Source organism: Sander vitreus, chromosome 9 (assembly GCF_031162955.1).
Source record: "Sander vitreus isolate 19-12246 chromosome 9, sanVit1, whole genome shotgun sequence".
In the NCBI taxonomy this organism is placed as follows: Eukaryota; Metazoa; Chordata; class Actinopteri; order Perciformes; family Percidae; genus Sander; species Sander vitreus.
Window position 1 is genome coordinate 28,050,100 of NC_135863.1, and position 129,229 is coordinate 28,179,328.

A 129,229-nucleotide genomic window follows, 5' to 3' on the forward strand; every position below is an offset into this window, starting at 1 on the left:
ACATTCATTTAGCTGACATGTAGTTAAGATAAGAGGGAGAGTCAGGATGGTCAGAAGGATTGTCTCAAGGCAAGTACACACAGATACATCTTGAGGGAGGAAAACAGTGTTACAGTTAATGACCGATGAGAACAACTTTCATCGGAGTTCTCATAGAATTGGATTGGGGAATGTAACATAGTCGCAACACATACAGAGAAGACTGAGACTGAGACTGGAGGGACGAGGGGCTGAAGTGTAACCAGCTTGTGACCTTTGACCTCCAGGGTGCCAGGGGACATAGATGAAGTCAATGCCCTCAAGCTGCAAGTGGATCAATGGAAAATCCCCACAGGACTGGAGGACCCGCACATCCCAGGTAAGCGCACACACACACACACACACACACACAGACACACACACTGCTGGAGATCAGCGGTGGTCCTCCACACTGCTGTCATGTACAGGAAGTTGTTGGTGAATAACTAACACTAACTCTCTGTAGCCCCAAACAGTAACAAACAGTTTTTTTTGTATTACTTTTTTAAACAAATTAAAGTTTTAAATGAATTCCAGGATACATCTTTTGGTTATAAGTCACTGTCATGTGACCCAGACAATGTAATAACACAAGTACACAGACTATGAAGTAAACAACCCCTCTTTTTTATCATAAAAAACAGTGAAGGCTGGTGATGGTTATTTAATCAGGGTTTGTGAGGCAGATTTCTGCTGATGCAGTTAATGTAACATAAGTGTGGCAGAATAAATGTTCCAATGACTTCATTTAGTTCTTAAACAGGTTTTGAATGAGTTTTCATGGAGGTGTCATGTCCTACTGCCTCTGTGCCTGTGTGTTCCCAGCGTCTCTGCTGAAGCTCTGGTACAGGGAGCTGGAGGAGCCTCTCATCCCTCACGAGTTTTATGAGGAGTGCATAAATCACTATGACAACCCAGAGGCAGCTGTCAACGTGGTGCTAGGCCTGCCACACATCAACAAACTGGTGCTCTGCTACCTCATCCGCTTCCTACAGGTAACACACACACATACATGCACGCATGCACACACATGCACACAGACACGCACTCATGCACACCCACACACACACACACACACACTTATAATACCAATAAGTCATCGTATAGTATGTCAAAAATAGTCATAACAAAGTAAAAGTATAGTATGTTAAAAAAAAGTCAAATAAAGTCATAGTATACTATGTCAAAAAAAGTAGTAACAAAGTCATAGTACAGTATGTTGAAAAAGTCATAGTATTGTATGTCTTGGTTTTGGATATTGCAATATTGTAATATGACCATATGAGACTAGAGATCGTCTTAGATTTTGGATGCTGTAATATGACATAAGTCTTGTCTTTTCTGAACCTACCAGACTGTTCTAGCTGTTCTATTATTTACCTTTACCAACTTAGTCATTATATTCACATTATTGATTATCATGTATCTAAAATCTCATTGTGCAAATATTTTGTCAAAGCACCACTTGTCAACCCTACAATGTCGTTGCAATATCGACGTCAAGGTATTTGGTCGAAAATATCGTGATATTTGATTTTTTTTCTTCTTTTTTTTTCATATCGCCCAGCCCTAACTGTACGTTGTGTGTGTGTGTGTGTGTGTGTGTGTGTGTGTGTGTGTGTGTGTTCAGGTATTTGCCCAGTCTGCCAATGTGGCCATCACCAAGATGGATGTGAACAACCTGGCCATGGTCATGGCTCCCAACTGTCTGCGCTGCCAGTCCGACGACCCCAGGGTGATCTTTGAGAACACGCGCAAGGAGATGTCCTTCATCCGGGTGCTCATCCAGCGGCTGGACACCAGCTTCATGGATGGAATGCTATAGCCCCCCCATCGCTCGCGCACACGCGCGCACACACACACACACACACACACACACACACACACACACACACACACACACACACATGCACACACAAGCCATCCATACTTTACCCCCCTACAACTCCCTTCAACCCCCTCCATGACAGGGCCCCACACACTCCCCCCAGCACAGGAACATCATACATACACATTGTTGCCGCTGGGTGAATACCTCGCCTCTTCAACATGTTTACTTTTCTGGAACTAACAAAACTGCCTTGTTTTCGAGTTTGACCACTGTACATTTGCGTTGACCCAGCTGTTTTTTCTATTTCTGTAGATGTAGTCCTTTAACTGACATTTACACAAGAAAAAAAACAAAAACAAACACCTGTATTGGAGTTCCAGTGTTTTCGTATGCTAACAGTACTGTGTGTGCCTTCACATGCATTAATACAGTTATACACATACAGTATGAAGGAATTAGCAGGGATCTCATCATTTCATCGGATTCACGTTAGCGTCACTGGCACACTCAGAGTTCAGGACCCCTCGAAGGTTCATTTTAAATTCAACTTATTTGTTTTAATATGAACCGATGTATCTCTTTGTTTTCCCCTGCTTAAACACACATACACTGTCACATACAAATTGACACACACATATCAGTACATGCACACACTTGCATTGAAAAGTCTTGCCACACGATTCCACCTTCTGCAGTGTACAATACCATCTAACGCAAAGCAAGAATTGTCACCTAGATGAATGATGCATTCAAACATACATTACACACAAGGTGTTAAGGTCTCTCACATACACTAAGCTAAGCAAATTATTCCTAGGGTTCAGCACCAGATTTCCACAAGATATAAAGCCTAACTGCACCATTCCCTCAGTACTTTATTATATCCGATTGATCCCCGCTATATGTACAGTACGCCTCAGACACCAGGTGTAAAGGCCATGCTGTGTCCGTTTTACACTGCCACAACTTAGTAGGAGCTGAGAACTCAACGCAGAGGCTCCTCTGTTTGTGACCCTGCCTCACGATGACAAACTGCTGTCTTAATGTGACAGAAACAGGGCTTTAAATTCACTTTTTTTTATCACCAGCCAACACGGCTGGTAGATTTTTAAAGTTACCAGCCAATCAGATTTTCCATTAGCCAAATGTTTTTAGTTTTTTTTTTTTTTCCAAACTAACTACTTTTTTCTTTCTTGAACTTAACTAATTTTGGCTCCTCTGGTTTGTTTGAGGTCGTTCCTTTTGTCTCCCTTCGTTTCAGCGCAGCTCGTAATATCGATAGCACGCGCGCTGCGGTCGTATGACGCGTCACAACATGGTGTTCATGGGGAAATGTAAGATCAGTACAACAAGCAGCGCTGCGAGATAAAGATTACGTTTCTAAGCCAAACACACAGCAACTGCCCCAATATCTGGGGCGGAAAACAGACCAATCTGGCAACACCGACATCAGACAGATGCGGTGTTGGCTAGTAACTTTACAATGTTAATGTTACTTGTTAATGTAACTTAATTTTAAGCCGCATTTGGACGGTTGGCGGGCGTCAGTTTAAAGCCCTGGACAGAAACCATCGAGACAAAAACAGTTGGGGCGAAACACAACTTCATTCCGTTAGTCAGATGTTGCCTTAGCCTGGCTCCGCCCTCCTACTTACTTCCGTTCAATTTTCATTTTCCTTCAGTACTCCGTCTGGGTTCGCGGTATAGTCTTGGGTTTTCCAATCAGCGAACAGAGGGAGTGGCTGAGAACGATGACGTTGAGGCCGTGACGTGCGCTAGTTTGAGTTACAGTTCCGTAATGGCGGCGGAGAAAGATGCGGTCCGTTGTGGCAACGCTGCCGAATCTCCAGAAGTTAAAGCCCGAGTAAGAACAATCTTTGCCGAGTTGTGTTGGTGGCCATGATGTCGTGGCCCTCCTCCCCACGGGGTTTGGGAACAGATTGATTTTCCATCTCGCTCCGTTAGTGGTGAAGGAGTTGGCTGAGGCTAACGCTAGTGATGCTAAGCCGATTTTTTGTCGTCTCCCCTCTTGTTAGCCTGGTCCTACCAGACAGTACGTAGGAGGACGGAGCCAGGCTACCAGAGTGGCTCTGGGCACATCCAATAGTTTTAAACTTCAACAGAGTACCCGCCTTCAAGAAAGTTAACACTTGTCAACGGAGAGTGGCCAGACTCTCTGTACAAATGAAATGTACGAGAGTCTGGTAGGACCAGGCTAATGTTGCCTGCCAGCATGACCACAAACACGTGTCGCTGTGAAGACGGTGATAAGGTGATACTGTAGCTCTGTTGGCCACTAAGCCATCAAGTGAGGAGAACGTGGACACTAAATCACCCCGAGTTGTGTTTTTTTGACTTCAAGGCTGCAACACTTCCGCCACATTGGGTTTATAGACACATTGGCAAAGATTGTGTTGATATTGTTGGTACATTCTAGACATTTTAAGTATGGCGAGAACACAACATACGCAACGCGTTTTTATTATCAACGTGGGTTGCTTCTCATCCTGCTTTGTGACTGACTGTGTTAGGACCATCGGCTGCACACGTTATATATTTTATTCAGGGCATCTGCAGGTTTTAACAAGTCTTCAAAAGCAATGGATTTAGTTTCCCTTAAAAGGTCCAAATAAGTCTTACATTTATTAACAAAAGTCTATTATAGTCTAATATAAAAGTCTAATATATTTCTCTTGTCTGCTGTCGGCAGTAACGTTAGCTTAGTTAGAAGTTATGGTAACACTAAAGAGGTATCTACATAAGAGTGACATGACACTGTCACGAACACATGACACAGTCATGACACATGAACCCTAACCCTAACCTGTCATGCCAAAACCCGAATGCTGTATGACTTGTTTATGACACGTTCATGACCGCTTCATGTTACTCTTATGTATTACTCTTCCAGTAAAGTGTAACCGATATATACCTATAGACTCAGAACAGAAAAATACTCCGCACATCTACAACGTGGTCAAATGTTGGAAAGAAACTCCCGCACAGTGTCTAACTAAAAATATATAAACTGTAATAGTAGGCGTTCCGGTGCTAGACCGTTTGCCCGAAAATCAGACATCAGACCATCTTCAGGCAACATCTGCCTGAAGATGGTCTAGTAGCGAAACGTTGCCTACTATTAAGCTTTATATTTTTTTTGCAAGTTAGACAGTGTGCGGGAGTTTGTACTGTAACTGTATAACTATAGACTAAAAGTGGATTTGTTTTAACAGTGGACTGTGCTGCAGGACGCTGCCCAGTCCTGTTTTGTGGCGTTTCAGTCAGCACCATCACTCCTGTAACAAACACTGTCACTACCGCTAGCTAGAGTATAGCTACACATATTATTATATATTCTTGAAAAAAAAAGTGTCAAAAATATAATGATGAATAATTCTAAACCACATTGTCCCTACTGGTTTTCAATCATACTTTCATACTTTGTATGACAGTAATACAGGTATTAAATTGCAATCTATGTAGTATTTAAAAGCTCTGACAAAAAGTATGACATGGGCGAGCCCTGTATAGTTCTGTAAATGTTGTATGCATACAACATCTTTTATATACTACATTTTACTAACACTGCATGTAGTATTCTCCATTATATTAGTACATATACAGTATATATATTTGTACATTTGTACACGGTCAGCAATCTTAGTGATCCTAGTTATTGTGTGTTAGCAGGCACACTCAAACTCCGTTTTATATATCATATCAGCCATAACTACAGCATGAGCAGTCAGCTGGGAAAAAAAAGTCTCCTACTAATTTTGAGCCAATACCTCGTCCTTGGCAAAAAGAACTTAAGAAGTGACATCAAAGCTGGCTCTTGCCTCCAAACAACATCCAATATTAACACAAAACAATGACTACAGCTAATTAGAAATGAACTGCTTATTTCTATCTGGCTTACTTGTTAACAAACTGCTACAGGAATTGTGACCACATGGTTTGCAATGGGGTCAACAATGTTGGGATAGTGAAATCCGATTCACAAGAGGTTTCCTGTTCTTCATATCGGGACTATGCTATCTAACGTTTGCTGAACAGCAGGCACTGTGGCCGGCCACAAGTGACAGTTATGTTGTAACGGTGGATGCTGAAACAGAGTGACAGCAACACGAAAAAAGAGAAGAATCATGAAGTCATCAAACTGATTCAATGATGTCCTGTACCATGTTTGGTAATATTAGCCAACATTGGCCACCATAAGCTACTGGTCATACCAGACAGTGTGTGTTGTTTTGTTTTTTTTGGAGTTCAACTTTTCATTTGTAAGAGGGAGAATTAGTTTTCTCCTTTTTCAAAAGTTCTATAATCTCGCATCATACACACACTACGGTTAGTGGTGCTATTACGGTATACTGAGTGTTACATATTGTGCAAGATAGTAATTGCTATAATGTTCTAGCATGCAGCACTGGAGACAGTAACTACGGTGCAGGTGTATTTGGTGTCCATGTTCGAATCACTTAACACATAGAAGGCCAGTTTAGTTTCTCCTTACTGGCTGAACGTGCGCAGCCAGGCTCGGACAGATGATTGCCTGTAAACTGATCTCACCAACAGTCTTGTATTCTTTAGTTAGGGCTGGGCGATAACGGTGAAAATCAGATATCACAATATGTTTGACCAAATACCTCGATAACGATATTGCGACGATATTGTAGGGTTGACTATTGGTGCTTTGACAAAATATTTACACAATGAGATTTTAGATAAATAATCACCAGTAATGTGGATATAATGACTAAGTGGATAAAGGCAAATAATAGAACAGCTAAAACAGTCTGGTAGGTTCGGAAAATGACATCACTTTACTGTAATGGAGCCTTTAAATACAGGAAAAGATTTATATTGATATTGTATTGCCCAGCCCTATCTTTAGCATTAGGTAATCTTGAGGAAATCTGGTCACGTCTGTCCGCTCTGCCACAGCATTTGGTCCGGTTGACCACAGGCATCCTGAATATCCATGAGCAGCAGATTAACAGTAGTAGGGATGATAGCAGCACTGCCAATAAAAGGCCCCCACCATTAATGTTTCAAACACAACACACTATGCTCACACTTCCTGGGAGGGATTTGAGGAGTGCCAGCTCTCCCAAACCCCACAGACCAAGTCCTCCACCACTGAGCCCCGACAGGCCTTTCTGCTCACTAATGATTTGTGAATGTGTCTACCTGCTTGTCTGTCTGTCACTGTTTACAAAACGTACCCGTCTCTTGCATCCATATGGTCTTTGTCTACAAGCAAGTACTGTTGTTTATTGTATTCATTTGAGATTTTTGCTGTATTTAACAGAATTTCTATGTTGTTAACCCATTCTTTTTATATGATTTAATTTATTTATATTTATTTAAGATTTCCTTAATGCCTTCTCAAGATATTGTAATGTAGGCGTGTGTGTGTGTGTGTGTGTGTGTGTGTGTGTGTGTGTGTGTGTGTGTGTGTGTGTGTGTGTGTGTGTGTGTGTGTGTGTGTGTGAGAGAGAGAGAGAGAGAGAGATCAACTGTAGTTTTCATTACGGTAGGACACATATGTGTTGATGTATGACTGTGAATCTTGCTGTAACAGTTTGATTCATTTGGGGTTTTTTTTGTGACACAACTGAAAGAATGATTGTGAATGCTCCATGGAGAGAGAGAGACACACACACACACACACACACACACACACACACACACACACGGCCCATCCTTAAAAAAAAAAAACAAAAAAAACCCACTGACTTCCACCTTAAAAGGTCCAGATGTCACTCACTCTCACAGTTAATCTTTGGCTAAAGAAACTTTTTTTTCTTTTTGAAGAGACTGTGATGGGTGTCACTGTGTGTGTGATGTGCAGTTCACTCACTCTAACATACACACTCCACAAAGAGAACATGAACATTGACACTGTCACAGACTATGTAAAAGTAAGAGAGAGAAACGAGAAAAAGCACCACACGTAACAGTGGATATAGCTGTGAAAGTTTGCAACAGGGTGGGGATTCTTTCATTTTTCTCCCCCCTCCCCCAAGTCTGGTTAATGTACATTTTGCTCACTTTGATAAAGGTCTAAAAGTGGCTATTTAAATCCATCTCCAAACAGTCTGTGGACTTCCACCTATAATTCCCTCAAGTACGCCTACCACAAAGTGTTTATAAGCCCCAATATCTGTAACTGTACGTCTGATTCATACTCCAAAAAGAAGTGATTTGTCTCGAGGAATAGTGTGACTTTTGTTAAGGTCTGGGCAGATTACGGGTTGCAGACGTCAGCCATCAATCTACAGTAGCTGCATCGCCCTCTATCGCTGAACCATGCTGTAACCATTCTGTGCAAAGAGAGACCACTTTCATCCCTCCCCCCAACACACCATTTTCTTAGAATCAAACTAGCTGCTAAATGCAAGTTAAGAAAAACATGATGCCATCGTCCTGTCCTCATAGTGGGGTTGCCAGGTTTAAACAGTCCTAACGCTACACCACACAGGTGACCCTTAGATGTATTGGTGACTATCTTACTAACCAACAAGATACAATTTGTGAACTACACTAGTAGTTACTTAGTCGTAAGTCATCCTGGGTCCAGTTAGTTTCTCGCCCTCTGAGACATTGAACATGCTAGGTTGCTATGGCAGTTACAAATGTGACAATATTTTCGCATTATGGTAATCAGAATATCTGATTTTGGCATTAAGGTGCGCTCATCTTTTCTGACAGCCAATTGTTTCTTAGAGAAAAAAAAAAGTTTAGATCACAGAAGAAAAATAAAGTCCTCAGAACAAACCTGTCCCTCATTTGACAACTGATTTCTTTATGAGGTATGAATATGGCCAAATGTTTTAATTTGATTTCCTGTAAAATCACAGTGAATGAGAAGCCTTGGCGATAGCCCGGCCGAGCTGAAATGTTGCGGCAGTGTGTATGAGTGTTTAAGTGCTGTGTGTTTGTGAGAGTGTCTTTGTTTTTATGTAAGAGATGGTTGTAGATGAGACCCAGCAAATCAACAGATTAGCATGCAGACATAGGGTCTTCACTCTCTTCGACTTGAATTTACTAAAAATATGAGAACATACAAGGAAAACAAAGTGAATTTACAGAAAATAAGTGTTACAGTATTTAGCTTTAAAAAAAAAATCCACTAAGAAAAGGATTACGCTCTTTTAATCCGTTTTTCTGATTGCTTTTTTTCTACTTGGTTCCTACTAATGATGATTTGGTAGTCGGTGTCGATGCTGTTCGTCTAATGTAAAGAAAATGACAATGAAGAGACGGTGTGAGAAAGCTGCTGTGAAACTGCTCTTCACCTCGACGTCAACCCTCCAGGTTTTTTTTTTTTTCAGTTGTATCGTAATGTCCACTCTCACTCACACTCTGTCCAAGGGAAGACTCTGGAAGTGTTAACGGACGTTGGTTTAATAAATGATTCAAATGTCAAACTAATGGGAGACGCTCCTTTATTTTCCAACAGTGCCATCGTGCACTCTGATACAAGAGAACAAATTATATGCTACATTAAATAGATGTAACATTCATAGAACTAATGAAATGTGTCACAACTAATTAAAGCAAACATAAGGACTGCTCCTGTAATTATGGTAGAACAAAATGTCAATGTCAATAACAACCCCTCCTACGGCTTCATCCCCTTCTCTTTCCAGCCGAATGCTCAGTATGTTGCTCTCTAGTTAGCAATTTAGACAGAATTGAAGTTGTGTATTTAAACATGTTGAACAATATTGCATGAAATGGACAGTGGAGAAGTGACTCATGCTGCAGGTGTGGTTTGGGAAGTTCAAAAAAAAAAAAAGTCTAAAAACCTTTCATTGGAACCTCCTACTGTCTGAACCAAACACAAAATGACCACAGTCACTCTTCTGTCAAACTTTACATAAAGTGCTAACTTTACAGCCACTTTTCACTCCAACAGGGAGTGTTTGCCACTCCGTTGTTCCTCTAGCTTTGTTCACATATTGCTGATGTGGTCAGCCATTGTGTCGGTGGAGTTCCATCCTTCAACCAGGAGAACACAGAAGGGACGGAGCCTCTTCAGTGCCGTGTTCCATGTGTCGGGGTCCCGATCCCCTGGGTTTTTCCTGAGGTCAAGGGTCAATCGGTGTGGTGGAGGATGTGTCCTCAATCTCTTAGCGAACTCCAGCAGCTCAGCAGGCTGAATGAAGTTGGAGCTGTACGGGACAAAAGGCAGCACATGGAAATAAAACTCTAAACTAAATCTACAATGAGTGTTGAATGAAACATGATAGTATGGGGCAAACTATGCTTTCATTATTGGAAATGTAATGTACACTTTGTGTGGCATTCTGTAACTTAAAGTGCTCACATTATGCTTTTTGACTTTTCCCTTAGCTTTATTTTGTTATATATCTTTTTTGTGCACGTTAGAGGTTTACAAAGTGAAAAAGCCCAAAGTCTCCCCCAAAAGGACTTACCATCTCCAACAGAAAACACTGTTCACAAACTGCTCCAAACAGCTCTATTGTAGTCCAGCCTTTACTTCAGAGACAAACGTGGTCACTTTGTAACTCACTTTATAATGCTCGCCTAGCTGCTAGCGTGGCACGCCCTCATACTCTGCTTCTGACTGGCTAGTAGTCCTTACCTAGCTACTGTGCATGTGCGACTCCCAACAAAGATGGAAGAGAAGGGCGCCCGGATAGCCCAGTTGGTAGAGCGGGCGCCCATATATAGAAGTTTACTCCTCGACGCAGCAGGCCCGGGTTCGACTCCGACCTGCGGCCCTTTGCTGCATGTCATCCCCCTCTCTTTCCCCTTTTAATTTCTTCAGCTGTCCTGTCAATAAAGGCCTAAAAATGCCCCAAAAATGATCTTAAAAAAAAGAAATGATGGAACAGAAGTGAGATGCCTCACTTGGTAGTGTAAGGAATTCAGTCCAAAAGACAGGCCCGAAATAAGGCCCGCGCCTTCTTTCATCGGACTTTTTGTTTACCAGAACAAATGGATCAATCTGAGAGGAAGAGTTCAGTTAAGCAAAGTTTACCGAGTCCAGCATAAAAGTTACAATATCATTGTGGGTTCACAAAAACAGAGTCTAAGTTTCCCTAGCAACAGACCTTTAAAGATGCAGTAGGTAAGACTTATAAAACTAACTTTCTGTCATATTTGCTGAAACTGATCCTTTCCGATGTTCCAGTAGAACTACATGAAGCAGGTCATTTAAAAAAAACATCTGGCTCCTCTGGACCACCTACAGCCTGTAGTGGGATTTGCAAAAATCCACAGCTCCCTGTTCAGATGCACCAATCATGGCCGGGGGGGGGTCCTAACTGCGTGTCAATCACTGCTCAGGCACACGCATTTATTCTCCCTTGTGGGGGGAGGGGCTGAGGATACCGTTTGGGCTTTAGCAGAAAGGGGGGGAGGGACTGAGAAGTTGTTGATTCAATTCAGTTCAAATTCTTTGGCTAAGTCCTGGATCTTCACAATCCTACCTACGGCACCTTTAAGTCAGAGCCTTTATTCTCTCCTCACAGGGGGGTGTCTGCTAGTTTCTAGACAGAAACTGTTATCTTTCACAAACACACACACACACACACACACACACACACACACACACACACCAAGGTCGGGGCCCCTGTGTGATGCAACTTCCTCTCCTAATGTCTTAACTTTCCTGTTCTTCTGCTTATCTGTCTGGTATACAATGCATTCTTACCCCCAATTTCCACCAACTATGGAACGGCTGCGGATCCGCTCCGGAACGCCGGCGGACTCATTAGGTTTCCATTAAAGTCAATGTGTGTATTTCCACTGACTGCAGAATGGCTGCATTCCGACTCCGTCCCAGCAGCCCTACGGAGCAGATACGCAGAGCTTCTATTTTTGACGGATGCCGGAGAGCTCCGCAGCAATACGGCACACGGCAGATAGTGCGGGACAGGAAGTCGAGCACAGAAACTAAATAAAACATCCGGTTAATTTTCAAAATAAAATACACCGTGTTCACGGCAGATCACATTTCCCTGCACTACACCCTGAAAACGTCATAATGGGCGGAGACAGGCCTCAAACAAACTGTTGTTGGTTTTGTGGTTCTGTTTATAGAAACTGCATCCTGTTATATGGCGCGATCATACGTGAATTTGCGAGATCTCGTGGGTCCTCGTGACTTCAGCTGTCAGCCATGGCCGCAGCTGTTCCGCAACAAATACGGACCTGGTGGGTATTGAAGGACGGCAGAGCCAGAGCCGACACGCAGCGGAGCCGAACCGCAGCCGTTCCGCAGTTGGTGGAAATCCGCCGTTATGTCATAAAAGGCTTAAACTATAGTTTAAGGGTTAACCTTCTGTGTGTCAGAGACATTTCCTTGAACCAGTTCCTCAATGACTGCACACAGCTAATATTCTCCAGTAGCTAAAACAGAGAGCTCAACACAAAGGGTGAAAAGAGGAGCTGCTGCAATGTGCAGTACAACAAAAATATGGTGTTTTTTGAAAATTAAACCATGTCAACCTATTCTGATATAACCTCTAAATACAATTATGAACCTGAAAATGAGCAAAATATGTATGTATATATATGTATACAATATACACATGCTAAAATATTTAGTCTCTTATTTTAACTTTATTACTTGTGCGTCCAAGTAGCTCAGTTGGTAGAGCGCACGCCCATATGCAGAGGTTTATTCCTCAACACAGAGGGCCAGGGTTCGAGTCCAACCTGCAGTAACTTCCTGCATGTCTTTCCCCCTCTCTCTTCCCTTTTAGAATCAAGCTGTCCTGATGATTAAAGGCGGAAATGCCCAAAAAATAATCTTAAGAAAAAAAAACTTGATTACATTTTGTTTTTTAAACTATATGGCCGAGTGGTACATCAGCTAATAACTACTCCATCAAATCCGACCACCAGAGAATATATATATATATATATATATATATATATATATATATATATATATATATATATATATATATATATATATATATATATATATATATATATAGCAGCCCAATATCACTAACCTCATAAATCAAATGTTTTGGTAGAAGTGATATTTCTACATGGCAAATAATTTACTACTAAGTGTTGTAGAGTCATAGAAAACCAACAGACCCAACAGTCATGACATGCATGCTGCTCATTCTGTGTAATTGAATCTGTAATTGAAAGGGGCATGTTCAAAATAATAGCAGTGTTGTGTTCAATTAGTGAGGTGATTGATTCTGTGAAGAAACAGGTGTCAGTTATGGCCCATATTTAAAGAAGGAAGCAAGCAAATGTTGTACATGCTGGTTATAGTGCATTTCACACTGAAATTCTCACTACAAAATGGGTCGTTCTAGACATGGCTCTGAGGAACAGCAAACTTTGATTAAAAAGTTGATTGGAGAGGGGAAAACATATAAAGAAGTGCAGAAAATTATAGGCTGCTCAGCCAAAATGATTTCAAATGCCTTGAAATGGCATCCAAAGCCTGAATGACGTGGGAAAAAACGGTCAACTACCATTCGAATGGATCGAAGAATGGCCAAAATGGCAAAGGCTCAACCAATGATCAGCTCCAGGAAAATCAAAGAAGACTTACGCTGTGAGTACTGTTACGATCAGAAGAAGGCTATGTGAAGCAAAGCTATCAGCTAGAAGCCCCCGCAAAGTCACATTGCTGAAAAAAAAGACATGTACTGAATAGGTTGAAATTTGCCAAAGCACACATTGACTGGCCAAAGGAGATATGGGGCAACATTCTGTGGACTGATGAGAGCAAAACTGTTCTTTTTGGGTCAAGGTGCCGCAGACAGTTTGTCCGACGACCCCCATGCACTGAATTCAAGCCACAGTACACTGTGAAGACAGTAAACCATGGTGGTGCAAAAATCATGTTATGGGGATGTTTCTCATACTGTGGTGTTGGGCCCATTTATCGCATACCAGGGATCATGGATCAGTTTCAATACATCAAAATACTTGAAGAGGTCATGTGGCCTTATGCTGAAGAGGAAATGCCTTTGAAATGGGTCTTTCAACAAGACAATGAGCCAAAACACACCAGTAAGCGAGCAAAGTCTTGGTTCCAGATGAACAAGATTGATGTTATGGAGTGGCCAGCCCAATCCCCAGACCTCAATCCCATAGAAAACTTGTGGGGAGACATCAAAAATGCTGTTTCTGAGGCCAAACCCAGTAATGCAGAGGAATTGTGGAATGTAGTTCAATGGTCCTGGGCTGGAATACCTGTTCACACGTGCCAGAAGTTGGTCGACTCCATGCAACACAGATGTGAAGCAGTTCTCAGAAATAATGATTATGCAACTAAATATTAGTGCAGTGATTCAAAGTAAAGCAAATCCTTTCCTCATTTTTCAGTTTATACAGTAAATGTTTGAGTTTGTAAAGAAAAATGCAAATACTGCTATTTTTTCTGAACAGCCTAATATTTCTTTTTCCTCACTTTCTGTAAAGGTATAACACAAACTTGATCAATTTTGGTCATGTTTTGATTTGGAATTGAATGTGCAGTGTTCCCCAATGCACTGATATTATGGAATTAAAAGCTATTCTCAGGATTTTGAGCATTATTCACTTTTTTAAAATCACACTGCTATTATTTTGAACACAACTGTGTATGTGTATATATATATATATATATATATATATATATATATATATATATATATATATATATATATATATATTGTTGAAGCCTGAAGCCACCTACACATGATCCGCGGCAAAACCGCGAGGTAGGGCGCGGAGCACAGAGGCTAAACGCAGCGCAGTAACGTTCTGGAATTGGTTGCGCCTTAAAAGGTCGGCGGCAACAAGGTCAAAGTTGGAAACATTTGAATTTGGAGCGCTGCTCTCCCTATAGGAAAACAATGGAACAGCCAGCGCAGAGCGTTTTTACTGCGGATCATGTGTAGGCGGCTTGAGGCATCCTCCTGCTGCTGTCTGCAGCTCTCACCTGATGTCGAGTCGTTTCACTGAGCTCGGTGAGGATCCTGAGAACAGCTCTGCCAGCACACACACGTTCTTGGCTGTAGACAAAGACAGTCAACATTATTTAACACAGTTGAAACATTTGCCTTCAAAACTATTCACGATTTAGAGATACACCAATAGAATAGATACTAGGGATGCACCAATCCGTCTTTTTCAGTCTCGATACCGATGCCAGGGCTTTGTGTATCTGTCGATACCCGATACCGATCCGATACCGTTGTTGAATTAATAATACACTGTATACCTTCCACCTTATACCTTCCTTCCACCATGTGGAAGAGACTAAAGGCACCAGACTTTCCTAACTAAACATTACTTTCCTAACTAAGACAAAATAACATAGATATTATGTATTGAATTCTTATTTATTTGTACACTCAACTCTTCCAGCATGCGACACACGTGCGACAGAGGGAAGAAAACAAACAACACTGGATCGGCCCGTGGATCTGTTAATTTTTCTGATCCCCGATCCAGCTATTTTGTCAATATCGGGAACGATATCCGCTCTTAATATCGGATCGGTGCACCCCTAATAGATACAATCAATCAGACTTCATTTATATAGCACTTTTCATCCATGTAAATGTAGCACAAAGTGCTTCATACAATATCCCCCCCCCCACACACACACACACACACACACACACACACACGCACACAGATATACCCACATAACACAATATCCCTCCCCCCCAGCCCCATTCACCCCCCTACCCACCCACCCCTAAATCAACTAAAATGAATAAATTAAAAACAGGAACCGAGCTGAGGAAACACCAGAGGCATTACACTTAAAACCAAAAGATACTTAAATACATAAATCAAATAAATAAAAGCCCTAAACAGATGCGAATAAGTACATCAACTATAGATTGTTACAAACAATCCATAAAATACAGATACATAAATAAGTAGATTAAAAACAATACAATAAATTATAAAACTGACTAAAACAAACTACATATAAATAAATGAACAAATAGACCATAAGTAGATAGACAAAAGAAAACGAATAAATAAGTTGTTTATTAAAAGGCCTGACTGAAAAGGTAGGTTTTAAGTCACCTTTCAGTTAAGGGGAGTGCAACTGAGACCGTTTCTTCTAACCTGTTAATCCCTGTCCAGACTAGACTGTTTAAACATGCACGAATCCATATTTTCATGTGCTCACCGAGCCGATTCTGAGCCAGACTGAGTGTGTGGAGGGAAGGCACCGTCTTCAGGGCAGCCACCAGCTGCTGCAGACTCTCCTCCTTGTCGCTCCACTTCTCCAGAAGGCGGCAGTCATTAAACCGCAGCTCTGAGAGACGGAGAGAGCAGAAAAGAGCAAAGAACATGAGGAATTCCCTTTCAGACCTTCCAATGAGAAAAGAAACACTGATGGAGAATAACAAAGTCACTAACAGGTGCCAGTAAAGATGCATTAAGCATTTTCAATTCAATTTCAATTCAATTTTATCTATAGTATCAAATCATAACAAGAGTTATATCAAGACACTTTACAGATAGAGTAAGTCTAGACCACACTCTATAATTTACAAAGACCCAACAATTCCAGTAATTCCCCCAAGAGCAAGCATTAAGTGGTGAGGAAAAACTCCCTTTTAGGGAGAAACCTCGGACAGACCCAAGCTCTTGGTAGTAGTTGTAATAGTTCATGGCGTAGCAGGGCGTTACAGGGTGTAGCAGGGCACTGCAGGGCATAGCAGGGCATAGCAGGGCACTGCAGGGCGTAGCAGGCCGTAGCAGGGCACTGCAGGACGTAGCAAGACATAGCAGGGCGCGGAGCAGGACCACGACGACAGCTGCAACCATGATTTAGGTGCCACCCTAATCCAAGGAAAACTGCTGGGTGAAAAAAAAAAAAGGACTCCGGGGAATAAGCTCCCAGAGCTATTTTGCATGTTGTATCTGCTTAAATTGAAGCAGTCTTAAATACCCGGTAATGTCCCCTATGTCCTGACTCAAGGCTACAGAGCCTTAATCATTGGGCCTAGAACACACTTGTGCTTTTCAGCCCTGGTTTGTTTTTTAGCCTGAATGCTTGTATTTCTAAGCGATACTTCTGCATAATGCAGCTTAAGACTCTTTTCTGAGACTTTACATTTAGTTTAGTTTAGGGCTGTCAACGTTAACGTGTTAATCGCGATGCGATTAAGGGCTGACGCGATGCGCATTAATCGCATGCCGGCATATATTAATTTATTTTACACTTCACTCGGCTTTGCGTCGTGCCTAACAGGCTACTATTTTGACCCTTTGCAGCACCGTTACTTATCATCAAGCTGCTACTTCCTCGTAACACATCCTGCTGCTGCAGGCATGACGGAGAAAGACAGCAGTAATGAAATTCTGAATGATGCTTTTTATTTTCCAAAACTCCCGGACGGCTCGTAGACAAGTCGAAACCATATGCACGTTGTGTTAAGCCGAATTAAAATATCATCGAAGCACGTCAAGCTTGAGCTACCACCTACGGAGCTAACCATAGTAGTACAGTTAACTTGATGCTACTGGCTAGCATGCTACCCACTCAGGAGAGTGCTACTTGCCGACCTGTGGATGAAACCAAATCCCCCCAAAATTACTACAGCTCTTGCGAAACGGGTGGCAACTAACTGCAGACCTGTCAGCATCGTAGAGGACTCGGGTCTTAAAGAAGTACTACGGTTGACCTGTCTCGTCGGGACAGTAGTTTTCACGGATACACCGCCTGTATGACACGGAGAAAGCAGCCACACTGGAACTGCTGCAAGGTGCTGCAAACGCTGTCTCATTAACCGGTGATCACTGGACGTCAGTGAGTTATCAACATTATTAAGGAGTTACTAAACACTACATTGACTCTGGTAAGGATAGGGTTTTTTAGTTAGGTACTTGGAGGAATTGTGCAATAATGTCAGATTCACACATTTTTCTTTTGTTTACAGTAAATAATTAAATAATAATAATTACACATCTTAAAATCAAGTTCATAAAGTCACTTTCTTTGCATTCATTTGATTCCCAATCAAGATACACTGGTAAAAATTGCTTTTCATTGTTAATATGTACTTAAAAACTGTTCTGAAATGCAAAATGATAGAATTTTAATCATGATAAAATATGCGATTAATAGACCTTACTACTATAGAACTTCAGCGATTAAAAACAAATGAATCGTTTGACAGCCCTAGTTTAGTTTCTTCACACATTATTTTAAAAAAAAACAATAAGGCTTGATAAAAGGTAACAAATTATGCAGGGGAGGTCAGAAGCCAAGAAAAGGGTTATATATATTAAAAAAAGAACAACAACATAGGGTCTAAGTGTAAAAAATGTGATGAATTGCAGTAAGATCTTAAAAGTCTTCAAGTCATTGTTGATTAGTGACCTTTTCAAAGGTTTGTTGAATGACGATAATGTAGATGTTGGTTGTAATGATGGCAGTCGATTGCTCCAGACAGATGCTCTTATGCGTCATGTACCTGTTGGGATCAAGTGAACATGTAGGAAAAGACTAGCAGAGGTGTTTGCATTGATGGCTCTCCTGCCGTTATGAGTCACCCTCCTTTTCTTACCTTCCAACTTGCAGTCTCTCAGTAGGTTCAGGATCTCAGGGAGACAGTCAGACAGCTTCATGTCCTCCAAGTTGAGACTCCTCAAGAAGTGATTTGACTCTAAAAGTTGACCATATGTCATTACTGACAGCACTTCAGCTTATATTTGTTTTACAGTTAAGACATAACTGACATAATACATAATAAAATGACCAGGCCAATATTAGGGCAGGACAGGTGAATATAAGCTTATTGTAGATGTCCATCCATCCATCTTCATCCACTTATCCGGGGTCGAGGTCGCGGGGGTAGCAGCTCCAGCAGGGGACCCCAAACTTCCCCTTTCCGGGCCACATTAACCAGCTCAGACTGGGGGGATCCCGAGGCGTTCCCAGGCCAGGTTAGAGATATAATCCCTCCACCTAGTCCTGGGTCTCCCCGAGGCCTCCTCCCAGCTGGACGTGCCTGGAACACCTCCCTAGGGAGGCGCCCAGGGGGCATCCTTACCAGATGCCCGAACCACCTCAACTGGCTCCTTTCGGCGCAAAGGAGCAGCGGCTCTACTCCGAGCTCCTCACGGATAACTGAGCTTCTCACCCTATCTCTAAGGGAGACGCCAGCTACCCTCCTGAGGAAACCCATTTTGGCCGCTTGTACCCTGGATCTTGTTCTTTCGGTCATGACCCAGCCTTCATGACCATAGGTGAGGGTAGGAACAAAAACTGACCGGTAGATTGAGAGCTTTGCCTTCTGGCTCAGCTCTCTTTTCATCACAACGGTGCGATAAATTGAATGTAATACCGCACCTGCTGTGCCGATTCTCCGACCAATCTCCCGCTCCATTGTCCCCTCACTCGCGAACAAGACCCCAAGGTACTTGAACTCCTTCACTTGGGGGTAAGGACTCATTCCCTACCTGGAGAAGGCACTCCATCGGTTTCCTGCTGAGAACCATGGCCTCCGATTTAGAGGTGCTGATCCTCATCCCAGCCGCTTCACACTCGGCTGCGAACCGATCCAGTGAGTGCTGAAGGTCACAGGCCGATGATGCCATCAGGACCACATCATCTGCAAAAAAGCAGCGATGAGATCCCCAGCCCACCGAACTGCAACCCCTCTCCACCCCAACTACGCCTCGATATCCTGTCCATAAATACTACAAACAGGATTGGTGACAAAGCGCAGCCCTGGCGGAGGCCAACTCTCACCTGAAACGAGTCCGACTTACTGCCGAGAACCCGGACACAGCTCTCGCTTTGGTCGTACAGAGATTGGATGGCCCTGAGAAGGGACCCCTCACCCCGTACTCCCGCAGCACCTCCCACAGTATCTCCCGGGGCACCCGGTCATACGCCTTCTCCAGATCCACAAAACACATGTAGACTGGTTGGGCATACTCCCAGGCTCCCTCCAGGATCCTTGCAGAGTAAAGATCTGGTCCGTTGTTCCACGACCAGGACGGAATCCGCATTGTTCCTCTTCAACCTGAGATTCGACTATCGACCGAACCCTCCTTTCCAGCACCTTGGAGTAGACTTTACCGGGAGGCTGAGAAGTGTGATACCCCTGTAATTGGCACACACCCTCTGGTCCCCCCTTTTAAAAAAGGGGAACCACCACCCCGGTCTGCCACTCCTTAGGCACCGTCCCAGACTTCCACGCAATGTTGAAGAGGCGTGTCAACCAAGACAACCCCTCCACACCCAGAGCTTTAAGCATTTCTGGAAGGATCTCATCAATTCCTGGGGCTTTGCCACTGTGGAGTTGTTTAACTACCTCAGCAACCTCCACCAGGGAAATTGATGCCAATCCCCCCTCATCCTCCAGCTCTGCCTCTACCATAGAGGGCGTATTAGTCGGATTTTAGGAGTTCCTCAAAGTGCTCCTTCCACCGCCTCTATTACCTCCTCAGTTGAGGTCAACAGCGTCCCATCCTTACTGTACACAGCTTGGATGGTTCCCGCTTCCCCCTCCTGAGGTGGCGAACGGTTTTCCAGAAGTACCTTGGTGCCGACCGAAAGTCCTTCTCCATGTCTTCTCCGAACTTCTCCCACACACGCTGCTTTGCCTCTTTCACGGCAGAGGCTGCAGCCCTTCGAGCCCTTCGGTACCTTGCAACTGCCTCCCGGAGTCGTCTGGGATAACATATCCCGGAAAGACTCCTTCTTCAGTCGGACGGCTTCCCTGACCACCGGTGTCCACCACGGTGTTCGTGGGTTACCGCCCCTTGAGGCACCCAAGACCCTAAGACCACAGCTCCTCACCGCAGCTTCAGCAATGGAAACTTTGAACATTGTCCACTCGGGTTCAATGCCCCCCAGCCTCCACAGGGATGCACGAAAAGCTCCGCCGGAGGTGTGAGTTGAAAGTCTGTCGGACAGGGGCCTCCTCCAGACGTTCCCAATTTACCCGCACTACCCGCTTTGGGCTTACCAGGTCTGTCCAGAGTCTTCCCCCACCCCCTGACCCAACTCACCACCAGATGGTGATCGGTTGACAGCTCCGCCCCTCTCTTCACCCGAGTGTCCAAAACATATGGCCTCAGATCAGATGAAACGATTATAAAATCGATCATTGACCTTTGGCCTAGGGTGCTCTGGTACCAAGTACACTTATGAGCATCCCTATGTTCGAACATGGTGTTCGTTATAGACAATCCATGACTAGCACAGAAGTCCAACAACAAACAACCACTCTGGTTTAGATCAGGGAGGCCGTTCCTCCCAATCACGCTTCTCCATGTGTCTCCATCATTACCCACGTGCGCGTTGAAGTCCCCCCAGCAGAACTATGGAGTCCCCAACTGGAGCCCCATGCAGGACTCCACTCAAGGTCTCCAAGAAGGCCGAATACTCTGAACTCTTGTTTGGTGCATATGCACAAACAACAGTCAGAGTTTTTCCCCCACAACCCGCAGGCGTAGGGAGGCGACCCTCTCGTCCCACCGGGTTAAACTCCAACGTAGCGGCGCTCAGCCGGGGCTTGTGAGTATCCCCACACCCGCCCCGGCGCCTCACACCCTGGGCAACTCCGGAGAAGAAAAGAGTCCAACCCCTATCCAGGAGTATGGTTCCAGAACCAAGACTGTGCGTAGAGGTAAGCCCCACCAGATCTAACCGGTAGCGCTCCACCTCCCGCACAAAGTTCCGGCTCCTTCCCCCACAGAGAGGTGACATTCCACGTCCCCCAGAGCCAGCCTCTGCTGCCCGGGTCTGGTCCGTCGAGGCCCCCTGACCTTCACTGCCACCCATGTGGCAGCGCACCCGACCCCCAGCGGTTCCTCCCACAGGTGGTGGGCCCATGGGATGGAGGGATGTCCGCCACGTAGCTTTTTCGGGCTGTGCCCGACCGGGCTCCGTGGCAAACCCGGCCACCAGACGCCGCTGACGAGCCCTCCATCTGGGCCTGGCTCCAGACGGGGGGCCCCGGGCTTCCTCCGGGCAGGGTCACTTCATCCCTTCCTCGATTTTTTCATAGGATTTTTTGAACCATTCTTTGTCTGGCCCCTCACCTGAGACCACTTTGCCTTGGGAGACCCTACCAGGAGCACAAAGCTCCAGACAACACAGCCCTCAGGTTCATAGGGACACACAAACCTCTCCACCACGATAAGGTGATGGTTCCCGGAGAATCTTATTGTAAATGTGTTTATGTCAACTGATGACTAGTCTCGCATTGCCAGACCTTCCTCCACAGCGCTGCAGAGGATGGTCTGGCTAGTCCACAAAACCTGCTCTGGTTTATTTGCATTTCTTTAAACCAATAACAATCGTCTTGGGCGCCGCTAAGCGACGGTGCCTCTGCAAAATAGCCTCGGGAAGGAACTTGTTTCGGAACGTGTACGTTCAAAGGTTGTTTTAGTCGTGCAACAGAAAACTCTCTAGGGCACACAGGAAAAAGATAAATTGGGGTTTGGACACACACACAGACACACAGACACACAGACACAGACACACAGACACACAGACACACACCTCCCATGCTGTCAAGATGTCAAGTTCCTTTCCGAGGCCATTTTGCAGAGGCACCGTAGCACCGCCCAAGACGACTGTGATTGGTTTAAAGAAATAACGAGAAATGATAATAATAAACCAGAGCACGTGTTTCACCCATCCCCGAATGCTGTGGGACTAGTCAGACCCTCCTCCTCCGCAGCTCTGTGGAGAAAGGTCTGACTATGCGAGACTATGTTGACTCTGATCCTCCAGCTTTCCTCTCTACACATCGCACCCCCTCTCTCCCCACTCCCCAGTGGAAAATCTCACAACACAATCCCCTGGCACTTTGTGTACACCTTTAGGAAGGCCTGGACACTCAAACTGTGGTGAGAGCCTTCCAGTGACGTGACACATTACCTGAGAGAGCGGTGAGGAGTTGGCTTTGAGAGGAGCCAGTTGGTAATCTCATCCCGGCTACGTGAAGCGAGGTGAGATGTGGAGAGCGGCGCAGCACTGACGTGATGAAGTGCAGATCTGTTTGGAGCTCAGCTACTTTGACGGCCAGCTTCTCCAGGGGCATGTCTGCGGAAGAAAACAGTCACCGTAGGTTGATTTTTTTCAAACACTACACTACTTTGGTATTAGTTTTTAGAACTCAGTACCATTCTGCTGTATTGATGCTTTTTGAACAAACTCTTTAAAAGAGACAGTTTAGGATTACATTTCATTTATTTAGCTGATACTTTTATCTAAAGCCACTTAGAATAAGTGCATTCAGCCATGTGGATACAACCCAAAAATGTAATACAACTCTGGTCTCTAGGGTTGGGTACCGTTCACTTTTATTCCGCTATGGTACTAATACTGGTACCTGGAATTTGATTCCGGTACCCAACAGTAGATTGTTTTGGTACTTTCCATCTGTAATAACAAAAAAATAATTTCAGTTGTACCTATTTATTTTATTTACTAACAGAACATTTTGTTACTTATTTAAAACATTTTACACTCCACACAAAATAAAACCAATCTGATTGGTGGAGTGCTAACCCGGAAATAATGCCTCCAAAATCGCCGAAAATCTTTTAAACTGACCTTTGTTGATCTGAAATGAAGACCGATTCAGCAACTGTATGGCCTATTTCTCGCTTAAAATGTTTTCAGAAATACGTTTCAGTGAACTATTTTCATGAAATACGAGATCGTATTTCGAACAATTACTTACTGGAGAAGCCAGACCCACGTGACGCGTTGTCATTTCTGGTTTTCATTATTTCTATTATGTCTTGCGCACGCGCAGAACATACGCCCAAGACGGCGTCGCTTTGGTGTGTTCCAAGGCACTTTTTGGACCTCGGGGAGCCGACTGATCAGTCCGACTGCCTTTTCTGCCGACGGTCAGCCGTCGGGTTAGTGTGTCAGGGGCTTAAGATGTTTGGGTCAGACTTTTCACGGTTTAATCAACAAATACAGGAAAATAAAGAGTGATTATGAAAGCAGGGAGGAAAAGTTGTTTACTGTGGAGACAAGAGGATACCCTTTAGTAAACAGAAGAAGAACTTTTGCAGAGGGAGACTGAACCGCTGATAGAGAGGGAGGGGAAACTTCTGTGGAAACTGGAGGAGAAGGCTGTCTGACGGCAAGGTAAAGCAGTGAAAATATTCTAAATATAGCGTACACTTACACTGAAAAGGATTTCTTTTTTAGGTGGGCCTTGTAAATTGGCTAAAACATGTTTTGCTGCTGACCCTGTCCACAGCAGCTCCCATTTCCATGTCAGTACTGCTATGTGTTTCTCCAAACTGTTGCCGTGCTAACCGTCATCCCCTGTAGGTAATACACTGACTGTCGTCATATAAGTACCTTAACAACCGCACTTAAAGAAAGCCAAACTATCCCTTTAAGTCATTTTTCAAGCAAAAATGCCAAACACCCTCTGGTTCTAGCTTCTTCAGAGTGCTGCTTTTCTCAGTTTTATATAATTAATATAATTGTGAAGCGAATATATACATACATATATATAAAATCAAAATTACAGATAAATAAGGACATGTACTTCTCAGCACAATCTACCAAAATTATTATAAGTAATTCAAGTAAGAAATGCCCATGTTCAAAAAGGAGTGGGAAGAAGTTCATAAACAAACTTTTCTAGTCCCACTCCCTTTCTCTATTTTTATCCTTTAGTTAAATACAAAACAATTCAACACAATTCTTCTTTACATACACCGTATATCTACCTACCTACAGATCACATATACCCATGCATACACAGGCACAGATGTATACATACACTTTTTTTTCCCCCTCTCTTTCTTTTCCATCTATGTTCTTCCTTTCCGTCTATCTATAGTAAATCAAATAATAACACATCCTTACTAGACTTAGTATATAGGTCCAGGAACCATACAGTCAGTACACAATACTATCACCTCGAGTCCTTTTCGTATCCATTCAATATATTCATTTTAAATAGTCTCTTAAAATTACTCATTGTTGTACATGATTTCATCTCTTCACTGCAGCTGTTCCATACATTAACTCCTTTGGTTGTAATGCAGTGATATTTAGCATTTGCTCTTATATGTTTCTTTTGAAATACAGACGTTCCTCTTAAGTTATGCTTGCTCTCTCTCATTTGAAACAACCCTTGGATACTGTTCGATAGCTGTAGATTATTTACTTTGTACATCATTTGTGCAGTTTTAAAGTCAACAATATCTTCTTCTTTAGACTGATGGCTGGACAAAACACAAAAACATTTGAAGATGCCATCTTGGAAAATTGTATAAGAAGTACTACAAAATAATAAGCAAAAAAATTCTATTTTCTGAATTGCCCAGTAAATAACCCACTGATTAACCAATAATGTAATACCAGTTGCAGTCTAAATATTTATTTAAGTATTAAGTGGTTCAACTACAACTCAAAGCTTTACTTCTTTCATAGCTTGTTAAAAAAGCAAGTCCCCTTTAAAACTGTGAATGAAATCTGAGACAAAGTTATCTGGTTGAAACCATTCTGTAACACTGAGGTTACTCAGTGTTACAGAATCGCATTACACAACGCATCCTGTAGTGGTTAGAGGGAAGTAACCGCTACAGGATGCGTTGCCGAGCACGGGACTGGTTCAACACTTATCTTGTGTTTTAACAGGTAGAATACACACTCAGTTAGGAATAGGCCGGTATAAGATTCTGACGGTATTATACCCTTCAGCAAAAATATCACGGTTTCACAGTATTGCAATTACAGCTTTAAAATGTATTGGTTATTTGAAGGTATCTACATAAGAGTGACATGACACTGTCATGAACGTGTCATAAACATTATAAACAAGTCATAAACGTTTTTGACATAACGCTTCTTTTAGTAAGTGGCATTTGGTTTTTGTCATGACAAGTTAGGGTTGTGGTTAGTGTTCATGTGTCATGACTGTGTCATGTGTGACAGTGTCATGTGTTCATGACAGTGTCATGTCACTCTTATGTAGATACCTTCAAGTAAAGTGTTACCAATGTATTATTTTGAAATGTCTTTTTTTCCCCATTGAACACAATTTATTTTATTTTCAAACACACTGCACACTAGCAGAGAGAGGGATTTCTAAACTGCACTTTCGGTCCTTGACGACTCATAAAAAAACCAGCTCTTACCGCAGGAACGGTACGAGGGAAACGTTTAGTGGTTTTGAAACCATGGCTTTTTGAAACCGTGACGTTTTTGAAACCGTGACTTTTTCAAACCCTGGTATACCTTGAAACCGGTTACCGGCCCATGCCCACTCTCAATCCCGCTCACTTCAAGTGTTACCTAACTTTGGTAGAAGCTTCACAGCACCTGACACGTCCAACTCAGCCATCCTGGGATGATGTGGTAAGAAGCGTGGCCCCCACATCAGAGTCTGGATCTCCACGTGCAGGGACGTCACGTTGGGACTCGCGTCCAGCAGGATCCCCATGAGCCGGGTGTACGGCAGGACGCTGATGCTCAGATCCGTGAGAGAGCTGCGGGGACTCTCCGACAGCTGCTTCAGGGCTCTGGCCAGGCCCAACACATCCGAGTCCCTGAAGGTCGCTGCACAAACAAACACAAAAGCAAATCATTTGTGCACACCGAGGATGCAAAATTAGCACCACCTACCAGCCAATTGCCGGTAAAACATGCAAGTGGCTGGTAGATTTGCTTCACTTACCAGCAAAAAAAAAACCCGATGACCATCTATTGAGTGAACCCTGTGCACACCACACCTTTTCTTTGAAGGTGATCCTCTATTTCAGTTTAATCATGATTAGAATTGAATGAATTTAGATTGAATACAGCAGGACATCTCAAAGTCCGGACCAAGGTCCACATCTGGACCAAATGGCATGTCAATCCGGTTGCGGCCCGTACCTTGTGTTGTGAATACAATACCTTATGAAGTGTAACATTTTCTATTTTTAAATACATGTTCTATTGTCATTGTTAGAAATGTTGTTAAAACGTCGAAGAAGGCAACAAAAACATTGAAAAGGGGGACAAACATGTCAAAGTGACAAAAACTTCCTTTTACTACATGAAGCTAAGAATACTGCTGTACTTGTACTGCATGAAGCTAAAAAAAAACGGACCAAATGTTTTTTTTGTTATTGCCAATTGTTTCCGGACCTTTGACCTGGAATAAAAATCAGATGCAGACCTTTGAAAACCCCTGCAATACAGCAAAAATGTCTACAGTCTGCATCCCTTTATTTGGCTGCAGAGCAATGTCAAAATTCAGACTGCAACACTGCCTTCCCCCGACTGTTCTAATTTGCATTTCATTCTTTGTTGGGATGTAGATTTCAGCATGCTGAAGATATTTCATCCAAGTACAATACATACTGTATATTACATGTGAATGAAATCCAGGACTTAGTTCTGCCGCCTACAGGGTATTTGAATTAGTTTTCAAAGTATTCATGACCAAGCAAGCATCGAGTGTGATTTCGCTATTTTAAAGTCTCACAACACAAAGCAGTAGTGCCTCACCATTAACCTTTCTGCACTGCTGTAAAATATAAATAAAACCTAAATTCCATTATTGAAAAATATAGTGCAATGGCAATACAAATTCTGCATAAATAATGTTAAAGGTTCAGTTCATCCAAATCACAAAAACAAAAATTCACACTGAAGATAGTTTTGGTTTTATTTGTCCAGGTTTTGAGAAGCTGTTCTCTAAGAATTACAGTGGAGCTGAATGAGTTGACTGTAGTTTGTGTCAACAACAAAAAATTTGGAATCGGTACCAAAATTCAGGTATGGTATCTGCACAAGTAGTGAACAAACCCACCCCTAGAGGAAGCCGATGTTCTTGAACACACACTGACTGGTAATCTGACGGACTTGTGGAGTTTTCAACCACGAGCAGCTATGGAACAGTTTTTGGGGGTTTGCCTCGTGTATGTGCAAAATGGCCACAGGTGACACATGCACATTGCTGCCAATGGTTCCCCCTCTCTCTCTCCTTTCATGTATGCAGCTGTCCTATGAAAATAAAAGCCTAAAATGCCCAAAAAGATTATCTAAAAAAAATAAAATAAAAAAAAATCAAACGAGATGAGCTTTCAATTTCGATCGTCAAAATCAAAAGCAGGACGCAGTATTTGTTTTTTCTCCCAGGATCTGGTGGCTTTTTGCAGATCAGCAAACTGAAGATGTTGTTGTAAAGTACCCTTCTGCCATCTTGTGGCTCTTTTTGATTTTGTGTTAAAACAGTTTGACTAGTGAAATAAGTGACTGTTGTTACATTTTAAATAAGGCGATTTAGACTTGAACCATATGGCCATAATGTGGTACATTCAGAAAAAAAGTGCCGGTTATATCACAATTGATACCACTGAGCCTGTCTTATGAAAGAAGAATTTGAAAATGTTTGTCAGGGAATAAAACCAATTATCTGTTGATCTGTACGAATAATGGCAGAGCAGCCAGTGCTGCTAAATCGAAAATGTAATCAAGTCATGGATTTGGAGAATCGTGACACCTCCAATACACACAGGGCACCTTTAATTGTCAACTGCCACCAGTGCTAGAGAAAATTACTTTCATTTGTCAATGTTACTAATAGCGTGAAAGCACAGGTACAGTACATACAGTAGTATGATATATGGTGGACCATAACGACCCCTGAATGCCCCACACCTGAACTTCCTGGTACATTAAAACTAACTTTCTGTCATATTTGCTGAAACTGACCCTATGTTTGAGTAGAACTACATGAAGAAGGTCATTTAAAAAAAAAAAAAATACGGCTCCTCTGGCACCACCTACAGCCTGCAGTGGGATTTGCAAAAATCCACCGCTCCCTGTTCAGATGCACCAATTTATTCTCCCTTGTGGGGGGAGGGGCTGAGGAGACCGTTTTGGGCTTTAGCGGAAAGGGGGCAGGGACTGAGAAGTTGTTGATGTTCAAATGTTTTGGCTAAGTCCTGGATCTTCACAATCCTACCCACGGCACCTTTAATTAGCAAACTTACCAATGCTGTGAAGAGTTAGAGAGCGAAGGCAAAAAAACGTGGGCAGGGCAGAGTTTAGCACTCTGAGGGAGTTGGACCCACACTGCCTGATCTCTAGACATTCGATCTGTCCCCATGGACAAGCCCCTGCCGAGCGCCCATCACACGGAGTGAAGCTTTGACAGAGGACCTGCGGGTCCACAGTAAAGTTTGCTTCTCCGGATTCCTCGTAATAATCCAACCTGGAGCGTTTGCAGGGAGTGGCTTGGTCATCCTGATCTTCTGAAGCCCTGGCCTCTAGACTTGAACTGCAACTGGCCCCGTCTGCGCTGAATGAAGCTGCTTGGGAAATGCAGCTTGCCCTTTTGCTGTGCATTAGGTTCCTCAGCTCGGGGTTTACATACTGAGATCCCCTGCCATGTAGGATCCAGGACAGCATGATGGGGCATTGCACATGTACGACAAGTTTTTTAGCCACACCGTGGTCTAGCAGGCGATGGAGGACATACAGTGCAGTTTGTGTCTTCCTCTTTGATAGATCAATGCACTGCGATACACCAACACTCCCGATACGCTTCTCCAAGAGCTCCAGAAGTGGCCTCTGCTCAGCGGTCAATCTTTCGACTGGCGTAGTGAGTAAAAAATGTTTGATACATTTAGCTGCAGCCCACAGGAAGGACGGGGTGTTTAGATTTGTGATGTTTCTTTTGACAAAGGGGTTTGTGAAGCCGTAGAATACAAGAGTAAAAAGCATTCTCATGACTTCGTGTTTTGCCGCTTCTTCTGTGTTGAAGTCTATTACCTGAAATTTAACACACACACACACACACACACACACACACACACACACACACACACATATATTACATATGGGTTCTAGATGTTACTATATGAGATTGTTGATTATTAAAGAAGACAGTGCACCTACATGGTTAGGTCCACACATATCCTGTAGGACTCCAATCCACCCAGAGTGAGTTGATATTCCTGAGACAAGGCAGACAAGAAAAAGACAAATGGAAAAAGGTACTGAACAATGATAAGATGAGATAGACTTCTATTGATCCCAAATTGGCAAATGTCAGTGCTACAGCAGCTAAATATTAGACATACAGCACACATACAGAATATACAAGAAATAATAAAGAGGATAGAATACAAGAAGAAATATTGAAAAAAATAAAGATAAAAAATACAATGGAAATAATTACTAAATATCTATACTAAATGTATATACAAGTTGGGAATAAAAATGTACAACTACTTAAATAGTATTTATAAAGATGTAAGTAATGTTGTTGGGTCTTTGTAAATTATAGAGTGTGGTCTAGACTAGGTCTGGGCAATATGGAGAAAATCAAATATCACGATATTTCTGACCACATACTTCGATATCAATATTGTGGCAATATTGTAGGGTTGACAATTGGTGCTTTCCCAAAAATATTTACACAATGAGATTTGTGATAAATAATTATTATCAGTAATGTGGATATAATGATTACGTGGGTAAAGGCAAATAATAGAACAGCTAGAACAGTCTGGTAGGTTCACTGTAATGTAGCCTGTAAAACCAGGAAAAGACAACACTTATGTCATATTACGATATTACATTATCCAAAATCTAAGACATGATGTAGTCACATATCACGATGTTGATATATTGCTCAGCCCTAGTCTAGACCTACTCTATCTGTAAAGTGTCCTGAGATAACTCCTGTTGTGATTTGACACTATAAATAAAATTGAATAGAATTGAAAAAAACAATGCATCGATCATAACAAAAATAGTGTTACTGTCTATGAACAAAGAAAAAAACACAAACCACTTTCTTTTGCACTTCAACTACAGTTCTTACCCCTCTGGTTCAGGGCAGGCTGGAGCTCATCCAGCTGACATACAGTCAGATGAGGAAGAAGATCCGTAATGAGAGGCGTTGGAAGATCTACATTAAGACAGATTGGTTAATGTTAGGACATTCTAACAGTGGACACAGACTTTCTTTCATCATTATCATCATCAACATCATCACCACAGGTAAAGCGTTTATCGTTTATCCCAACATCTATCAAGCTGCTGAACTCCAATAGTAAATCTAAGCACAACAGAACAAAGTGCAATAAATACACTAGCGCTTTTTGCACTTTGATTATTACAGTATTTTTAAGATGTTGTATTGTCTGTACAGTCATATGTGTCCTTCCTTCATGTCCTAAGATTCTTTGTTGATCTTATGTTGTTTTTATGTTGATTCTATGTCGATTTTAGAATGTGTTTTTTCTATTACATGATTGCAGCACTATGCATGCCCAACACAAATTTCCCCTGGGGACAATAAAGTGTGTTCTATTGTATTCTAAGCCTGTAAGGTAAAGCCTGTGTCAAGCCCATAGACTGTATGGTTTCCTTGAGGGGGTTCCCAGCAAAAAAGGGAATACTTTATTTTCATGATAATTCCATCCATGAGTAACGTTAACACAACTGCAGACTATATGACTACCTTGGCCATGGGGTTCCCACTTTATGTAACAAAACATCTAAAAGCAAAATACCTGGGACAAAGTCTTATCAAATGGGGGGGGTCCGTTGTCTAATTTGTGTCAGTTTAGGGGTCCTTGACATAAAAAGTTTGGGAACCACTGGCCTAAGTTAGCTAGCTACACATAACGTTACTTGATCAATAAAGCGGATTCTGAATTTTTTTTTTGAGTTCAGGGGATAGCTAGCTACCTCTTGATAGGTACTGTGGGTGATATTTTATTTAATTCACTGGAAAATATGGCCATTACTTGCAAGGTTATTGAATGGAGTTATGTGTGATGTCTCCACTTAGCTATAGGATATGTAACGTTAGCTAACGTTAATGACACGCTAGCTTCTAGCATAACATTTAGGGTTAGCATAAAGCCCTCTTCGCTGTGTTAGCTAGCTAACGTTACTCGTCTTCTCCAAGGCTAGTACGGTTAACTTACCAAGAACAGCCTCAATTCCCAGAGCAGCATAATGTTCCCTGACAGCTTGGAAACATATCTCCTTTAGATATATCTCCTTTGTAGTTCTTTGGTTTGCATTGCGGACAGTTTCGGGCATTGTTTAGCATTGATGTGTCGATGCTAATAGTAACTTAAGGTTAACCAACTGACAGAACACAGCACTGGTTCCAGCCGCGTCAGGTGAGGCAAAGCCAGCGGTTGGTCTTCCTCAGTTCGTCTGTAAGTTATAACGTTATATGTCTATGGTTGTTGGCACCAGTTGGCACGACATCCATGGGTTGACAAACAAATACATGTTCTTCTTCTCTTCTTTGGGAAGCTTGCATCCTTGCATCTTCCGGAGTTAACTCCCACAGCGTCCGGTATGGCAGAATGTGGTCCTCCCTAGGAAACTCTCTGCCTTGTCCACTTCCACTCCAGTACGCTCTTTGGGATGCCATTTCATTCAATATTAAATTAATAAATATGCCTATGAAATAAATGGTTAAATAAATAAATGAATCAAAAATGTATAAATATGTACGGTAACTGATTCAATATAGAAATATGTTTTTTGAAGGACATTTTTTAAAGGACTACTTTTATTTATTGCAGGGGACTTTCATTTCATAAGTCCACATTTATTTGTTTTCAGGGAACTTTTATTTCATAAAGCCACATGCATCTATTTCATAGGCATAAACCATTTAATATTGAATAAAATGGCATTCTATCCCGCTCTAGCCCTAATCTTTTCATTTCTTCCACAATTGTCCTTACTCTCGGTTACCAGTTGGATGTAAATGTCTTCATCTTATCTCCTGATCCCAGTGCAGTTGCCACTCTATTCTTTTCCCTTTTTTCAGATTTTGACTCTAAAACGTGGTTATTTTCTTTTTTAACAGTGTGTTTGGCTAGTTGGTCCACTCTCTCATATGAGCAGGAACTGTTTAAACAATATGGAAAATTAGTTTTTTTTTTTACTGTACTTTTTATTATGAACAGGGTGATGCTTTGTTTAGTAAGATTAAAATGTGTATATATATATATATATATATATATATATATATATATAAATCTTGAGAAAGCCTGGGAGAAGAGGAAAAAAGCTCTTTATCGAGATGATCTTTAGATATATGATAATATGTGCTAGATAATGTTTGTTTGTGCTGTTTCTGTCATTGTTTCTTGTTTGTGGTCTTTTTTTCCACATGCTTGATATGTGTGAGACCAGAAGATGTATGTTACATAGTGGTGTCTTGTAATAAATGTTTCTTTTTTCAGTTTTTACAAAACTATTTCTGTCAGTTTAGATGTGTACAATCAAATGCAAAACTATTAATGCCATACTGTGTTAAAATGTGAGTAATGTGAAACACAGCACTGGTTCCAGCCGCGTCAGGTGAGGCAAAGCCAGCGGTTGGTCTTCCTATCCCTATCCCATCCTAATATTGTGTTAATGTGTACATATAACTGTTTATTGTGTTTTGTCTGATGCTTTGGCAACATTGTTATTGAAACATTCATGCCAATCAATAATTGAATTGAAAAGGAACATGTTGGAACATGATAAGGAACATGTTCTATATATGATCTGTGGTCATTCTGGTCACATTCTGGAACTTGTCATGCAGAGTGACATCTCACAGTTTGACACATTCTAAACCTTTGATGGCATTCTATGGTTCTGTTTAGAATACAACCCTGGGTGCTTACAGGCAGTTAACAGTCTGAACTCATTAACGACACATCCCTTTGTGTGACAGAGCTCAAAACACCAAAACTTCCGTACTACAACGATAGAGCAATACTACTCTACATTGCAGTACTCCACTATCGCAACAAATACTTTTGTTCAGCGATCATGGCAACAATGCCGGCGACAGTCGTCTGCCCAACTCCCAGCGTACAGCTCGAGGACCTGAAAAAAGACCAACTGGAAACTCAAGAACGAATCAACCAGCTGGTCTCCAAAAATGCTGGCCTGGAGGAAGAGAAAATGAAAATCCTGACGGCTCTACGTTCAGAGAGAACCATTAGGAAAAATGTCCAAAAGGAGAGTAAGATCAAGGAGAAGGAGAACAATGAAGAGATTCACTCTCTCAGAGAAAGTTTGAAGGCAGAGAAGAACATCTTCCTGTCAGCCAAACTTCACTGGAGTGGTGAGTTCAACCGGGTCGTCTGGCTCTTGAAACAGGAGCAACAGAGGAACAGAGAGACCCAGGAGAAGAAGATTAATGGTATATTATCAAACATACCAAACCAGAATTTGATGGACAGGGACGCAAAGCTCCAAACTCTGGCAGAGGACAACGATAGGAAGTTGAGCCATGTCGTCCAGGAAAAGGATGATCTGATCGACAAAATGAAGGAGGAAAAGACGGCTCTAGAAGTAAAGTATTTGGAGAGCGAAGCCAAGCTCATAGAGAAGGAAAGGCAGATCATCCAGTGGGAGACAGAGTTTGAAACAAAACTCGCCACTCTGGAAGACCAAATGACGTGTGAGCTCGCTGCAAAAGAGGAGAGCTTTGAGAAACGGCATGAGCTGGAAAGAGAGAGCAGAGAGATGGAGTGGAACAACAAAGAGAGCCAAATGGAGAACGAAATCAAGCTCTTAAAAGAGAAAATCTCTGCTCTTCAGGTACAAAACCACTGCCTCCAGGAGATCGAAAAGAACAGCAGAAGGATGGAGAATGAGTGGATTACCAAAGAGAGCCAAACGGAGAACGAAATCAAGATCCTAAAAGCGCAAAACTCTGAACTTCAGGTCAATCTCCTTAGCCTGCAGGAGCTGGCTCAAAAAAGTGATAAAGAGAAGGCCAGAATGAAAAAGGAGGAAGAGAAGGCCAAGAAGGCGACAGAAAAGAGGCTGAAGAAGGAGAGGAAAGAGGAGGAGGAGCGAGAGAATAAACAGAAGGAGGAAAATAGGAAGCAAGAGAAGAAAGACTTGAAAAGACAGAAGAAAGAAAAAGAGGAGATGGAGAAAAAAGTCAAGAAAGAGAGGAAGGAGCAGGCGAAGAGAGAGAAGGAGGGATTGAAAAGACAGAAGAAAGAAAAGGAGGCGAGAGCGACGGAAGAGGAGCAGAGGGAGAAGAGAGAGGATTAACATCATCAACCTTTCTCTCCTCCACTTCACCTTGATCCCCACTCCCCCCCTTCCCCCCCTACCTCAATTCCCCCCCACCCACCCCACCCCCCTCTAAAACTGGGTGATCCGGTTACCTGCCACATTTCAAAAACTTGCAGGTGAAAATGTTAAAATAGTGTTGGTGTACTCCGGGTGATCCGGTTTTACTGCCACATTTCAATTATTAAAATGAATATATTTTAAATAAATCTCTTATCTGTGCATTTGTCTTTTTAAATGGGTTCAATAAGAACACACATCTACTGTGAAAACCTGACCGCAAATGCTTGACATATTTACCTTTTTTGATTGAACTGAAGATGATCTTTCTTTTTTACCTTAACACAATATGAAGTCATTCTGTAGTCTAAGTAGTCTGGCTATCACCAGACCAAGCTCAATCTTTTAAGATTGAACATTAATCTAGGGAGTCTGCTCTGTATTTTCTACTGCACAAGAGGCGTGATCAACGGGCATAGTTCAAATGACTCTGTACGCAATTGGGTAGTCCTTCAACCAATCAGACCAATGATCCGGGTGACGTACTTTCATCAACGGGTTGCTGCGCTTCGGTGGCCGCCATGTTGAATGTAAACAAAAAGCTGCTTGCCGTTGCTTCTCTATCGTCATCGTGTTAAACCCGCCAATAGCGCACCAAGTGGATAAGCCAGTTTGTGATTGGTCCCCGCAAAATTGTAACGGAAGCAGGATACATAAACGTACAGGTTTCCAGCCTGAGCTTTCAGGGCGAAATCAAATCGCCGACAGATCAGGCTGGGTTTACCCAGTCTAGAGTCTAAGGGCACGTTCACACCTTTTGATGTTTTTTAACAGTCACTGGTTCACACCTTTAATTCTGTAGACTCGGTGCGATTCGGGGTTGTAGTTGTAACATTGTTGCATTTTTCACATGTTCATTTAGCGCTCACACTGCACTTTGTCAAGTGCACCAAACATTGTAATCAAACGGTCGCTGGTCTATTAGACAGAATATCCGAGTGAAACTCGCTGTCACTTCCTGGGCTCAGAAATAATGGAGCAATATCAAATTCAATCAATATCAACGTCTTGGTTTTTCTGGTTTTGCTTTAGTGTTTCTAATTGTAAGAGCCAATTAGTGCCCTTGGTATAAATAGGAACCAATCTTTGGTTCCTCAGGTGCAACCCGGAAGCACATATAGTTTTTTGACCATACGGACACACAGACACACACACACCAACACCACACAAGCATACATACAAACAGTAATTTGTCTGGAAATGTTGAAGACCCCTGGCTTAAGTGCTGCGTTAGCTCTGTTAGCTGTTTGAAGCTCTGTTAGCTGTTTGAAACTCTGCAGGTCCCAAACATCCCAAGTTATTTTGGCTCTAACATGCGCACTTGTAACATACTAGTACAGTGCCCGTTGAAAATGTGCCTGTTTGGAACGGGCCGATTGCTTGGGCTGTGGTACAGCTGCTTGAAAGCTTTCTCCAAAACCAAATTGTACCCCAAAATGACTTACTGAAGGACCCCAAACCATTTAATATGCAATTCCACTTTATAGCCTACTACTGACTTACAGTATACTTCTACATCAGTGGAAGACATTGTACTACTATATTTAGCTGAAAGAGAACGTAGCCTAGTTGTCTTTTTCGTCAACGATATTGCATGTTGATATCACCAAAGTCATGACGGCGGTCCTATCTCGTCATTATTATCGTTAACGAAGTTAACACTTCGTGTTCATTTCCATACAGGCTTAGAGGCTTGATGGTTAACGTTGGATTTGATTCGCGGCGTTATTTTGCCGACGGTAACGTTATTAGTGTTATAACTTGATGACATAGAAGACAAACCATTTTGTGGAACGATGCATCATCATGTGATATTTGCAACGATGTGACTCAAAAACAGTGTCTGGTAGCCTGCCTATTAAGTGGCATCATGCTCTGTCTGCCACGTGTTGTCTGTAACTGGTTGTGCTTTGCATGTGTGGGATTCTGAAACGTCCTTAAATTCGGGCTGTGCTCACAGTGTGCAGTGTGAGAGGGGGAGTGGCCAATGGCTAGAGCGGCAAAAGCCAATGAGTGCTTCTTTTACTGATATATATTTAACGATATCTTTTGCATTTCTAATCCAAACAATGTTAAACTTGGCACCAGCTTCTTTATGATGGCCTTTCAGACCAGCAACACAACGTACAAACTAGTTATTTTTTGGCATAGTTCGGATCCAGTGGTGAAATGTAACCAAGTACATTTACTCAAGTACAAATTTATGGTACTTGTACTTTCCATGAGTCTTTTCTTTTTATGCCACTTTCTACTTCTACTCCGCTACATTTCAGAGAGAAATATTGTACTTTTTACTCCACTACATTAATCTGACAGCTTTAGTTACTTTACACAATTGGATTTCTGCACACAAAACACATGTAGTTTATAAAATCTGATGTTTTATTATAAATGAAACTAGCCAACAATATAACGGCCTACAAGTCCAGCTGAAATGATTAGACCATTAAACACACAACTGTTTGGATCCTTTACACTTTCTGACTTGGGAGGATTTTTCTGCATTGAGTACTTTTACTTTTACTACTTTAAATACATTTCCCTGATGATTCTTACATACTTTTACCTAAGTAACATTTTCAATGCAGGACTTTTACTTGTAACAGAGTATTTTTACAGTGTGTTATTAGTACTTTTACTCTCGTAAAGGATCTCAATACTTCTTCCACCATTGACCGGATCTTAACTACTGTTAAACCTACAGTATAGAGGTTGGGCTGAAAGATATCCTCAGCTGCACAGGCTGTGGAGAGAGTGTGTTGTCACCTCTATTTGGGAGTTCAAACAGGATTATTAAACTAGGTGCAGTCAATCTTTTACTGTTCCTCCCCAGAGATAATACGTATCTGCAGCAGTTTGGCTGTCACAGTGAAATTAGGTATTTTCATGAGTGCACAGGACTTAAAAATGTAAAGTGGATATAGTTTGACCTTGTTGACTGTCTACACGTTACTGCCAATACAACACAAAACCCATTTGAAGTTTTTATTCAGACACTGATGACTGATGGTAAAAGGAGCTGCATTTATATAGCATTTCACACACACACACACACACACACACACACACACACACACACACACACACACACACACACACACACACACACACACACACACACACACACACACACACACACACACACACGCCATTATGAAGTACTTGAGTGGTATTTATGTGCATTGTGCTATTAAAATGGTTAAAATGGAATGCATATCTATCCAGTTGCTTTCAGATGGCTATAGGGAAACTTAAGGACAGAAAAATAGAGCCTTAACACTAGATAATGCTCCCATCAATGAAACGTGACTTGCTGGTAATTAAATAAATGTATTTATGGGAGCAGAATCTAATGTGCAGATTTGTCCGTCTTTTCCATGTTCTTTTGTCCAGTATTTATCGTCCAGATTTGGGTGCTTTTGTAAGCCTTTTTTGAGGAAACTAACCACAGTTCCACGTATACATTAAGATGACTCGTCACAACTGCCAAATCCATTACTAGTTTTGCCCCAGTTCTTTATGTGCAGAAGTTACTGCATTCATGATGGATGGATTACAAATCATTCTGCTTTACTTTTTCGGTTTTAATAAAAAAAATATCCAACAGAAAAAACTGAATAACAAATAAATATCAGGATTTACAGTACATGTGGTAGTGTAATAGAAAGTCTGTTGAGTTCCTCCTGCTATATGACACCCTTCTGATCCTCGTGAGAGCGCTGGTGGAAGACGAAGGAGACAGCAGCGTCCCAGGAGGCTTTCAACACTTGGTCCTTCAGGCCCTTCTTGTCAAAGCAGTGGTTCCACTGGGAAAGGTCACTGGTACAGTCAGAGTCCTCTGCAGGAGGCCGAACCTCCCGGCCATTCACACAGCGGCGGCAGCGAAATCTAACAATGCCACAAGAGGAAGGAAGAGAGCTAATTTAATACTAACATACATTATATGATCACACATTATTATGTTTGATATAATGAAAACCACTGGGTGCCAGATGTATAAAACATGATCACAGGGCTTGGTAACGAATTAAATACTTTTTAGTAGGGCTGTCAATCGCTTAAACATTTTTATCTAATTAATTACATACTCTGTGATTAATTAATCGAAATTAATCGCGTGAAAAAAATGAACGGTGCCTGAACCGATACTTTTATCCCTTTCACTTTTATTAAGTAAAAAAAGAAAAGAAAAAAAAAGGGTACTAAACAACAGTTGGTGACATTAAAGAACGGCTTGTTTATTGCTAAGGCCATATGGTCAAAATGAAATGATTTAATAATAATGTATAACAATAACAATAACTTATTTCACTAGTAAATTGCTGTTGAACGACAAAAACAACCACCAGATGGGAAAAGGACATTTACAATAACTTCAAATGCACCACGAAGCTGTAGTTTACCAGTTTCATTGAACGCACCGTCTGTGTGGTTTTTCTGACGGCAGCTGCAGATTCTTACATACCGGTGTTGAATTCTCTACAGTAAAACACAGTCACACTTTACACCGTTTAGCGTTAGCTGTCAGCATTGTAACCGTGTTTAATCCAGCTACTAGCTAGCGGTAGGCTAACGTTAAAGTCCAATATGTAATATATTTACTGCAATAAATCCACAAATGACCCTAATGAGTCATTAGATATTAAGGAAACATGCTATACTATCTTTTCTGACAACAATGCTAATGCCAGTATTTTCCTTTTGGCCTGTGTGTTGTTATCAACTGCACAGTTTAACAGCCAGGCCGGGTTGCCAGATATACCTGTAAAAACGTAAACCCAGCGCGCTACAGCTGTAAAGTTCTATTCTACCCAACCTAAAAAAACCGGCATGTTTCTAACAAACCAGGGACGTAACAAACCCCGGGTAAATATTGGAGATGTATTTGAAAGATGGAGACAGCTTAGAGCCCAAAAGGACGCTGAGTTGGCTAATTTCCTCCTGAACAGGTAAGCATTAGCTTCAGACTAACTTATCACGGCTACAGGCAGGCATTTTATGTCATTTCCACATTTGTGTACTCACAATGAATTATATAGCTAGAGTACCCTAATTGGTTACTCGCAAAAACAACTGAGACACAGCCAGTAAAGTGATCCCGCCTGGTCCTGGCTAACGCCGCCATGCTAACCCTGCTAACTGCTAGCTAACGTTACCGGAGGACCAGGCAAGCAGCCACGGCTGTTTACAACGTGTAGCCTGTTCAGCGGATGAGCCGATAACAGTGAGTTATTTTAAGCCAAGAGAGGGGGGCTGAAAATCGTGAGTTTGCAGTGTGTTTAGCGATTGTTGCTGTAATTCTAAGCCAATAAAGTGTGTTCAGTCGGGTGGAGAGGATGGCAAGGTAGTGTTATTTTTAGCGGTTCTCACCGTGATTCTAAGCTGAAGAAGTGTGTCTGTCCGTCGGGTGGAGAGGACGGCGAGGTTGTTGTGTTTTTAGCGGTTCCTACCGTGATTCTAAGCTGAAAAAGTGTGTCTGTCAGTTTGGTACAGAGCTCTGCGTGAGCACAGGCTTTGATGACAATGTCAATATAGCCAGCATCTAACGTTAGCTACTCCGCTGTGCTGTGAAGTATTGTCTGGCTATGTGAGACAAGCGTCTAGCAACATTGTTGTGTATGCTGCGGTCTCAGCCTGGCAACCTCCATGAACTTCGAGTCTGGGGAGGAGGAGGCAGGGGAGACGACCCTCCAGTATTTTGAATTTGTACTACAGTAACTATTTTAAACACTAGCTTTCGCTAATGAAAGTGAATATTCCTCTAATATTCCTGTTTACATGCAGCCGTGCAAAATAGGATTTGTCAAAGTGTTCCAGGGGTGGTGGACTTGATGGACCGTGCGAACAAAGACTCCCTCTTTCAGTCCTTCAACCAGCTTCTTAAAAAGGTTGCCATTGCAATGTTTGTGCATATCCAAAAACCTGTTGATATCCAAGTATTTCATAAGGTTTAAAAGTAACGTTGGGTGTGTTTTTCCTCCTTTTCTTTTGGCCATGAATCTCTACCGCAGCCTTGCAAACTGTTGGCTGGTTGGTTTATGTACAACAACCATAGCAACGCACAGAGCTGACCATAAGCCGTAAACTGTCACAAAATGCAGGAAAAACTCAGCTTGAGATGCATATTCTGAATGTGCTGTATACATGTCTAAAGAATGCCTCTAAAACCTGAATAATACCGGCATATCCCACGTGTCTTAATCGGAACATGCTAAATTCGGATTTTTTTTTTTAGGAATATCCAAACGGAATATGCCGTTTACATGATCTGTAGGGCTGTTTGATATAAGGAAAATATGCGATAATGTCGTTGAATATCGTGATAACGATGTTACTTGCGATGAATATTAAAGTGTACTCAGTTCTGCTGCTTTCAGTGTTCTGCTTAAATACAACAAATTGCTTGTTGAATATAAAACAAATGAAAGGAAATCATTTTCAACATTCTTGTATTAAACAAATTGAACATTGAATTGACTTTAAAAGGCGCAACTAAAAAAGTGACAGTTACATTTTAAAGTGCACATTTCTACTGATACTTTCTTTCAACTAAGACAAAAAAATCTCGAGTGTCTTTCGCAACATGTCGCAGCCTTTCGCGATGTGTTTATTGCGCCAGTTGATATGCCGATGACGATAAAAAAAAACGATATATTGTGCATCCCTAATGACCTGTATCAAATTTGGAATATTGTCATATTCCGAATAATAGTGGAATATTAGTGTGCATGTAAATGTACGCACTGATGTCTGACCATCTTTATAGAGGCAATTCGATTCTCAGCAGAATCAGCCGAGTGAGCAGCATGCACAACTTGTGAGAGTGATTTGTTCTTTACTTGTCATGTGTGTCGCTGGCGGTCTCCTCGTTGAGAGTGAAGAGTTCTCGGAGTTCGCCCAGAGAGAAGTGGCGCTCCACGTCCTGCTCCTCGTCCACCACGCAGCTGCTCAGGGCCTTCTTGTGGGCCTGCCTCTGAAGGATCTTCTCCTCGATCGTCCCCGTCTGTCAGCACACAAACACACACACGTCAAATATGGAAACCATGCCAAACACGCAGCCTTTAACAGCCCCCTGATGCGCTCACACATCTATTACGAGGTCCTGAACTTTGCGGAATAATTACAAATCAGTAGAGGACACACCAAATTGTTGGAAATCTAAGACAGAGGACGGCCAATTACTTCATGTCCTATGGTCCTGTGATAAGGTCCAGGAATTTTGGACCGGGATACATGATAACCTACTGTATGTCGGATTGCAGGGACCCAGGTTCCATTCAGCCCAAGATTATTTGTTCTGGGAGATGGGTCAATAATAATAATAAATTAATTAATTATTATTGATCCCCAGGGGGGAAATTACCATTTTTTTTTCACTCTGTTGTTGGAACCAGTGGTGGAGGAAGTACTGAATCTCAGTACTTAAGTAAAAGTACAAATAACCAGAGACATATTTACTTTAGTAAAAGTAGAAGTACCACAGTGGCAACCCTACTTAACTAAAAGTACCTGATTCTAAATGTACATAACGATTTATTCTCTTAATGTCTATATTCTAATAATAATAAAAAAAAAAAAAACAGTAGGCCTATGGGCTGTGGCATTTAATTTAGTTTTAGGTTCATTTAATTGTGCTTACCATCTGTGACCCAGTTTACATTCTGACTTACAATTCTAGGTTATCTATCAGGTTGATCTGCATGAAGCTCGAGGACTTTGCATTATTTCCCACGGGATGCTGCACACATTTATCTAGCGAGAACACACGGGCTTGGACAACAAGTATGCGGCTTTACAGCTGAGGAGGGCGTAGGGAGTGTTTTTAAGATAAATATACCGGTTGTATATTAACCTTATGTGAACGGGTGCTTCACATATGACCAAGCAGAGTATCGGGAGCAGCAGCAGTAACAGGGCCAGGAGCGGTACGCGCCTAACCAATAAATGCTATTGAAGGGCGGGTCTTGGCGTGGCGATGCAGGAAGACGTTTTGGCACGGGGGAAAAACTTATCAGAAAATGTAACGGAACGTTGTAGAAATGTAGTGGAGTAGAAAGTATAGATAATTGCTGCAAAATGTAATGAAGTAAAAGTCAAAAGTATGCACTATTGATTCTACTTAAGTAAAGTACAGATACATGAAAAATGTACTTAAGTACAGTAACAAAGTATTTGTACTTCGTTACATTCCACCACTGGTTGGAACACTCTACGAAGAGGCCTGAAATACACACACATGCTCAGGACCTATACATGCACAAATGGAGAGCTGACAGAGTGAGGGGGCTGCAACTGCTGGACAGGCGACCTGAGCAGTTGGGGGTTCAGTGCCTTGCTCAAGAGCACCTTGGCAGTGGCCAGGAGGTAAACTGACAGCTACCAATCCACACTCCGCACTTTGGTCCGTTTGGGGACTTGAACCAGCGACCCTCCGGTTCCCAACCCAACTAGTTCAATGATAGCCAGACAGATTCTTTTAGGAGGATGGCGGAATGAAGGGGTGCCGACAATCCAGGAGTGGGCTTGTGAGATGGCTAGGGTGGCGGCATTTGAAAAGATGTCATATAAACGGTTCGCCAGATTGGATTTCTATACTATAAAATGGGGGAAGTACCTTTCTGGAGGGCTCCTAAGAAGCTTTGTGCTGGGGAGAGACTTGTATTATGGGCTTATGCTGTTGTCATTTATAAATATGTTTGTCTATTTTGTTACTATTTTGTTGGATGGTCTTGAATATTGTAGTGACTGTGTCATCTTTTCCTGATTTTTGTCTGGGTGGGTAGTAATAAAAAAATAAATTAAAAAAAGTGTTTATCACAACAACAAAAAATCAGTAGAGGAAAAGTAATTTATACACAGTATGTGAAAATATTACTGTGGATGACTTGAAAGCTAAAATAGACATTAAGCAGTGAGGATGTGTTTTATGTTATGTCTGCATCTTGTGAGTTGTGTTGAACTGACCGAGAGCAGCCTGTAGATGTAGCAGGTCTTCTTCTGGCCGTCCCTCCACACCCGCGCCATCGCCTGCTCGTCATTGGCTGGATTCCAGTCCGGATCAAACATCACCAAGCGATTCGCACCAATCAGATTCAGGCCGCATCCACCGGCCTTGCTGCTCAGCATGAAGATGAACTCTGGATTCTGAGAACACAGATGGATTTCAGATGGCGTTCAACTGCATTTCAAAGCTCACGCCAGTGTGCAAGTGTTCAGTCTCAAGACCACCTTTTGAAGGTCTCGGTCTCAGATAAAGAGGACTCTGGATTTTATTTCAAGACCACAACTGCAGGGATATCACTAAATTGCCTCTGCATTGTCTAATTTTATGTGTTAACATCATAGCCCTGTTTGGGTGTAAAACTTCCCGCTTCAAATGCAACCAATAACTTAACTGTTCCTGTTAACCCCCTCTTAAAACGCACTCCCAAGAAAGTGAATGCGGGAGACAGGAGCAGGTCTGGCTGTCTGGCACTGGTCTGGTCTTGGTCTTGACTCGGTCTCGACACACTCTGGTCTTGGTGATGACTTGGTCTCGGTTTAGGTGGTCTTGACTACAACACTGTCTAACATACAAATGTGTCTAGGGCAGCTTTAACAAAAAAATAAGCCTTTTTTACTGGAGATCAAGTAAAAGATTATTTATAAGGTCCAATGTGTAGGAATTTCTCCCATCTAGCGTTGAGATCATATATCGCCCTTCAAAGTCTTGGTCTCGGTTTAGGTGGTCTTGACTGGCTCACGGTGTGGTTTAAGTTTCCCACTCACCGATGGACTGTTGAATCGCTCTACAATCTTGGCCCTTTTCTTGATGGACATTGTGCCGTCCAGTCGAACGTAGAGGTATCTGTAAAAGACCAAGAGGGGGGTTGTTGCTCACTTTAACTGACAAATCATATGATACAGACACAATTAAATGGTGTTTTTTTTCTTCAAAAAGCACCTTCTAGATCTGCACAGCTTTTCAAAGAGGTCCAGCGTTTGAGTGTAGTTGGAGACAAGCACCACCTTGTCACTACTTGTAGTCCTCGTCATTGCCAGAATGTAGTCAAGAACCAGCATTTTCCCTGGAACAGAGGAAATAATTTGTTACCCATAAATAAATCAAAAAATGGAGCACTTTATTCAGTTCACTTTAGAGAGCTACACCACAATTTACAAACCTACGGTAACAGATTATTTCACACAACACTGACACTTATTCCTTTCAACCAAATACAGTAAGTTTTCCCATTTACACATTCAGCAGACATATAGCAACATGAGCATTCATTTGGAGTTGTGTTTGAATCCACCTGACAATATTCCCTCTCCCTTTAGCTTGTTTTTGTTGATCTCCACTAGCTCCTGAGAAAATCATCTGTCTCTTTAGCTGCTGAATGTTCCAGTATGTTAACCAGCTAGTCTCCCAACAGCTGCTTGTTGCTGGACAGATAGTGTACAGTGGGTTTGTCAGAGCTTTTTCTCTGTTAACATCTGCCTGCTGTTGCTGGAAACAAGACTGATAAGAACACACCCAGATATAGAACCATCCTTTAAAAAATTGTTGTGAAAAAAAGAAAAAGAAAAAAAGATTTGCCAATCAGCTTCCCCACCCCCAAAAGACTACACAAAAACTGATGATAACCTCCACAAAAATGAATGTAACGATGATACAAGCAGTAACAGTTTTCCAAGCCATTAATGAGGTGGCCACACATCTGGTTCCCAGTTACTCTACCCTTCTTAGACAGTCAATCCAAACTTTCGTTGTTGTATAAAGCGAGTCAGCAGGAGCCATCATGCTGTATATCTTTAAAGGGTAACTACCTATTTTCCTATGTTTTTGTGTCTAAGTGACTGATGGGAACAACAATCTTTGACATTGGTCCAGTATTAAGAGAGATCGCTGCAGTCAGAAGCAGAGAAAAAACCAACGTAAGTTAATAGGGCAATTGTGCATCTTGTATTTACGTTCACTGAAGTGCTTGTTTTGCCACTGACAGGCTCAGATTAATATTCTAAGTGTCTGACAACATTATAGAAAGGATTTCTAAGGAGGTCAACCTTTCTGTTAAAGAGTAAGATCCTTTTTCAAACATAAAAATATCTGCGAAATTTCGTTCGCTGAACCCACCAGACTCCATCATAAAATACACTTCATTCAAAGTCGGCAGAAACAAACTAAAACTACGAAAAGCTGTTTTGGGTCGTCTTTCCACTTTTCCAACTATCACATCTCAAGTTTTGGTTGAAATAAACACATAGTTTACCGATTTACATGTGAAAATATGTTGGCTCTATACACGCTAAAAGTATTGTTTTTTTAGCGACCTCAGAGCTGTTTTTGGTTCAACAGAAAGGTGTTAAAGAGGTTTTAAATATGCCTCTCTCTGTATGGATCCTTTCCATAATGTTGTCAGACACTTAGAATAATAATCTGAGCCGGTCAGCAGCAAAAACAGCACTTTTAGTGGACCAAATTGACGATGCACATTTGCCCCATAGGGTTCCATTGCAGTCTGTTTCAATTTCAAAGATTGTTGTTTCCATCAGTCTTACACACAAAAACATAGGAAAATACGTTCCAGGTTGAAAAATACGGTAGTTACCCTTTAACAACATCCAAGGTGTGATGAGCTGTGTTACATGTTTCTTACCAGAGAGTTGAGGCTCAACAGCTTTAGTGCAGTAGCCAGGTGGAAACAGATCCAGCGCCCCCTCAAAGCCCTCCGCACTCTCCACACACTTCTCATAGATGAGCGCCGGGTCTAGGACACAAAACATTAGTGGTGTAAATCACACGTTATATCACGATACAATATTATATTGATTCTTAGGACATTGATACAACAACCCCATGATACATAACCCCATTTCACACAATCACTTACATTTATATATATTTACAAGAAACAACCAAAATATGATTTGACAATTTCATTCAGCTCTTCCAGACATTTAAATTGAAAACAAACTACTCTTTTAATAAAAAATAAATAATATAGAGTGGGAATTTCAAAATAAAGGCGCATCTTAAAGATGACAATATGTATGGATATTTTCACTTTGTATCGATAATATTGGATCGTTTAGGATTGAATCAATATATCGAATCAGATCAATGTATTGTTACACCCCTACAGAACAGTGGTTAGTATTTCTACCAGGCAGCAGATGATTCTAAATAGGCATATGAATACTATATGGCTAATACCATAAAAGCAGCGGTGGAAGAAGTATTCAGATCCTTTACTTAAAGGTCCCATGGCATGGAAATTTCACTTTATGGAGGTTTTTTAACATTAATATGAGTTCCCCCAACCTGCCTATGGTCCCCCAGTGGTTAGAAATGGTGATAGATGTAAACTGAGCCCTGGGTATCCTGCTCTGCCTTTGAGAAAATGAAGCTCAGATGGGTCAATCTGGAATCTCCTCCTTATGACGCCATAAGGGGAAAGGTTACCTCCCCTTTCTCTGCTTTGCCCACCCAGAGAATTTGGCCCACCCATGAGAGAGAGAGAGACATCGTGGCTTGCAAACAAGCAAAGTGGCAGTTGGTCAAGGCCACACACCCCCCCTCCTCCTCAATAGCATTTAAAGCTACAGACAGAAATGGCACATCCTAAGAAAAGCTCATTGTGGGACTGGCTCTAGTGGCTGTAATTCTGCACCAAGGCTGAATTTCAGGAAAGAGACTTCAGATACAGTATTAGGGGACCACTAAGGTCTATATAAAAGAGACTTCAGATACAGTATTAGGGGACCACTAAGGTCTATATAAAAGAGACTTCAGATACAGTATTAGGGGACCACTAAGGCCTATATAAAAGAGACTTCAGATACAGTATTTGGGGACCACTAAGGCCTATATAAAAGAGACTTCAGATACAGTATTAGGGGACCACTAAGGCCTATATAAAAGAGACTTCAGATACAGTATTAGGGGACTACTAAGGCCTGTATAAAAGTATCCAAAAAGCAGCATGTCATGGGACCTTTAAGTAGAAGTACTTATACCACACTGTAAAAATAAGTAAAAGTCCTGCATTGAAAATGTTACTTAAGTAAAAGTATGTAAGTATCATTAGGGAAATGTACTTAAAATATAAAAGTAAAAGTACTCAATACAGAAAAATCCTCCCATTTTAGAAACTGGAAACGATCTAAACAGTTGTGTGTTTAATGGTTTAATCATTTCAGCTGGACTTGTAGGCCTGTTTGTTGGGTAGTTTAATTGATAAAAAACATCAGATTTTATAAACTACATGTTTGTTCACAAAAGCCTAATATGTAAAGTAACTAGTAACTAAAGCGGTCAGATGAATGTAGTGGAGTAAAAAGTATTATATTTCTCTCTGAAATGTAGCGTAGAGTAGAAGTAGAAAGTGGCACGAAAAGAAAAGACTCAAGTAAAGTACAATAACCGTATTTTCCGCACTATAGGGCGCAATTAAAAGCCTTTAATTTTCTCAAAAAATGACAGTGCGCCTTATAATCCGGAGCGTCTTATATATGGATTAATTCTGGTTGTGCTCGGAGCGATTTTGTGTGGTACACGGCGCTCTGTCAAGATACCGTAGTCAGGAGCGTCGCGGAGTAATACATAGGCCTACTGTGCTTTAGAGCCCTGTGCGAGACTGTTTTCTTCATCCCGCTCCCGCTGAATTTCGGACCATTACCGGCCGCACCCGCAACGTGTTTGTTACACTGCCGCCCGCACCCGCAATGTGTATGTCCAGCACCAGCAAAACTTTTTATGCCCGCACAATAATAGAAATGCATTGATTTTGTGGCTTCTCCCGTCCCGCAGGGGAAAACACGTCATTTTATAGGCTATTAATAAAGAGATTCATGGGGTTGTTTGTTTCGTTTTCCTGACAATTGAGAACTTTTTCCAAATGTCAAACTTGCCTTGCTTTTATTTTAGTGCTGTAAATACCTTCTTTGAGTTTCCTGTCGACATCATTTGTTGACATTCTGTCGCTAGGCTACGTCCCGATCCTGCAGTGTTTTGCTTAATGCGCCTTATAGTCCGGTGCGCTTTATATATGAAAAAAGTTCGAAAATAGACCATTCATTAAGAGTGCGCCTTATAATCCAGTGTGCCCTAGAAAATACGGTACCTCAACATTTGGACTTAAGTACAGTGCTCGAGTAAATGTACTTTGTTACATTCCAACATGCATAAAAGACATGCATAGTTAGACATCCACAGCCTTGGTTTCCCCTGTCTTTACTTTTACATTTGACTCTCTGTGTGATCCCAATAATGTTCACGCATGCCACATTTTACAGAATGAGTTAGATTTGGCTTAAGCACTTACGATTGCATAGTTTCTTAAGGGATGTGATGGAAGACAGGGAGGAGACACTTATTTTGCCCTCTTGTAATGTCTCGATGGGTTTTGCCTGCCTCAGGAAGAGCTTATAGAGCTCTGACTGCAGAGGAGTCAGCCTACAGGGAAACAAGTCATTATGTCAAATGAAATTGTTCAATATCCTATAAAAAAAGATTACATTCTATCACAAAGTGTTACATTGAGAGTACAGTTGTATATCTTGATGCTAAATACTTTTTGAGAACTGGCTGAGATGGGTCTGTAGTAGGGCGATAACGATTTGGGGAAAAAAAAAAATCAAATTTTTCAGCCAGATATTGCGATTATGATTCGATAAAAAAATGTCAATATTCACTGTGTAACAGATAAAACATGTCATGGAGCATTATAACATGAGACACCATCAAAACTGCTCTATATTCTTATGCAACGATGAGAACATAGATGTGAATTGCCAGCAATAAGCATGGGACATTGAACAGTCAAACACTGAACATGTATCACAAAAGCTAGTTATAATAATAAAAAAAACAATTCCAATAAAAAAATAAAAGTACTTTCCTGTAAACTGAAATGTCTGCTATGTCTCAGTTCAACAGCAGCATATGCTGTACATGTTGCACCTTCTAATATCATGTTAAATAAAGTTATACAAAATACATGAAAAATCCACTGAAAATAGGACATTTCTGTAAACAATCTGTGATATGTAACATTATTCCAGCATGTAGCGTATGAGAAAACAGGAAATATAATAATAAAAAGAGGAATAAAAAATGTTAAACCAAATGTTAACACCAAACATTCAACTAAGCATTACACATTCAATTATTCGCGGTCTTCACGATTAGCTAATCACATTCTTTCAAATCTCAATCTTCATCTTTCAGCCCTAGTCTGTAGCCATATTTCCTGATACAAATCGAGCTCAAGTTACATTTAAAATGTGTGTCTCGAGACAGTGTTATTAAACTAATGTATGAGAATAATGTAATGAGAAAGTTGGTAAAAAAAACAAAAGGGTTTCTGGGTTGAAAAATAGGTTTCTACTCAAAGTAAGGGATTCAAAAGTATCTATTTTGCATCAATCTCTCCTCAACCTTCTCTCAACAGAAACCAAATGAATCGACCTACCTGCAACACACAACCTGCTCGATTTTCACAGGAAGGTACTTGGACAAGATATCGGATGTTCTCCGTATCAGGCACCTGTTGATGCAGAACATTGACAGTATTACAGAGGGCTGTTTAACCTAAAAACACAACCAGTGTTGTCTGAAGTACAAGTATGTCAAACAACAAACATGATGCAAAACACAAAATATGGGATTTGTTAAGGTTTATGTTGTTTTGTTTTGGACTATTCATTACGTCACTGCTTATGTAATACAGTTTATTCTGCTTTACGGTACCTAGGGACAATGTTGCTCCACTTAGTTTAATGTCCCTGGCCTTGGTCACAAGATTATGCAGGCTTAAGTCTGATTTATGGTTCTGCGGAGGCTCCATGCGGAGCTTTCACCGTAGCCTACGTAAGTGGCCTGAAGTTTATCCTTGTGCTTTGGCGTGTGCGTCGATCTTCTTTAAGAGAATAGCAGGCCCGGCATGTGTGTGTGCGTGAGGAGTGTGTGGTAGCGCGAGTGAGAGAGTGCGCAAGGTTTATCCCTCACGCATGCGCAGTCGTGAATATTTCTTTTGCGCCCTTGTGCCCTGCACGGGCCTCCCTTACGTCCGCAGTTACTGTATATTACAGCTGCGAGACCAGAGATCTGCTCCCAACATCAGCATTTTTCTTCAGCCAATGTTAGTGAAGCAGGTGGCCTGGACCTTAGAGGGCTATGCCTACACTCATAGAATCTGGAGTTACAATACGTACAGTAACAATCGTTCTATTTCGTATAGGCTTCGCCCTCTAAGAGCTGTTGCTATTGGGTTAAGGGCGAAGCTGATGTAGTCAATGCCACCTGTGACACCAAAATCCACAAGCAGATAGCACAGACTAGCTCTTCTTCCTTCTCACACTGTACAGGTTTTTTTTATGTAACAAAATTATATTGTTTGCTTAACGTTGACTGGCCTGCTTAACGTTGTGAAGCTCTGCTGCATGGATTCTGATGGTGCTTCATAATTAAGATTAAAATCATTAATTAATGCAAAGCACATTCCTCACGGGCACTCTGGTGCACGAGTATGGAGACATGGCATACAATATCTAATAGTGCATTAAGTGTGGATAAGACGGAATCACATTGCGCAATGAGAGCGGATGAAAAAAGGCACGGAGATGCCCAAGACGCCGTTGCGCAGATGTCAGCCACTGTCCTACCTCTGAGGAGGGCCGTGGGTGCTGATAACGCTCTCGTGGAGTGTGCCCGGATGCCACTCCCTTTACACTAAACGCGTGGGTGATAACCTCACACAGCCGGTGACACAGCCGCCGTTACAAAAGAGCCGCGTGAGTGTTATACAGTGAACCAACAGCTGCTCCGCCTGATGTCTGCCGTGCGTAAAACATACAGAGATAACGTGCGCACTGGGCAGACTCGGTGAGACGCATGGTCCGCTTCTCTGTTATGAGGCGGAAGGAAGAAACTCAAGGTAAGAAATTCTCGCCCGAAAAAAGTTCGTTATGACTTCCGGCATTTATGAATTATTTATGTAATACAGCTCGGAGAGCTTTGTATGCAATCAAATGCAAATTTGGAAAAACAAATATCCCCTAGTGATGGCCAAATGAAGCTTCGCGAACCACTGTCTTTATTTTCTGAGCCCACTAGATGGCGCTCTCGGTTTGAAGAAAAACACTGAAGGAATGGCAGCCCAGTGCGCTTTCAATCCTTTGTTTAACAAAAAGCTCCATCTAGTGGGCTCAGAAAATAAAGAAAATGCTTCACGAAGCTTCACTTGGCCATCACTAATATCCCCGCAAGAATTTGGCTAAAAATCTACACTTTTCTGATAACACCAATAATGTTTTATAGAAGCGAAGTCTGGGGCCCGATTTCAAAACCAGAATCTAAAAACTGGGATAAAACTACCACTTAAAAATTGAAATTGGAATTCTGTAAAATGATTCTACAAGTTCGCCCAAACACCCCAAACAACGCATGCAGAGCAGATAGGTAAGGTGATGATCTTTATCAGCTTTATCAAGCTGATAAAGATTATGTATGTTTGTTCTTATGCTTTGGCAGATGTATTGCATATTTTGTCATGCCAATAAAGCAAACTGAAATTGAAAACTGAAATTGAAACTGAAAATTGAAAGAGTGGCGTTGATTAGCTTGGGAGCGAGTAGTGACTCTAGAGTCATAGAGAGAACAGAGAGTCTCCCTGACCACGGTGGGAAATCTGTAGCAGGAAAAGTTAACCCTCTCCTTGATTTCATGTTGTTTATGGAGGTGAAGAATCAGGAAATGAGTCGGGGGAAATGCAACGCCAGCAAGTCACGGCCGAGCGGACCAATCACAGCTGTTGCGGTCTGCATCGCCACAACGTGTAGTTAAAGTTTTCGAGAGGTGCACGTCAGGCTACGGCATAGGGTCGGTATCTCCACGTACCTACGTACGTAGTCTCGCTTTGCCAGTCCTTCCTCCACAGAGATGCGGGGGAGGGTCTGGCTAGTCCACGCAGCATTCCGGGATGGGAGAAAAACATGTTCTGGTTTATTGGCATTTCTTTAAACCAATCAAAATCGTCATGGGCGGCGCTAAGCGCCCTAAAGAGGCCTGTTGCTACTGGAAAGCAGCCTCAGGAAGGAACTTGTTTTGGTGGGGCATGTGTATGTGGCACACTCAATTAGTGTCCACAAGACATTTCATGTATATAGTATAGATATGATAAAATAGTATCTCTATAAATATATATTACTACTGTCACTTTAAGGAGTGACACAGCGCAATCAGTTGCGTTCCGGTTGCTATGGGGACGGACCTCCGCTCGCTCTCAGATGCAACTTGGGAGAAGACGAGAAAAGCTGCTGTGTCAAACTCTCCTTTTATTTCACCTGTCTTTTCAGGTCAGTAATGGGTAAACTGCCCATCTTTACTTGTTGTGGTCTCAACCTTTTTTTCTTAACGCCTGTTTGATAACTAGTGTTATTTGTAATATAACAATAAAAGTGTACATAGAAAGTTTGCCATTGATCGAGGCAGCTAGCTAAGCTAGGCTACTGTAAACAGTCAGCTACCGTCTCGCGAACGAGCTGCGACGGAAAACTGGAATGACGTCACGGCTAGCTGCCGTCTCGCAGCGAACTGGGTCATTGTCATCCCATTGATTCATGTAGCATAGCATTCGAGCTCCGAAACGCCGCTTGTTAGAAACGGTTATGTTGACAAGTTTAATGAGTATGATTTAGTAAATACACACTGGTTTTAGAAATGATTATTTTGCCAACTGTAACAAGTAGACATAAGTTTTGATGTAACGGCTATCTGGTCATGTTAAATGAGTAAATAAGCGATGAGAGTGAATGATTTTCTTCTGATGTATATTGAATGTAAATAAGGGATGAAACTATACAAATATATTTGATAAATTGTTGTTTTAAGAATAAGTGATGTAAATGTCTGATCCTGTATTTCTGTGTCTGTGGGGAATTCTGTTAATACGACCGGTATTCGCTAGGCAGCTATATGTAGCGACAACTTTAATAACAGTGTAGCCATGTAAAGTGCACTATGCAGCCATAGTGGCCTTGAATAACTGATGTGAGTTAGAATGTGAATATATGGAATGTGATATGTGATATGGTGTTATTTTGGAAAATGGAAATATGGCAACGTTTTGTGATTTATTCTGAATGAATAAAAGAGATGCAACTTGGGAGAAGATGAGAAAAGCTGCTGTGTCAAACTCTCCTTTTATTTCACCTGTCTTTTCAGGTCAGTAATGGGTAAACTGCCCATCTTTTCAGGAATTTCAATTTGTTACCCGGTCTCCTTGCCTGGGACCCGTAACATGTATATGTTCAAAAGTTGTTTCAGTCGTGCAACAGAAAACTCAGATTGGACAGATAGTCTAGCTAGCTGTCTGGATTTACCCTGCAGAGATCTGAGGAGCAGTTAACCATAGTCCTCAGAAATCCACCGGAGGTTAGAACGCCAACACAAAGAAAGCGTTATGTAACGGAAATTCGGTTGAAAAAATGCACATACGGCGGAATTTCCGGCGGCAATGGGGCAATCCTGGAAGTGGAAGGTCATGGATATAGACTACAACCTACGTAGCCACGGCGTCGATTTAACACAGAAGCATTAATTGTCCTTTAGCTGTTTTTTTTCTTCTCTTTTTGTTTGTTTTTGGTGTATATAAAGTGTTAATAATAAATAATAATAATATGAAATAGGATAAAACATATAAGCCAGAAAAAAAAGCAAAAATAGGAATGCCTTTCTTTTAGAAATTTGAATAAGATGAAACACCCTGCATATGTGCTTTGAGCTCACCTGTTGACAATTGTGATCAGCTCCTTGAGTTTCTCCTCTCCCGTCTGTCGGTCCTTATCACTGGCATCTGCATCTCGACCCTTGAGGATGGGTAGCTCAAATCGCTTTTTAAACTCCTGGGCTGTACCTGCCGTCGAGGTGGAAAAGACAAAAGGGGATTAGGACAAATCAGAATCAGAAAAAGGTTTTATTGCCACAAAAAGTACACTTATGTGGACTCTGCCTTGGGGCAATGAGGGTGGTGTCGTCCGCACACGTCGTCCGCTGAAAAACAGCAGAAATAACCCACATTTTGGTGTAGCTCTTTTGTGTGTGTGTGTGTGTGGAGCTACTTACCAAGGATCCCAGCATTAACAAAGTGCACCAAGCTGAAGTACTCCAGCAGGTCGTTCTGGATGGGAGTGCCCGATATCAGCACTCTCCTCTGGGCACTCATGGCATTTAGGGACTGGTATGTCTGGTTGTCGGAGTTCTTCAGCCGATGACCCTACAGCAAACATAACTAATGTTACATCATCGTGTCAACTGACAACACGGAATTATAATGGATGGGATGAAATACCTCATCACAGATGACAAGCCCGACTTTGCCCTTGTGCAGAACCCCTGCGTGCAGTCGAAATGTCTCATAAGAAATGATCAGGATTGGGGTTGGTACTCTCAAACCATACTGAGAGATAAAGTTCACTAGAAATCACAGAAAACAAACCACTTAATAAGCAGACTACTAGTAAACTCCCAATATATTCATAAAGATATATTTTACATTATGGGAAAGTTCAACTTACAACAAATCAACACTATTAGAAGCAGATATTGTACAACTACTAGGGCTGCACAATATATCGTTTTTTTTTAATCGTCATCGCGATATCAATTGGCGCAATATACTATATATATATACACATCGCAAAAGGCTGCAACATAGCGCAGAAGATACTTTCTGTATTAGTTGAAAGAAAATAGCAGTAGAAAATAGCACTTTATAATGTATCTGTCATTCTTGTTTTAGTGGTGCCTTTTATATTCAATTTAATGTTGAATTTGTTCAATAAAAGAATGTTGGAAATTATTTCCTTTCATTTGTTTTTAATTCAACAAACAATTTGTTGTATTTTGTTGCCGAATATTGAAATACTGTCACAGAATACTGAAAGCAGCAGAAATGCAGAACTGGGTACGTTACTGCGATATTCAACAACGTTGTCGCACGTTGTGTTATCTTCCTAATATCGTGCAGCCCTAACAAGTACCCTGCATTTTCTAGTATTAGTCTAATTCTAGTGGATAACCGGCCAAATGTAACTGACATGGTACAATATTAGAACGGCAATATTATAACAAACAGACTGAAAAACATCCAAGAGCCATAACTGAACTTTGAGTTTAAAGGGGTGATAGAATGATTATATAGGGTATTTTACACTGTTCCTTACGGTCTCCTAATAGGGTATGTAACATTGGTTGGGCTGAAAATTGCCCGAATGCTTTTTCATTAGGCCCTTAACTACCCTGTGAATATGGCTCTATTTGGAATAAGTGCTTTTCTTCCAAATATGGTATGCTCGTGAATATTTAGATGAGCTGCACGCTGATTGGTTTGAGCGAACCCCATAGAAACACATTGGAGACGAGACAGCAGGTCTCATATTTCAGACACTGCAAAGTTATACATTGTTTGTCGGGCTATTTCGTTATTAAACTCACTTCTGTGACTTTTTTAAGCGAGAAATCAACTATATAAAGCTCAAATATGGGCCGTTTTACAAAAGTTGATGGCTAATTGCAAATTTAGTAAGATGTGTCGGACTTTAGGAGCTCCACACAGTCTGACGAGAAAGCGGCAACCTCCATACCCAATTAAAGTCACCGTTTCTCGGTTACTGGACGACCGGGGCTCGGGGCTAATAAAGACTATTCTATTCAACTGGTAGCACCCCTCGTCAGTGTGTGTGTTTTTATGTTTGCACAATAGAGTGCTATAGAGAGACTTTTCATATCGCACTTTTCATATCATTGTTTTTACATACATGGCCCTATCTTGCACCCGGCGCAGCTCAGCGCAAAGCCTGACGCAAGTGTCTTTTGCTAGTTTAAGACCGACGCAGTTGTCAATTTCTCGTCCAGAAATCTGCGTTGTTTAAATAGCGACTGCACCTGCGCCCATCTGCGTGCCCATTGGCGTGCTGGTCTTACAGGGAGGTGTGTTCAGGTGAATTATTGGCGTATTGCTATCTTGAGGCAGCGGAAAGTGATCCCGCCATTGACCAACAAAAACCTGGTCTAAAGTCAGCATTTCATTGTTATTTTACCAGAGCATTAGTAAAATGTGCCTAGGCTCGTGCAGAGCGTGCACACACAATGCTTGTTACAGACACAGGGACGCACAGCAGCACACAAACATGCAGATGATTAAAAATAAAAATATTAAGCAGCAAATCTGCCATCATAATAGCAATGCGCTAAGTACAAACGCGCCTGGCTTTTAAAAGGAATGGGGAGATGACACTCTGATTGGTTTATTGCATGTTACGCCCAAAACACACCTATGAATTAATGAAGACACTAAAGTACAACCCTTTTGAACCATGCACCTGGCGCACAGACCCTTTTTTTCCGCCGTCAAACTAGCAAAAGTGGATTCGTACACGCCCTAAACGCACCTGCGCCAGGCGCTTCACGCCGTGCGCTTAGATCGTTAAAATAGGGCCCAGAATGACAATGAAGTCATTTTGGATTCTGATGACAAGGTATCAAACGACAATATTTCCAGGTTTCTGTGTTTTATAATGTATAATATAGTATACACTGTATAATTTGATGCAATTTGAGAACTGAAAACCAATGACCACATAAAAATAAAAGTCACCATATTTCCATGAACTTTTCTGTGGATATTCATGAGAGAGGGGAAAGGTAAACTACCTAGTTGTCTATCGATCTCATCCTTTGAACCTCCGTCGATGGCCAGCGGGGAGACGCGTCCTCCCAGCCACTTTCCTACTTCGTTGTACCAGTTGCGAACCAGACTGGAAGGTGAAACCACAATGACCTTGTCTATCTCGGGCTTGGCGTCGGGGCTTTGGCGTAGCAGGGTCCACATGAGGGCGATACACTGCAGAGTCTTCCCCAGGCCCATCTCGTCAGCCATGATGCAGCCGTACGATCCGGGGATGCGTCGTCCCGTCACACACTCCCACAGGAACTTCACCCCCTCAAGAAATTAAAGACATCCATTTTTAATCAAAAAGAAGAAGAAGAAAAAAAAAAATCTAGTTTCTGGTCAACTAACTCGCCTTTTCTGGATATTTCCAGGGTGCAATTTTCTGGGGGATGCATGGGATTTCCCCCTTTCTGGTCTACATATCCTTGCCTCTGCTGAATTATTTGTATCCCCGGTGGGGACAAAATGTACCCCCCCACTTCAAAGTGATGAATGCTACTTCACCATTAGACCATATATATACCTAAAATAGAAGTATTTTAAACTCAGTAAAGTGCTGTAACGTGAACAGTCCATAGTGCCATAGAACGATAAAATCTGAACAGCAGTTGCTGGTTGTCTTTAGCTGCTACAGAGCTCCGGGACGCCGGCTACCAGCGGCAGTTGTTTAGCCGCCAATAGGTGACTGTGAGCCGGCTACAGGCGCCGCCAGATGACGGTCCTTTCAGGGACTGTGGTAGTGGAGTTTAGCCATAAAAAGTGAGCATCATGCTGCGATGACAGTAGAAATTAGGCACTAAAACGACTAGTTAAGTTTAGGAAAAAGATCGGATTTGGGTTAAAACACTCCCAAGGATCAAACGAGCGTTTCCTGAGTGAAAGTATTTTGTTTTCGCCTTAAAGTGAACTCCGCTCTCCGGCTTGAAAGCGCTGTGTTATTTCATTTTGAGATTATTTTTCATTTAATATCGAAGTGTTAGTGTTTTGGCATGGCTGGCCAAGTGGCTCTATATCCATGGTATTGGAAGTGGGGATTTAATTCCTAATTAAGCTAATTAAGTTTTTTTTTCTTCACAAATCGCACCCCGGATATATCGATTGCTTCTCGTGGTCCACCTCATATCTTACAGATGAAGACTGTGATAAGTGATTGAAAGCTCAAGGAAATCGGACTTTTATTTAAGTTTGTTTTGTCGCTCTACTGGTTCCAAGGTCTACTTCTCAATCTATTTTTAAGTTTCTAATGAGAAACAATGTAAGGCTACTTCATTAATATAAAATTCTACATATGTACTATTTAACACTATTGTTATGATAAATGCAACAGAAACAGAGATACTATTAATAGAAAAAAAAGGTTCTTGGGTTTACCTCTCTCTGATGGGGTCTGAGCACTTTTCCTAAAACTGGATCCACAACAACATGGACTGGTAGTTTTTCTCTGGACAAGACAAAGAAGGCACACATTTCTTTTTATTACAATACTCCCATCAATGGCCAGTAAAAGCTATGAAGTGTTTTCTTAAAGCTGCACAAGGCAAAGTGTATGTATATATATATCTAAGCAGAATTAAAGGTTTAAGAGGAATGCACTTACTAAATAATCATTAACACAACTTTCTCAAATTGTACTGCAGTTCATGTATAGTCACTCTCCAGTAGGGCTGCACAATATATTGTTTTCTACTTGCCATTGCAATATCAACTGGCGCAATAAAAACACAGCAAAAGACTGCGACATATCGCGAAAGACACTCGGAGAGAAAACCGCCCTTTTCTAATGTATCATTCTTTTATTCGCGGTGCATTATGTATTCAATTCAATGTTCAATTTGTTCAACACAAGAATGTTGGAGATGACTTACTTTCATATGTTTTGAATTCAACAGACAATTTGTTGTATTTTAGCAGAATACTGAAAGAACTGAGTACGCTTTCATATCCGTTATACCAAGTAATATCGTTACCGCGATATTCAACGTCATCGCATATTTTCCTCATATGGTGCAGCCCTAATCTCCCCGCAGAAAGTGAGGACTCATAATACAAACTGTCTCCTCATCCGCAGAAAGTGAGCTCTGAACTGTGTCTGGCTGGACTTGAAAATACTATTTTCCATGATTCACCTGCTCCTATTTGACGCACCTAACATCAGTGTTGTAGTACTTAAAGGTCTCGTCTCGGAATCGACTGGATTTTTATTTCAAGATCACAACTGCAGGGGTATCACTAAATGGCCTGTGTATTGTCTGATTTGTTAACGTCATTACTGTGATTGGATGTAAAACTTCCTGCTTGAAATGCAACCAATGACTTGACTCATTTCTAATTTAAAATGTGTTACTGTTAACACCTTCTCCCCGCCCACTTAACATGCACTGCCAAGAAAGTGACTGTAGGGAGACAGGAGAAGCTCTGGCTGTCTGGCACTGGTCTGGCCTTGGTCTTGACTCAGTCTCGACACACTCTGGTCTTGGTGATGACTTGGTCTCGGTTTAGGTGGTCTTGACTACAACACTGTCTAACATACAAACATGTCTAGTGCAGCTTTAACAAAACAAATAACCGTTTTTACTGAAGATCAAGTAAAAGATGATTTAATGGAGGTGCCATGTGTTTTGAACCTACTTGTCAGCTTTGATCAGGTCGTGAGCGCTCAGAGTTGGAGGCTCATAAAGAACCAAAGCATCTTCTGCGAAGGGATCGTGAAGTGCTTTCCTTACTCCTGCACGCTTTAGACCGAGTGCCCTGATTCCCAGTGCGCCTGTGGGTAATTCATTCAAGAGAGCAGTTTAAGTCAGTCATTCTTTAGCAATTGTACTAGACATGAAAGAGAAACCATAATAACAAGAATACAGTTACCTGTGTAATTTGGAATAGGAATTTTGAATGGCTTGGAGAGGATGCTTCGTATAAATGCCTCCTGTAGAAAGGATTTTAAACGAGTGAGCCTTGTCATGGCATCAAGTTGCAACCACTGCTGTATTCACACACAAAACGTATGCATAGATTCAATTTGGGGGTACTTAACAACTCTTACATGTTTGTCACCGTCCATACATGCAGGCTGGATGTTCAGCTGTGTCAGAGGCTTTCTGAAGGGAGAAATATGGCTTTCTCGCACCTCCTTGTCACCTTTTCTTCTTTTCTCCTGTGAAAAAAAGCATTACACACTTTTCAATGCCAACCGCACAAATGCTCACCGACAACTATAGTTATTCATTTTGGTTTATCACTCACTAAATAGTACAGTTTTCTCTTATAGCTTAATATTAGAATCAGAATGAGAAAACGTTTTATTGCCACAAAAAGTACACTTATGTGGAAGTGGCCTTGGTGAATGGTGCATACATAAACAAACACACAATCAAATGAAAAAAAAACAACCATTTAGTACTATTCTTTGGGTTGCAAAGGTTTCTTTAAGGGATGTCAGTTTGGGAATTTTGCACAATTGCAATATAAAAATTTGACATTTCATTGTGAACAGCAACAGACGCTTTCGTGCTTATGCACAGGACAGGGGAAAGGCCATGGGTGACATCTATCTGCTGGTGACTTGCTTATCCATAAATGACACATACCACCACACGTTAGATCATTAAGTGCTTGAAGGGACAGTTCACCCCAAAACCAAAAATACAAATTTTTACCTGTAGTGCTATTTATCAATCCAGATTAGAGATATTCGGCCATAGAGATGTCTGCTTTCTCTCCAATATAATGGAACTAGATGGCACTCGGCTTGTGGTGCTCAAAGCACCAAAAAAATATGTTTGAAAAACTCAACAGCAATGTCTCTTTCTAGAAATCTTGACCTGGTTACTCAAGAAAATCCACAGATCTGGCTGTCAGCAGTTACATGTAGAAACTATTTTCTTTCTACCGAATGACATCTGCCAACTGTATCACTGTGCCGTATGAAGATACTCATGGAGTAGCACATACACCCCCGGTAGCATCAAAAGCAGAGTGCCATCTAGTTCCAATATATTGGAGAGAAGGCAGACATCTCTATGGCCGATATCTCCAACACACCAAAACTGTCTAGACCAGAGATCTTCCACAAGGGGGGGTCCGGGACCCTTAGGGGCTCCTCAGAGTTACTGCAGGTGGCCCCAAATTATTGTTTATTTTTTTTAAGTTCAAAAGTGAATATGTCTGAGAATATACATAAACATAAGTACAACATATTATAAGCAAAGAGAAATCAGCCTATTTGTGATTTGTTTTTAAATTTACATAACATTTATAACAGGCTTATCAACCTGTAGGTAAGGTAGCTACTAAGGTAGCCATTCACAGATACAGTTAAGCTTAAAGGTGCCCTGCCACACGTATTTCATTACTTTGTGGTAATGTCTGAAGTTCAACCATGGACTCTGTAACATTTTTTTGTGTGGAAAAAATGCCTTGGTTACCTTGTTTCAAGCCATTCTAGTGTGGTATAGAAAGCCAGCAGGAAGACTCAGCTCGATTTGTGCCAGTTCTCATTAATATTCAACGAGCTAAGCTGCTTGACTCGGATTGGCTAACAGCTAGCCAATGAGAGCCTGGCTATCAGCATCCTTTACCCAGCGCAACTGGGCGAGCTCATGAATAGTAATGAGCTCAGGCAACACCACGTCAGACTGACCAGCTTTTGTAATTGGCCTGATTTCTCCTCTTATTTCTTTTCAGTGGCTAGAGCTGACAGAGGCGGTAGCAGTTCATTTTCACATTCACGACATAACACAAACACATATGGACCGAACATATTTCAAAAAATGCAAGTAAAAACGGTTTTGTGTGGTAGGGCACCTTTAAGGATTCGCTGTGCTACATGTATGTTTAACATTAAGATATGTATAAATATATGAATGTCAATAATTATTTAAATAGCTTTTTGCACCACAAAAAGGTATGTATAAGGCTTTAGGCCACCCTACACGTTATTGTAGGCCCAGTTTAATATGCAACTCCATTTCATACAATATTAGGGGGTCTATGGGGACCTATGGTTTAAACTGATAACTACAGGTAAGAGTAAAATATTTATTTTGATTTGGGGGTGAACTGTCCCTTTTCAGTTCTAAAAGTTACTCTTTCTAAAAAGAAACACTGCTAAGTGACTCAGATGATGCTGAATCGAAGAGTGGTTTCTTTAAGTCAAGAGGATGTGGAAAGACATGTTAAGGAAGGTCATGAGCCAATAAACAAGAAAGCGAAACGGCCAAATGTTTTGACAGTTTGACAGGGTTTGGCGTGTGGGTCTCTCCACACAGAGGACGCAACAATAGGGTTGTTTTGCAGTCAACTCTGAAGGTAAGAGCTTTGCATGAAGCTTTGAATTTATGATAGGCATGTTCATTTACTTACAGTTCTACATGTCCAGTCATCATCTTCACAGGAATCTCCTTGCTTCCGTTTAGCAACCTGACTGGGAGCAAGACTCCTTCTCTGGGATTATGATTTCATACAAAGAGAGTCAGCATTAAGATAGATAATGTTAGTTCAAATTGGTAGTCAGTGGTGGAAGAAGTATTCCGATTCTTTACTTAAGTAAAAGTATTTATACCACACTGTAAAATACTCTACTACAAGTAAATGCCATGCATGCAAGTATTTTTAGAAACTGGAAACGATCAAAACAGTTCTGTCAATCAACTAAATGTCTAATGGTCTAGCTAGACATGTAGGCCTGTACATTGTTGGGTAATTTAATGTATATTAAAACATCGTATTCTATACACAAACGTTTTTTTGTGCATAATATTAATTTGTAAAGTAACTAAAACTCTCAGATTAATGTAGTGGAGTAAAAAGTACAATATTTCCATCTGAAAAATGTATCGGAGTAGAAGTAGAAAGTGACATGAAAAGAAAAGACTCAAGGAAAGTAACGTACAGTAACGTTACTTGAGTATGCGTGTACTTAGTTACATTCCACCACTGTTGGTTGTCAACACCCGAATGCAGTCTGTAGCATAAAGGAAGTAGGCTAAATAACAATAACAAAAAGCTCGCTTACCATTTTCCTTGTTTCCTCGGCTGTTATGTTGAGACTCCTCAGCTGCCCGTGTTGCTAGCATTACACGCTAACTCCCCCCTAGTTACCATGGATGTATTAAGAGCTAGTTACCCAGAAAAAGCTAGCGTTAGCGTTAGCGTTAGAGGCTCTGCCTGTTTCATTTCCACAGTAAAGGCGCTCTCGTGCCTGTGCTCCTGTTTTGCTCTTCCTTCGTAAAACACTAACGTTAACTATAGGCCCTTGACTTTACAGATAAGAATAGCCAGCGAGTTAATATAGTCAACTAAGGAGATGAGATGTTAGTCCCATAGACAATTTATGAAAGCATTAGTTTGACATACAACTGCAGATTCCCCTATGTTTAGCTTAATTCCGGCTAGTTTCAATGGTTAGTATTAAACTTGGCGCTAAATGTTGCAAAACACTACGGCAAGCCTGAAAGGTAAAACAGACAGCTGTTTGCTTCTTCTTCTTTTTTTTTTTAATGTTATGGCGGGTTGCAACCATTACTTATAAGGTGCATACTGCCACCTATTGCACGGGAGTATTTAATACATTATTACTTTACATCATAAGGAAAATAAAGTAATAGTTATATTAAAGCATTAATAATAATTAAAGACAATCAAACAAACAATAAAAACTCACTAGGCTATATTCTATTCCTATCTTCTTTAAATATTCCATAGCCGCTTTCTGTGTGTCCTGTACCCCATATCTCCTGTTGTTCCCAGAATAAGGTCCCATTCCCTTTCCTACCAATCTTTTGAGCTTATCCTTACTGCCCTATTTTCTATACCATAATACTATACTATATATGTTTTTGTTTTTGAAAAAAGCATAGTTTCCCCCAATGCTAACACACTAATCAAAGCCCAGGTAGAATAGTACAGTATTATTATATTATATTATATTATATGGAATTAGAATATATATATATATATATATATTTTTGTCCAGGATAGTTTATTGTGTGACAAACTCTTTCTACCAACAGGTGGCAGCTTCCCCTTCTTTACATCCAGGTTTAATGTGTTTTGGTGAGAAACATTGAATGTAGACATCACTGAAGGTTTACAAGAAAACGCCACAGGGCCCCTTCAGGTTCAATGTTTTTATTCTGCACAAGCATATAATAAGGTTATAGTCCTCCTTCATACGTGCTGATTCGTTGTTTCCTGTTAAATACCAACCCAACCATCGTAGTTACCGTCAGTGAATTTAAATATTTTTACAGACTCATCCCAATCTGTACAATCCTACAAAGAACAAAGCTGGGGAGTAGAGCTGCAAAGATGAATCGATTAGTTGTCAGCTATTAAATTAATCGCCAACTATTTTGATAATGATGAATCGGTTTGTGTAACTGTTTTATGAAAAAAAGTAAAACAATTCTCTGATTCGGTAATGTGAATGTGAATCTAGTTTCGTCACTCCTCTGTGACAGTAAACTGAATATCTTTGAGTAGTGGAGCTTTGCTGCTTGTCAGGCCGCCATTGTAATGCTGTAAAAAAATAAAGGTGAAAAAAATAAACAAGACATTTGGGGATGTCATAGGGCTTTGGGAAACACACATTTTTTACAATTTTCTGACATTTTACTGTATCGATTTATCAAAATAATCGACTATGAAAATAACCGTTGGTTGCAGCCCTACTGGGGAGAAAGGCAGAAATCTCTAAGTCAGTTGTAAGATGTGCAGAAAGAGTGTTATTGAGGCGAAGTTTACCAGACAAAAGACTTAAGAATGTTTTATTATTTATAATGTAGGAAAAATAGTGTTCAGAAGGCATTATAGAATGCATTGTCAAAAAATCGGAATATATTCAAGCTAATACCGTACCACGACATACAGTTTATGAAGACTATTTACAGTTTTTATATCAGGCTGTTTTCAGCTGCAATCTGTTGGGTGATGAAGACCCGACAGGCTCACTCTGCAGTACAAGTTAGAGTCCCAGTGTAAGAGTAGTGTACTGGCCCTAGTTCAGAAGTGCACTGCAGACAGAGGGAATCAGAGAGAAGTCTGTGGGTGCAGAGCGTTGACCCTCTGATAGCAGGGGCGCCAGGCACAGGCACTCCTCACTTGGCAGTGTTCCCTTACAGTACATGGAGCAAGGAAAGGCCGGCTCACAGTTTAATCTTGTCTTTCACACTCATCCAGACCCAGTTTTAGTCATTCCATGTAGGTGAACGCCTTTTTTGAAGCCTTGCTCAATTAAACTTAATTTCACTTTTCTTTCAACCTGGACCCTTTTTTGCCCATGCATTGATGTCTAAGTGACTAATGTGAACACAAATCTTTAAAATTGGTCCAGCAAGCGTCCTGGTAGCTCACCTAGTTGTACTATACTGTACGTTCCGCCTTTCTTTCTCCCCTTTCCTGTCTACGGCTGTCCTATCAATTAAAGGCAAAAAAAGCCCCAATAATTGGTCCAGTATTGAGCGAGAACGCTGTAACCGCATGCAATGTAACGATAGGCCTAAAGGGCAAATATACACCGTTAGTTTGCATCCACTAAAAGTGTTGTTTTTGCCCCTGACAGGCTCAGATTATTATTCTCAGTGTCTGACAACATTATGGAAAGGATCCCTACAGACATAGGCCTTTTTGTTAAAGAGTAAGATCATTTTTGTTTAACCTAGAAACAGCCACGGAATTGCCATTGCTAAACTTACCACAAATATTTTTATTGTGTATAGAGCCAGTACATGTAAATGGGTGAATTAAGTGTTTATTTCAACCAAACCAGAGTGATGATTGTTGGAACAGTGGAAAGATGAACCAAGACGGCTATTGATAGTTTTATTTTGTTTCTGTTGACTTTGAATAAAGTGTGTTTTACGATGATAACATTACTGTTTATGTAAAAGGAAGGTGGTAGCTTTGGCGATAGCGATGTCGGGGCTGTTTTATGTTAAACAAAAAGGATCTTACTCTTTAACAAAAAGGTCTATCTCTGTAGGGATCCTTTCGTAATGTTGTCGGACACTTAGAATAATAATCTGAGCCTGTCAGTGGTAAAAACAGAACTTTTAGTGGACGTAAATTGAAGGTGTGTAATTGCCCAATAACTTAACATTGCAGCTTGTTTCGCCACTGCAGTCGCCTAATACTGGACCAATTTCAAAGATTGTGGTTATCGTCAGTCACTTAGACGCAGAAACATGGGAAAATAGGGTCCAGGTTGAAAAAAACGGTAGTTACCCTTCAACACATTTTAGGCCCATACTAAGTTGTTCCACAAGGATGGAAGTAGTGGACTATGTTACTCCTTAATACTATTACTGAAGTGTATGCTGTCGAATGTTTTTGAAAATCAACAATTGTCAGTAAATCAGTCAATTGGATATTACTCTTAACACCCCTGGTTTCACTATTATGTAGTCTGGAGTGTGCCAACAGAATAATTAGAGACTTTTACAAAGTTTAATGGCAATTTGATTATTGAAAATTATATTTATTTACATATCTATTATGACTTGATTCAGTAAATTTAATTAATTTAGATTTCTCCAAATTTTGTCATTTTCAATTTTTCAGATAAACTTAAACTGTGTAGGAATTTCTCCCATCTAGCGGTGAAATTGTATTTTGCATTCAAACGAATAGTGCTCTCTAGCGCCTTGCTTTTTCAAATGCGTGTTGCAACTACGGTAGCCGTTATGTACCAAGAAGCTATGACAACATGTCTTCCAATTTTCGCTTTTTTGGCGACGAGGATTCCTTCTCCTGTGGCCTCCATTGGCATTAAGTATGATCCTCCATTATGAACTAAAGTGCAGTGCAGGCTTTCAAATTTGCCGGGGCAGTGACAAGCGCCTCTCACTGATCTCCTTCTCCGTTTCAGCTGGTTTCAGTCACGTGACGCTGGCTCTGAGCGAAAACGCGTTGTGGATTAGCTAGACAGGTAGGCTAGTGCTTTATGTCCCTCTCAGCGATTATAGTTTTTCAAAATGGCGGAACGACATGGAAGCCTCCTTGGACTTGCCTGTCCAATGTAAATACAGATAAGAAGTCAGATCATTGGCAGAGGTAATTTTACACCAATGAGGACATATTTATGAATAAAGACATTGATTTTAGCTAATAAAATACTTAAAACACTACACAGTGTACCTTTAGGTATTCAGTGTTCCTTTATGGGTTGAGAAAATCTCCTACTAAGCTAAATCAACAGTTTACAATCTCTTCCCTAGAAAATGCATTGTTACCTGAAAAGTTGACATTTAAAAAATGCATGGTTTTTACAGGACACCAATATTTTGCCTCTGAAAGATGTGCTAATAAACTAAATTCATATAGTCAACATTTTCTTGTCAAAAAAGAAGCCAAATATGATCATGGCCTAATTCATAATTTATTTTCCTTATTCTCTTTTTAAATGACAATCGAATAGCAAAATAGACTTTGAAAAGGGGTTTGAACTTTTTAAATTTGTTCTCATTCTAGTTCCTCTTGTCTATTGTACTTTGCCTCACAGTTAATTTGTTACCTGTGTTAACAATTACGATTTCATTTTGCGATAGCTTTAATTTAAATAAGGCTCTCTTTTTTTTTTTTAAAGATGTATAAGCATTGTGGCATCTGAAAGGGGTTTTATGCTTCTTGCAGTCAGCGTGGTCTGGGTTTATTTATCCAATTATTCTAATTTAACACTGTACAAATCTGATTATTCTAGTGGCACACTTGAGTCTCCATACACTTCAAGCAGGCTTTGGGACTTAAAGATGAAGTGTTATGTCTCTGCCTGAATATGGATTGTTCTATATCAAAAAACTAACAATGGAACAACATAAATATACATGGCTACTTCATTAATAATAAACATCCTCAGAATAGCTTTTAATGCAAATGAAGGATAAATAAAATAATTTAAACAATAAATACTCATATGTACAGTAAGGCAATATGATGCATAGCATCTAACAGAGAAGTTTGGTACAGAGAAGTTTGGACTGAAACAGTGACAGAAGGCCTCAGAATGTTGCTAGTTGAAAATAATAGCACTACTATCACCAATCTGCACATTATGCAATCAGAATTCATTGGGTACTTTTGTTCATATGGTGTGGGAGTGTCCAAGGGTTGCAGAAACACTATCAAACATATTGTCCATAACAATTCATTACTTACCTGTTGTCCTGCTACTTAATGATAGCTCTAACCTGAACCTTTGTGTGAAGTAGGATTATTTATTTTTATTTTACTTATCTAATTACTTGTTTTCTTTATTCAAATTTATTCTGTTATGTGTGTTTGTTTTAATGTTTTCTATGGAAGAGTAGAACTGTTTCGGTGCTTGAAATGAGTTTACCAAAGTCTTAGGTTATATATGATTAAATCATAATTCGGGGGGGGGGGGGCAGGTGCCATCCCGTGCCACTCTTCTAGCCCCGCCCCTGTGTAATGTCCCTACCAAGCTTAGTTTTTGTTTGTGTTAATGGATCTGTGGTAATTGTAGGTCTGATTATTAAAGTAAGCTTACAACCACTTTATATGGTGGCCCTGAAGTGCAAATCACAACAGCAAATAGAAAAACGCAACAGCAAATCATAAAACACAATGGCAAATAGGAAAACACAACGGCAAATAGGAAAACACAACGGCAAATATGAAAACACAACAGCAAGTAGGAAAACACGACAGCAAATCATAAAACACAACAGCAAACAGGAAAACACAACAGCAAATAGGAAAACACGACAGCAAATATGAAAACACGACAGCAAATCATAAAACACAACAGCAAACAGGAAAACACAACAGCAAATAGGAAAACACGACAGCAAATATGAAAACACGACAACAAATATGAAAACACGACAGCAAATATGAAAACATGACAGAAAATAGGAAAACACAACAGCAAGAAGTTAATTCCGTTGTGCTTTAAAATTTGCTGTCGTGTTTTCCTATTTGCTGTCGTGTTTTCATATTTGCTGTCGTGTTTTCCTATTTGTTGTCGTATTTTCCTATTTCCTGTCGTGTTTTCATATTTGCTGTCGTGTTTTCGTGTTTTCATATTTGCCGTCGTGTTTTCATATTTGCTGTCGTGTTTTCATATTTTCTGTCGTGTTTTCCTATTTGCCGTTGTGTTTTATGATTTGCTGTTGCGTTTTTCTATTTGCTGTTGTGATTTGCACTTCAGGGCCTTTTTCCCTATAGTAGCCTGTAGCCTATCATGGACCAGGGAGAGGAGGAGTACTCTCAGCAGTGAAGAAATTTAAGTCAAATATTGGTTTTTATGAGGCTGAAAATCCTTGTGCATCAGACGTGAAGTGAATTTTTAATGTGAGATATAGTAACATAGTTTTCCACTCTCCCTAAAATATAAATGCTACTATATTTTTCTACAATTTACAAGACATTATCATCATAACTTGGTTTATTACATAATCAATTGACAAACAAAATATCAATCAATACAGACACATGATTCAATAAATAAATAATTAAAGCGTTGCTGGCTTTCAGTTGACAGATCTGTTCACAATATAAACAAACGCTTTATGTTTTTAATATGCAGATGCTCATGTGTTTATTTAAGGGGAAACATGCAGAGACACATTGGTAACTGTACGTTATTATTTGGACATTACTTCACATTGTCTGTTGAAACACAAACTCTAAGGCATGCAGAGCTGACTGCAGACTAGTCTCGCATTGCCAGACCTTCCTCGACAGCGCTGTGCAGTAAGGCCTGGCTAGTCCACACATATTAGTTTAGTTTATTAGTTTATTATGTCGTGGACAGTCCCCTTTAATGAACTATACATTACATATACTATATATTCCTGCATAGGAGAATAAATAATAGGGGTGGCAGTAGCTCAGTCTGTAGGGAGTTGGGTTGGGAACCGGAGGATCGCTGATTCAAGTCACCGTACTGACCGTGAACAAGGCACCGAACGCCCCGCCCCAACCGCTCAGGGCGCCTGTCCAGTCGCAGCCCACTCACTCTGCACTTGTGCATGTAAAAGCACCTGAGCATGTGTGTGTAGTGTGTAATAACAACAGAGTGTAAACTGTAATTTTCCCCACTGGGGATTAATAAAAAGTATAAATTATAAATTGTTTAAATTATAAATTATAAAAACGGTCAGGGGTTGTTTGCATTTCTTTAAACCCATCACAATCGTCTTGGGCTACGAGTGTGGCTCTGTAAAATATTCTCGGGAAGGAACATTTGCACCCCACAAAAGAAAACACATACAATATTAAATGAAGTTAACTGCTGACACAATACGGTAACGTGAGCTATTTAAATTAGCTGGATACATGGTTAAACGGCATTTGTTCTTACCAGTGTATCACCGTGTGTATTTTGTCCATAGCAAATCCCACCAAAACGTTCCAGTTAGAGGGTAAATGCCGTAAATATTTTCTATGTAAATCTTTACAATCATTCCCCGAGATAACCAGGCAGGCCTGCCTTGTTGCAAGATTTTTCTTAAAACGTGCCATTTTCAGCATATAACGTTGCTCAGAGGTTCCGGTTAATTTTGCACAATGCGACCGGAGTTTAAAGTAAACACAAATAAAACCGTCTCTGACTCAAAGAAAGCGGAAAGTGAGGGACATCCGGCAGAACTTCCGGCAGCACCGGAACTATCCGGTTAATGAACCGTCATCGATATAGACTAACTGCAGATTGACTGACAGGTGAACCAGCTGTGCCATCATCATCAGTAACGGACACCACTCCAGATAACGGTTCAGAGGAAAGGAAACGTCTCATTTTACTAAAAACACGCGATTCCTCTTCCCTCACATCTTTTCCATGCTTTTCTTTTCCTCGCTTTCTCTTGTCTTACGTGGAAGGGGTTAAGATCTGAGCATAAGATGCAAGTGAGGAAAATAAGGAGACATTTAAGACAAATTAGAAGCATCCATTGTCTGTGTTCATCTAACCTCAGCACAAAGCAGAGGGAAACAGTAAGTCAAGAGCTGTCTGTCTTGATTATATATTGTATCTTGCTGAATACATATAATGGCATGGTGTTTGTGCAACAAAGAGTTGGTTTAAATGTGTAGAGTAGTTATTAGCCAAACTCTGTAAGCAAAACTCAGATATGAATGTATGTATGTATGTATGTATGTATGTATGTATGTATGTATGTATGTATGTGTAGTGGACCTTGTTTGTAATAATGTTGTCTGAAAATGAGTTTTCATTTTGCTTCCAAACAGTACAACTTCTATTTGCTGTCATAAAAAAAAACACACACGGTGTAATTAAAAGCAAATGTGAGATTGTGTGCAAGCTTGGCTGTAAGCATTCTGCAGATGATCCTGAATACAAAACAAAACAAAAAGTAGTTGAAAGTATTTCAGTGAGCTGAATAGTGTGAGGGCAGAACCAATTGTAGTAATACAAATATGTGGAGGTCCTTTGTTATTCCACTGTTATCAGTGGAATCACACTCTTCAGAGATACATATAAAGCAAGACACAAAGTAAAACAGGCCAATGCTTCACTTAAATTACTTTTTGATTAGTTTAAATGCAGCTGAACACAAAAAACTTGTATGAATAATGTCTTAGAGAACTTGCATGTACGAAATAAATATTCTACCATATGCTGTGTGATGCTTCTTGTAAACTTTTTCAATGTTTAGGGTCTACATCTTTTGTTATTGGTCAGATATGGAAGGACTGGAAACTGAAACTGCTTTTCGTTTTGAGCTTTTATGTGGTCCACTCAGATTTCTCAAAGTCTCATAAACATGTGCAGCGCAGAGGGGTGGAACAAGGTGATGCAAAGCATGCAACAAATGTGCTGATACATAGCGTTGCAAATATTACTTTAATGTGTATAACCGGCCCATCTATCTATAAAACTACAGCACGCTATTTACATCAAGAGCCAACGTTTCGTACCAAACAAGAAGAGTGCCTTGAAACTGGTTAATAACGTTTATTATATATATATTATTATTGGTAAATATTATTGCAGATACTGAAATAAAAAAAAAAGTATAATCTGCATATAATGTTAAAGGTTAATATGTTATATGGTTGTAATTACATTTCTGTGGCACGTTTGTGAAAAATGTAATAACATAAATTCTAATAACAGACCAAAATAAGTGTAATATGTATGTTCATTGATACATTTTGGATTTTAACTGTGTGCAACAGCAAGGACCGACACTACCAGCAAACATAGGTGTGTACACCTACAACTATTTAACCTTCATGTGGCCCCCCCACTGCAGACACGGTTAAGCATCACAACTGATACTGTTGGTAGGTGGGAAGCCAGTGAGGGATCATGTCCTGTATTTGCACTCAAAATGCACTTAATCATTTATTTTGGCTTAATATTACAATATATACTACTGTATTATACGTTGTTACATTACAGAACATGGTACTGAAATCATAATGTAAAAACTCAGGCTGTCCAAATCAACTTGATAATAACGACATAACGCAAATCATTTTAAAACCCACTAATTGTTTTCATGCACGCACGTTCTGTGATTTGGGCTGCTCCGTAGTTTGGGAAATCAGGAAGTGATGCAGCAGTAATGTTCTGGATGGCTAGCAGAAATAAAGCTCCTAGTAATAGTAATAGTAATAGTAATGGTAAAGTAGCAGAAAAGGATAAAGAAAAGGGTCTTCTGAATGGAAAGTTGAGTTTCATAGTCCTTCCAGATGGTTCTCTCCAGTAGTTGCTACTAGCATGCACTCTCGATGTGAAGCGATAATAATAAACATTTGCATAAAGAAAGCAAATGTGTCTGCTCCCACATTTAGAACAAAAAAGTAAGTATTAAAGCATGCTGCTTTTTGGATGCTTTTATATAGTCCTTAGTGGTCCCCTAATCCTGTATCTGAAGTCTCTTTTATATAGACCTTAGTGGTCCCCTAATACTGTATCTGAAGTCTCTTTCCCGAAATTCAGCCTTGGTGCAGAATTACAGCTACTAGAGCCAGTCCCACAATGAGCTTTACTTAAGATGTGCCATCTCTGTGTCTGTAGCTTTAAATGCTATTGAGGAGGAGAGAGGGGGGGCAAGGTGGAGGGTGGGGGTGTGGTCTTGACCAACTGCCATGCTTCGCTTGTTTGCAAGCCATGATGTCTCTCTCTTTTTCATGGGCGGTCCAAATTCTCTGGGGGGGCAAAGCAGAGAAAGGGGAGGTAACCTTTCCCCTTATGACGTCATAAGGAGAAGATTCCAGATCGGCCCATCTGAGCTTTCATTTTCTCAAAGGCAGAGCAGGATACCCAGGGCTTGGTTTACATCTATCGCCATTTCTAGCCACTGGGGGACCATAGGCAGGCTGGGGGAACTCATATTAATGTTAAAAAACCTCCATAAAGTGAAATTTCCATGCCATGGGACCTTTAAATAAAGGATCTGAATACTTCTTCCACCGCTGCTTTTATGGTATTAGCCATATAGTATTCATATGCCTATTTAGAATCATCTGCTGCCTGGTAGAAATACTAACCACTGTTCTGTAGGGGTGTAACGATACATTGATCTGATTCGATATATTTTTTTACTTTAACCATTAACCATACATTAAGTGTAGTTTATTTTTCATAATCTCTCCCTAATCTTAGTTTACATTGTGTGAAGTTATGTTAGTGGTGATACATGTCACAGTCCAAATGGCTTCTTTGCAAACCAGTTTTGGCAACTAATCTGTAGTAGTTGGATTAGATGTGATGGCATCATACATTACACTGTTGATAGAGATTAGGGCTGTCCTCGACTAAATAATGACGTCACACCCAAGTTAGTCTCGCATTGCCAGACCTTCCTCCACAGCGCTGCGGTGGAAGGTCTGGCTAGTCCACACAACATTATGACATGGGAGAAAAACGTGCTCTGGTTTATTGGCATGTCATTAAACCAATCACAATCGTCTTGGGCGGCGCTAAGTGCCAGATAGAGCAACTGTGCCTCTGCAAAATAGCCTCGGGAAGGAACATGTTTTGGTGGAACATGTGTACGTTCAAAAGTTGTTTAAGTCGTGCAACAGAAAACTCAGATTGGACAGATAGTCTAGCTAGCTGTCTGGATTTACCCTGCAGAGATCTGAGGAGCAGTTAACCATAGCCCTCAGAAATCCACCAGAGTTTAGAATGTCAAAACACAAAGAAAGAGGAAGATAAAATACATCCGGCCGAAAAGAAGGACATCCGGCGGAATTCCCAGCGGCACCGGAGCAATCCCAGAAGTGGAATGTCATCGATATAGACTACCCCTGAGTTGACTGCGTTCCATTTACAAGTCGGATTTTTCACTGTGGGTTAGCTCTAGCCAGGTTATCCATTGTTAGCAACACCAGTTGATTACAACGCATTAGGCTGTATTTTGTGAATACAAACAGCGTAACAACATGTCCACAGACTGTGTGTATGACTGATTTAGTGAGACACAAATATGACAGAAGTGCTAATAACTGTATGTTACTACAGCTTTCACTAGCTTATTTGTGTCTCACTAAATCAGTCGTACACACTCCTGTCCATATTCTATCTGTGGACACGTTGTTACACTGCTTGTATGCACAAAAATCTGCGTAATGCGTTGTTATAAACTGCCATTGCTAACAACGGCTAACCTGTAAATGGAAAGCATTCAACTCGGGTGTGACGTCATTCCCAGCTTCGGCCTCCGAGTTCCGATGTACATGGAACGCACTTTGCGAGGCTGTCTGAGTTCCGAGCTCGGAAACCCAAGGTCAGGGGGCGTGCTTCCGACTTTGACCTCGGAAAATCCGACCTCCGAGTACAAATGGAACGCACTATTAGACTAACACTTGAATGATTTTGTCGACTAATGGATTAGTTGATTTAATCGACAAATTGTTAAACTGAGTTTCTTCACAAAGAATCGCACACTTTAAATCTTGTGTTTACCAGAGATGTGCACGTTTCAAGCAAGTTTCTTGGAAATAAGCCATTCAGCATGAAAAGGGATAAAAAATGACTAATCGACTAAAGAAATCTTAGTCCGCTAAGACCAAAACGACAGATTAGTCGATTAAACAAGCTAAGCACAGGTTAGGTACTCCAGAGCAAATGTGGTGGCATTTACAATTAACATAGGTTGGCATAGGTTGGCTGGAGGACAGTGTGTTAAGATCTGATCTGCTTTGCTGAATTTAGAAAGCCACTGGGGTCATGTAAAGCGCAACACATTTTCACTCCCATCGTGTCAAAAAGCGACGCTTGGTCAGGTGCCTTTGGCATCACTTTTTGACGCTCTGGTTCGGGACGTACGTTTAACTGGCATGCGGCACGAGAATGGGGCAGTTAGGTTTAGTAAAAGATGGTGGGTACGGTTACAAAATGTACGTTTCGGTGACACGTGGGACGGGAACGGGACATGAACCCCGGTCTCCTGGGTGAAAGTCCTGTGTTGTTTGACCCATCCACCCCCCCAACCAACCTCCTTACGAGTATTTTCAGTCTTTCATACTACTCTCTACCGTTGTCTCTCTTAATACTACGTCATCTTACAGCGCCGCGGTTGAGCTGCTGCTCTGCCCGGTGTGTTCCATACAGACGCTAAAGGGGGATTTTTGCGTCGGTATCTGACGCTGAGAGACACTGACCAAGCATCAGTATTTTACGAGTTGGGAGAGAGAATGGGTTGCAAAGCGCTATGAATGTCATCAACTAAAATAAACAAAGCTAAATACTTTTGTATTTCTAAACTTAGAATGTGTGTGTGCGTGTGTGTGTGTGTGTGTGTGTGTGTGTGTGTGTGTGTGTGTGTGAGAGAGAGAGAGACTGTTGAGGACATTGGAAGACTGACCACAGTTGCTTTCATACTGGGTTTTCCTTGACCAGATAGTGTTTTTGAGCTGCCCTGGAAGGAAAGGTAGTTGTATCACATGGTGAAAGCTAATTTTAGTCTTATGAAGACCATTATATTAACAAAACAAAACAGAAACTTCAATATACTTCTGAGTTCTTATTAGCATGTCTTCACATCATAGTATTTGGTCTTTAAACTGGTTTAACTGAGTTTTTGGTTGATTTGTGGCTGTCTATGTCATGCTGCCTTGACTATGTTTTAATAGAGGCTTTACAGTTGATTTACAAATATCCAGAAATCACATTTGGCTCCATCATGGAGGTTCATTGGATAACTGGCTTTTGGCAATTAATGGAAAAGTATTATAGGCTATAAAACAACCATGTAAGATAAAGAGATTTTCAACGATGCTTGGGTGTGGATGTATAGGTCAGTAATGTTCAAACTAAAAGTAAGTAAAAGTCTGTTAAAATAAACTTGTGTTTTAGATACGTGAATACTGTGACGTGAACAAATGATTGAGTTTTTGGCTTTGTTAGCTCGCTTGGTAGTCGGCAGGCAAACAAAAAAAAATGCCAACATTAAAATGTCCTACGCTTACGTGCAGACTTTTGGAGCCGATGACTCACATTTCAAACCTTTTTTTTAAACACGAATTCAACTTAATTCAATTCAATATAACTGAAACCGTTAAAAGTTGTCATTATATTTCAGGTTGGGCTGTCATTGTGTTGCATTGCAACAATATAACTGTTAGTTTTGCCAAAATATGCTGCGTGCTAAGTGAGTTTTCAATTGTGAGTTGAAAACTCAATAACTCAATAACTCAATAATCTCAATAAGTGAGATTCAAAAATCAATATTGTTGATACTCTGACTTTACGGTTTTCTCTATAGAATTCTGCATATATAAAGGGTAATATTTTCAAATTTGTGAGCACAAAGTATTACCCTTGCCTTGAATTAATAAAGTTGAATTAATAATAACAAAGTAATTTGTTTCATCAAGTATTTATTAATGAATTGAATATGTTAAACTGTGTTTCAGCACTCCACGTTCACTCCAATGAACAGTAAGAGCTAATTGGCCAATTATTAATTTGGCCAGATTTTATGTTTAAGGCTGTGATATCTTTGACATCCTTTAAAGTTTGCAGGACAATAAATAATAATGTTTCCAATCCAAAGTTAATTAATTGCCACAATATAATCATTTGTGAACACAAATTAATAAAAATGTTACCCTTCATACCTGCTGGAGTATGTTTCAGCTACAAATGTCTGCATGCAGCCTCTTCTACTGCTAGCTTCCATTTCACGACCAGCTATCGTATTAGCTAGATAGCTAATAAGGTCATGTGATTTTTCTGCCTAACAAAAAACAGATTAACGGTGAAATCAACAGCTTTCAGTTAAAAAGAACACAGAAGTTATCAATTTACCATACAGAATTCCATTGCACGCTTAGGCTACATTTACATTGCTACGTTTTGGTTTAAAAACGTTTCCCCCTCATTCCCCCTGCTCTGGTGTTTCCGAGCCCCTAAACCGGAGACATTTAGAAAAACTTCTGACCCATTTTGGTTTGGAATCTGTGGAACTGTGTTTCAGTCTCAACGGCCGCAAACGGAGACCTTTGGCAACACCGACACATGTTTCTCCGCCTGATTGGGTCTTATCGGTCACAACGTCTCATTCTCTGAGACTAAGCTACTAACATTACCATGGCAACTATCAGCAACGGGTGGAGTATACACGCTGCCTCCTGTTTATGCCCAGTATACCAGAATGTTGATGAGATATGAGGTTTGGGCGTGTTGAGCCCAGTTCAGACCAAAGATTTGCGACGAGACGAAACCATTTTAAAAAGTTTCAGAGAAAAGTTGCAGCTGTCTGACCAGCTGTCTGACCAGCTGATGGCGTCGCTGCGACTCAGGCTGGTTTTAGAACATAAGGTCTCCAGGATGTCTCCTGTTTCAACAGCCAATAGAGGAGTCATCTTGTAAAGTCAGCTACAATAAAATGATCCATAATCCATTTTTATTTCTGTTACAAACTGTTAACGGCGGCTCAACGTGCACCCGCGAGCACGTACAAGCTAGAGAGTGACTGAAGAGAGGGAGTGCCTAGGACAAAGCCGCGAATCAGGGAAATAAAACGTGTTTTCGCCGATTCGTCACTAGAAATGTAACTGTAGCAAGCACCTCACTATCACTAACGTTATCCACATTCATATTTAGACGCAACAAAGGAAATATTTAGCTACAAAAAGCCTTGAAGTCGTAATTTAGGACGGAAGCACAAAGAGTCGTTGCTATGGAGATGATACACCGTCTCGTGGCATTGGTGTGAACTTGCAGGTTTCAGAACGTTGCAGACCGACACGTTGCAAGTAGTTGCAAGTTTCAACTTGTCCCGTCACGAATCTTTGGTCTGAACTGGGCTTTAGTCTAGAGATTAGTTCTTCTACTGGAGCTAAAAACGCTTGTGTGCACGGAGATGCGGAGTTTGGAGCACTTTTGGCTCCAAACTCCGCTTAAAAACCAAAACGTAGCAATGTAAATGTAGCCTTAGAAATGGGATCGGCTTCTACTCAGAGTTTCTTTTCCAAAGACCGGAAGACCTCCAACATGGCTGCCGTAAGCCTTCAACAGGCTGAATGAGGTTTCCTCCTCTCTGCTTATTGCTGGTGGCATTTAATCAAACCTTCCACTGCACCAGGCTGGTGGCATTCAGATAGCCTGCCGGTGGCGTATGGTTCTATCTGAAGGTATTGGAACCTCCATTAACAACAGCCGAGCTATCAGCGTAGGGTAGGCCATGGCCATCACACTGCGGATCCCATCCCCGGCCCACGCCTCACACCGCATGAACCGGGGTTTAGTCACCCGCTATAGAGACCAGGCCTCGCGGCATGCTGCTATTTCACACAAGAGCTTTTCTGTGTTTGTGTAATGCGGATAGACTCTTTTTTACAGTCAGCCCACACAGCTGCAGTTGGCCGCAGAGAGCCACCTTATGGTCTGCCAGGTAGTCTGAGTGTCCATGAAGGACACGGTCTCGTAACGGGTAGGCCGACAGCAGGGGTGACTGCTGACCCTGTTGTCCGAGATGCTCCCGCTGTCCATCAGAGCTTTGAGGGCCAGGTCATAGTTTTTGCGGGCGCTGTGGCATGTCCCAACACAGTACTTGAAGAGGACTATTTCGTCCGAGTCGTAGCCGAGACCGAGGTCCCGAACCCGCATCTCCTTCCTCTCCAGGTGGCAGTCGCGGCTGCTCTTGGTCTTCTTGCGGTTCCTCCGGGACGTTCTGGGCGAGTTTGGGTCCCGAGGGGAGCGCCGCCATCTGCTCTGCTGGATGTCCTCTTCGTGCATCAGTGACCACTCTACTACAAGAAAAAAAAGAAAACACAGACAGGACACCTGGGTAGTCAGTTATTTGGTTCCCAAAAGAAAAGGAAGGTACAAATTGTGTGGTATGAAAAACATTGTGGCAGACAGTGACCAGATTTTTGTAAATCTAAAAGCAGTACCATTACGTTGAAAATGAATTGAAAATGTATAATCTAATTTAGAGACCCACCTATTTTGCCTTGCTTTTAGCTTTTAGCTGCTTTTTACTGCTTAAATTATCTTTTATTACCTTGTTCTGCTTTTTAATCTATTGTTATATAATTATATAATTCTCTCTCCTAATTTCCTTCTTCTCTACTTGACTTTGGTGTCTTCGTGTCAGTTGTTTTGTATTACATTTTGTATTGTTGTTTTTTTACTGTATGTACTTTTTTTTATCTATGCAATGTTGTCTATTGAGGCAGATTTCAAACCATCTGCCTTGGTTGTAAAGCACTTTGTGTCAACTTATGTTGTTAAATGTGCTGTATAAATTAAGTTGACTTAACTTGACTTTATTAATGTGATGCTTGATTCCTGTTGAAACAGGTTGTTAAACAGCAAGGGATCAATCTTTAGTGTACACCAATGGGTTATTAGCATTGATGGTGTGATGGGCAGTTTGATTTGAGAGAGCAGGCAGAAAGGCTGGATTGTCCAAAATTTTTTGATGACTTTGCCTGTTTGACACTGTCCTCCCCCCGAAAAAAAAAAACGCTCCCATAGGTCGTTTGTTTAAGCAGCAATTACGACTCTCTACATTCATAGTGTCAGCGCCCTCTAGTGGCTGTAGTAATTATGACGGAAGCTAAGCGGGAAGTAAGGTGAGGAAGTATTAGAGCGCCAACTTCCTCATAAGGAGGCAGGTTGTTGCCTAATACAGGACTTTCACCCTGGAGTCCGGGGGTTCATTTCCCATTTTTTCATTCATTCGTCAACCTTTATTTATACTCGAGAGGGGCAGCCATCGAGTTACAAAGACAAAGAAAACACAGAGAAGGAAGCAACACCATCATAAGAACATAGAAAGACAATTGAACTTTTCCGAAGAAGGAAGAACAATGTGATAAACAGATCAGGACAACCGTGACAATATGTGACCTTTAAGTCTTAAATGAAATTAGAACAACACTAGGTAACATGCAGCTGTAATTGAAAGTAACCTATTATTGCACGGTAATAATAATAATAACGTATTCATGGAAACCCTCAAGCACAGGGTATCAAAAGGTTACAAAGACATCTTGTATCACTTTTCTTCACTTAGCCATATGTTATAGAGCTCTGATTCAACCCCTCGCCTCAACTCACAAATTCCTGGTGTATGTAAACATATTTGGCATGTCAACTGTACTCCCTCATCTAAAAAATCTGCTGGTCCAATTACATGATGGAAGCCGGATCAGAGAGAGACAAAGAGGAGGTAGTTTTTATTTCTGCATTCCAGCGACAACCAGGAGACTGGAGCCTTTGGAATTATTAATTGTATTAAAAAAGTAGTTTCTAGCAGATTCATTTCCGGGATTGCTCCCCAGCCGCCGGAAATTCCGCTGGATGTCCCTCTTTTTTTGGCCGGATGTCCCTCACCTACTGCTTTCTTTGTGTTGGTGTTCTAAACTCCTAAACTGGATTTCTGAGGACTATGGTTAACTGCTCCTCAGATCTCTGCAGGGTAAATCCAGACAGCTAGCTAGACTATCTGTCCAATCTGAGTTTTCTTTTGCACGACTAAAACAACTTTTGAATGTACACATGTTCCACCAAAACAGGTTCCTTCCAGAGGCTACTTTTGCAGAGGCACCGTTGCTCCGTCTGGCACTTAGCAACACCCAAGACGATTGTGATTGGTTTAAAGAAATGGCAATAAACCAGAGCACATTTTTCTCCCATCCCAGAATGCTGTGTGGACTAGCCGGACCCTCCTCCGCAGCGCTGTGGAGGAAGGTCTGGTAATGCGAGACTAATTCAGTCTTAACTCTGGGGCTCCTACGTTTTTGGTGTAAAAACAAGTTATTCTCAAAGCATTTAGTGCTTTAGTTTGAGAGAAGTTAAGAGGTCCAGAGGACTCTTCATGTACACAGGTATTTTAGAAAAAAATTTCCCTCCTTGGTTCTAATATAAATACTGTTCCGTCCACACATATACTCAAACCAAAAATACTCTCTTCAGATCCACATTTGTTTCTAGCTGAATACATTTTGTTGTATTGATTTAATGAAATATGTAACTTTTCATTTGATTTATAATTTGTGATTTGATTTATTTTCATTTTCTTAATTCATTTACATTTACGAAACCCGCCTCACCCGCAAAACAACCAGCATTGTGGGTGACCTCAGGCAGTCAGTTAATTTACTTTTAGTTTTCAATCCAATCTAATGTTTCTTTTCACTGTGAAATGTGCACAATGTGTTGATGAATACTGTATTTCACATTCGCTGTCACAGACCGCCCCCCCATCAACCAATCACTGACAGAGTGAGTGATAGGAACCTTTAGCACTCTATTGAGGAGTTCACTTTGTGAATACGGCCCCAGATTTCTGCTCTGGCCTTTGGAGACTAAAGGGGGAAAACTTCTCACACTTTAGTTTAAGCATTGGATTAGAATGGACTTTTATGGGCTGGCAGAGGAGAGCATGTGCGATTAAATTAAAAGCAGACATGGGCGTTAAATCTGCGAGTGAAATTCCTCTGGTTATCAGCTGAGGGGTGCAAAATGTACTGTCACTATGCGGGGTCCTTACCAATAAGTGGAGCTGCATTTCAGGAACATTTCAAACAAAACCCATCAAACTGTACTGTAGAAGAAAAATGAATAACCTAACAGTTTTAGTCTCATTTTATCATGATATCCTCTTTCCTGCTCACTGATTAAGTTCCTATTATTTTCTCTGATCAACAAACTTTGTAGTGTCTGCTGTGTTAAACAAGTCTGTCTGCCTTTTGTCTAGCTAAGTTAATGTTAAAACAAAGCATTTTACTTTGGTCACTCACTGTGAGTGAGACCTATAGGCATAATTTACGGGGGGGTTACAGCCCCCCCAAATATCAAAACTGGCCAGGGAACCCCCCCGAATATCTTATCATAATGATGAATGAAAAATATGAACTGTTTAAAAAACACATTTTTATTTTTCAAGTTTATTTTTTGGGGCTTTTTTCCCTTTATTTGAAAACGAAAGTGGATAGACATGAAAGGGGGAGAGAGCAGCAGGTCGGACTCGAACGCTCTTACTGGGTGAGCTAGAGGCTGCCCCACATGTGTGATGTTTTGAACCTGTAGAAAGTTTTGAACAACACAGGAGAAAAATATTCTCCTTTACATAATTAAAGACATTTGCAACCATAACTTGATGCAGAAAAGGCCCAAACTGTCGCAGAATATTTCACCACAATGCAGGAAATGAAGTATGTCATGATCAAAATTTCCTGGGGGAGGGCCTCGCAAGATAGGTGGGGATCGCAAACCCCCCTCCAAATGTTGAGCCCAATGTTACGCCCTTGGTGAGACCTTCTGTTTAGAGCCCAAGCCGGCTCCAGCGGAGTTCACACCTCCTTTAAACAAAGGACCGTTTGAGCAGACGGTATTGGGTCTTTGTAGATCTACTAAGGCCGGCTACACACTGCCTGCGTGGCGTGAGCGTGTCAGCTGCGTGGCGTGTCCGTTTTTATTTCGGCTCTCATGTTAACAGGTTAGAGCTTGCACAGTGCCTGCGTGACACGCACGTCTCAGGCGCGGCTCGAGCCGTGCCGGAAACGCGTGCATGCTAGAAATAGAACCAACGTCTATTTTTCACGTGACACGCAAGCGCGTTGGAAGCGTTTCCATTCAAAATAGAATAGGAAAAGATGTTTATATGTCATTTTCACACAAATACATATTAATAAATGACATTTTGATGTTTGAAAACCTCTAGGTTTTGACATAAATGCAGATATAAATGTAATTTAATTGCAATAATTGCACCTGTCAATACAGAACGAAATACTCTGTAGCCTATTTTGCCATCAATACTGCCGACGTTGTCTTTGCTGTAATCAAGTCAGTATATATTTATGTTTAACATGAAGTATACTACTGCTTGAGTGCAGTAAATCAATGGGAAACATACATGTGTACAGACAAGGCTAGCAGCAGCAGCGCCTCGTCAGACACGTTTCTGTCAGAAAGAAACATGTTTTCTTTCAGACACGCAGCAAGTGTATAAAACCCTGACCAGAAAACTCATTCTGGTCAGAGAGAATCCTACAGCATCTTGTGAGCTTCTGTCTCCACTGCGCAGTGAATAAAATTCATCTGAACCAGCCAAAGAATTGGCCCTGAGAGAACTTTTTCTTCCACAATACCCACTCAGATGGGCAGACCTGCAGGGGTTTGACTGATTTCTACTTCCTGGACTGGGCATGACTTTGCCCTGCACGTTCCCTAAATGCCTCCATGCAGTATTGTCCTTAGGGAAAGATTATTAACACTGTAGAACGTTGATTCACAGAAGCAAGGGCGCTTGTCAGTTCATGCCTCCATGTTTACGAAAAGAAAACTTGTAATCACGAGGGGGGAAAAAAAGAACAGAAAAATGCAAAGAAATATTCCCCAGGCGAAGAGCAGAGGACTTCTCAGGCAAACATTCAGCCATGTTAAAACTTGCCACATGGGTTTGCATTATTTCATGTAATTATACAACTATTCCATGTTACAGTTGAATTGGGCAATGTTCAGGCAATCATGTCTAACTGTACTAAACATTATTATTGTTTTGAATGAGTCACAAGAGTGTGATGCTCGTCAGTGTGAGGTTTTCCATCACTTTCATAAATATAGCTGTAGGAGGTGAAACACAACTTAGGTATGCCCAACAGCACCACAAAAAGGAAACAGAACATCACGAGTGATTGACGTGCAGTAACTGTTTTTTTCTGCCTCTAATCTTTTAGTTCATATGGGCTTGGAGAAGAAGGCATGGACCATCAGATACTCCAGTAAAAAACCTTTCATCGACTTGACTTACAAATCTTACTGTACACAAATATACGGTATTTTTTTTCTACATGTAGACTTTGTAGTAGACATTATTATTATTTCTGTTCCATTGCTAGTTTGTACTTATTTTTGCCATTCAAACCCATTTTTTGGGCAGGTAATGTATTATTATCTTTTTTAGTATAGATCAATAGAAGTACATTTTTTAGGATAAAACCTAAAATATGGCGCGTGGCTCATGTGCAGGATGTCTGCTCTCTGTGTGTTGCTGTTCTCAAACTCCCTTCTCATCGGGAAATAACAACCACCTTCGAGCTAGCAAGCTACACGCTGAAAATAAGTTTTGAAGAAAAATTTGAATTGTGCAACAAGGCAGGCCTGCTTGGTTCTTTCGGTGAATGATTTTAAAGATTTACAAAGAGTATGTTAGAATATGTTCGGCATTTCCTCTCTAACTGGGAGGTTTTGGGACTGATTGGTGGGATTGCTGTGGACGAAGTACACACGGAGATACACTGGTAAGAGCTAATGAGGTTTAACCATGTATCAAGCTAATTTAAATAGCTCACGTTACTGTATTGTGTGAACAGTTAACTTCATTTAATATTGTATGTGGCGTTTTCTTTTGCGGGGTGTAAATGTTCCGTCAAAATAAGTTTCTTCCCGAGACTATTTTGCAGAGCCCCACTTGCTGCGTCCGAAGCTTAGCGCCACCCAAGACGATTGGGATTGGTTTAAAGAAATCCAAACATCCCAGACATCCCCATTTTTTCCATTCTATCCCAGAATGTATGTGTGGTGTAGCCAGACCTTACTGCACAGCGCTGAGTAGATAGAGCTGGCAATGTGAGACTACTATTTACCAAAGACTAATGCTGCGTTCCAGACACAATTTTTAGTCCGTAAGTTACGACTTCAAGTCATGACTCACGACTTGGTAGCGTTCCAGGCAAAGTCACCACAAACCCTTCTAGCTAGCATTAGCTAGCATTAGCTAGTGTTAGCAATTTATAGTCGGCAACATATTTTGGGCTTAATTTAATAGTCATAAATTGTAATAGTACACAATCGTATGTGTATTGTTTTGATTACAATGTACAACTTTACGTTGCCTATTTATGTATATTTATTTCTATTTCTCACTGTTAATCACCGGCGTCTGTACAGCATCAACAGGGGTCGCCATTGTTGTTTATGTGTGACGTCAAAAACTGTAACTGGGAGTACAACGATCTGGTACGAGTTCACGAGTAGTTACGGGTTTGACCGCCGTTCCAGGGCACTTTCACGGGTAGAAGGTTGTGACAACACGAGTTACGGGTTGCCTGGAACGCTGCATAAGCTTCTTAATGAGTTAAAGCCCTAACATGCCCGAAAAAAAATCTTTTAAAATATATAAATAAAATCTTATCCAATTACAATTCAGTCAAAGTTGGAGTGTCAGGGGTTGGCTTACTTTAAAACTTTTATTTCATTTTTTTATTTACTATACACATTATCAGATAGGTATTATTTATCATAAAAACATTTCTAGTTTAGCTATTTACCAAACTGACTGATAGAATAAAAACATACAATTCAGGTTCATTCATCTTATTTCTCTGCTAGCTGTGAAGAGCAGGACTATGATGCATGACAGAAACCTGCAGCCTGGATTGATTATTTTTAGCCCGTTGTACACGGGGGCCCTTGCTCAGTTGACCAAGGCCATACTCAGTGTTGAAAACTACCAGGCAAATTTCCAGAGGCTACATAAGTCATCCAGGAGTGACATGCTGTTATTTTACGGCCTCCATCTCAGATTTATGAAGCTTTGTTTTCAGCCTCTTATCTGCACACAAAAAAATTACAAATGTTACAATGAAGGATGGAAATGAAGAGAGCCCTTCCCAAGGTTGTAAAAGCCAAGCAGTGTATGCCTGCAGGCAGCCGATGTAACACGGCCCCCACACACAAGGAGAAGACAATAGTTTATGTGTTCCCACTGGACATGTCTTAAAATGTCTGGATATGTCTTATAAAGTTTCCCAGCATACTAAATAATATTACATTTTTCTTACTGTTCTTTGGTTTATTATTACCACATTCTATAGTGTATTTAGAAAAAGTACATATATAAATATATATATATATATATATATATACACACACATACATATACATATACTGTATATACATATATACATATATATACACATATACATACAAATACACACACATATATATATATATATATATACACACACATAAACATATACATATACTGTATATACATATATATATATATACACACATATACATACAAATACACACATATATATATATATATACACACACACACACACACACACACACACACACACACACACACACACACACACATATATATATATATATATATTAGGACTGTCAATTGATTAAAAAAGTTAAAAGTTAAATTGGTCACACATTTTTTATCTGTTCTAAATGTACTTATAAGGGATATTTTTCAAGTTTTTGTTTCTCAAGTGGTATTAGAGACTGGACATACTCCGGTGGTAACTCAGTTCACATCGACAGAACATGCAAATAACTTTAGTCTGGTGGAGAGAACCATCTGGAAGGGCTTTGAAACTCAACTTTCCATTCAAAAGACCCTTTTCTTTTTCTAAAGGAGCTTTGTTTCTGCTAGCCATGCACAACATTACTGCTGCATCAGTACAGTACAATACAAGAAGTGTATAGAGTGATGCATGGACAATTTTAGACCTTTTTTAGGGGGGCTCAAACCCTAAATTTCATCTCAGCCCCCCTAAAAATTATAATAATAAAACACTTTAATACTTTAATAGATTTTGGTGCTTCAACTGAGAGTTTGCGGACAAACATTTACAGGTTCAAAGGGCTTGAAACAGGTTTAATAGCCTGTGGCTGTCGCTGACGCTAAGCACCGGTAACCCCGTCAAGGAAAGGGTTAACAGAAACGTAGTTTTGGCCAATTGGAGGTGGTTGTGCCAGACTCCTTTGGCTGAGTCTCTATCTAATCTGTCAGAAGGAGAGCAGGAGTGCGGTTGTGAAGTTTAACGTTGGTAGTCCCCAGAGAAGAAGTTGGTAATTTCATGGTGCAGATTATGAACCCAAATTGAAACGTAAGCAACTAAAATTGCTGAATGTAAGAAAATTGTGTCGTTATCACTGTCACTTACAAAGTGTCAGGTTTAGGTCCATCATAGTGTTAATAGTGTCAAAAAAAGTTAGCTGACGTTGTTGTTCAGTAGTAAGGTCAGAGATTATTGGCTAATGAAATTACTGATTTAGCAGGAGGGGGGCAACTAACACTTTTGCATGCACTGTATCCGTGTCACATTCTCATTAGGGGCTGAGCCCCCCCCCCCTAAAGGTCTGATCCTAGAATCCCTGGAGCGATGAAAACATGGAATTGTTTTCCACTGTTGTCTAAATTAACACAGAGATCACTGTTTAAAACGCAAACAAAAACACATTGGAACATCATATTTGTAGATGTACATTCATTGTCAGCCTCATCAACAAAGGCCCTGCAACCCCACTGACATTGACTCTCAATCCTACATCCTGGCCTTTGCACCTGTATACTGCATTATATATATCCTGAACTTTTGCACATTGCTTGACATTTGCAAATCCTGCACTAATCCATATAGCCTATTTTTTCTTAATGTTAAATTGTTATGCATGTGTTGTTTCTGTATTTATTGTTTGTTTGTTTGTTTCATATTACTGTTTGCACCAACTACTGAGGCAAATTCCTCGTAAGTGCTACTTCCTTGGCAAGAAATCCTTTTCTGATTCAGATTTTGAAGTTGAAGTTATGTGGACTGTAATGTTTATGTTTTTAAATGTGGACCCCAGGAAGACTAGCTTTAATTAAGGGCACAGCTAGTCTCACTTTGCCAGACCCTCCTCCACAGCACTGTGGGGGAAGGTCTGACTAGTCCACACAGCATTCTGGGATGGGAGAAAAATGTGGTCTGGTATATTGGCATTTCTTTAAACCAATCACAATCGTCTTGGGCGGCGCTAAGTGTCGGACAGAGCCACGGTGCCTCTGCAAAATAGCCTCGGGAAGGAACTTGTTTTGGTGGAACACGTGTACGTTCAAAAGTTGTTTTAGTCGTGCAACAGAAAACTCAGATTGGACAGATAGTCTAGCTAGCTGTCTGGATTTACCCTGCAGAGATCTGAGGAGCAGTTAACCATAGTCCTCAGAAATTCAGTTTAGGAGTTTAGAACGCCAACACAAAGAAAGCAGAAAGTAACAGACACCCGGCCAAAAAAAGGGGGACATCAGGTGGAATTTCCGGCGGCACCGGAGCAATCCCGGAAGTGGAGCATCGTGCATATAGATAAGGGCACAGCTAATAGGGATCCTGGGGTTGGGTCTTTGTAAGTTATAGAGTATGGTCTAGACCTACTTTATCTGTAAAGTGTCCTGAGATAACTACTGTTGTGATTTGACACTATAAATAAAATAGAATCGAATTGAACTGACCAGCCCTGACCTAACTACCAGATGTGGTGGATTACAGTAGATTAAGTTTAACCATAAAATAAAGTAAAAAAAACATCAAATGGATTGCAGATACGCCAATACATTGCTGATGAAATAAGAAAATGAAATACTTGCCAAGGGCTTTAGGCCAGGGTGCGTGGACCGTGCTGTCCTGTGTCAGATCCTCAGCAGGAGACAAGGAGGGCTGCCTGAGGACACGATGGAAGTCTGACTGAGCCTCTTTACTGTCCTCCTCAGAAAACACATCTTCCACTAGTGTCAGCAAAGATGCCACCACCCACAGCATCACCTGATAATATCAAGGAACACATAAGTAGTTACTTTGTCCACCGGCTGGCTGGCTGGTTGGTAAGGGAAGCTGGAAGATTCACTGCACTTTATCATAAAAGCATCATCAGAAAGTTTGCAATCACAAAGACACATGCAGTCAGAGTTAACTGTTTCTCACTAGAGTACTAACAGACTAAAAACTCTTTCTTAAAAGCCATCCAGACTCTAAATCTACACTCATAATGTCTCTGCACCCATATTCACATTTCTTATTAGTGTTTTTACAATCCATTTTATTAATCTGTGCAATATTTAGGGTTCAAACCTGAAGGGGTTATTTTATAATATTATAGTATAATATATTATATTATTATTTTTTATTTATAACTTTTGTGCAATTGTGCAATATATTTATTATCGCAACTACCTGCCCTTGTTTGTTTTATGATGAATGTTGAATGAATGTTGTTTGTCTTATATTATGTGTGGATGTGTGCAATATAGTTTTATTTTGAGCACCGCTGGGAGGGGCACTCGTAATTTCGTTGTATTCACTGTAACATAATGACAATAAAGGCTTCTTGTTCTTAAGGGTGGGAGATTAAAAACACTATCCATTGCTGCAGACAGCAGAAGTATAACTGCCATGCATGGTCTATTCCAATACCTTATAGAGCTCAACAGTATGGTTCTGGAAGTAAAACCCCCATTCATTTTCTCTATAAGGATTTTGATTATTACCCATAATCTAAGTCTAAACCATCCGAGGTAGACTCACTACGAGGTTGTGAAAGTTTCTGCTCCTGTAGAAGCCACAAGTCCGTATGAAATCAACCTTGTTTTAAGAAAAACATGTTTTATACACGTTGTCAAGGAGAAGTACCCCACTACCCACAAAAAAAGGTGAAAGGCAATGCAAATAAAGATAGTTTTTGTTTAAAGGTGCTCTAAGCGATGTTGGGTGACGTCACTTCTTGTTGACGTTTGAAGTATTGTCAAACAAAACGGAGGCTAGCGCGCCCCCTCCCTCCTCCTCATTCCGTCCCCTGCCCCCTCCCTTCTGCGCACTAACCCCCCACCCCCCACCCCCAAAACCTTCTTGTCGGTTATTGGCTGGAACACTGTTTGTTATGTTTGGTGGTGCAGGTTGGCGCAGTTTGTTTTTGTTGCCGTTTGTGGAGCCTGGGCTGTCTACAGAGACCGCGTTTTTTTACAGTGTGTTCAGGGGACAGGCAGCTAGTAGATAGTGAGGAGATGTTATATGTGACAAAAAATGTTGTAGCCTAAAAAACGCAAGACATCGCTTAGAGCACCTTTAACTACATTTTAACGTATTCTTTTTCGTCGATGATATTGCATGTTGTTATCGATTGATGCATGAATGTATCACATTATTACAACAAAGGTTGGGCTAATTTGAACCATTTTATATACTAGAGGAGAAAATCACAAATCACTTTTGCTGAGTCTAATCACTTTGTTCAGTTCAGTCTAAGATTCCATAGTTATTGACAATGTAGTCCTTTTTTTTCCAAGATAAGCAGTCGCATCACCGTCAGAGGTGGAAAGAATACAAAAATATTCTACTTACAGTACGTAAAATAAATTACTTTGATGAACTTTAACTTAAGTACAAGTAAAATAAAAAGTAAAAAGTAGCTTATTTAAAATATACTCAGAGAAAAAAGTTACTACGTTTTACCACTGGGAATAATTATAGTTTTTTCATATTTATACTTGTTTAATATCTTATTTATGCTTATACTTATTTAAACAAAGGGCACAAATCGATGTTAGTTCGTTGACAGATACAAAGCAGCGTTAAAGAGCTTTTTTTATTTACTTTTTTAACTCAGTAACAGTGATGTGATTTAAAATCTAGCAAATTACAATACTTAAAAAGACATACGTAAGTAAAAGTAAAAGTACAGATTTTAAAAACTACTTTAAAACGTAAAAGTACACAAATACAGTAACAAGTAGTTGTAATTTGTTACTTTCCACCTCTGATCAGCGTTCAGCTCTAATGACTGTCTTCAGTTTAGTAGTATATTGATGGGCAAATTCACAAAGAATGGATTGTTTACTCAGGTCCTTTAATGTCTAAACTAGAGATGGTCCGATACCATTTCTCACTTCCCGATACCGATTCCGATACCTGAACTTGCGGATCGGCCGATACCGAGTACCGATCTGATACCAGTGTATTATATATTTTATCATGTTTTAACACAGCTGTATACTACTATCCCTGTATGGATGTGATATGATTGCTATCTTTGTTGTTAAACTCAACACAATCAATGAACACCGTAGAACTTTCTTGTATTATCCAGTTTGACAGTCAGTCATAACGGAAAAAGAACATAAATAAACTACTTTAAAGTAGATTTTATTCAGGGCTAAATTACATGGTATCAGATCGGTGCATAAACTCTAGTACTTGATACTGATACCAGCATTTTAGGCAGTATCGGCAGCTTTTCCGATACTGGTATCGGTATCGGAACATCTCAATCTAAACCAAATTTCATGGCAATTTATTCAATAGTTGTCGAGATATTCCAGTTAGGACAAAAAGTCACTGTGCTATCCCTAGAACCAGTGGTGGAATGTAACTAAGTACATTTACTCCAGTACTGTAGTTAAGTACAAATGTTGAGGTACTTGTACTTTACTTGAGTCTTTTCTTTTCATGCCACTTTCTACTTCTACTTCGCTACATTTCAGAGAGAAATCTGACAGCTTTAGTTACTAGTTACTTTACACATTAAAGTGTAGTGATGGCCAAATGAAGCTTTGTGAACCATTTTATTTATTTTCTGAGCCCACTAGATGGCGCTCTCTGTTTAAAAAAAAAGGTTAAAGGAATGGCAATTCAGTGTGTTTTCAACCCTTTGTTGAAGAGAGCACCCCATCTAGTGGGCTCAGAGGATAAAGATAATAGTTCACCAAGCTTCATTTGGCCATCACTATTAAAGTGCTCATATTATGCTTTTTGGCTTTTTCCCTTTCCTTTTTTGTGTTATATCTTTTTTGTGCACATTATAGGTTTACAAAGTGAAAAAGCCCAAAGTCCCCCCCAAAGGGACTTACCATCTCCCACAAAAAACATTGTTCACAAACTGCTCCAAACAGCTCTATTTTAGTCCAGCCTTTACTTCCGTGACAAACGTGTAAACGTGTAACCTCATATTCTGCTTCTGACTGGCTAGTAGTCCTTACCTAGGTAGTGTGCATGTGTGACTCCCAACAAAGATGGAACAGAAGCGGAATGCCTCACTCTGTAGCTAAAACAGAGAGCTCAACACAGGGTGAAAAGAGGAGCTGCAGCAATGTGCAGTACAACAAAAATATGGTGTTTTTTTTAAAAATAAACCATGGAAACCTATTCTGATATAACCTCTAAATACAATTATGAACCTGAAAATGAGCATAATATGAGCACTTTAAGATTTCTGCATACAAAACACATGTAGTTTATAAAATCTGATGTTTTATTATAAATGAAACTAACCAACTATTCCAACAAGTCCAGCTAAAATGATTAGACCATTAAACACAGAATTAATGTTTAACGCTTTTTTGATTACTTTAACGAGTACTTTTACTTTTAATACTTTAAGTCCTTTTTCCTGATGATACTTATATACTTTTACTTAAGTGACATTTTCAATGCAGGACTTTTACTTAGTATTTTTAACAGTGTGGTTATAGTACATTTACTGAAGTAAAGGATCTGAGTACTTCTTCCAGCACTGCCTAGAGCCATGCAGCTAGGACTTTATTTTTAGTATTTGCATTTAATTGAGTGATATACACTGTTACATACATTGTGGAAGCTGAAAGCTGATCCATCCTGTTCCATGAGCTCTTTGACATGGAAATGGTGTCTGTGATCCCTGTGTCTGGCCATTAGCCTGTAGAGGAGCCTGTAGAGGCCCCGTCCCCACAGCCTTGTGGGATACCTGCAGCCAACACCTGCACCTCTTTAATTACTTAATTGACACATGACACCTTCCCATTGTGCAGGTAAGGTTAATATTTTAACATCACTTATGAAATGAGTTTCTCTGCAGTGTCTGGCAGGAAGTTACTAAGGCCCAGATCAAATGGGCAATGTAGTGGAAACTGGCTGATGCCGAAACATATATGCCGAGAGTCTGCCAGAAAATCCTACTGGCCTTCTTTTCTTTCTGATTCTCATGCATGAGATACGTCTTTCATTCATGAGAACAAGGATTAAAACTTCTGTATGTGTCAAGCGAACAGCTTTAAGATTTATTTGTCCCACTGGAGATTTGTCTTGGACAAAAGGCTGTCCACGTAAAAATACATATAATCAAAAACATACAAGGGCAGACACATGAACAGCTTGTCGGATCGTCTTACAGCGATCGCTGTTTCAATTCCTGCCCGGCTGTCTGAACACCCCGCGGCTCGCATGAAAATAGACCTGGCGCATATATTTAGCGGAGCGGTGAGCCGCTTTACACACGCTTCTGGGATGCGCAACTGGGGGGACTGCCCATTTCTCCGACGCTCCATTGTTCCGACCTCTCAATAACCTGAAAAATTCCCTTTGGTCCTACAGCCCACTAGTCCGACGTCCCTTTGTTTCGAAAAAATAAACCCTCTGCTCCGACTTCCCATTGTTCCGACCATATAGGCTTTTGTGGATCACCTCCCATAAGGAAACGTAACCCCATTTGTACAGGTTCTAGCCCCTGACCAATGGCTATCCTAACCTTAACCACACAAGGTCAAATGCCTAACCCCAACCCAGTAGAGGATCACCTCCCATAATCTAAAATCTGAATCAACAATAACAAGCGAAATTACTTTTCTCTAGCTGACAGCAAAATTACGAATCCCACCCAGTCGATTGGTTGCGGCAGTGGTGGAGTGGGTCCAAAAAATCTACCGGCAGTGGCCGCAGGCATGGGCAACGGCCGCGGGCAGGGGCAGCAGCTGCGGGCAGGGGCAGCAGCCGGGCAGCAGCCGCACACCAGGCCGCCGGATGGTGTTGCTAAGGACTTGCAATGTATAACTATTATCAGACCGGCCCTCGCGGCCTCAAAACACTACCGGCCCACTGGGAAAAGTCCCGACCCTCCTGATTGCCACTACGCTACTGGGTTGGGGTTAGGCATTTGACCTTGAGTGGTTAAGATTAGGATAGCCGATTGGTCAGGGGCTAGGACCTGTACAAATGGGGTTACGTTTCCTTATGGGTGGTGATCCACAAAAGCCTATATGGTCGGAACAATGGGATGTCGGAGCAGAGGGTTTATTTTTTTCGAAACAAAAGGACGTCGGACTAGTGGGCTGTAGGACCAAAGGAAATTTTTCGGGTTATTGAGAGGTCGGAGAAATGACATGGCACGCAGCTGGTGGATTATCAAACATCGACTTGAATGGCCACGATTGCTCGCGGGGCACACCACGCTCCCGGAACACAGTGCAGACGCACCTGGTGGAAATTAAGGGGTAAGCCATCGTAGAAATAAGCGACAAACGCACGGAAAAAGCGCCAAAGACATTGAAAAAAAAAGACCTTAAGAAAAGCGCCAAAACAATGCTGTAAAGAATGGCAAAAACCAGGAAGCAAGTGCCAAAAAGACTTCGAAAAAGGGGCAAAAACATCGAAACAAGCACACACACAAAAACAAAACAAAAATATCACAAAGAGTGGGAAAACTTCAGAAAAAGCACCAAAAACATTGGGGAAAAAAACACGCAGAAAAAAGCGCCAAAACAACACCGTAAAAAGTGGGAAAAACGTGGAAAAAAAACAACCAAAAGAGTCGGCAAAAGTGACAACAACTTCAGAAAAGGGGGCTGGAACAAAATCTGCGAGGGGCCGGATTTGGTCCGCGGGCCTTGAGTTTGACACACGTGCCCTAGTGTTTACTGGTGATGGCTTTTTACTGACCAGGGCATCTCAAGGCCAGCTGACAGAGCAGCGGACTGATTTGCTGTGAGACTCAGATTGTACTTCTGGGAACGTGCTCACCTTCCAGTTCTTCAGGTGATGCTGGGGAGTCGACGCCTCCTGCCTCCACCACGTTTTACCATCTGAAAAAAAAAGGAAAACAATAATAACAATAATCAAGGAAAGCACTCTCCATTCAGTATTCTAATTAACTGTTCTTTTGAAATGATGTTTCCTCGAGGCGGGGGGAATTCCGGCTTTCCTTCACCGCAATACCAAAGTACATTAGCTTTTGTTAAATCTTAAATCAAAAGAGATCACTTGATGATTCATGCTCTGTTTACCACAATGCCATGGGCACTGAGAGCAAATTCAGTTCAATCAGACAGAATGACACACTTAACTTCCACAGCATTTCATTTATATGCATACTAGGTCTTTCAATGGAATAACAAAATAATAATAAATAAGTATAAAATAATAATTAATCCAGATTATTCGCCCATTTTGATCTATTCAAAACGTACCTTAAATGGATATTTGTGAAGTATTGAATTACTCTTATCAACATGGGAGTGGACGAACATGCTTGCGTTGTGTAAATGTCTGTATATTTATTATTGGAAATCAATTGACGTCACAAACAATGACAAATGTTGTCCAGAAACCCTCATAGCAGTGTTTCTGTTATCTGGTAATTACCGTTTCTTTTTACTTGGAAAATCTGTTAAAGTGTGACATATTTTTCAATCCAAGCCAAATACAGGAAGTGAACCAAAAAACAAAGCATTTACTAACCTGCAATTTCAACCTTGCTTGATTTAAGGACTTATATATGACATAAGGCAGGGCTTCTCAAAGTCCATAAACCTCTGGTTATGAATACAATACCTTATGAAGTCTAACGTTTTTTTTATTTTTAAATACATTTCATACTGATCAGTACATTACGGACTGTAATTGATCTCCCTCCCTAAAAAAAGTAAATAGGTTTGGAATTATTTTTACAACTGAAATACATTTTTTATTAGAGAGAAAGTAGGTTACTGAAAAACGATACTGGTACCGAATTCCAGGTAGTAGTATCGGTCCAAAGGTTGACCAGGAAAACAGAGAACTCAACTTGAATATGTGTTGCCTAAAAGTTATTAGTTAATAACCTGAACACTTTGAAAGTGTACAGACAGTTTATTAAAAAGATAGATTATAAAGACAGTCGCATTCATGTTTACATGCGGGCGCCATCTTGGGAAAACAGTCATGACCAGTCGAACTACGAACGCTGTGCAACCAGTAACCAGTAACATAGCTCAAGCAGGGCGCCCTCATTATGCTACCGTTGAAGTGTGGTGCTATTTTGACCCTTGTTAGTGGTGTAGAAATATCGATTTACCCTCTGCCCCGACTACTAGCGTTAGCAGCTAATCACCAGTTTGCGGTAGCTTGTTTCAAGCTACAGACACATTCAATTAGCATGAAAACATATCCCAGAGAACGGTCAACTCGGTACACAAGGTTCATTTTTTACTCCGGAATTGTCCCTTAACTGTTTTTTTGTTTTTTTTTATCGCCAATAGTTCCGGACCCCTGAAAAAAATTCAGATATGGACCTTTCAGTGATATGTTTGAGAACCCCTGACATAAGGGATGATCATTTTCAGATCCATAAGCTGTTTTGACCACATATCGCTGATCATCAGTGTCATCATCATCTCTCTTCTTCTCTCGCTGTCTGTTAGCTGCTCCGATTGTTCGCCTTCTTCTAAAATATCAGAAACAGTAAAGTCAAACCAGAAAATCCAAGACGTTATAAATCTGGTGTTGCGCCATTATTTCTGAGACCAGAAGTGTCGGCGAGTTTCACTCGGATATTCTGTCCAATAGACCAGCGACTGTTTCGATGTTTGGTTCACTTGACAAAGTGCAGCGTGAACGCAAACCGAAGCATTTGAAAAATTGCAACTCAGTCTACCGAACTATAGGTGTGAAACTGCCCAAAGTCAACAGTTTAAAAACAGCCAACAACAACATATTGGATGGATGATTATCCCTGCCCAAAAGTCTTGTCCAAATGCAGCTGAGGAAAAGTCTTCTTTTGCCAGAAAAAAGTAATCTTTGTGGTTGTCAACACCCCACAATCCATTCATGATGCGTTTCAACTTGGAAAGCTGGGAGATATCATTGGACCAGGAGGCCAAAGTGTGCTGAAGTGACACATCACAACATGTACTGTAAGCTTGTCTGAATGTGCCAATATCTGTTGTTAGGTGGACAACTTCCTGGTTGTTAACTTTGAAATGTCAGACTTTATGAGTTGATGAGTAGGATTGGGCATCGCAAAAGCGATTCCAACTTGGAATAGTTTCAAAAATTACATTTGGAAAATTTGGATTCAAATCCGATCATCGGTTCCAAATTCAACATGCGCGTTGAATTTGATGTTTTGGTTTCCGTAGCGGCCAGGCGCTTGTTGTGTTGCAGCCATGGAGCAAATCACCATTGAATCAAAATAAAATGTTCCTCTTATCTGTGAAATAAACACGTGACCACGTTTCAACTCCACTCCTCAAAGAATCGGAATCGAGAATCGATAAGAACCAGAATCAAAGGAAAGAATCGGAATTTGAAACAGAATTGGTCAAATCAAAACGATGCCCAACCCTATTGATGAGTCACTCGAAAAAAGCAGTAGTTTGAGCTTTGTGATCATCCTCTTTAGACTTTCATTAGCTCCCAATAACACTCAATAATAGACCTACGCAGCCACTAAAATGTGACACAGCATTAGTTAGGTCATGGTAAGTTAATCATATTGTTTCCATTTGCTATGTTTGGTACACTTGGCTGTCAGTAGGGCTTTCCTGGGAGAAACTTTTTATGTTTCAGTTGGTCTTATATAAAGAGGTATAAAGAGAAGATGAGCTCAGCATTAGTAGCATCGGCAATTAGGACTGGGTATCCCCACCCCCCACCCCACCCTCATCCGCACAGTTACTTGTAACCAAGGAGGATACGGAGGATTAAAAAAACATGATGGAGTCTTCAGAAGAGGTAATTATCTTCACTCGAGTTTCTGCCGGACGACACCGTTTTCTGAACATAGCCATACTGAGAAATACAGAGAGAGTCTTGTTGAGCTAATTAGCTTTCTATCAACTCATTTGGCAATGGCTTGAATGTAGCGGACGTTCATTAATACAAAAAAAGCAACGCATTAAAGCTTTGAATCGAAAAATCACTTTTATAAACCCAGCCATAACGGCAATAACAGAAATTCAACTTATTCAAAATCCACAGAAGAACTGGGGACACACAGGATAGAAAACAAAGAGCTTGCTGTTCTCTCTTTTAATATAATGTTGAACTATAGTCCACAGACTCTAGACCAGCTTAAGGAGTGAATGCTGCAAGAAGAACAGGAGGCAGATTGCTATGACGACTCCGCTGGATGCAGCTCTTGTATTAAAGGAAAGATCAGACCGGTTTTAAAATAATGCAGGATCTACTGGGAAATGATTCACTTGATCAGATGTTTCTCTAAACAGTAATGAACAGGTTTAACATAAATGAGCAAAGCACACAACATCCTTGAAAGGATCTGGGGAGCAATCGAAAATATTTAATATAGCCTATGCATTTTAAAACATGATACTATCACACAGATGCGCTTAGGATCACACCCTATAATGAAAAAAAAAGCTTTAAATGTACTGTAAGTGGTACTTTCGAATAATATGGACACCAGGGACAGACAGGCCATCGGGAGGTTCGGGAGATTTCCCGAACGGCCGGTCCATCATAACAGGTGACAGTATGGCCCTCAGCATTGACATGGGCTGGCCTAGCGCTCACATCCGCAGACAGCGCAAAACGGAGCTCTGGGCCAGACTGGGCCAATTCAATAATGTCAATTTGAAGGGGGGATGCGAGCGGCCGAACGACCCCTCCTGACTTGGACTGCTCCTTGTTTTGTATCTATCTGATTGGCTCTGCCTGACCTTAGGCCGGGAAACTTACTTCCCTGAAGTTATGATCACAGAGAAAACCGAAAATAAAAAAATGGTGGTGAAGATGAAAAAGAATTGGCGCCGCTGAGAAGTTGATGTTAAAAAGTGTAGTTAGAGCAAGATGCGGTTAAATACGCCAAATTAACCGACCTTTTCCGTAGTGGAAAGGCCAAGGTTAATACCACTGTCAGCAGAGACATGACAAGTGCACTATCGGCCATGTTGGGCAATAATATGTGTGCATTAGGTCAAAGTGGGTTTAATAGGGAATAGTTAAGACAGGCTGGAGGAATATGGAGCAGGAACCAGCAAAGATGCAGTGAAAGGTAGTGCAGTGTAATTTCAACTTTCAACTTTCAATTTTATTTTGTCCCCAGAAGGCGATTGGTACAAAACAAAAGGTACAATACATGAAAAACAACATAGTCATACAATTCAGAATGAGATGGGGGGGTGACTAGCCTCGTGAGACCGTCCTGATCTCGTTCCACTCGCAGATCAGTCTGGCATCTTGAGACACAGAAAATGTGGAGCCGTTCGCCAAACGACCGACCAATCAGCGTTGGTTTTGAGGCGGGTTTAGGTGTGACGCAACGAGAAGCGACTGTTCAGTCTAAACAACATGGCGGCTTCCACGGATCAGATGAGCGTAGCTATCGCGCAAGTTTTATCCAAATTAGAAAGTATTCCTTCATTGAAAGAAGAGCAAAAAACGGCACTGGAGGCTTTTCTTGGAGGAAAATATGTTTTTGCTCTTCTCCCGACTGGTTTCGGCAAGAGTTTGATGTATCGTTGATCTGATTGGTTGATTTGGCCCGTCTATCACCAACATAGGTGGTGATAGACAGATGGTTTATCCAATCAGCTAGCCAGTATTTTCGCCCCTTCCCAAAAGTTCTGAGATGGATATGCCGAGCAAATCCATCTGGCAGAGTCAGGTTAGGGGGTGACCCGAGTACCAGTGGGCTAGAAGATCAACAATAGTCACTGGTGACCAACTTTGACATTTCCAAGTGTACAAAGTACAATAACATCTAAAAAAAAGTGGCAGAATAAGGACAAAGCTACTAATACCCGCAATAAAGTGAAAAGTGACCAGACATGTTGAATACATGATCGACATCTCTTCCATCATAACACAAATTGTCCACATAATTTTGCTGTCTTTGTACTTGTACTCTTCACAATGACAATAAAGTTGAATATAATCTAATCTAATAGACATAATCATTATCCTACTCATCATCATCATCATCATCATCATCATCATCATCATCATCATCATCATCATCACTATCATCACCACCGTCCACACAAACCACATCATATCGCTAACTAAACAGGGTGTGATAGGCCATATATATATATAGCCTATGGCATTTGTTTTATGAATAGAAATAAAAACATATGGAAAGAGTTGTATGATTGTTTTAAATGATTTTAAAACAGAAATTAAGAGAACATCCACTATTGCATTAAATGTACTGGCCTGCTTAATTAGAAATCTTTGTTACTTTTCAATGGTTAGTTATTGGTAATTGCATAAGTTACTGATGCCATTTATACTACTTAATTTACCCTGCAGATGTAGCTCTCATTCATGAATACTAATGAAGTACCAAGTACTTGAAGGTCTTTAGCAATATCAGATTCTCTTCATACCACATAGGGTGGATTAGTTTTTTTTATTGTTTTACATCTGTATTACATTATGTAGTATTATATATAGTAGTATATAAAATTACTTCCAAAAAAATGTTCTACGTGCACTCTTCACATGCTCTCATAAAAGAGTCCCGGGCTGAATTTTGATCACCAAAAAGTCTACCAGGATGTAAACATATCAAAACAATACACTAAAGTTTGTTATGGTGTGCTCTCTATTTTTATAACTTCATGTTTCCAAAAATTGCTTCTGTCCGAAAAACAGACATGGATGGAGAGGAGGGTACAGCAGGAGATCTGGATCAGATTATACAACACTGACTGTGTGTGTGTGTGTGTGTGTGTGTGTGTGTGTGTGTGTGTGTGTGTGTGTGTGTGTGTGTGTGTGTGTGTGTGTGTGTGTGTGTGTGTAAGTAAATGATAGCCTGCAGTGACAAACTAATGCCAAGCCTGCACCAGCTACTAAAGGTTTAGAACAGACCCAACTGAGGACACAGATGGGAAAGGTGTAGAAAAGTGTAGCTTCAACTGGCTTATTTCCTGTAGTAAGGCCTATTATGTAATCTATGTAATCTATAATAAAAAAATCGTAACAGTCCCACTTGTAGCCCTTTAAATGTTCATTGTACCTCACAATATTAAAGTGTTCGATTCAAGGGCGTAACTTTGGGTTCATCATTAGGGGGGGTTGAGATCTCAAACATATCAAACACTTCATTTCCTGCATTCTGGGGAATGTTTCTGCAACAAATAGTGCCTTTTCTGCATCAAGTTATGGTGCAAATGTCTTTATTTATGTAAAGGAAATTACAATAGTTTTTTTCAGGGGGTTGCATTGGCCAGTTTTGATTATTGCCTATGGATTAACTTAGTTTGACATTTGTTTTTCTCCTTTGTCAAGATTGGTGGAGCCCAAAGCCAACCATGGTCCTGACCACAACTACCAATATGAAGTACACAAACATTTGAAATGCTTTCCAATCCGCCCGTTACATTAAGAATGTCTGCAGGACTCAAGCACTTACTTACTTAAGTCTGGCATAAAACCCAATCACAATGTTTTTTTTTTTTACAACTTCCGGGTAGAAACGTCCCTGCGTCCCATACATAAAATTTAACAGCGCTGAGCAAACCGGGACGAGGAACAACTGAATATACTCTCAACTCCTTCATCTAAAATGCATGTCTGGTGCTTTCATATGTCAACACTGTGACTAACGTTAGCTTGGAGAGCTAATTCACCTGTTGGGCCAGAGACTAAAGAAAATGACACCACCCAAACTAGCAGTCAGTCCAACCGGCGGTGACATGTCGCTATTCCTAACACTAGATTTGGTTTATCAATGATCCTAGCATTTTGTGTTAGCACGACATGACAGTGATTCGGTCTGTATTCTTCTGCGTTTTGGGAACCACCTAAGGCGAATGAATGTAACTAAAAGACTTTTCTCAGATCAAATGATTGTAGTCTTTAAGCTTTTTGAGTGTTATTTATTTATGATCTGCTCTAGCTTTCCCAATGTTTTAGACACAGATATGGTGATAATAATGGTCCTAAATGATGTGAAAAAGAGACTACACCGACTACAAAGAGACGCCAAACAACCCCAAAGAAAAATGACCCAAAAGAGACACAACACGACTACAAAGAGACACAAAAACTCACAAAGAGAGACAAAATGGCTAGGGAAATTGCATTTTTAACGTAACACTTTCTTGAGGAAGGACGCCTAAACCCCCCGCCAAATACGTGCACCTAAGTCTTCCATAAACTGAAGGAAAACACTGCTGAAGTGCAACAAAAACACAGCTTGCGCCAAACAGCCAGGCTACACCTCTTACAGCAGAGATAAAACAAAACTTCAGCAGCTGTCTAGCCCTTTGATTTTCTGCCAATCCCAACCTACCAATAGACTGTTTGTGAAAGTCTCCACGGCTGCCAAATATCTAATCTTTATTCATATCCTAACTCACCGGTGTTTTGCCACCAGGGTCGGTAATAGGATTAAGCTCCTCTTTTACAAACCAGGTCATCCTGACATCACACAGGAATGTTTGTACATGATTAAATCGCTTGGTAAGACTCTTGACAGCAACCACACACACACACACACACACACACACACACACACACACACACACACACACACACACACACACACACACACACACACACACACACACACACACACACACACACACACACACACACACACACACACACACACACACACACACACACACACACACACACACACACACACACACACACACACACACACACACACACACACACTTTAAGTATGAGTAATAAACAAATGAATAACTCAGAAAAAGGTCAAGCCAGACCTGATCTATTACACACACTTCATTTCTGCCTCACAAATATGTCCACTGTATACATCTCAGTGAGAAAGACAATGTGAAGCATTCAGACAAAAATGCTGAAGTTTGATTCAATGTCACCAGAGGGAGGCCATGTTAGTCCTCTTCCTGCATTCCTCAGGAACCAAACCACAGAAGCATCACCCTGAGGGAAAATCAAAGTCATTTCTGTCTGGACGTTCTGTGCTACAACCTGAGGGCATTTCTGTGATTGACATTAAAGTTCATCCAAATCATTTTACACATTCATTAAATACACAAATGCTCATCTAAGGCTTTTGTACACATCGAATGCAAAGTAAAAAGATGAGGCAAGTACAGAATACAATCTGTAGTCTGAGCAACAGCCCTCAAGCCAGCAAAAAGCCACTGGATGACACGAGAGCTGGCAAGATAGAAGGGAAGTTGAAGTTTACCATAGTTCATTTACACAAACTAACCCACATTATTGTTATACAAAGTTGGTCAAAAAATATATACATTTAAATAAATAAATATAAAAAGTATCCCTTTAAGGCTGGAGCTATGCTTCTGTGAAGATACACAAAAATTCAATGTCTCGATGGGTTTATTCAAAGAAGGGTGTTATGGCTAATTGTAGGATGCAGAGGGTTACACAGGAGCCAACACGCCGACAGTTTTGTTGTCATTACTTAGAATTCCTCATGGCGGCGGCAGAAACTACGCAGTAAAGAGTAAAAATTTCTCAAGTAGCTCAAATGTGTACTTAAGTACAGTACTGGAGTAAATGTACTTAGTTACATTCCACCACTGGATGCTATGACAGCAGGCTTTAAACACTGCCTTTGAGTGTTGCCATTCATTTTTAGATGTGGTTGGATGACTTGTACACCTAGTTCATACTGAGATATCTACTCAAAGTTTGTCGCTTATGCACAGCAGAGAAGTGGATTATTGGACGATTTGCAAAGTTTCTGAGGAAATGTCACGTCACATAATTTTGCCGTAAAAGCTTTTTACCTTTGGAATCAAATGTAACAGACATCATTTCAAGTGTGAAGGATAAAACGTCCTTTCAAGCCCACAGTGATACCACAAAGAGAGATGAGTCGAGTATTTAATTATAAGAACTACAGCAAGTCAGAAAGTCCATCATGGCCAAAGTTTAATTGTGATCCACAAAGCCTCCGAAGTCAGTTTCATTTCCCTAAGACTGGCATCCAATCACACGTGCTTTGGAACAAAATGCATCCTCTCCATGTTTGTGTCTACACAGAGACCGTTGAGCCAGCATACCCTGTCTGAACCTCTTGATAGATGTCCAGAAGACATTTTTATATAAATTGAGCTTTTATAAATGAAATGGGGCTGTTTGGATTTCCCAGCGTGTGAGTGTGACTGCTTTGTTGCAGATGTTGATGTGTTGTTGTGAGCTCAGCACCCGCTAGACTGCTTCCACCACCAAGCATGTGGCAGGGGTTTGTTCTTTTTTTAGTCTCTATTCAAAAGTTACCAAGTCAGGGTAGCCTTTCTGAAAATATAATTGTGAACAAATCTGAATCTACCATTGTTTAGTACTTCACTGTTTTGACACTGTACGCTTAAGTCTGACCCAGGCTACAGGAATAATAGTCTATATCAACGACTTTTCATTTCCAGGATTGCTCCGTTGTCGCAGGAAATTCCGCCGAATGTCACTCATTTCGGCCGGATGTCCGTCACCTTCCTCTTTCTTTGTGTTGGCGTTCTAAACTCCGGTGGATTTCTGAGGACTATGGTTAACTGCTCCTCAGATCTCTGCAGGGTAAATCCAGACAGCTAGCTAGACTATCTGTCCAATCAGAGTTTTCTGTTGCACGACTAAAACAACTTTTGAACGTACACACATTCCACCAAAACAAGTTCCTTCCCGAGGCTATTTTGCAGAGGCACCATGGCTCCGTCTGGTGCCCATGACGATTGTGATTGGTTTAAAGAAATGGCAATAAACTTGAGCATGGTTTTCTACCATCACAGAATGCTGTGTGGAAGGGCCAGACCTTCCTCCGCAGCGCTGTGGAGGAAGGTCTGGTAACGCGAAACTACAGGAACGCTAATTAGGACGTCAATGTCTCAGGCTGTCTGGGAGATGTTAGCTCTGTTTACAGAAATGCCTTTAGCCATCATTTCTACAACTTGTGTTTGTAGAAGTACACTCACTTCATATTTCCAAGAATATTCATATTTCCACATTATTTAGCAAAAGACAACTTATAAAAAGCCACAGGCATCACAACCTGTTTTCATATTCTACTACAGCTGAAATAGTACACACAAGCTGATACAGTGCAGCTCCAACAGGCCAAAACAGAATGTTAGCGTGCAGATAAATTACAGCCCCTATTCTGGTTCAGGGCTTACTTTACTCAGTAAAGCTGTTGATATGAATCTTCATATCCAAATCCCTTTCTTTTTTTCAGGTTTGTATAATCTTTACAATATTCAGAATTATTAAAAATAAAATATTACAGCCAGGTAAACAGCAGTAAACAGAAGAAGGTGCGTGCTCTTTCCACCTACTCACAGCATATTCATTTATTAGATATTTCATTGAGGTTCGTCTGGGTTGTGAAATAAGACTTTGACATTTACCTACCTGCAATGAAGCAAAAACAATTTATCGTGTACAGAGAATGATCACAATCTTTTAGACTACTCGAGATCTGACACAAGTACAACCGAACCACAAAGAAGTCCCAGAGACTGGAAAGGGGAAGGCAGGGCCACCATGGAGGTCTCTAAGAGACAGAGCTTAAGTGTGGAGCCAAAACATCAGGACAGAAAGGGTCTGGCAATGCAAAGGTCTCACATATCCAGAACTTCCTCCACAGCGCTGCGGAGGAGGGTCTGGCTAATCCACACAGCATTCTTTAAACCAATCACAATCGTCTTGGGCGGTGCTAAGCACCGGACGGAGCAACGGTGCCTCTGCAAAATAGCCTCGGGAAGGAACTTGTTTTGGTGGATTTACAGTGCACTACCCAAGATATTCCTCGTTGTCATCATTTTCAAGTATTAATTGTAAAAAGGAAAGTAACCAGAAAAGGTTTCTGTTAGTCCAAAGCTAGTCTCGCTTTGTCAGACCTTCCTCCACAGCGCTGCACAGGAGGGTCTGGCTAGTCCACACAGCATTCCGGGATGGGAGAAAAATGTGCTCTGGTTTATTGGCATTTCTTTAAACCAATCACAATCGTCATGGGTGGCGCTAAGCTCCGCACGGAGCCATGGTGCCGCTGCAAAATAGCCTCTGGAAGGAACTTGTTTTGGTGGAACATGTGTACGTTCAAAAGTTGTTTTCGTCGTGCAACAGAAAACTCAGATTGGACAGATAGTCTAGCTAGCTGTCTGGATTTACCCTGCAGAGATCTGAGGAACAGTTAACCATATTCCTCATAAATCCAACGGAGTTTAGAACGCCATCACAAAGAAAGAGGAAGGTGACGGACATCGGTCCAAAATGAGGGACGTTTCGGCAGAATTTCCAGCAGCACCTGATCAATCCCGGAAGTGGAATGTCGTCTATATAGACTAGTGAAAGGGAGACCCTGTAATACTGGCATGGTTTTAAGTCAACTACAAATTGTCCCAATTGTCAATGCCATAAATATTGTTTATCTCACAGCTTGGGGGACAGAACTATGGACAGACCTTATCATCGCTGATACCAGCTGATGGACACATTTGTGATTGAGAGTTCCTTAAAACTGCAGAGTTTCCGTCATGGCTGAGCTAATGGCCCGTTCCAGGCAACCCGTAACCCATGTTTTCACAACCTTCTACCCGTGAAAGTGGCCTGGAACCGCAGTCAAACCCGTAACTTACTACCTGTGAACTTGTACCAGATCGTTGTACTCCCAGTTACAGTTTTTGATGTCACACACACATAAACAACAATGGTGACCCCTGTTGATGCTGTACAGACGGTGAGAAATAGAAATAAATAGAAATAAATAGGCAACATAAAGTAATTCTGCACATTGTAATCAAAACAATACACATACGATTGTGTACTACTACAGGTTATGTTTATTAGGTTAGGTAGCCTAACCTGAACCCTGCCAACAGCACAATGTTTAGCTAGCCAGCTCTGACTGTGTGCCAAATTATTACATTATTTTTATCATCAGACACACAAATCTGCTGTACATAAACGTAACTAAACCGACTTTCACTCACAGTTTATCTGGATGATGACATGCTGGAACGCTACCAAGTCGTGAGTCGTGACTTGAAGTTGTAACTTACGGGCTAAAAATTGTGTCTGGAACACAGCATAACACTGAGCCTGTCCCACCCACCCCACATGTTTTGATTAGACAGGTGATAGTTTTTCATTTGGGCATGGGCAACACATTTCTATCTCCTTGCACCTCTTCATGAATACTAATGACAGCGTTTTGTATTAAGTAATGGCAGGTCTGTGCTGTGATTTGATTTGAATATGGCATGGAAAATTCCTGTCACAGTGAAAAACAATTCATTCAGGTATTATTGACAAAAAGCTAAATAATTGTCCTTTTAACATATGTTTTTCATTTACTCATGACACAACAAAATACATATGTATATTGTATGTCACTTTATTTGTATTATAATTGTTTTTTATTTGGGCATTTTAAATATTGCAAAGTCCTTTGGGGCTGCAGTCCAATCTTTGGCTTACCTTCAGACAGACCTTCAAGATGAGGAAGAATTACAACTAGCCATCCATAAAACAAATGTTTATCACTAAAAAAAAGACCTATAACTATATGCTAAATGGTCCTGTAGATACAGAGAACTAACCAGCCACAACACATCTCAATAAAACAAACTTGGTAAACCACTAAACCACTAAGACTAGTGGACATTCTTTCTTCTCCCAGAAAGAAAACTTGCTAGTATTTCACTATCATCACCTTTTGTTTTACTAAGATTCTTTTAAATAATAAAGAATTCCCAAATGCTCACCTTTTCTACTGGTGACTTTTGCGGCTGCTGTTCTAGGTCTCTCTCTAAAAGCAGCCAGATGCATTCACGATCACTGTCTGATGAATGTAAGCTGCTGTGGTAAAGGGCGGAGTGTTTCTGTGCCTGCCAAACTTTGCTGATCATTAGCACATTTTGCAATAAAGCAGGCCACTGCTATCCTGCCAGTAGCTGCTCGCAGCCCATAACTCTTCCTAATGCCACCAAGCAATCACTGCCCTGTGAGGGGGGTTGTAGAAACACCAGATTTGCCCCACAGAGGGGGTAAGAAGTAAAGAAGTGACATGTTATTATTGCTACAGCTATATTAAAACACACACACACACACACACACACACACACACACACACACACACACACACACACACACACACAAACATGATAGCAATAACTTCCTGTATTCCTGTTATACAGTATGGGTTCATAGCCTAGACTGTAAAAATAATGGACAAAGCTTCCGGGTCTGACTCCAGTGGCTCCAAAAAGAAGTCAGTTTCTATAGAAGTCTATGGGAAAATGAGCCTACTTTTCACTTGATTTATTACTTCATTAAACATTTTCATAATGAGTTTATAGACTCAATCGCTAATTTCAAGTCTTTTTTTAATACAGCACGATGTTCATTTAGTAAATTATGGTCCCATTTATTTTAAAACAGATGATAAAGCAGGGGATGCCATGGTCAAGATGATCAGCAGCATCTTACAGCAATGGCTGTCAGTGTTGGTGTTTTTCCAAAGTAAGACCAATCCAGACAGCTAGCTAGACTATCTGTCCAATCTGAGTTTTCTGTTGCACGACTAAAACAACTTTTGAACGTACACGTTCCACCAAAACAAGTTCCTTCCCGAGAGTATTTTGCAGAGGCACCGTGGCTCCGTGCGGAGCTTAGCGCCGCCCAAGACGATTGTGATTGGTTTAAAGAAATGCCAATAAACCAGAGCACGTTTTTCTCCCATCCCGGAATGCTGTGAGGACTAGCCAGACCCTCCTCCATAGCGCTGTGGAGGAAGGTCTGACAAAGCGATACTAGCCTTGGACTAACAGCAACCTTTTCTGGTTACTTTCCTTTTTACAATTAACACTTGAAAATGATGAAGGCACTTGCAAATGACAAGGTAGTACAAATTGTAAACCACACTTTGGTGTTTCATTTTTACTTCTGTACTTAAAGCTGTGGTATAGGCAGTTTATTTTTGGCGTTGTTAGGCAAACATTCCGTAATAATCTTACTGAATACTGTAATTTAAGATAATTAGACTTCTGCACCTCCACTTGGTTCTCTTTTTAGGCTTCAGAAAATGTAGCCGTCACGGAAGACTTCAATCACAAGTCATTTCAGAGAGAGAGAGCTTTGCTATAGGCTGTTCTGTGAGAGAGCGAGAGAGAGAGAGCGTTGCTATTGGCTGTGCGCATACATTGCCCGTGCAACAGAGAGGAGAGAGCTGCTTTAAATTCTGGCGTTTTCTTTGCATTCTTTTTTTGCATTGTAGCCTACTGCAACTTTAAGATTTCATTAAACTTGAACAAAATGAACCAAAACACTAACAACGAGGAATATCTTGGGTAGTGCAATGTAAATCAATCTAGCAGTCTTCCCTTACAAATCTGCCTTGATGGTTTGATGCCAGTAAAAGCTGTTCATTTTCTGGTACCATTCCATATCAGTTTGAGTTGTAGCTTGACACGTTGGTTCAGTAAACCTGACGACAGTGGCTCACTATAGCCAACAGCTGGCCAGTTTAGCAGAGCAACCTATGGGCCCTATTATTGTGGCAGCGCTCCGACACTTTGGTATTTTCCTGACCTTGAAATTCTCTTTGCCCGTCTGTGTGGTATTTCAGTGACGAGCGGAGCGCACGGTGCACAGGTGGGAGGTTCATGAGAATAGAAATAGTTATTTCGTCTGGCCAGTACAACAACAAGTACAACATTCACATTATACATATTTTATTTTGTTATATATACTATGTATGTGGGTTGTACATTTTATTCTACACTTGCACATATTGTTTATTAATCTAACTATATATATATATATATATATATATATATATATATATATATATATGTATTTTTTATTTCATGTTCATTCTGTATGTGTGCTGTGTGTCTGATATTTTGCTGCTGTTGCACAAAACATTCCCATTGTGGGATCAATAAAAGTCTATCTATATATCTATCTATGTATCTGTCTATCTATCTATCTATCTATCTATCTATCTATCTATCTATCTATCTATCTATCTATCTATCTATCTATCTATCTATCTATCTATCACTCATACACTGCCTTTTAAAAGTGCTTATTTGGTCTCCATCAGTGTGGAACATATCTGGCTCTTTAGCTGCTTAGTGCTCCACTAGGCCTATAACTATGTGATTATTACATAATAGTCTTATCACAACTTTTTTTACAGAATCACAAATTCTATGTTTAACCGAAATTAGTTTCTAACATTAGCTAAGGTTCCAAGGGGTATGACTGTTGAAGGTAATTGACAGTTTTATGTTTATTTAAGAAAAATATACAATGTTTTATGATAATAAAGAGGTGTGGTTTACTTCGTACTTCGGCTGTGTACTTGTGTTATTTCATTATCTGGGTCACATGACAGTGATATAACCAAAAGATGTATCCTGGGATTCATTCAAAACTTTAATTTGTTTGCAAAAGTAATACATAAATACATCTTTTTAAATTTGACTGAAAGAGACAATTATATTGTTTATCGCAATGTTTTTCTGAGACAATTAATTGTACAGTAAAATTTTGAATTGTTACAGCTCTACCTCTATGTTCACTGGCTAGTCTGTGCTGCTGTTTGGTGCTGGACGGGGTCAGGGACAGGGTTGGACCGTGGATTTGCAGCGGCTTGAATGATAATGACAGAAAATTGATGTCATAGTTATTCTATAAAACCCAAACAATGAACTAAAAGAGACGAGCTATTCCCTGCGAGCCATCTCACATCACACATCGTCTTTAGAAATAATGTTGGAAATGTTTGAAGAAAGCAATAAATACAGCTTTGATGAATGATGAATTGATATTAAAGTCAAATTATACAACATGTAGCACTTTTAACACTGGAACACCGGTCTATGTGTCCCTTTTGTAACCAAGTGATCCTGTCCAGATAAAAGCCTATCGAGTGAAAGCATCTGAAGTGGAATTCCTCCCACGTGTAATATTCTTGGCAAATAGATTTGGATTCTCTAAACAATACAGAGAGCTGTTAAATATTGCCTTAACACATTACAGCGATGTACCTTAAATAGACACTTGGACAGGGGAGCAAGTCACTGCCGAGCTGAACTCAGTCCAACAAATCATTGTATGTACTGTAATGTTGTCCCAAACTCATTCTCCACTTCCATCTCCTCACAATCCGCTCTCTCAACATGAGATGGAGTTGTCATATATATTCTCTTACAAAGTGGAAGAATGGAAGTAATGAGAAACAGACAAAAGCTGCAATTATAGAAATTACAGTGTAAACAAAGCACATTGTTTCCCTAAGTGTATGGTATGTTAGAATAACAAAGAGATGTGCTTATGACTCCTATTATGCAATTTTACAACAACAAAAGGTGAACTCTTTCCACACTTACTTTAATAGTGATATATTAAAATCAATTTGTTAAAGTAAAGTGATAAAGTATTTAACATACTAACTCACTTTAATTATTGAAACAAAAAGTACAGTTGTATTGCCCCAGAACAATAAGGCTGCATGTCTGTAGTAAAGTGCGGATCGGGCCGCATTTTTCTGTCCGAGCCCGGCCCGCGTCCGACAGAGCAGTAAACCGAACCTGGCCCGAGCCGGACAGGCATTAAAGATATTTATGTCCGAGCCCGACACAGTTAAAATCTCGTTTTTTTCTCATACTAATGACACATACGTTTGTTTGTGTGGAAAGCCCGCTTTTATTAAGCAACTGTAGGAAGGCATTCGGAAATGTCAACAGATGAGCGCATCAGCGCACACGGGGCAACAAGCGCACGTTAACACAGGCGAGCACCTACATAATAAGCTTTTTTAAATTTAAAATGTTCAATGCCTTATCGCGCTGATGTGACCGAGGCCGACCCGAACCCCAACATCATTTCTAAATATCTGTCCCAACCCGGGCCAGCCCGTCGGTTCGGGTATCCATCCTCTAGTCTGTAGGGATAATACCCTTAGTCATTAAAGGAGAATTCAACACATAGCTCTGTGCTGTCAGTAGCGAGAAAAACGAAAACAATCGGTGCTGCCTACACCGTGTTATTTACTTTATTGTTACTGCAGTAGATGTGAAAGAAATGCATACATGTTGTGTGTGCTAATTCAGCTCTGTTTAGTTGGTGTTCAGACGTGCTTCAGAGTGCTTAGGGACCGTCTACAAAGTACAACACCAGAAAGAGATACAACAATATTTATTAATTTAATGATTAAATAAGGTAGTGTCTCCAAACTTACCTCAATTATAACTCGTATCCTGCTAGTTGTACTACAGCACTTTTAAAAAATAAGCATATGCCTATTTTTGAAAATATTTCTGTATCTCCATTCGGTGTTTTACTTTGTAGCCCCTAAGCACCGTCTGAACAGAGCTGAATTAGCACAACTTTTATGCATTTCTTTCACATCTACTGCAGTCAGATTCACTGTGTTCACTCGGAAGGATTCACTTCACATGGGTAGGCACTTGTAATGACATTTCGAACGTGTTAAGAGGCTAAAAGCACGTTTAAAACTTGCCCGGTTTCAGCCTCCTGGGTGCAAACTGTAGCAGGAGGATAACTCGGTGTAGGCAGCACCGATTGTTTCCGTTTTTCTCGCTACTGACAGCACTCCAAACTTACAAACAACAGAGCTAAGTGTTGAAATCGACCGGAATTCTCCTTTAAGTCTCATAAACATATAGTACATAAACATTTAGTACGTAGATAGTTGTATTCTTTGCATATAGGATTTGCCGCCATATTGTTCTAGGGAAGTAAAAATAGACTTTAACTTCCATATATGCCACAGAATATGCCCTTCCAAAATAAAACTAACAAAATCTTTTTTTGAATTGAATAAGATGATTAATCTGAATCCTGTTGTAAACCTCTGTCCCTCACTATTTTTGTTATTTTTTAATTATTATTTTATTCAAATCTATAGCAATCACTGATGAGTAGGCTAAGTAGTACATGAAGAGACCGGTTAGGCTACTGTATGTCCCAGAGATGGAGACAACCGAGTTATCAATTGTGGAGCTGCAACTCAACACCACAATGTCTCACTATTCATTGTAGGTGTTTGCTATATATAACACAAACATTTTTAAATTATATCTTTTTTGGTGATATATATTGGAAGTATATTCATTAAAATATTCTCCTGTCAAATGTGAGTATTCTCTGTAAATATCTCTAAAAGGCATGTGGAATGTAGGCTGAGGCAAATGGACATTTTTACAATTTCCTCCATTACTGTCATGAAGATATCTATATAGCTGTTAAAACCTTTTCAATTCAAGTCAGTTTCATTTGAAATAGACCAATATCACAAATCACACATTTGCCTTTTAAAGGATTGTGTCTTGCATTGGGGGTTGGTGGGCTTCAGAAACTTTGAGACTGAACTCAGGTCAGGGCTCTCTCTGACTGTTCACAGCACATTTGTCATCAATAGCCTGCAGAGTCTTACCTTTGCCTTGGAGTTTGCTCGCCCTCCCGATCATGGACGTGAGTGTAAAAACGCAAGCTGCGGGCGTTCTGCTGCTGTAGAATAATCCGCGCACACCTGGATATTCTCCGCGGAGCTCTGCGTCGCTTCCTCTGTTAAATCCTGTGGCATAGTGGCGCAGTCCAGATCTCGGTGCTCCCCATGGCTGGAGACATGTCAGAGAGTGACAGCGCTGATTCGGCGGGGACTGAGCCGGCTACTGTCAGAGGAGGGCTGTCCTGTCGTGGCGTGGCGTGCCGTGCCGTGCCGTGCGTCCTGCTGCAGGACAGGTGTGGGCCGACTGAAGCGTCATGTGCAGATGTGTGTGCGTTTAAAGACTGCGGTGTCATGTTCCCTCCTCCATCACACGATCGCTTACTATGGCATTAAAATCAACTCAACACCGGTTACATAGGATCACAAGTTCACAGTATAGGAAGCACTCCCCGGCGATGAAGGGAGCTAGGGGACATGTGAGGATAAACATTAAAATAATGAACTTATTAGCCACTCCCATCAATTTTTAGACCTCAGCTTGACAGCACTGTATCAATAGGCATAGGGCAACGTGAGCGTTCTTTTTACGGGTATCTAGCTCTTAGCATGCATGAATGTGTGCATGTTCAATGTGTATACTAATGCATAGTCCTCATAGATAAGTGTGTAACTGTACAACACACAAATGCTTTCTCTATCCTTATATATGCAGCATGTACTTTTTTCCTTTTTTTTTCTTGATTAAAGTGTAAATAGAACAGTTTATAAAATGCCACCTTGTGAGGAAATGTAAAGAGCTAGCTTGAGTGGTAAATGCTTCTGGAACCTGTACATAGGCATGCTCGTTGTTTTGTTTTTTTTCAGTTCACACCATGAGTTAATTTAACAATTTAGCACCCTAAAACCAAGTCAGCTCCGTGAGTGGATGAGCAGCAGTCATGCATTTTGCATTACCAGTGAAATGGGTTCCAAAAAAACAGGAGTGAGATTTTTGTCTGACCCTCAGTACCTTTACCTCTGAAGTCAATGTTCTTTAAAATGATAAACCATCTCTGACACAGCAAACTGTTTGCCCAGAAAGCACAGTAAAAGAGCGTACAGGTTTTCAGGGAACACATTTCCCGCAAGCAAACACTGGTGTGGTGTGCAACCCTCAATCCCGTGTGACTTATCAAGATTGGCTGGGACTCAAGTAAAACTTCACTCCAGCCTTTTTAAACCCCTCTCCTGATTGTGGCTCTGCAGTCAGGAGCACCCCTCCTCCCTCTCCTCCACACAACATCCCCAGCAGCCCCCCCCCAAACCAGAAACACAAGATTGAAACCCTCCGAAGGCCGCGGCTCCTTCTATGGGCAGCGGCGGCTGGTTGATCGCTGCTGGAGCCTGATCCCGCCACCCTCCGCCGACCAGGGTCTCCGCTTGGCTTGAAAGGCTGTCTAATGGGTGGGGGTGAAGGGATGGTGGTGGAGGCCTGGCAGGGGCAGCGGGGCAGGAGACAGCAGCTCAGAGGGGCACTGAGGAGTGACCTGGAACGCACCTCTCTGAGCACACATTTATTCATGACTAACCTGCTCAGTGAACTGCGTCTGCTCCACAGGAAGCACCACCTGCCACTGACTACCAAGTAAGCCAAAGATACTTGTAAAAACTTGTGAACAAAAGGAGAAAAAAAACATACCCAAAACATGCTGGAAACCTCTTAACTTTTGAACTTCCGCCATGGTAGTACTTTCAAAACCCATCCAGAGCAACAGGGTCACCTCCATCCTTTGTCTTTTCAACAAGTTATCTTCTCTCCATTTCATCTCTGTTCACACGTCACTGACTACGTTCAACATTATTAATCATCATTTAATTGTTTGTTTGTCTCGCATTGCCAGATCTTCTGCCACAGCGCTGCGGAGGAAGGTCTGGCCCTTCCACTCAACATTCCTGGATGGGAGAAAAATGTGCTCTAGTTTATCGGCATTGCTTTAAACCAATCACAATGGTCTTGGGCGGGGCTAAGCACCGGACGGAGCAACGGTGCCTCTGTAAAATAGTCCCGGGAAGGAACTTCTTTTGGTGGAACATGTGTACGTTCAAAAGTTGTTTTAGTCGTGCAACAGAAAACTCAGATTGGACAGATAGTCTAGCTAGCTGTCTGGATTACGTGACCTATTTAAATTAGCTGGATACATGGTTAAACCTCATTAGCTCTTACCAGTGTATCTCTGCGTGTACTTCGTCCATAGCAAATCCCCACCAATCGGTCCCAAAACGTCGCAGTTAGAGAGGAAATGCCGTAAACATACTCTTTGTAAATCCTTACAATCATTCCCCGAAAGAACCAAGCAGGCCTGCCTTGTTGCAAAGAAAGCAGAAAGTGAGGGCCATCTGGTGGAACTTTCGGCGGCACAGACCTATCTCTTAAAGGACAATTCCGCCGTGTATGAATGAATGAAGCTAGGGTTTAATAACACACGAGTCGACCGTTCTCTGGAATATGTTTTCATACTAAACGAACGTGTCTTTAGCTTGAAACAAGCTAGCGCAAACTGGTGATTAGTTTATAACGCTAGTCTTCGGGGCAGAGGGTAAAGTCAAAAGAAATCACTATTTCTATACCACTAACAAGGCTCAAAATAGCACCACACTTCCACGGTAGCATAACGAGGGTCTCTACATGTAAACCGAAGCATTGAGAACTTTGTAAGTGTACAGACAGTTTATTAAAAAGATAGTTTATAAAGACTGTACCGTTCACATATACAGGCAGGCGGCATCTTGGGAAATAGTCATGACCAGTCAAACGACGAACGCCGTGTTTGAGCTATGTTACTGGTTACTGGTTGCACGGCGTTCATGGTTCGACTGGTCATGACTGTGATCCCAGAGAATGGCCGACTCGGTACACATATGTTATTAACCCCTAGGTTCATTTTGCGCCGGAATTGTCCTTTAAATGAACTGATATAGACTAGTTAACAAGTAAAATAACTGTTAACTTAAATTGAATTATCTTATCAATTTACCATTTATTAGTGATGGTTATTATTTCATTTCTGCTTTTTGTATCCAACTGATATGATGTTTTGGTCATTAAATGACCATAACTTTTATTGTGAATTACATACATTTTCAGCTGACCATTCTTATACAATAGCGATACTGTAGCCACTGGCTTCCATTCACTCAACCATAAGACATAACTTTGACAAATCAGATATTCAACTCAAGTCAGTTTCTGTAACTTAAATGTCATATCATACTGAGATAAATGGAAACTAATGACTGCTTGGAAGGAACACATTCCTCCACTTCAACACGGTAGTATACTTTGGAAAACTGAACTTTAGCAGACAGAGGCAGTCAGGGGCGGGCTACAAGGGGGGCACAGGGTGGCACCGAAATACGATTGGCCCCCCCTGGTGCCCCAATCCTTTGGGCTAGAGTGCTGTCAATCCGGCAATTGGGATTTCCATTGGATCAGAGTACTGTCACTGGGCTTCCTGTTCTATCAATCTTCCCAGCCCTTCCCAGTCATGACCAATTAATGTTTCCATGATGACTATCCAAAATTCTGATACCATGGAACCAGCACTGGAATTATTTTATTTTTTGTGATAAGTGGCAGATTGATTATTGGTCCCCCCCAGTGCCACCCCACTTAAAAATTGTCCCTGAGTGAGCCACAGCAGGCCTGGCTGTTGACACTCTGCACACAAGGCTGGAGTCTCTACTCGACCTCTGCTCTCCAAGAAACCATGTCTGAGCTGCACTAGCAGAGGCCGCGGCCCCCAGCAGGGAGTCTCATTCTCAGCCTGCCCGACCCACACACAGTCCATCCTGCCCAGCCAAGAAAACACCGGCCACCTGCTCACACCTCCAACACTCGCAACACACTGTAGTCACATATAGGTGCTGCCGTATCACTTCAAATACTGTTTGATTTTACTCCAAGAATTGAACTCCAACTTTGCAGCTCTAAATCACAATTTGCGTTCATCTAATAGATGCTAGAGGTAACTGAATTTACAATACAACTTTGTCAGTTTACAATAAAATCCATTTTGATTTCCAAGTAGCTCCGCTCAACAACAAAAAAAGTACACACAGTTATACACACAACAAGGACACATTTAGTACAAAAATGAAAACACATCTACAGCCATGACAAAGAAACATGTTTCATGGGTTACAATTTACTTGAAGGTATCTACATAAGAGTGACATGACACTGTCATGAACGTGTCATTAACATTATAAACAAGTCAAAAATGTTTATGACATAACACTTCTTTTAGTAAGTGTCATTCGGTTTTTGTCATGACAAGTAGGGGTTAGGGTTAGGGTTAGAGTTAGGGTTAGGGTTCATGTGTTCATGACAGTGTCATGTCACTCTTATGTAGATACCTTCAAGTAAAGTGTTACTGTTTCATGATATCCTCAGATCCAGATCTTAATTGGCAGCACAATGATCTTGGTTTAGCAACCGGATAGACTGATGTATAAAAGAGTTCTTTAGCCTTTAGGGACTCTAAATCGCCTGTTAGAAGGCGGAAGTGGGTATTCAAGGTTTAAAACATGCATGGAGTCAGAAGAGATGCTGTTGTCGAGCCTGAGCATGCCCTTCTTGTGGGTTGTTTGAAAAGATGAAAAAAATGATCTTAGCACAAACTTTTGAGTTGATCATTTTTTGGACTTCAAAACCCAGAATCCGTGTAAGGTGATGCCAGTAAATTGCACACAGAGCGTTCTTCTAAGTTATTCTGTATGTCACCAACATAGACATAAAAATTAGTGGACGTAGCATACGTGATGTCACCCATTAGGTGGTGGACTGACATTTTTGAAGCCTCGAGTTTGGCTACTCTCCAACCATGTATTTAGAATTGTATTATATGTATATATATATATATATATATATATATATATATATATATATATATATATATACAGACCAAGAAAATGCAAAGCAAATCGGCTACTGTCCAAGAGCTGTAGCCATTCCCCCCCCCCCAACACTGCCAAAGACTAAAAGAACTTGAATCGCTGTTTTGCACAATCGTTTTATGCTGCTTACTTACATTACGACTGTTTTAAAGGACACTTTTTAAACATTTGTGTTTTACTATTTAAAAAAACTTGTATATATTTAGCTTTATTATATTTAGCACTGATTTGATTTAGTGTGGGTGAGGGCTTCCTAACTGAGACCGTACTGAGCTTACAGCGTCTCAAATGGGGATAGGCTGTTCTTTGTGATTCAAGCTGACACAATGAGCAGTTAATTACATTAAAACATTGCCCCAGGCAGTTTTACATTCTCGAGAACATGGTTACTTTCAAGCAATACATTTTTCCCTCCCTAAATCCACTCTTGATGTATTCTACCTTCCATCTCTGCCGCTTCCATAAGTCAACTCAGCTCTGCTGCCCTGCCAGGCCCCGCTTCTCATCCTACTATACGAGTCTGACCGGCTGCACCTGATTATTTTCCCATAAATCCCTCCATCATCAATCCTCTCCTCCACACTTCCCAAAGGATTTAATTAACTTTTCCTTGCAAGCAGAATGATGGGTTAACCCTTCGGAAAGGAGTTGATGACTGAAACAATTTTCATTTCAATACTCATTTAAACTCAGTTTAGCCCCCGCCAGTATGATGTATTTCCAGACGTATGGCTATCAGCTGCACAAACAGTGTGTTAGCGCGGGATGAATAATGTGGAGGAAATGGGATCTCGGAAGAGGTTGCACAAACCTGCATAACCTGACTTTCCATCAAAGTCAGAGTTATTTGATGTAGTTTGGCTTGTGAGCTGCTACTTACATGCAACTTTGGAACCAAAAGCAACACATAGCCAGATGATAGATTGTATAATACTACTACTCTCCAACAAAGCACTAAATGGTTGTGGCCCTGAATATATACTGAAACTGACTGGTGGATGAAACCATCAGATACAGCTCTACTCAGTGTCCCCAGGATCAGAATCGTAAGAAGTGAAGCAGCTTTTAGTTTTTATGCTCCCCACCTGTGGAACAAATACTCTGAACACTCACATAGGTGTATTCATTTATCTGGCTGTTTGACCTCTTCTGACTGTGTTCTGTGGAAGAGGGTCTGGGTAGTCCACACAACATTCCTGGATGGGAGAAAAACATGCTTTGGTTTATTGGCATTTCTATAAACCAATCACAATCCTCTTGGGTGGCGTTAAGCGCCCAAGAAACTATCTGTCTAATCAGAGTTTCCTGTTGCACGACTGAAACTAAACTAAAACTTTTGAGCGTACACATGTTCCACCAAAACAAGTTCTTTCCCGAGGCTATTTTGAAGAGGCACCGTTTAAAATCTGGGCTCAAAAAAACTGTTTAGTATGGCTTTCATTTTAAAATGGTTATCTAACTCAATTTGAAACTATTTATTTGTTTGCTTTGTTTGTATTGTCTTTAAAATACCATCCATCCATCCATCCATTCATCCATCCATCCATCCAGCCAGCCAGCCAGCCAGCCAGCCAGCCAGCCAGCCAGCCAGCCAGCCATCCAGCCATCCATCCAGCCAGCCATCCAGCCATCCATCCAGCCAGCCAGCCATTCATCCATCCATCTTCATCTGCTTAACAGGGGTCGGGTTGCGGGGGCAGCAGCTCCAGCAGGCGACCCCAAACTTCCCTTTCCCGAGCCACATTAACCAGCTCTGACTGGAGGATCCCGAGGCGTTCCCAGGCCAGGGTGGAGATATAATCCCTCCATCTACTCCTGGGTCTTCCCCGAGGCCTCCTCCCAGCTGGACGTGCCTGAAAGGCTCTAAGGGAGACGCCAGCCATCCTCCTGAGAAACTCATTTACTCCGCAATCTTGTTCTTTCGGTCATGACCATAGGTGAGGGTAGAAAGGAATACTGACTAGTAGACCGAGGGTGGTATTATTACTATTTTTGCATTTTTCGTCTTTTACTTGTAAACTTAATGTCCTCTAACGTTCTAGTTTTAATGTATTTTTTGCCCGTGTAAATCACTTTGAATTTCTTTGTCTGAATAGTGCTACATAAATAAAATTCCCTTGCCTTGCCTTACATATATGCTTGTGTTTTCAAAGAGCAGAGTGCATGAGTGACGGAGAGATGCAAGCCGACTGCCAAACATGACAGGCTTCTTCAGTCATGGCCAATTACAACTGGCAGCGGATGTAGGAGAGAGGGCAGGCACAGACAGAAGCATCCAGACAAGATAACCCTGATCATCAGCATGTGCACCAAAAGCTGAACATTACCCTGCAATCAGCACACACCCTGAGGTCAGGGCCCGCCACTGCTCATGCTCTACCTCCCAGGATCTCGCTGCAGAGCACAGTGCTGCTCCTCCTATCGCCGAGTCTCACAATAGCTCTGAAGGACCTGATACCTTAATGTCGCCTTGTTCAAGCCAACCTTTTGTCCCTGATTCCATTGGCCCCCTGGGGTCCAGCCAGAGTGTAGGGGGTGACATTGGGTCACTGTTATCCTGGGTGGTCACGCATGGTCCTGACAGCGTCCTGCTGGTCAGGGACGTACAGGCTGTGATTTGTGAAGAAAGCAGAGTGGGGGGGGAATGTTTATTGATCATGCACAACAAAACAAAACATGAAAGAATTAAATTCCCCTTCCAATACCACCATGGATATAGAGCCACTGGGCCAGCCATGCCAAAACACTTATTTATGCACTTCAATATTCAATGGAAAATAATCTCAGAATGAAATAGCACAACTTGGTGTCAACAGAAAACACAGCGCTTTCAAGCCGGAGAGCGGCGTTCACCCAGGAAATGTCCATTCCTCGGGAGTGTTTTCATCCAAATCCGATCTTTTTCCTAAACTTAACTAGTCGTTTTAGTGCCTAATTTCTACTGTCATAGCCGCATCGACGCTCACTTTTTATGGCTGAACTCCACTACCACGGTCCCTGAAAGGACCGTCATCTGGCGGCGCCTGTAGCCGGCTCACAGTCACCTATTGGCGGCTAAACAACTTCGGCTGATAGCTGGCGTACCGGAAAATCACACCCTGGGGAAGTACACAGGATTTAAAAAATGCAAGACTGCCCTCCCCCGAAAATTTCTCCCATAGGTCGTTTGTTCAAGCAGCAATCACGACTTATATTTACGACCTCTAGTGGCCGTTACAAACACAGGACTTTCACCCAGGAGAGCGACGTTCGAGACCCGTTTAAAAAATAAAATTATACGGCGAGTTTTTTTTTAAACTTTACGAAACCTACCTAACAGGGAGTGAAGTAACGTCTGCTTTTGAGCCATATCACGATCTTTTTCTAAACTTAGCTAAGTAGTTTTGTGCCTAAACATAACCAAACTGCTAGCGTTTCACAACGTTAACAAAGTAAATAAATAAAAATAAAAAATAAAAACTGTGACAGTTACGTCTAAAACAGTGACCGACGTTTAGATATGAGGACGCTCCTGTGTATCATATTGGGGACACACACACACACACACACACACACACACACACACACACACACACACACACACACACACACAAACGACCCATATTGTCATATGGTTCTGTTCTCTTCTTTTTGTTGTCCCTCTGTTTTCTGACTCCTCACTTATCTCTCCTCCAAAAGTGTATTAGAAATAAATTAGCAAAACAACACTGTTTATTTTCTCTTACTGTTTAAGTTTGCATTATTTTGGATAAATGTGTCTCAACAGTACCTAAATGTGAACATACAATAATATACTCTACATATTCTATACAATAATACTATACTATTACACTATAATTATGCTAGGTGTCTAATTATATATGTCTGTGGTAATTACAATGTTTGAATTGGATTGTATCAGTTTTTGTTTGTGATAACAGTACAGGGATATCATGCTAATCCTATCTTGGCCATGTACTGGCTTTCACTGAGATAATCATGCATGAAAAATAAATATATACTGTATAGGGGTACCTCATTTTAACATGAATTTCAACCCTTTACACAATGAAAGAAAAGCATTTCAACGTCTGTTCAAACAGTTAGTTAATTCCCTGTTAATGTTAATGGCCGCTGTTTAAAGTAGCGTGATTGCACAGAAGCTATTCGTCAGAAGATGTCTGGGGATGGATAAACTGCAGAAGAAGTCCACTATAAAACTCTCTAGTTCCATGTATCACGCTTCGCATGGATTCAGCTGCCTGTCGGGTTTCCTCAAGCTGTTGACACATAGGGTGCGATTTGTGATAAAAACAGAGGGGGCGGGTTTTTTTTTTTTTTTTGATCAAGCACAACAAAACAAAACATGCAAGAATTAAACCCCCCCTTCCAAAAGCCATGGATATAGAGCCACTCGGCCAGGTATGTCAAACATATATTCATGAACTTCAATATCCAATGGGAAATAATCTCAGAATGAAATAGCACAACGTGGTGTCAGCATAAAACACAGCGCTTTCAACCTGGAGAGAAAAATACTTCACCCAGGAAACGCTTGATCGTTTCTAGGTAGTGTTTTAATCCAAACCACCATTTTTTTCCTAATCTTAATTTGTCGTTTTGGTGGGAAGTTTGAACATATAGAAAACACCTGCCTTCACATATAAAACTAAACTAAACTGCGTGTGTGTGTGTGTGTGTGTGTGTGTGTGTGTGTGTGTGTGTGTGTGAGTGAGTGTGTGAGTGAGAGAGAGAGAGCTAGTGAGAGAGAAGAGAGAGAAACTCAAGGCAGAGGGTTACTTGTCAGTTAATCTCCCTCGGTGCGTTACTTGTCTATCAAAGTTATAGAAATGTAGAAAACAGATACTGTGCTAGAGGCTATTTCTATAAGTTCAGACCCAGGAATAGACAGAAAAAGGTGAAAAAGTCAGGACCCTGGGTGCTAAGAGCCAGTTTGGGTCGCTGCCAAGAACGCAGAGGAGAAGAGCTTTTTGAAGGATTGGATCAAACCATAAGACAGCCTATCAAAAATGACTACAGTATAGAGGCTTTGATGCCGGGACAGATGTTTTCCCCCATTTTATGGACATTAACTTACCCCCAGGTGGATGATGGGTACTTTCAACAAGACAACCCCCCCCCCGAGATTGTAATAGCTTGAGGAAAATAACAGGTGAAAGTATGTTTAAGAACGTCTCACTGATTATCAGCTCCAATGAACACTTTTTGGATGATGCATCAAGCATTACAGATGTGGAGTGTTTGCACAGAATCAGCAAAGATGTATTGCCATGTAAGTGACACAAGTAATTTGCGTTGGCGGGATGGTGCATACATAAACATATTAAAAGGAAATAAACAATAAATACAAAAACAAGTACGTACAATATAACTGTTTATATAATAAGAAAAAGGCTGAATGGTTTAATGATGTGCAAAAATGTTAAGGGATGTGCAAAAGGGACAGGATATATAATATGTGCAATGGACAGGTATAATCCAGGATGGACTGCAGATGGGAAGAAACTGTCCTGCCAGAGGGGAGGGATTCAAAAATCTGCAAGTCTTGCTTGTATTAGTATTCTGAGTTGGATTCTGAGCAAACCTGCTTTTTAACTGCACAAATTAGTTTGGACCTGATGCTGGTTTTTAATAATGTTCAAGCGGCCATCACTGGGCTACAAAAACAGACTTCTTTTTGGAGCCGGTGGAGTCGCTGTATGCTAGAAATGAGATAGAATGCAGGTTTAAGGCACTTCAGCATTGGCTTCACTTTCCAGGCCCAGAAGCTTCGTCCATTATTTTTACAGTCAATGTCTCAAACCCAGAAATGGATGTTGAGCGAGGCGACAGTGGTAACTGCTGCACCACCACTATCCTAAACTACAATATTACTCAACTATACTGTACATTCCTGTTAGTAGCAAGGGTTCCTCTGTTGTTCACTTCAGTGTAGTCTATATCCACGACGTTCCACTTCTGGGATTGCTCCGTTGGCACCAAAAATTCCACCTTCCGCTTTCTTTTGTGTCGGAAATTTAAACTCTGGTATATTTATGAGGTCTATGGTTAACTGCTCCTCAGATCTCTGCAGAGTAAATCCATGCTGAGAATGCTGTGTGGACTATCCAGACCCTCCTCCGCAGCGCTGTGGAGGAAGGTCTGGCAAAGCGAGACTAACCTCAGTGTGACATTGGGCTACATGAGAAAAAAACAAAAAAAAATCTAAGATGATTTTTGTGACAGATGCATGGATTCCATCTGTACTGCTGTGGAGTTCAGGTTTTCACGGGGGATTGTGCTGTAGCCTTACCCAGTGCAGATGCACTGTCAGTGGGAATAAAGGAAAATGCAACCTGAGCCTGTACAGCCACACTCTCCTGCAGAACGGAGCTCAGCCTGCTTCTAGCTCCAGGATTAATTAAAACAAAATGATGCTCTGGGACGATTGGCCCGGGTCCGGTTCCACAGATGAAAAGGCAGTGAGTGAGATGAACACTTTGTCTGTAACTGGAGCCGGGCTGGTCACTGTGGCTGGTATGTGAACGCTGTCCCTCTGTGTCCTCACCATTCCCATGTTGTCATGCCCAGGCCACCTACATAGTAGTGAAGAGCTTCTGTTTGTGTGTACTCACCCAGTGACCCCCCCACCCCCTCCTCCCCCAACACAGCCTGAGAACATGTCCAGGTCAAGGATCCTCTTTTAATAGTGGCCACCTGCTCCTTCTGTCCATAGCAAAGCTGTTTGTGATCTTACACTTTCTAAATCGGTATTCTATTACCTGCAGAGCTACAGTACACACACTCTGTTAGTATGTTGTCACATTTTTTTTGCACGTTCCACGTTTTTTTTTTAGCATATCTAGGAAAAAAACAGTAAAACCAGCAAAAAGTTAACCCTTTAGCAGCCTGCCCCCTGGAGACAGCATTATTAAAGCCACGCATTATCATGAAGGGGTTTGTATGATATCGTATGAAAAGGTATGCACAACAATTAGTATGATATCCTACGAAACTACGGCGAGCACAGGCACATGACAGTTAAGTTTAACAAAATTGTCGGCGCGTCCACATGATACAAGCCTTCCGTGATCACGCTTCACCACCACCCCTCCTCCACGCAGTTGCTAGAAGCCAAGGAGGACACGGAGGATTCAAAAAAACATGATGGACTCTTCAGAAGAGGTTATTATGTTCACTTGAGTTTCTGCGCGCGAAGGTTGCCGGATGACACGATCTTCTGAACATAGCCATACTGAGAAATACAGAGAGAGTTATGTGGAGCTGATAGCCTTAATTAGCTTTGTAGCCATTTGGCAATGGCTTGAATGTAACAGACGTTCATTATTATAAAAAAGTTACACACTAAAGTTTTAATATTTTCTAGTTTCTTCTCTCCTCTGTGACAGTAAACTGAATATTTTTGAGGACAAAACTAAACATTTGAGGACGTCATCTTAGGCTTTGGGAAACACTGATCCACATTTTTCACCATTTTATGGACCAAACAACTAACCTATTAATAGAGAAAACAATCGACAGATTTATTGACAATGAAAATATTCCTTAGTTGCAGCCCTACACCTTCAGCCTTCGAAATAATGCTGTTTCCTCCCTGCCACTGTATGTACATTCACTAACCTCAATGAAAGAGTACTAGATTGGGTCCCAACCTGTGAGCACTGCAGCCAGAGAAGTACTGCAGAGCTGCTGTATGGAGGCTCATATTGCCTGTGGCAAGAACAGCTCAATCATTTAAGCTGCATGTTGGATCAAGTTAATATGCTGGCTGTGACAGGGTTGTTCTAAAATACCATGAAAAACATAGTGAAAATAAATATAGTGTGGTGGAAAATTGCAGATGGTTCACGCAAGTACGTTTTTCTCAGATTTTTAAATAATGAACAATATACAAAAGGGACCTTCCTGAAGCTGAAAGTCACTGTAGTTTATTTTAAAATTAGTTTAAGGTTGTGCATCTTTATATATATAGTTTGTATATGCAGAGCCAACACATGGGTCAAAATATTAAAGAGCCCCTTTTATCCTCCTTTTCGGCATCATATTTTTACTCTCGGGGTCTCCTAGAATAGGTTTACATGCTTTGATATTCAAAAATAGATTATGTTTCTTATACTGCCCATTGCTGCAGCTCCTCTGTCTGAAACACTCTGTCCAAGCTCATGGCCCTTATTTGAAATCTCCTCAACTCCTCGGACCTCGGCTGAACCGGAAGTTGTTCTGTCACTCCTCGGTGAAGGCCGTCTCAAAGCTCTTATTTTTGCCCCGAGGAGCGAGCATGGAGAAGGGATCAACGAGGAGCTATAGGCGAGGATACACGAGAGCAGCTTCCCTGGAAGCCGTGCAGCTGAAGGAGTTGCTAACTCCGCCCAAACAGCTGACAAATTCATGTGACGCTTCAGAGGAAAGGACGTCTCATCCCTCTAAAACACGTGATTTCCTCGCGTCTCTCCGGTGCCTCCTCGGTGGGACATACAGAGGAAGGGAGGCAAGTGGAGGACTCGAGGAGGCAATTTAAGGGCTATGAGATGCAGCGTCTGTCTGAGTTCTTGGACCACTTTCCCGAAAAGCCCAGTCTGCTCTCATTGGTCCACTGGCCCACTCTGTTGTGATTGGTCAACCAAATTCAAACAAGCCACTGTGCTTGCTCAGGCAGCACCAATGGGCGGCACATATGAAAAACTGGGCTGGCTTTCTCAATCAGTGACATCACTAATTGAGGAATTTCAAACAGGAATGTGGGTGAGCCATTTTCAGACAGTTGTCTGAAAAAGTGCAAAAAGTGCTGTCATTGGGAAAGAACGCTCCATTTGGAGTAAAATGTGTTTTTTTTTTGTACTTTACACATCAATTACATACACAAAAAACTACATAACACACTAAAAGATGATGATGAAAAACCCAAAGAAGCATAATAGGGGCTCTTCAATGTGGATACTATGTTGAGATGCATTATAAGTAACTTTACTTGACGTCTCCGTTCAGCAGCACACACAAAAGAGCAGCAATGCAGAAACATGTTTTATTTAGCTCTCTGTTTCCTCTGTGGCCTCCTGCTAGGATATGGATTTTCAAATTGGACTTGTAGCAGCTCCAGTCCAGTGTCATCTAGTCTCACATTTCCAGCTCTATCTCCACAGCGCTGTGGAGGAAGGTCTGTCTACATCACAAATACATTCTGGGATAGAGAAAAAAACAAACAATCTGGGTTAGTTGCATTCTCTTTAAACCAATCCCAATCGTCTTGGGCGGCGCTAAGCTCCGGACGCAGCAACGGTGGCTCTGCTAAAAAGTCTCAGGAAGGAACTTGTTTTGGTGGAACATTTACATCCCGCAAAAGAAAACGCCACATACAATATTAAATGAAGTTAACGGTTCACACAATACAGTAACGTGAGCTATTTAAATTAGCTGGATACATGGTTAAACCTCATTAGCTCTTAACGGTGTATCGCCGTGTGTACTTCGTCCACAGCGATCCCACCAATCGGTCGTCCCAGGAAGAGAGGAAATGACGTAAACATATTCTTTGTAAATCTTTACAATCATTTCCTGAAAGAACCAAGCAGGCCTGTCTTGTTGCACCATCCACATTTTTCTTCAAAACTTGACATTTTCAGTGTGTAGCTTGCTAGCTCAAGTTTGTTGTTTTAAAGAAGAAACAGAGTTAGACAGTGGCAACACACAGGAATGTTTTCGAAGCGATTATCCTGGAAATGAATTAGACTAAGTGTTATACACCCACACAGGTGTATTCAGTTAATCTGACTGATTGGACCTCTTCCCAGGACTGTGTGGGTGTGTGTTGACTGATTGATTGACATTTTCCTGAGTCTACTCTAAAGGCCCAGACACACAGAGCCGATGGCCAAACGTCGGCAGAAAAGGCAGTTGGGTTGATCAGTCTCCCCAAATTGGTCAAAAAAGTGCCTCGGAACACACCAAAGCGACGAGACGTAATAACGTCTCCATAACAGCAGGCGGCGCTAATCTGTATT

General features: G+C 41.1%; 4 protein-coding genes across 6 annotated transcripts in view; 1 reads left to right on the forward strand and 3 right to left on the reverse strand.

Annotated features, from left to right (window-relative positions):
• The window catches only part of arhgap39 (Rho GTPase activating protein 39), a 46,497-nt gene extending 44,654 nt beyond the window's left edge, over positions 1-1,843 (forward strand). The window contains exons 9-11 of the mRNA XM_078259940.1: positions 267-358; positions 844-1,013; positions 1,685-1,843. Of these exons, the coding sequence (XP_078116066.1) occupies positions 267-358; positions 844-1,013; positions 1,685-1,843 (421 nt within the window). The remainder of the gene's footprint in view (positions 1-266; positions 359-843; positions 1,014-1,684) is intronic.
• A 7,440-nt stretch (positions 1,844-9,283) lies between these two features.
• Positions 9,284-32,140, reverse strand: lrrc41 (leucine rich repeat containing 41). 3 transcript variants are annotated; one of them, XM_078259511.1, is made up of 10 exons: positions 31,760-32,140; positions 30,646-30,732; positions 29,715-29,773; positions 28,808-29,588; positions 26,145-26,381; positions 22,722-22,886; positions 18,388-18,486; positions 15,999-16,127; positions 14,787-14,859; positions 9,284-10,029 (listed from the first exon to the last, which is right to left on the reverse strand). In XM_078259511.1, the coding sequence occupies exons 1-10, from the start codon at positions 31,875-31,877 to the stop codon at positions 9,810-9,812; spliced, it is 1,968 nt and encodes a 655-aa protein (XP_078115637.1). In that variant the 5' UTR covers positions 31,878-32,140; the 3' UTR covers positions 9,284-9,809. The 3 variants fall into 3 exon arrangements, with proteins under 3 accessions (XP_078115637.1, XP_078115635.1, XP_078115638.1); XM_078259509.1 differs by having other exon boundaries at positions 26,118-26,381; XM_078259512.1 differs by lacking the exons at positions 30,646-30,732; positions 31,760-32,140 and having other exon boundaries at positions 26,118-26,381; positions 28,808-29,581.
• Positions 32,141-37,351: 5,211 nt separating this feature from the next.
• rad54l (RAD54 like) lies at positions 37,352-64,106 on the reverse strand. The gene is made up of 18 exons (XM_078259513.1): positions 63,672-64,106; positions 63,020-63,100; positions 60,702-60,812; positions 60,524-60,584; positions 60,290-60,425; positions 59,033-59,102; positions 57,643-57,931; positions 55,280-55,404; positions 55,054-55,204; positions 54,718-54,844; positions 50,402-50,476; positions 49,253-49,383; positions 46,586-46,696; positions 44,890-45,013; positions 44,715-44,793; positions 43,911-44,090; positions 41,786-41,949; positions 37,352-38,834 (listed from the first exon to the last, which is right to left on the reverse strand). The coding sequence occupies exons 1-18, from the start codon at positions 63,672-63,674 to the stop codon at positions 38,633-38,635; spliced, it is 2,220 nt and encodes a 739-aa protein (XP_078115639.1). The 5' UTR covers positions 63,675-64,106; the 3' UTR covers positions 37,352-38,632.
• A 15,303-nt stretch (positions 64,107-79,409) lies between these two features.
• On the reverse strand, positions 79,410-116,062 carry artn (artemin). Its single transcript, XM_078258198.1, is given in 6 exon segments — positions 79,410-79,849; positions 89,482-89,656; positions 93,470-93,556; positions 93,558-93,605; positions 95,654-95,715; positions 115,975-116,062. Coding segments are annotated over 6 exon segments (870 nt in total). The 3' UTR covers positions 79,410-79,439.
• Positions 116,063-129,229: the final 13,167 nt, after the last annotated feature.

Bases quoted from the DNA above. Each gene is read 5' to 3' on its own strand.
- lrrc41 (XM_078259509.1), bottom strand. From the start codon at position 31,877: ATGCCCGAAACTGTCCGCAATGCAAACCAAAGAACTACAAAGGAGATA. The intron at 26,382-28,807 runs GTAAGTTTGCTA...TTGTTTGTGCAG, and splicing joins TCTAACTCTTCACAGCATTG to CGACCTTCAGGGACTCGGAT. The intron at 10,030-14,786 runs GTGAGAGCTGCA...TGTCCCGTACAG, and splicing joins GTGAAACGACTCGACATCAG to CTCCAACTTCATTCAGCCTG.
- rad54l (XM_078259513.1), bottom strand. The intron at 45,014-46,585 runs GTAAGAAACATG...CCTCTGTTCCAG, and splicing joins TGTTGAGCCTCAACTCTCTG to GGAAAATGCTGGTTCTTGAC. The intron at 44,091-44,714 runs GTGAGTGGGAAA...CTGTGTTCTCAG, and splicing joins AGCGATTCAACAGTCCATCG to AATCCAGAGTTCATCTTCAT.